General features: G+C 44.9%; 1 protein-coding gene and 2 non-coding genes across 3 annotated transcripts; 2 read left to right on the forward strand and 1 right to left on the reverse strand.

Moving 5' to 3' along the window:
- Positions 1 to 26,621: 26,621 nt before the first annotated feature.
- Positions 26,622 to 106,727, reverse strand: LOC145415680 (uncharacterized). The gene is made up of 6 exons (XM_080284895.1): positions 106,717 to 106,727; positions 97,907 to 98,032; positions 72,066 to 72,200; positions 55,204 to 55,409; positions 46,311 to 46,531; positions 26,622 to 26,738 (listed from the first exon to the last, which is right to left on the reverse strand). The coding sequence occupies exons 1-6, from the start codon at positions 106,725 to 106,727 to the stop codon at positions 26,649 to 26,651; spliced, it is 789 nt and encodes a 262-aa protein (XP_080141021.1). The 3' UTR covers positions 26,622 to 26,648.
- On the forward strand, positions 70,645 to 70,763 carry LOC145415830 (5S ribosomal RNA). Its single transcript, XR_013900137.1, has one exon. It is a non-coding gene; the product is annotated as a 5S ribosomal RNA (ribosomal RNA).
- Positions 96,427 to 96,545, forward strand: LOC145415860 (5S ribosomal RNA). Its single transcript, XR_013900164.1, has one exon. It is a non-coding gene; the product is annotated as a 5S ribosomal RNA (ribosomal RNA).
- Positions 106,728 to 144,179: the final 37,452 nt, after the last annotated feature.

The following is a 144,179-nucleotide window of genomic DNA, read 5'->3' on the forward strand; positions in this document are numbered from 1 at the left end:
ACCGGAACACTTCGGGAGCGACCATAGATCGTCTCTACCGGAACACCTTGGGAGCGACCATAGATCGTCTCTACCGGAACACCTTGGGAGCGACCATAGATCGTCTCTACCTGAACACCTTGGGAGCGACTATTGATCGTCTCTACCGGAACACCTTGGGAGCGACCATAGATCGTCTCTACCGGAACACCTTGGGAGCGACCATAGATCGTCTACCGGAACACCTTGGGAGCGACCATTGATCGTCTCTACCGGAACACCTTGGGAGCGACCACAGATCGTCTCTACCTGAACACCTTGGGAGCGACCATAGATCGTCTCTACCAGAACACTTTGGGAGTGACCATAGATCGTCTCTACCGGAGGGGCGCCGTCTGGAGTATAGTTTCTAACTCCACCCCTAGCCGGCTCAGCAATTCCACTATGCGAAGGTAGTGTCCTTCCACGGTGGCGGCGGCATGGTGGCTGCATGTTACAGGGGCACACGGCCCGGGCTGACATGTGTCGCTGTTGCCCGGAGTGGTGGTGGCTGGTGGCGGCCACCCCGTGGGGTCCGTGTGGGGGTGTCGGTGTATCTGTGGGCACACTACGCTGTTCTTGGCTTGCCCTGTCGTCGGGGGTACTATGGTATTCTCCGGGGGCACTGTTTTTCAAGCCACGCATTTTAGGCATAACCTTTTCACCCTTAAAATCACCACGCGGAGCTACGAAAGGGACCAGGTGCCTCGCCCAACGGGAAGACCTTCAAGGGACGCTATGAGACTTGAGACGTGCCTCGCCCGATTGCCTTCTTTCCCTTCTTGGCACACGGCACCAAGGCTTGGCTTGGGTGGCAGATGCATAACATGCTGGAGGCGTCCCGGTGGCATCCCCAGTCCTCCGACGAAGTATAGGTCTCCCCCCCCCCCTGCCGTCTCCCGCTGTCCCAGGACCAGTCACACACATACACCCTGTGTTGTCACTCACGCACCCAAACTCGCAAACTACCGAGTTGTGCATCCTCCCCTCTCTCAATAATCGTAGTCACAGTCCTTGTTTCAGCTCAAACACTATGTAATTCTTCCCTGTGAACCAATTGTTTATGTGTTTGACAGTGTTAATACAGCTTGTTAATACACTCCTCACTCTCCCACAGGTAACTCCTTAAAGCGCTACACACTAGCGAGCAACTTCCGCTCTTAAAAATCGCGACAGGTGCTTCTACTGCTTCAAATAAAGCGTACCTTTACCACTGGAACACAGGTTTTGGCTTGTAGTCTGTTTCGCTGTTGCATCCGTAAGCTGCGTAGTGGACCATGGCATTATATTTTCCGGATTCATCGGCTGATTTCAAATGTGTGGCAAGACCCACCATCTTCTTTTGCTGTGTTAGCACTCTACCATTTACAACAAATATTTCAATTCAAAAGGCGCAGGTGTCAGGACGCGGTGCATAAACATGGCTGCCACATCAGCACCGTCCTGGGCCCCTTGCGGCGGGCACACAAACTACGCAATGCTACCCATGAGAAAGCCCCTCCATATTAAAGAGCTCAGTGGGTTAGGTATACAAGATGTCAGCCAATTTTCGGAAAACTACATCACTCGTTTTGGAGATAGGCTTGGGTAGGCCTATATCCAAAACGAGTGATTTCCGACAAAAAAAAAAAAAAAAGGTCAAATTCTTTCAAATCACAGTAAAATTAACCAGAAAAAATATTTTTGGTTTCGATGTCGAGCACATGGTTTGAACCATATACCCTATCTGGGGGGGCTTTGCCCCCTCAGACCCTCCCATATTATTAACCTAACCCAATCTAACATTTACCAAACCCAACCTAACCTAACCTAACCTTACCTTAAATGTCATCGGAGGAGAATGAGGTGGAATTTGCCTGTCCTCTAAACTCACATACCCTCCGCTTCTTTGACTTTGCGTAACTTAAAATTCTTACAGCACCACTGATGAAGGTCCTGTCTATACTGTAGGTCTCTTCCACACTTACACTTCGGGGAGGAAGGCAAAACATCTTGACTGCGAAGGAAATTCACACTTTCCTGATTATTCTTTAAAAAAAAAAAAAAAAAAAAAAAAAAGCAATAGCCTCGTTATGCAGATACAACACGCCCACTACAAGTGGAAGCCATCATCAAACTGACTAAAGTAAGGGATTTTGAAATTTGAAAATCTCCTAGTGCTATCAATGATTTGATTGGTCCGCCTTTTGGCTGATTTTAATTTCATTGGTCGTGACGTACGAGCATGCGCTGTATTTGCATGACGTCACGCCCAGGAGCTTCCCTACCGACGCAAAAGTTTGAATCTGAGGGGAGATCCAAGGTAATATTCTACAGGAAGTTGATGTAGTGCAGCCTAAGTCTTCCTTAGCCTTTATTATTTTTTTTCTGTGCCTGCTCTCCTCTCATTCTATTTCTCCCATCTTTCCTGTCACTTCTTATTGCTTTTCTTTCCTTTACAGGTGGCTTTACATTGAGTGACAAGCCAAATGGTTTCCTGTAAGTCAAGAAACCATTTACAATGCTGAGTGGTAACCATATAACCAAACCATGCATGCTCCCTACGTGTCAACAAGTGGGTTGGTGGAGGGTTAGTGCCCCTCCCCGTAAAACAAATAACTCAAAGTCAAATGGCCATCCCTTGCGGGATTGTGGTGTCTGGCAATAGATAGATAGATAGATTTTTACGTAAAATATACATTTCATACATTAGAGGCCAGGGAGAGAACAGACACCACTCATCTATCATCCCCTGTGACTTCTCCCTCCAGAGGACGTCCCTTGCTTGGCCCGCCCCTACTGTGGCCGAGTGGAACATCCCTCCTGTTCTCCCCCCAAAGGCAGCCCCCAGGAGGAGTTAAACCTGAAGGAGGTCTGGCAAGGCCCCATCGTGACCCCGGGGGGCCAAGCAGTGCAGCAGGTGCACAAATGAAACCATCCGCTGTTGGACTTCCGAAGGAGTGGACACCGCAGACCACCTCTGACAGCGACCCGAGGGAGACCACAGTCCCTGGACTCCCCAAGGTGCCCCCAGGACCCTCGAGTGCGACCTCCCCAGCCCCATTGGACAATGACCTCCTCCCCGGAGTGGGCGCAGACAAGTGCGCCTACTCTTCCCTTTCGGTCCCAGCCCTGAAGACCGAACTCCCCACAGAGGCCCCATTAGAGAAGAGCCCCTCTCCAAACCGCCCAGCAGCCCACTCCAGATGATGCGGCCCCTGACAGTAGTCCCGTGCCCTCTAATGCCCCAGTCACACTGCGGGTATGACTTGTCGCAAACCTGAAAATCGCGAAACCAGTCCCCGACCATGGAGGTCTCCGAGCAGTCGTGCCACTGATCGGCTACCGGTGGTCATCCAGTGTCTGTCCAACATCCGTCCAGTAGGCAGTCGAACGGCGACCATGGCCAGGTACACACAGGTCAAGACCCCGATCGGTGGCCGGCCGGTAGTCGGCAAGCCGCTGACAAACGGCGACCGGTCCATGTCCTGTCGCAGTGTAGACCATGACATTTAGGCCGCCACTAGACTGACACCGGCTGCGGATTGGCCGGCAGCTGTTCTCGGTCCAGCCCACCACCTGTTGCTTGACCATTCGCCGGCTGGACGGCGGGCAGACTTCAACCACCACTTCGGACAGGAGACTTGTGGACGGCGGCCGCCGCAGTCCAGCCATCGCCTTGACGGAGTGCGGACGGCCACCGCACAGAGCGGATGGCGACCGGCCTCCGTCTGGATGGCAACCACCGCTTAAAAATCATGTGTCGCTGACCAGTCACAGTCTGTAAGCCGGCCAGACGCAGTCCAGCCGTCCACTGGGCGGCTTCCGTGCCACAACCAGTGGTTGCGGGGAGGTTTTTCGTGCAGCATGAAAAACCTCGCGATGAGTTTTTGGTTGCCATTATGGCCTGCAGCTAGACCGAGCCTTATGAAGACCAGTCGTAAACCTCACCAAAACCACCCATGACTTGCAGGTCGCGGGTGGTTTGCGATAAGTCGTACCTGCGGTGTGACTGGGGCCTAGGGGAAGGCACACCTGATGGGACCCCTCCCACACCTGGCTGACACCTATAGGCAGCCCGAGACTTCAGTAGCCCTGTTAGAGTTCTCCGGTACAGACAGTACTTCTGAACCTGTATAGTGTACTGTGACCAAATTATATTACATTGTATTCAGTGGTGTACGAATATAAGATAACACACGTGTAAGATTGGTTGACCAGAGTTTTTATGCCCTGTTCCTCTCGTAGTATATTCTAGTTCTGGTCTTGAAAGAGAACCATGGCTTAGCACCTAGTGTTCTTAGGACAAGAAGTCGACCCCTAAACACCTAGCATAACATCATCATCAGCCGTTTGAGTATCCACTGCAGGACCGGCCTATCCTGACCGAAGGCAGGACAATACAGCCAATGTATCTCTACCAAGTGCCTTAGGCTGTCTGGTAGAGATTGTATGTAGGGTGAGAAGTGCTTGTAAGTGTAATTGTAATGTTGGAGTGGCTTTGGATATGTGTGAAGTCTGTGAACCAAGTGTAATCGGCCCACGCCAGCCGACTGGGTACAAGCATACTTTACAGTAAGCGACACTGGTTCAACCACAGCACCCCTTGTGTCCGCCAATGCAGTACGTGGCCGGATGAACACTCCCAAAGTTTATTACCCTGGCGGGGCATGAACCCTGGTCCACCCATGTACGAAACACACACTCTACCACTGTACCACAGAGGCTCCTAGCATAACATATGTGTTATGCTGGGTGTTTTTGGTCCGACTTCTCGTTCTAAGAACACCAGCGACTGAGCGGGGTCCTCTTTCCAGACCGGAAGTAAAGCACCCACAAAGGAACAGGACATAAAAACCAGGCAGTATACCTTAACACATCTATTGTCTTAATTCCTACACTGTTACAATATAAAACAGAGAGGTATTGGATATACAGTAGACAGGGACACAGAGTTAGCCTTTAACACCAAGATTTACAGTTACACTTGAGACACAGTATTCTGCATGTACACTTAGGTAGTTAATTATAATATCGTGATACCCTTATTTCGTCTTTAGGCAGAATTGGCATTATATAAACTGAGTCCGATGCACTAGGGATGAACAGGGCCAAGAGTTAGTAAGGTGAATGTTACTATAACTAGATAGGGTGCGGGTCGCGACACTTGATGGAGTCACTCAGTTGTGACGGCACTTATTCACAGACTCTTGATTCTTCCGCGCACCCTGGTAGTTCTCTTATCTGGGACTCAGGCAATTTTCTATTCTGCCGGGTATCGGGCTTTGGTAGGTTATTGGTTACTTTGTCACTGGTATTATTCTGGCCCTCACTTTGTCACTGTTCACTGTTATCTTCCCGTCTCGACTGTTCACAACACAAGGGGCGTTAACGTCGCTATTTACCCGTGTTTCCTGGGTATAATTCACTACGGTGTCCAGGCATGAGGGGGAAGCCCTAGGGGAAGCCTTCCTGCAGAGGGCAATACACTGCCCGCAGGGGAGTCACTGCCTGGATCCTGGTCGTCGGTGGCGTACAGGGAGGCCCTCCTGTCTGGGGGCCTCGACCTGGGAGGAGGCCCTCGTACTGGAGCCTCGTTGGTGGGGTGCAGGGAGGCCCTCCGGTCTGGGGGCCTCGACCTGAGAGGTGGCCCTCAGGACTGGGGCCAAACAGCTGTAGGAGGCGGGCCTGTCGCCTCTGGCTCCGTGGGGAGAGAGAGCCTGGGTTGCCTTCACCTGGGGGCTGCTGGTCGGGCCTGGAGGTCCTAGGACTGCGGTCGCCTGTAGGGGGAGGCGCCGACAGGGGTGAGCTGCGGCAATGTCTCCGTCGGGTGTCCGGCAGGAGCAGGGATCTCCCAGGGGTAGGTGGTAGGACCTGGATCGGGCCACACCACCACTCTGGCAGCACCTCCGGGGCAACACTCCTGGAAGGTGACAAAGGGCGTCCCATGCAGCTGAGAGGGAAAGGGTCGGCCGCGCAAGGGACTTCCTGCGTCGGGAGTGCCTTCAGAACCACGAATGAAGGGCGTACAGTAGCCGCTCCTTCCCCGTCACATACAGTGGCCGTGAGCGTGGTTTCATGACTCCTAGGGCTCGCAGCTGAAGGGCGTACAGTGGCCGCTCCTTCCCCCGCACGTACAGTGGCTGTGTTGGCGGTGCTGCTCCCAAAGGAGGAAAAGGCAGAAGGGTACACGGAGTCCGCGCCCTCTCCAGTAATTCATTGTGTTAAGTAATGAAACATTAAAGATTCTTTGGGTATTGTGACTAGTTTATAGGTTTATTCATAAAACCAATATGAACGGGTTAGTAACGAAGCACCTACCTCTGAGCTAAGACGAAGTATAATGCCCCCCATCATCATCATCATCATCATGTACTGTATATGAGAATGATTATTAATGTGTTAAATGTGAGTTTTGTTGACACTTGAGCATACAAACTTCATCAAATAAACTTCTTCAATCAGTAATGGACCAGGGAGTGTCTGCCATCTTTATTGTTTTGGTCAGTCAGCTGACTGATTGCTTGATTGTGTGCTTGTGTAAAATGTGGGTAAATGGGGAAAAGTAGTTTGAGAAGGGGAACTTTGGGTTGACGTCCAGAACCAAATTCCATTTTTCCCATAAGTTCTTTCTATGGCATGGTTTTCAGTGGCGCGGGATTGTTCCAGAACCGCCTAGGGCGACTTGACTAGGTATATAATATATATATATATATATATATATATATATATATATATATATATATATATATATATATTTTCAGTGGCGCGAGATTGTTCCAGAACCGCCTAGGGCGACTTGACTAGGTATATAATATATATAATCTCCTGAGTGTGTGGAAGAGTTTTGTTATTTGGGAGACATGTTGTGTGCTGGAGGTGGGGCTGGAGCTAGCTCTGTGGCTAGGGTGAGAAGTGGTTGGAAGAAGTTCAGGGAGCTCTTGCCTCTCCTGACATTGAGAGGGCTCTCCCTACGTGCTAAGGGGTCTTTGTATGCAGCATGTGTTAGGAGTGTAATGCTGTATGGCAGTGAGACCTGGGCAGTGAAGGAGGAAGACTGTAATGCTGTGTTTTTAAGGCGACTTCTCGTCGTAAAAACACGAGCACTGGGACGGGGTCCTTTGGCTAGACCGGATGTAATGCACTAACAAAGGAACAGGGCATAAAAAGAGACAGTACACCGAATCACATCTATTGCTTAAATTCTATCCCTTACAGTGCTACATACACAATATTTGATACACAAGAACAGAGATACAATAATACACTTATAATTGGATCCAATCTACTTTTGCACAGGGCACAGGGCAGTCAGGGATATGGTTTACTGTTATTGAGGAGAGATATCACTTCACTGCGATGGTCAATCGAGAACACTGGTCGTGTCACTGGTGGATAATAATAAACGGGGGAGTCTCACTTATATTCACTGTGATCGGGAGTCTGTGGGGGATATGATACTATAATAAAGGTAGGGTGCATGTGGCGACATCCGACACCGTCACCTAGTCGCAGGGAAGCACTTCACTAGCCTTTCGGCTCGCTCACACACCTACCTTCGACTCCACAGAAAACTCCCCGCTTCCTTTCTGAGAGGGGGAACTGAACTGTTTAATGTTCAAGCACGACTTACTCTGATATCACTGTTTAACATAACTTTTATTTGTCACTGCCACTGTGCATTGGATCACTGTCACTGTATTAGGGGTCACTGTCACTATCACTGTTCTACCCGTGTTTCTTGGGTAGTTGGGTCACTAGTACTTACTGTCAGGGAGGCTCCCTTGTTTAGGGCCTCGACCTGAGGGGTGGCTCCTTCCTAGGGCCGCGCTGGTGGGGTGCAGGGAGGCCTCGTAGTCTGGGGGCCTCAACCTGATCGGGGGCCCTCGGGACTAGGACCGAACAGGCGGAGGATTCGGGCCTGCTTCTTCTTCTGCCGGGGCGTGAGAGAGCCTAGGTCGCCGTCGTCGGGGACCGTGGTGGAAGGCCTGGGCGTCCGGGGTCTGCAGGTGCTCAGGGGGAGAGGCGCCGTCAGGGCTGGGCTGCGGCAGCGACTCCTGTAGGGCTCCAACAGTGCTAAGGAGCGTCCGGGTGTGGGCGGTAACTCCGCAATCGGGCCTTGCCACCACTCTAACGCCTCCGCTTGGCCAAGAAGCCTGGATGGCGACGAAGGGCTCCCCGGAGGGAAAGAGGCTTGAGGGAGACTCACGCTCTTCGTGGTTCCCCGAGTGTGTTCATTGGGCTGAGGTGGGGCTCCACTTCCCCTAGTATGGACTTTGGCTGGTGCCGTGAACTTGTCCGGCGTGCGAGGGACACCAGTAGGGTGATCGGGGTCGCCCTTTCGCCGAGGCAAGCGGCCGTCAGCGTGGTGCTCCTCCCGCAGTAGGGAACAAGCTGGAGTGAGGGGCACAAGGGCCACACTCTCTCCAATACGGACAGATCCTACCGTCAGGGAATTCTCCACCCTGGTACGTGCCCCAGTCGTAACTGAGTGTCTGCCTGTACGGGAATCGACTAATGGAGAAACGGGATCACCCGTCTGCTCCGGCGAGAGGCCGGCCCCGAGTCGCCGCTTCCGTAATTGGGTAGCGCTACACGTACGGCAGCAGGGTCTCTCTACCCTGGACCGTATTCTGGCCGTAGCCAAAGTACAACTGGAGAGGGATGCACACAGGCAACTCTCTCTCCTCAGCGTGTTAAGGCCGGAGCCTGGGGTCACCTTCCCCTTTACACACTTTATCAGGCCGTAGCCTGTGTCTATTTCTCTTTTAAGGCCGTAGCCTTGGGCCTCTTCCTGCCCTTGGGCCTCTTCCTGCCCTAGAGGGTGTAGCAAGACCGTCAAGACGGTGTTACTTGGGACTGACCTCTTTTCAATCCCACCCCTGGTCTGACGGTCACTACCCCGCCCACACAGTAGTTCAGGTTGTCTGAACGCCTGGGGTTGGGGCACTTGCGAGGAATAGGGGCTCAGGGCCGGGATGTCCCGATGACCCTCTTGCCCGAGGTCACTAGCCTCACCTGTGTGTCCTCCTGGGGTGGTGGTGGGGTGGCGGCTCGGCGGTGGTGTGAGGGGTGGTGAGGTGGGAGGTCCTGTGGCGGTCTTGGCGGGCATTTTAAAGACATTCGCCGGCTCAGACGTACAGAAATGACAATGATTAGGTGGATGTGCAGTGTGTCCCTGTGTCCAAGGCCTGGAGGGGCTGGGTTTACAATGGAAGAGTTGAGAGGTAGGATGGGACTGGAGTGTATTGGTGTTGTGATGAGGAGAGGTAGATTGAGGTGGTTTGGACATGTGGAGAGGATGGGGGATGATAATTGGGTGAGGTAGGTGAGAAGTGTTAATATTGGGGGTGGGGTTATGAGGGGTAGACCAAGAAAGACATGGGACGAGGTCATTAAGTGTGACCTTAGGGTTAAGGGACTGAACAGGGAGTCTGCAATGGATCGTGCAGCGTGGAGAGCCGCCATTAGGTGACCAAGGCCGACACATGCAAGCATGTTGGAGCCTTTAAAAACGAAACGAAAATGAAACGAAACGATATATATATATATATATATATATTTTCAATGGCGCGGGATTGTTCCAGAACCGCCTAGGGCAACTTGACTATACCTCATACCAATTAATCTGGCCAGGCATGTATGGCAACACTGTCTCTGCCGAGATTCTGATTGGCTGGAGGTGTTTGTTCGATTTCGTTGTTGCTAAAACTGATACTCTTTTTAATATCAGATGTGATAGTGAGTTTGTCGACAATACAATTGTAATGCTGGGTAGAATTAGGCTCGACTTCTCGTACCTATTTTACCCAACGTGGAGCGGGGTCCTCTTTCGAGACCGGAGCTAGTGCAATAAAGAGAGGTAGGACGTAAAAACCTTCGGCAACACCATACACGTATATTACCACAGTCAGACACAGGACACTTCAGCAGACATCACAACACAATATAGAGCAATACAAAAACCTTATCTAAAATATTGTGTATCTCGCAGGATACTAGCTTTCTAGATACTAATGACAATACAACAAATCTTAGTACTAGGAGTGCAGTAAATACAGGTGCGCGCGGAGCGCGTGAGGAGGGGGGTGGTTTGTGATCCGCCAGGAGGAGGTAGGGGAGACACGGAGAGTGACTTAAAATGGCGAGGAGACAGTTATGGTAATATTGAAGGATGCCCGATATTAGCAAGGGAATTTAGGTGTTTTCTGTTGGCGAAGATTCTTTGACAAATAACTCTGATTCTTACTTTGGCTTTAAGAGCGGGAGTGAGGAATGGAGAGAGTTTTTAGGAATAGCGTGCGGAGGAGGGGAATATCGTTAATACTCGCCTTCCTTGATATTTTGGTGGAAATAGGTTTCTGTAGGCACAAACTTATTCATTACACATTTTCTAGGTATGATATGTAGACTCTCGCTTCACAACGCGTAACAAAGTCGGAATACTCGTAAATACTATTCCACCATATTACTTAGAGACTAGCCAATAGAACTCCAATAATATTTTAGTCTATCTTCGGGTTCTAGAGATATGTCTTTAGAAAGATTCGGGGTGACACTCGCACGTATTTTCACTTTAGGGGTCAACCCACATTCTCGTCCTTCAACTGGATATTGTGTTCTGATTTACCCCAATGGAGATTACATAAAGTCACTGCACAATACTTATTCTAAGAGAAAGGGAGTCACACTTAACCTACTTCACGATTGTTACAGGGTCACTCGTATTTCCTCATGGAGAGAAACAAGGACACGTCATCGGCGATCCGGTCGGACTGAGGGCGTCGTCAGGGCGGGGCGAGCCGGGAGGGCACGGGGTGGCTCGCGAGGGCGTCCTCTCGCGTCCGGGGGTTTCCGGACTGGGCTCCGGCGTAAGGCCCGTAGGACTGGGGCCGAAGAGGTCTAGGAACCTCTGGGTCAGGTCCCGGTGTCGCGGGGGCATGGTGAGGTCTTGCCCGGGTGTCCTAGGGCGGGCCGGAAGAGGCGACAGACTGCGGTTTCCCACGACCAGGGGCGCCGTCAGGGGAGGGCTGCGGCAGCGGCTGTCACGGGGGCCCGCCAGGTGTGTCTGCTCGAAGGCCACGCATAGGGAACAGAGGCCGGGGGAAACAGGGAGGTCTCTCCGGGATATTCTGGAGCGAGACCCCTGAAGTTCAGCCTCCGGTTGTGGAGACGTCCCTCTCCTCACTACACCCTGGGAGCGACCATCGATCGTCTCTACCTGGACACTGGGGGAGCGACCATTGATCGTCTCTACCCGAATATTGTGGGAGCGACCATTGATCGTCTCGACCGGAGTGCTGAGGGAGCGACCGTTGATCGTCTCTACCTGAGCTTTGGGGGATCGACCATTGATCGTCTCTACCTGGATGATGGGGGAGCGACCATTGATCGTCTCTACCCGAGCACTGTGGGAGCGACTATTGATCGTCTCAACCGGAGGGCCAAGGGAGCGACCATTGATCGTCTCTACCTGGGTTTTGGGGGAGCGACCATTGATCGTCTCTACCTGAGCTTTGGGGGAGTGACCATTGATCGCCTCGACCGGAGGGCTAAGGGAGCGACCATTGATCGTCTCTACCTGAGCTTTGGGGGAGCGACCATTGATCGTCTCTACCTGGATTCTGGGGGAGCGACCATTGATCGTCTCTACCCGAGCACTGTGGGAGCGACCGTTGATCGTCTCAACCGGAGGGCCAAGGGAGCGACCATTGATCGTCTCTACCTGGATGTTATGGGAGCGGCCATTGATCGTCTCTACCTGGATGTTATGGGAGCGGCCATTGATCGTCTCTACCGAGGTTTTAAGGGAGCGACCATTGATCGTCTCTACCTGGATGTTGTGGGAGCGACCATAGATCGTCTCTACCAATTCACTGTGGGAGCGACCATAGATCGTCTCTACCAATTCACTGTGGGAGCGACCATAGATCGTCTCTACCAGAGGGGCACTGCCTGGAGTGTTGTTTCTGACTCCACCCCTAGCTAACTCAGTGATTCCGCCACGCGAAGGTAGTGTCTTTCGCCTACGGTGGCGGCGGCATGGTGGTTGAATGTCACAGGGGCGCACGGCCCGGGCTGACATACGTCGTTGTTGCCCGGAGTGGTGGTGGCTGGTGGCGGCTACCCCGTGGGGTCCGAGTGGGGGTGTCGGCATTCTTGAGGGTGAACTCCGTAGTTTCTGGTTCGCCTCGTTGTCGGGGATACTATGGTATTCTCCGGAACATTCCGGAGTACCGTATGTGTGTCCGTCAAAGCCACGCATTTCAACAATAGTAAAAGCAATAAGAAATCCGTTATATACTCAACAAGAATGAAATTTTCGTAGGAAGATAGAAATATGAGTCAACAAAGTATTATAACAGTTCAAGTCATGGTCAGCATTCGAACAATTCCTTTAACCCGTCACGTCCCGAGGTTTTCCGCACCTCCGACATCCCCCAGTCCCGAGGTATTTTCGATTTTTTTTTTTTTGGATAAAACCTTCGCTTTTGGTGAGAAACATCGAAAATTCATAGAGAAATCGCTCACCTGAGGTTTAAAGTGCCCAATCCAGGTAGGAGTTCCTCCTTACCTGAGTGGGTTTTCTAACATGCTGGCACCAAAGAAAACGAGTTCTATGGGAGGGTAACTATTTTATCCACTCATAAACGGTATTTATTTATTTATTTACTTGGTACGAATGTATACGTAGTATGTGAGTATATTGGTTTTCAAGCAGTAATAAAGGCATTATAAGCATTGTTTCACTCACTAACTAATCACCATACCTGACCTTTTTTTGCCACATTACCTGATCATTATTTCTGGTCGTTTCTTCTTCTAATGCTATGTAAATATTGTCCTCCACATTGTCATCGATTGGGGAATCATTCTGGCCCTGAATATCTTTACTAGGCAGGTCACTGGTAACAGGTCCTTTGCCAAGACAATGGCGTGAGGGGGGGAGGGGGGAGGTTATGCAGTGTAAGGCATTGTCCCTGCTTGGCATCTTGTAGAGGAATAGGGGAAGGTGTCCCGTGTATACATACGAAAAATCACGTGCGAAAATTGAAAACTGTGCAAATTAGGGACCTTGCAATTGCACGACGTACTGGTACGTCGCCGGGACTGGCAAATGCAAATCGTTGCAACGTACCCATACGTCGACGGGATGGGGAGGGTTAAATCTCCGACACTCTATAATATAACAGAAAATTAAGGAAACCTGCTTAATCTAAGTGTTGGTATAATACACATTTAAATTATAAGATCAGTCCGCATCCTTAAATCGTGCCAGAACTCTGAGTAATTAAAAATTCTAATGAAAAGACGAGTTCTGCGGGGAGGGAGGTTTGAAAAAATTGCGAAAATCAAAGTAGGCTAAAGGAAAACTATTTCATTATATCTCCTCATTATCACAGTACGGACTGATCTTAAAATTTAAATGTGTGTTATACGAACGCATAGATTAAGCAGGTCTCCTTAATTTTTTGTTATATTACGGACTGTCGGAGATTTAAAGGAATTGTTCGAATGCTGACCTTGACTTGGACTTTTTTAATACTTTGTTGACTCATATTTCTATCTTCCTAAGAAAATTTCATTGTTGTTAAGTATATAACGGATTTCTTTTTGCTTTTCACGATTGTCTTGTTGACAAACTCAGTATCACATCTGATAATAAAGAGAGTATCGGTTTAAGCAACAACGAAATCGAACAAACTCCTCCAGCCAATCAGAATCTCGGCAGCAACTGTGTTGCCATACATGCCTGGCCAGATTAATTGGTATGAGGTATAGGTATATAATATACATATATATATATATATATATATGCCAGACGCCATAATCCCGTAAGAGGTGGCCATTTGACTTTGAGTTATATGTTTTACGGGGAGGGGCACTAACCCTCCACCAACCCACTTGTTGACATGTAGGGAGCACGTATGGTTTGGTTATATGGTTACCACCCAGCGCTGTAAATGGTTTCTTGGCTAAGTTGGCTTACAGGAAACCATTTGGCTTGTCGCTCAATGTAAAGCCACCTGTAAAGGAAAGAAAAGCGATAAGAAGTGACAGGAAAGATGGGAGAAATAGGAAGAGAGGAGAGCAGGCACAGAAAAGGAAAGATAAAAGCTAAGGAAGTAGGCATCACTACATCAAGTGAGTATGATGGTCGCCACCACCCACCACCTTATATATATATATCTATATATATATATATATTGTACATAATGTAATGGTAAAGTACAGGAATGGTGAAACTTCATCATCATCCTGACCTTTCTTCCCATCTAAAGAAAACATCCAGAAAACATGGAAAGGAAAAGCATGACAGCAGAACTATCAACAGCATGTCCAGTGAAACAGGCCAGAAACTCATGCACACACCTTTCAAGCCTGTGGAATTCTGGCTGCAGTCACAGGCCTAAACATCTGTACATATCTTTTTTATTTATGGATGTAACTATTTGAGAAGGAGGGGGCAGTATTAATGACAAAGATGACTACTGACAGTAAGGTACAATAGTGGAGGGCGAAGAGTTTGAACAAGACAGTATGAATGTAATATGATAATTATTAAAGTCTCTTTGTGGTAGGTGGTGGCGACCATCATCCACTCACTTGATGTAGTGCTGCCTACTTCCTTAGCTTTTATCATTCTTTTTCTGTGCCTGCCCTCCTCTCTTCCTATTTCTCCTATCTTTCCTGTCACTTCTTATTCCTTTTGTTTCCTTTACAGGTGGCTTTACATTGAGTGACAAGCCAAATGGTTTCCTTTAAGCCAAGAAACCATTTACAACGCTGGGTGGTAACCATATAACCAAACCATACGTGCTCCCTACGTGTCAACAAGTGGGTTGATGGAGGGTTGGTGCCCCTCCCTGTAAAACAACTAACTCAGTGTCAAATGGTCACCCTTTACGGGATTATGGTGTCTGGCAATAGACAGATAGATAGACTAAAGTCTGTATGTTTGACCATTTACAATAATTTACAATTTTTCAATCCAAAGGGTGCAATGAACTCTGCAGTGTGCATAAAGTTAGTTATACAGACTAAATTGTCATTTACTTTTTTTTTTTCCATCATCTAATCCTGCATTGCCCCATGAGGAGCACAGGAGCCCAGGGCTAGGCAAGTTGGTCCCGACATTAAAGATGAAAGTGACTAGCCTCACTCATCCCTGAGTGGCATTACGTGAGCAATAACCCCAACCATCGCTTGGATATAAACCTTCACCGGCTCAATCCGACTGGAGCGCCATTATTACCCACTAAACCACCAGGCGCCAAAATCTGGTTATATGGTTACCACCCAGCATAGTGAATGGTTTCCTGGTGTACAGGAAACCTTTTGGTTTGTCACTCAGTGTAAAATCACCCACAGGCAGAAGGGAGAGGATAGAATGAAGGAAAGAAAGACAGAAGAGGGAGTGTAATGTCACCTGAAGGCAGAAGGACGAGGAAAGAATGAAGGAAAGAACGACAGAAGAGGATGGAAGGAAACAAGGATGGAGGAGAGGAAAGGGTTTTTACCAATAAAATTAATTGTTGTGTGCAAAAGTGACAGTATCAGCTCACTCAGTGCTGATGTGTATTTTGAAGCTGATTTCCTGAGTCATAATTGGCTGGGTGAACTGTTGTGAAGAAACACCCAACCATTCAGCCCCCTCTATGACCACTCACCACCAGGCTAGAAACTACTCCATGATTTACAAGCATACCTTTTATTTCAACCTGACTGGTCAGTATCAAACACTACCATCTTTACACATTGCACTTAGAGATTTTCATGGTGCACAATCAATATGTGAAGTAACACAACTAATGATACCTTTCTTGCCTTCCTTTAAGTTTGCCAGTTGATGTTAAATGGTGATGCAAGTTGGAATCAGTCAGGAAGGAGTACCTGAAGTTACCAAAACAACCCTACTTTTTGTGACAATGAAGCAAAATAACTCTACAACAGTAAACCCTCAATTATCCACCATAATTCTGCCAAGCCCTACACCAGTTAAAGTAAAATGCCGGATACTGTACAGTACCTCCGTTTGGCTCACCTGGATACTGAGTTATTACCCGTCTTGAACCTCTATCCTAAAAACCTGCTCATGAGTAAAAGATGAAAAGTAAGCATAAAATACAATAATGATACAATACAGTAATACAGCACCGGTTGGCTACCGTTTATGAGCCAGTTGATACACCTCAATGCCGGATATTCCATAGATCTGCCGGTTACATCCCGTTTCAGCACCAGATATTGCATAATTTCGCCAGATATTGCTCAGAGCCAAGCCAGCAGCGCTGGATTTTGCTACAACAGATAACTGAGAGTTTATTGTAATTGTGACAATGAAGTCAAACATTCTCAGCTAAGTATATGTTACCATGATGATGGGTACATGAAGGACAGCTCATCTGATTACCTCTCTTCTTTACCAATTTCATTTTTGAAAAAAAAAAAATAATAATAATAATAGTAAATAATAATAATAATATTTAGCTTAATGTATTTCCCTGCTATTACTCCTGTCACCTTTAATAACCATCCTGAAGCCAGATTCATGAACAACCTTATGATCAATTCCCAGTTGGAACTATTTGTTTCATCAGGAGGAAATGAAAAGGAGAGTGTAGAATCATTTCACGTCTTGTGTTCTTTCTACACAAATTAATCTTAGTCATCAGAGGATATTCATCATAGGTTACCTGGTAGGGGAGGGCGGTGATGATTCGGCCACTTTTTCGAAAAAAAATCATAATAAATAAAGTTTAAGAAATTCTTAAATTCTGCTTATTCCAAGAGGAAGCCACATCTTTTGGCTCTTTTGTGTGCTATTGTCAGTTCTTAAACTTACCTCATTTCTTGGCAGTAATCCAAACTCTCAAGGTCTCCAAAATGGCCGAACCATCCCTCTTGGTGTGGATGATTCGGCCACTGGCGTTGGATGGTTCGGCCACCATGTGGGATGATTTGGCCACTTGCCTCTGGGGGTCAATTAAAGAATTAAATACAGTAGGAAAATTAAGAATCAAATTTTCATCTGTGCTGACATGATTTATTGGATTTATTTTTACCTAAACAATCTCCTTTTAATGAAACAAGGAACAAACAATCTCCTTATAATGAAATTAAATGGCTCTACTCTTGCCTATCTCAGATAAAATAAAACTATAATTTTGTGAAAGAAAATATCCGAGTCAAATGAAAGCTACTTCTCTTACATGCTGTTTACTCTTAACACATTTTAAATCCAGTGAAATAAAAATCCAGAGTTGTAATACCTTTGCCTTCGCTTATTGCTTTGTGAAACTGGTTCAGGTAATACTCCAATTATAGAGTTTCTTGAAACAGAAGCTTCATCAGTTTCTGAGGGAAAGTAGAGAGAGAGAGAGAGAGAGAGAGAGAGAGAGAGAGAGAGAGAGAGAGAGAGAGAGAGAGAGAGAGAGAATATGTAATTTTATAGAAAAAAGGTAAGGGGATGAGTCTGTTATGATGTGGCAGGGGTAAACCAGCTCTGCTGTCAGGCCCTGCTGCAGATGTCACTGATTGCATTGCGCAGTTGACCTTTGTGCGGTGTGGTGCGGTGAGGATCAGTCCGTTCTCCCCTTTGGGGCTAAGATGCGAATGAATGTGTTTGAATGGATGAGTTAATGGGGAGTGTGTCGTCCTGTCTCAGCTACCTCCCTTTCCTTGGGGGAAGCAGCCTAGGTATATAGATAGATAGATAGATAGATAGAAAAAAATCGTTAAATACAGAAAATAAATCATTAGATAATTATGAGAGATGGTTCGACCACCTGGCAACCCTGCCGAACCATCCCTCACTTCAAGTGGCCGAATCATCCCCCATGTATAAAGATGTACACATGGCGCCCCGAAACCCAGAGTTCATAAGCTGTTCGAGTGTTATCTACTCTCACGTCACCTATAGACAATAAATGATATTTGCACTATATATGGATAACAACCCTGAAGTATTAATGGAGCTACTGCTTACGTTGGATCACCGAAAAATTACATAGGGGTCATGAAAAATAATAAAATCTAACCTGATGTTGCTGTTTCCCGGCCAACCAAAACAAAAACACATGTGCCATTTGTCGGCAAGATCACGCAACTTCATGTGAAATCTCAATGATCTAGGTCCCCTACATTATTTAGGAAGGCCAGTGGCCGAACCATCCTCCTGGCCGTACTATCACTGCGCTCCCCTATGTGTTTGTAGGATGAACAAAGAAAGGAGTGCAAAAGTTTCCCATGTCTCTTGTTCTTCCTGCAAAAGCAAATCAAAGTTATGTATGGGAATTGATTGTAAGGTTATCTGTGCATCTGGGCTCTGGTGTCTCTAATACTACACTCAGCCAGCCACCCTACAAAGCCACATCATTACACTTCCTACCATAAATGGTGGTATCACTGGTTTTGAAATGTGAAAAAGTGTGGTAGATTTAATCAACTTTGATAATCACTAATGTAAATTCATTATAAATTACTATTCCTTTTTCACCTTTCCACTACCTAATCCTTTACTGCCTCATCAGGAGTGTAAGGTTCCAAAGTAGGCTATTCAGTCCAGACATTTAAAGGGGAAAGGTGCCAGTTAACCCTCAAGTGACATTATGAGTAATAAACCCCACCCACCTCTTCAATTTACATCCACTGGACAGCCTTCACCCACTAGACCACCAGGCATCCATTTGCTGGTAACACAGTATAGTTACCCTTTACTTGGCAAACAACTTCATAAGTTACAGGAAACCATTTGGCTTATCACAAAATGTTGTCATCTCAAGGTAGCACTACATCAAATGAGTGGATGGAGGGTGCCTCCATTTACTTTTCTATTTTCTTAGTAAATGTAGACAATACAAGTGATGATATTTAGGGCTGGTTGCAATACACTCATACCCCACTATCTGGCAGTGTTGTGTACCAGCTGGAGTGTTCAGTCTGCGAGTATGTCGGATATCAAAGCAATTTTCTCTATAAGATACTGAAGAAAAGCCAGAGATGCATTCCAGGCCCTAACCCAAACTCTCATGTACCTTACTCACTCAATAGAGACTGACACAGACTCACCACAGACAATGTTATTATTCTCATAAACAATACTATTGCTTAAAAAATGGGACATCAAACATCACATACGTTATGGTAATTTACTGATGACGAACGAAAAGTCTATGTACAAAAAACATATTTTCCAACTAGGCTGTTGCCAAAGAGTGTGGAGCTGGCTCAGCTGTTGCCTGGGAGTGTTGGCCTGGTTCAGCTGTTGCCTGGGAGTATTGGCCTGGCTCAGGTGCTGCCTGGAGTAGTGGACCTGATGGCTGAATCACATCCAGGTTCACTGCCAGAGTGGTGGTCTTGTGGGGCCTCTTGGCAACAGGCAGGTCAGAGGTTGAAGCTGAAGCTGGATGTGTTGGCATGGCAGTGGTGGCAGCAGTGCAGCATGTGACGATGCAGGAAGGGAAAACGGCAGGAAGTGCGGAGCTAGTGCGTCGGCGACAGACACACCAAGAGTGGACAAGTGAAGCAGGCAGTGTGCTAAGTGGGGAAGGGCCACGCCTGGTAGCAGCACACTGGTTTGAACGCACACATTTCAAACCTAGGGAGCAGCGGGGTGTCAGACTAGCAAGGCGAAGGACGTTCAGGTTGCGGGAATGTTCCCCCATTTCTTTTGTTCAGTCAAGCAAAGCATTGGTTACCAATGCATCAGAAATTGAGGTATGGGTGTACTGTCAGAGCAGAGGGAGTGTGGCCATATGCAAGTTGCCACACTGATATGGGAAGTAACACCACTTTGTGCAGTGTTTGTGATAAGTGGGTGCACAAGAGCTGTAGTGGTATTAAAGGTAGACTGCAAAATACTGTACAATAAATTCTCAATTATCCATTGTTGCAATATCCAGCATTGCTGCTCAGCTCTATTAAAGCAATATACTGCAAATTTATGCAATGTCTGGTGCTGAAATGGGATACACCGGTGGTTCTATGCAATATCTGGACATCAACTGGCTTGTAATTGGCGGCCACCCAGCACTATACTACTGTTCTGTATCATTATTTTATTGCATTTTATGCTTAGTTTTCATCCTTTACTCACTGGAAAGGTTTTAGGATACAAAGCCGAGATGGACAGTAACACATTATCCGGCTCAGTGCCAAATGTTGGGCCAATGGGGGGGTACTATGCAATATCTGGCATTTCACGTTATTCGGCGTAGGGCTTAGGTGAATTACAACGGATAATGGAGAGTTTACTGTACCTGTAATGCTGATTTTGTGTGCAGTGAGTCATGTAGTGCATGCAGAGATTGTCAAGTGTCAAAGGACTGATCTTGTGATCAAGTCCAACACACGCAAGAATGTTATAACTATACAATATAAACGACGAAGTATGGTCAGACACACAGAAAGAATTTCATAATTTTATTAAGCACAAATAAGAGACTTCACCAGATCCTGTTTCAGAAATCTGCCACTAGGTTTGCTTCCGTCGCCCAGCTCTGATGCGGGGTAGGCACTGAAAAGTAGCCAGTGCTAAATTTCTTTTTAATTTTGACACAAAGTAAAAACACCTCAAAACATATTTTACTCATCAAATTACCCAGATGGCATGATATGCTACAAAGAAATTACAATATGGGAGCCCTTTGATTTTATATAATGTATTATAAGTGTCATTTTGTAAACTTAGCTTTCGTCAGTTTACTCATCTCTGTAAGCATAACATAGAGACAAAACCTAGACAATTTTACTAGAACCATCCATAAAGCAAGATAACAGTGATTAAAATATTTGTCATTCGTTAGTATCCACAAAAGAAAATAGATGTGTAGTCACATATTTAGCAGCACTTTTCGATATGCTGCCCCGCCTGACGTATGACTTTTCTTAACAATACGGACCTGTTGGACGTCTTGGTCATCTTAGTAACCAAAGTCTAACACATATAATTCTTTTAAATGTTTCCCTGGCTCCACTGCAGAGTTTAGTAAGTTTACACTTCAACCCCTCGTACTCTGTTATGGTTATAGTGTCGTACCACACTGCCATTTGTTTGGATTAACATGGCTGATTCACCAACTAAGCAATCGTTCAGTATATTATTTTCAGTGGAACTGCTTACTTCTTTAAAGTATGCTAAAACATCAGAAGTCCTGAAGGTAATCTCCTTTTACAAACTGCACACGATTTATTCAAATATATGTAAATAGACAGCACACTATTTTAGTCCCCAAGCTAAGATTCTCTGAAAGTCTAGTTATTCCTTCTTTACAGGTATATATAAATGCGCTTGATTGAATAGGAAAAAATATTCCTATAAATAGCAATATTATTATAAACTTAGTAATAGGTACAATTTCACAGGTCTTTAAAACCCTGCAAAAATATTTAATCGAGGCTGGGCGACGCTAGACCACCTGGTGGCAGACCTCTGAAACAGGGTTTGGTGAAGCCTCTAATTAATGTAATAAAGTAGCAGAAACTCTATATCTTAGATATTATTATCATGTATTTTATATTTTTACTCTGGTTTCCATATAATGATCATCATCATCTTAATGCCATTTCCCACTATGAAATGATAGCTACAATCCAGAAATAGGAAAATTATAGCAATTACCAACAAAACACCAGCAAAATGAGTCAATCATTCAGTCATTCTTCAAATATTCTTGGTTCTATCTTACATGCTAAACCATTTTTTTCATTTTTTAAAGCACTTCACAAAACACCACATTGAGGAAAGGGGTGCAGTTCGAGTTGCAATTTATTCATTTCCATCCTTTGCCAAACATTCAATCATTCAAGCCTTCAAAAAATTTTGGTTCCACCTTACAGGCCAAACCACTTTTTTTTTTTTTTTTTTTTTAATCCACTTCACAACACACAACTTTAAGGAAGGGGGTGCAGTTGAAGTCATTTTTCATCCATTTCCATACTTTGCAAATTCTTTTGCTTCCACTAGTTCCCAAACTTTGCTTAGAAACAAATTCACTCATCATATCCTCATACCCAGTCATCTTGGCCTTCAGTGCCACCTTCTCTCAAACACACTCACAAAATAGTAATCTTTTCATCACTCCACTTACATCTACTCCATTTACATCTGAACTTCTTCCTATATGACCATGCCAGTGATGCACACACATTTTTCCCCTCTGACTTCCTCACTCCACATCTTTGGAATTCTAATAATTTCCACCCTAAGCTGTCCACATATATCCTTTACAGTCCCTTTCTCACTTTATTTTTTAAACTCATGCCATATCAAAGTCTCACACCATTATATTAATGCAGGCACTAACACACCATAATGTAGTCCTCTTGCAACTGGCTACTCGGTCCACTGTTTTGCATAAAGGCATTTTTAAATTTTACTACATTACAATACCAGCCTCCTTTTTTCTCCCCCCCCCCTTGAACCATTCACCTTTCACTTCTTTTGCATATTTACCTTTCTCTTCTATCTCTGTGCTTGGGTAATTATGGTACACAATAAAATTTCTTCTAAAAGTCCCAATCTTCCACTAGAATACAACCAGCAATAGTTAATTTTACATCCAGCTTCCCATTTGTACAACTAGATATACAGGGACAAAGGGAAATGAACTTTGTCTTACAAGTATCCTGCCCAAGAATCTGACCTGAGTTCTTACTGCAAGTTGAACATGCTAACCATGCACCACTGGCTAACCAGTGGCTGTATCATGGCTAATAGAGGTCTTCAGACAGAGGAGAGCATGCAATATCTTGCCACAGCTCAAATAAATGAGGTGATCTGAGCTTCCTCTCTCATACACACACTGCCAGGGAAGTGAGGTGGTTTCCTTACACTTAAATGATCTGGACTATAGTAGCCTAGCCCAGGCCCCCCTACATCCCCAGAAGGTGCCACTGAAATAGGATTGGCCGTTATCTGCTCTGTCTCTGGCCTCAGTTACTTTGAATCTTCCACCAATTCAAGTCAGTCTCCATTTACCAGTACACCAAACAGTGAGTCACCTTCTTTCTCAACAACCATCACTATACTCATCCCATTCACTTTCCAATGTCATCACTCAGAGTCATTCACAAAACTCTGAAATGAAGAGGTTTAAGCTGTCAGGGAGGGTATGGATGTTCTTGAATAAAATTATGTGGCACTAGCCAGAATAAAACATAATCATGAAGGAGCACTCACAGTACAACATCCATGCCCTACCTGCACAACCTTGTCAAGTGACCCTGACCTTTGACTCTGTTCTCAAACTGGATTCACTTTGTCCCTCCCTGACCCCTTAACCCTACCACCAAGTTTGATCCAAGTCATATTAAAACATGTTTCAGCTGACATAACTTTGACTTTTTGTTCTCAAAAGTGATCACTTCATTGGATGGACTTAACCCTTCCACAAAGTTTGGTCTAAATCAGATTGAGTTAAACTGTTAACAAAGATAGACTGATAGACACAGACACACATCGAGTGAAATAATACACTCTTGCACTAGAACACACAAGACTCCCTTATACTAAAGAGGCTAATTTTCAGTCACTGTTCCTCACTGCTAGGATGAGAGAAGTGTAAGACCTGCCACATGTACAATGGGTGACTGAAAGTTACATAAAATGACTGTAACTCCAGCTGTCCCATATCACTCAGGGTATATGAGGTCTGTTCACAAATTATCAGACCTTAGGCTCTATATATATATATATATATATATATATATTGTGGTAGGTGGGAGGCACTCACCATCCACTCACTCGATGTAGTGCTGCATTGGGTGTCTGCCCTTTCCTCTCTTCCATCCTTCCTCTTCTTTCTTGTCTACTTTCTGTCCTCTTTTTTCTGCCTACAGGTGACTTTACACTCCCTCCTCAGTCTTTCTTTCCTTCATTCTTTCCTCTTTCTTCTCCAATGGGTGACTCTACGCTGAGTGACAAGCCAAATGGTTTCCTGTACACCAGGAAACCATTACTACACTGGATGGTAACCATTTAACCAAATTATGAAACCAGGTGGTTTAGTGGGTAATTAAGGTGCTCCAATTGGACTGAACCAGTGTAGGTTTATTTCCAAGGGGTGGTTGGGGTTTATTGCTCATGTAATGCCACTCAGGAATGAGTGAGGCTGCTCACTCTCATCTTAAATGTCAAGACCAACCTGCCCAGCCCCGGGTTCCTACGCTCCTCATGGGGCGACATAGGATTGGATGGTTGGATGGATGGATGGATGGATGGATGGATGGATGGATATATATATATACAGTATATATATATATATATATATATATATATATATATATATATATATATATAGGGATGTGTCATGTCTCCATGGTTGTTCAATCTGTACATGGATGGGGTAATGAAAGAGGTACAAGGTAGGATAGTGGATGTTGGAGTGGCCCTGGTAAGAGAGGATAGTGTTTGGAAACTCCCTGTACTGTTGTTTGCAGATGATACTGTGTTGTTGAGTGAAGACGAAGGGGAGCTGCAAGGCTTGGTGGATGAGGTTGGGAGTGTGTGTAAGAAATGGAATCTAAAGGTGAATGTAGGGAAGAGTAAAGTGATGGTCTTTGAGAGAGGTGAAGTCAGTGAATGTACAGCGAGGTTGGATGGTGAGGAATTGGAAAATGTGAGTATGTTTAAATACTTGGGTAGTGTGATGAGTAAGGATGGAGGTTTGGAGGGTGAAGTGCTTGAAAGGGTACAGCAGAGAAGAAAGGTTGCTGGTTCTTTGAAAGCAGTGATAAGAAACAGGGAAGTGAGCATAGAAGTGAAAAAGTTACTACATGACAGTATTGTGATACAAACTCTAACACATGGAAGTGAAGCTTGGACGTTGTTGGAAGGACACAAGTCAAGAGTGAGAGCAGTGGAAATGAGTTATTTAAGAGGAGTCTGTGGAGTCACATGGAGGGACAGCCTGACGAATGAGGATATAAAGGAGCGTTGTGATGTGGATGTGGATGTGATAGAAAGCGTTATGAGGAACACACTGAGGTGGTTTGGCCATGTGGAGAGGATGGAGGGTGAGAGACTGACAAAGAAAGTGTATGTGAGTGAGGTGGAGGGAGGAAGAGGAAGGGGGAAGCCGAGGATGAGATGGAGGGATGGGGTGGAGAGGTATATGAGAGAGGGGGGTGTGAGTTGGAAGCAGGGCAGTGAAATGGCGGAGGACAGGGCGACGTGGAGGCGATTTGTTTGTGGCCACCCCAAACGGGATTGAGGTGTCTGGCAATAGATAGATAGATAGATATATATATATATATATATATATATATATATATATATATATATATATATATATATACAGTATGTATGTATAAATAGCTAACTGTTGAGCTAGGACACTAATCCCCCTCTAAGAAGGGCCCTTCTGACATGATACACATAGCCCAGTGTTCTTTCCACTGCCTGAAACATTTTTCAAAGTCAGTTTTTGATATCTCCTTCAGGTGCTTCATCGCATTTGTCATGATCTCTCGTCTCATCTCAAACTGAGAACCCTCTAGCGGAGTTCTAAGCTTGGGGAATAACCAAAAACCACACAAGAGCCATGTCTGGTGAGAAGGGAGCCTGCTGGACCTGTAGGATGTTGTGCTTGGCCAAAAATTCCTGAATCAGTTGAGAAGAATGGGCAGTGGTGTTGTCATGGTGCAGCTTCCGACCTGCTACTTCCCAAAGGTCTGGTCTCTTCCACCGTACTACGTCGCAACAATGGATAATGTCGAGGTAGTGATGTTTGCTGACAGTCTGACTTTCTTGTGTGCATGCATTCATTATACACGACATCACGGTAATTGAAAAAAACGTTAACATGCATTTGTTCACCCTGGTAAGAACCTGTCATAATTTTTTTTTGGCTGAGGCAACCCTGCATGCTTCCACTGGAATGACTTTTGGTTTCTGGGTTGTACTTGTACACCCAAGTCTCACCTCAAGCAATAAGTCTTCAGAAAGTCTGGATCACAATATGCACACTCCAACATGACTTGAGCAACATTCATCCCCAGAGCTTGTTGTTCACATGAAAGGATCTTTGGAACAGACTTGGTGGCAAATCTTCAACTGCCCAAATCATCAGTTAAAATTTCATGTGCTGATCCATCGTTGATTCCAATTTCATTAGCAGTTTCTCTGACAGTCAACCAACGATTTCCCATGACCAAATCGCAGACTTTCTTCACAGTTTAAACACTCCTTGTTGATGGCCTCCCAGGATGTGAATCACTCTCGACTGACATTCAGCCATTTTTTAAGTGATTATACCACTCTTTTATCTGCATTACCCTCACGGCTTCATTCCCAAATACCTGCTGGATCTTCCTGATAGTTTCAACTTGGGCATCACCTACTTTTGGGCAAAATTTGATGCAGTAATGTTGTTCGACTTTTACAGTCATCGTGATGAGCATGGGAACCCGACCAGCATTAAGGTGGATGACCATGAACACTGGCTGACTGACAGCCACTGAGTCACTTGTGGCAGCTGGCATTAATCACGCATTCACGCATGCATACAAAGGTCCTCCACTGCAGTACAGTACACAAAACCTCGCCCCTACCCTCAACCTAGTTAGTGAGAAAAAAAAATGAGGTTGGATACTTTCTGAATAGACATAGACTCTGTCCAGTAAGTATTTGCTGATTAGGCAAAACTCATCTACAAAGGCTCTCCAAGAAGAGCCTTTTGGCGAAGTGAAAAAATTCTCCTCAGGTACTTCTCTTCATGTTCTTCCGGATCCCCAAATAACTGGAAATAAAAGAAAGTAAAGTTTTTGAATATAAGTACATAATGGTACTAATTTAAGAAATTGGTGTTCAACTTTGTTGCCCACAGTATAAATGATCAAAGCAAATATAATAATGCAATGCATATCATGTAGAAAGTAAATGTGGAAAACTTATGTGCTGAAATATTTATAATTTCATTCAACTGTGCTACTTCATACCAATATTCATACACAAGATTCCAACTATACTAAGAAAGATGCATATATCACAAAAATTTCTCAGTAAATTAACAAGGTATTCACTATCCCATTTGGCTCTGCCCATTTAGGAAATAAACATGATAGGACATGAAGTCACAGATACAATCTTTTCACCTCTTAGGTTGTATGAGTTGGGTACATGCGTCACCAGTGCCAGGCAGCAGTTCTCATAAAAATCCATGTCACAATAAAGATCAAAGATATTTCCAGGCCCTAAGGCTCAAATCCAAAAACGAGGGTTGAGCTGAACTTGGGTCTAGTTGGTCTTGAGTAGGAAATGAAACATGCCTGCCAAAAACAATATGCAGAAACATGCCTTGAGACTCTCACTGGCCAAGCTGATGCTCTCAAGTCCAAGCAACTTTTGATCCATCAAACTATAGACCAATTGCAATAACTTCCATTCTCGGTAAAGTTTTAAGATGCTAAATAACAAACACATAATCAAGCATCCAGACATCAATAAATTAATCAATGATCAGCAGTATGGATTTAGACAAGACCATTCAACTGTAGACATTCTTTGCCTTCTTGCCCATCAGATTAACAAAACAATAGACCAACATGGTGAAACACACACAATAGCACTAGATATATCAAAAGCATTTGACAGAGTATGGCACCGGGCCTTATTGTCTAAAATGTCACACTATGGCCTTGCATCACTGGTTCCTCTAATTTCTTCTTACCTTCATAATAGAAAAATACGGGTCATGGTAGATGGTATTTATTCTCAGTTTCATTCCATAAATGCTGGCATACCTCAGGGATCAGTTTTGGCGCCAACCCTCTTTCTCATTCATATAAATGACCTCCTATCTGTCAATCACAACCCAATACACTCTTATGCTGATGACTAAACCCTTCATAGTTCTTTCACATTCAGTACCTCTTTCACAATATCTATCTATTGCCAGATGTCATAATCCCGTAAGGGGTGGCCATTTGACTTTGAGTTATTTGTTTTACGGGGAGGGGCACTATTTGATATTATAAATTCCCAAACAAACACAGCAATTTCTCTGAACCACGACCTTTCCAAAATTAATCAATGGGGACAAACAAATCTGGTCTCATTTAATGCTCAGAAAACTAAATACATTAATTTCTCCAACAGAAAGAATCCCTCAGACTCTCACATAATTTTAGATGATGTCAATATACCCATATCCACTACAATTGATATCCTAGGTGTTACTCTAAACCCCAACCTAAGCTGGACAGCTTATGTTAAATCCCTTGCTAAAAATGCTTCCAAAAAATTGGGACTTATGTACAGAGTTCGTGAATTCTTCACTGAGGAGCAGATGGCCACAATATACAAAAGTCACGTGCATTCTCAGATCGAATACTGTTCACCACTGTGGAGTGAATGTGGAGTGGTTGCATTGAGGCAGTTGGACAAAATTCAAAATAAAGCCATTAGATTAATCAATAATCCTGCCATTACACAAGACCTTCCTCCATTATCAGTATGTAAAGATGTTGCCTCTTTAGCATTATTTTATAGATATTTTTACTGTAAGTGTTCAGACGAACTGGCTTCGATTGTTCCTCCCCTTCACATTTTCTCCCGAAATACTCGGGCAACTGGGAGCACCCATGAATTCACACTCTCTCCCCCGCAATGCAGAACCTCTGCTTATCAAAATTAATTTATCCCCAGAACTACTACTCTCTGGAATTCACTTCCTGAAAGTTGTTTCCCACAAACATTTAAACCACTTCAATTCAAATCCAGTTGTTATAAATATTTTATGAATGGAGGATGCCTTCAGGCACATGGACTTATTATTTTTCTTTTTCCCCCTTTGTTTTTCCTTCCTCCATTCATTATCTATTAACCCATCACATCCCGACCGATTTCGCACCTCCGATACCCCCAATCCCGAGCTAGTTTGGAAAAAAAAAAATTTTTGGCTAAAACCTCCGCTTTTGGTGAGAAACATCGAAAACTCATAGAGAAATCACTCACCTGAGGTTTAAAATACTCGATACAGGTAGCAGTACCTCCTTACCTTACTGGGGTTTCTATCAGGCTGGCTCCAAAGAAAATGAGTTCTATGGGAGGGCAACTATTCCACACCACTCATAAATGGTATTTATTTATTTATTTGGTACGAATTTATATGTAGTACGAGAGTATATGTTGTGGTAGGTGGTGGCGACCATCATCCACCCACTTGATGTAGTGCTGCCTACTTCTTCCTTAGCCTTTATCATTCTTCTTCTGTGCCTGCCCTCCTCTCTTCCTATATCTCCCATCTTTCCTGTCACTTCTTGTTGCTCTTCTTTCCTTTACAGGTGGCTTTACATTGAGTGACAAGCCAAATAATTTCCTGTAAGCCAAGAAACCATTTACAACGCTGGGTGGTAACCATATAACCAACCCATACGTGCTCCCTACGTGTCAACAAGTGGGTTGGTGGAGGGTTAGTGTCCCTCCCCGTAAAACCAATAACTCAAGGTCAAGTGGCCACCCCTTATGGGATTATGGCGTCTGGCAATAGATAGATAGATAGATAGACAGACAAGAGTATATTGGTTTTCAAACAGTAATATAGGCATTATAAGCATTGTTTCACTCACTAAATCATCACCATACCTGACCTTCTTTTGCCACATTACCTGATCATCATTTCTGACTGTTTCTTCCTCTAATGCTATGTAAACTTTGTCCTCCACATTGTCATTGATTGGGGAATCACTCTGGCCCTGAATGTCTTTATTGGCCACGTCACTGGTAACAGGTGAATTGCCGAGACAATGGCGTGCAGGGGGGGGGGGAGGTTATGCGGTGTAAGGCGTTGTCCCTGCCTGGCATCTTGTAGAGGAATAGAGGAATGTGTCCCGTGTATATGTACCAAAAATCACGCGTGAAAATTGTGCAAATTATGAACCTTGCAATTGCGCGACGTACCAGTACGTTGTTGGGACTGGCAGTTATATAATGTTGCAACGTACCCATACGTCGACGGGATGCCTCGGGTAAAAAAAAAAAAAAAAAAAAGCTGCCTCTGAGTGGACTTGAGCTGGACTTGAGTACTGCAGACCCATTACTTAGTGATTCTATAAAGTAGATTTGCTTTAAAATGATGAGTAATTTATAATTAACCTCTATATCACCAACAGACAGTGGCAGCAAAAGGTTCTTGGCAACATTACTGTACTTGAAATCTATAGCACTACAAAAAATTTGGTGTCAGAGCTTATATACCACACTTTTTTTTTTTTTTTTTAACAAATTTTAGCAGGATAATTTTTCATCATTTGATTTCATATATGGTAGAAATATTGCCACCAATGTCCTGCAATATATAATGAATTATGATGGAATCAGTAATGATGTACAGTACCAGGTAGGTTAATAGGCTGAACTGGTAGAGAGGTGGCCTGCAGTCCTGATGGACCCAGGTTCAAATCCCAGCTGGGGCGATAAAAAGCAGACTTTTCTGATCTACCAGATGACCCGCCGACATGTCATAAAAATACCCCAGCTAATACCAGTACACCAGTCCTGTATGAGACAGCCCTAGCATGTATTCAATATGGATGGTGGGTGTTAGCGCCGAAGTGGTGACGTGGAGATGTAGGAGGACTACTGGGACTTGGGAATAGGCACTGAGGCCTTTGCCCAGGGTCGGACACACAAAAAAAAAAAAAAAAAAAAAAAAAAAAAAAATGCATTTAATATGTAGTCTGTTACCCAACTTCTATTTTGTCCAATATAGCTTGCAATATCAAGATACAGTACACTATGGTTAATTCTATGAATTATCAATTACAAAATTATATATAAGTTGCACAGTTATACACTGATCTATGAATCTCATAGCCTATTGAACTCATAATAATGCTGGCCCAGTTTTGCCATTCTTATTTCAGCCACAAGAACTTGTATTCCAACAGAAATACAGGGTGTATTAGCCAATACTTATATGTGCTGTCCATTACTCTAGGAGTTTGTGCAATACTCCTGAAATCACAGAACAGGCTACTTTATGCAAATTTGTTCGTCACTTTTATTCTGACATACTAATACAGTAAAAGTCCTATTATTCGGCAGCTGATTGTTCGGTAGATCCGACATTTCGGCAGTTTTGAGAAATAGTCCCATTTACGAAAATCGTTGATTGTTCGGCAGAAGTCCGGAATCATCTCGGCAGTCTAGGAAGTGTTATCTGTGGCTTGTAGGCCTAATGTTTCATTACACTTCTGTATGTTCACTAATTTCTATATTTTTATTCAGATTCAGGTATAGTACTGTATTGATTACAATATTGCACAGTATCATACACTACAGTAACCACCCCCACCAAATTAGCGACGGTTACGTTCCAAGCCCCCACGCTAATTCTTGAAATTCTTGATGCCTTCCTGAAAATGATACCGGTAATTGAGTAGCCCATGAACCACTGACACTGTAATGCATTACCCATAAATAAATGTTGCTTGTTAAATCAGTTTCCCCGTTGTTTTTAGCTGTACGGCTGTGACAGCTCTAGTATTTTTATTCCTCAGCATAATGGTGGAAGGGACTGTCCTGTTTAACTGAAACTAACCTAACCGAGTTTAACTGTACCTTATAATTTAACCAAACCTAACCTAACCTAAAGTCAGAAAAATACTTAAAAATAAACTGGAGGAATATGAATTGCTAAGGTCTCTCTGATGAAAGTTAAACGTACATTTAGTGCTCATTCTTTGTTTGTTTTTGTGCTTAATGTGAAAGAGAGAGCATTGATGCAAACAGTAATATATCCCATTAATCCTTTAATAACCTCCGGCACTGAACAACCTTTTACAGTACCGATGTCAGTGATGTTAAGTTAGTGTGAGCTATAAAGAAAACTGAACAATTATGGGGAGGGAACGAAGGTCAGTGGTATGTTTACATGACTACGCTACGATTCCAAGCAGTTAGGCGGTCGGTTAATCTCAGATGTTTTCGCCCATTTGGTAAATACACCGTAACTTTATCAATCTTTCCGTGACTCATAGCGAATCATAGCATGGGTTTAGGAAGCTAAATAACACATTGCTAGGTGAGCCAGACGATTATCTTCCCATCTTTAAGAAAAATAAATTGATTTCAGAAAAATGGAAGAACTTTACGTACTCAGAAAGGGATTTAATTTCTTCCATTTTCTTATAAGATGTGAAGATAATCGTCTGGCGCACCTAGAAATGTGTTATTTAGCTCCCTAAACCCATGCTATGATTCGCTATGATTGACTGGAGAATTGATAAAGTTATGGTGCATTTACCAAACTGGCGAAAACATCTGAGATTAACTGACCCCCTGACTGCTTGGAATCGTAGCATAGAGTCGTGTAAACATACCAGTGACCTTCGTTCCATTCCCATAATTGTTCACAGTTTTTCCATAGCTCACTAACTCGACATCGGTACTTTAAAGGGTTGTTCAATGTCAGAAGTTATTAAGGGGTTCATGGAATACATTACTATTTCCATCAGTACTCTCCTTTCACATGTAAAAAAGAAAAAACGAACAAAAGAGTGAGTGCTAAATGTAAGTTATAACTTCCATCAGAAAGACCTTACCAATTCAGATCCCTTTACTTTATTTTCTGCAATTTTCCGACTATTTTATTTTGTTTGGAAAAAGTACTGTATACAGTACTCACTCCAAACATATTTGTAATAATATAAGTAGTGATGAGTTCGCCAATACAAGTGATGTACTGAGCTGGTAGGTAATATTCCGTATCATTTCGGCCATCCAGGAAGTGTTATCTGACTGGCAGGCCTACTGTGTCATTACCCTTGTATATGTTCACTAATATATATATATATATTTCAGATTCAGGTATAGTACTATATTGATTGCAGTATTGTACAGTATACAGTACTCTCTCCAAACACAGTTGTAATACCGTACCATAAGTGGTGATAAGTGTTCACCAATATATTTTAGGTACTGAGTGGGTAGGTTTTTGATTATTCAGCAAATCTAATTTCTCGGCATCATCCTGGTCCCATAGATGCCGAATAATGGGACTTGTACTATATATGGGCTGTGTTATACAACTTCATACTAGCTCTCTTTACTGGAAAGATTATACAGTAGTGTAGGCTCTTCTTATAACAAGTGTCCATCACAACAGCCTATTATTCAAGTTGTGTACTCTGTATGTTTTACAGCCAAATCTTCTTCACTATTGCAAATCAAAATTTGGGCTGTTCAGCAGTTTTCATAATATGTATAATGTATACTGAAAGTATACACTATACATATGGATGGAGTAGTTGGTGAGTGGGGTGTGCCTGCTGAGATAGATGAGAATGGCAGTGCTTTAGTGGACAGATACAAAATGATCCACAGGTATACATGGCGAGTGATGAGAAGGGTGGATAACGAACTGAATGAAAGGAAGGCAATGACTGATTATGTGTGTGTGGGTGAAAGGATGCGAAGGTATGTAATGGATGCATGAGTATATGAGACCCCTCATAACATAGTGTACCAAACGCCACATGTTGAAAACGGAGAAAAAAGCAGTTAAAGTTGTGTAACTTTCAAAATGCCATAACTCTGGAAATAGTGAATATTTTTTAGTGCCTTTTTTTTTTTTTTTTTTTTTTTTTTTTTTTTTAGCTTGAAGTTCGTACTTTCATGTCATGCTAATCTTGGTATAAGAGAAATTAGTAGCATTCTGAAAGGTACAACAATAGCTGCGTTTTTCTCCAGTGTGGTTATTGAGAGACAAAACGTACTCTCAGTTGGCATTTTTAACAATCAAACCAACCAAAGATATCAATAGGAAATGTTTACAATAGCAAAACAGATTGTATGTAATACTATTTTCAGAAACTAAAAACCATTTTAAAAAAAGAAATCTTTCATTTTAGCCATTTGAGAATAATGAAGAAGTGAAGGAACATTGTGGGGTAGATGTGGATGTGGATGAGAAGATTAGGAGAAATACACTGAGGTGGTTTGGACATGTGGAGAGAATGAAGAATGAAAGACTGACTAAGAGGGTGTATGTAGGTGAGGTGGAGGGAGGGAGAGGGAGGGGTAGACCGAGGATGAGGTGGAGGGATGGAGTTGAGAGGTATATGAGGGAGGGGGGGGGTGAGTTGGGGGCAGGGTAGTCAAATGGTGGGTGACAGAGCGACTTGGAGGGGTTTTGTCTGCGGCCACCCTTTGCGGGATTAGGGCGTCGGGCTATAGATAGATAGATAGAATAATGGTAAGCTCTTTTCCTGCTATGAGAAGGACCAGCAGCTTTTTGCTAACTACTAGAGTCACTCATGTTCTTGAGACAATGAAACAAACAATAAAACAGCTCTGAAAATAGCCGGTTAATCCAGGCAGTGTTCTAGGCCGGCTGGTAAACAAAAAACTGCGTCATGTCACGACAGATTCCCAGATCACAGTTGCCAATGTCTTGCTGAACTCTCTGCTTTTCCCATTTTCTGTACATTATGGCTAACTTACCCTTAAAATCATGCAAGTGTATGCTAAAATATTCCATTATGTTAAATGAATGGTACAATATTTAATAATGCTATAAAAAAAAAAATGCATGACTGTGAGCATAAAGAAATGCTAGTATCTGGCAACACCAGACAACACGTTGCTGGGAGGCACTTGGCACATTCTGTGACCAGCATGAAGGCTTGTCGATGCAGTGAGGTGAAGCGGTCAGTGAGACCATGTTACAGAAGGGGAATTTGGACCCTAATGCCAGTTGCTTTCTGTACCTCGTGGTTGCTTTCCAGATCAAAGAAGGTTTGGGCTACATTGTGGTATACTTCTCAGTTTCGCTTGCAGTGGCGGTTATGTTATTAGGGGCCTCATATAGAGCCTGGGGGAGTGGACTTTCTGACCACCACTTGGTGGTGGTCAGAAAGTCAGTTTCCTGGAGTACAGGAAACCATTTGGCTTGTCATTCAGTGTAGAGTCACCCGTAGGCAGAAGGAAGAAGTAAGAATGAAGGAAAGATAGATAGAAAAGGGAGTGTAAAATCACCCATAGGCACAAGGACGAGAAAAGAACGAAGTAAAGAATGACAGAAGAGGAAGGAAAGAAAGAAGGAAGGAGGAAAGGAAAGGAAAGGACAGACACCCGAGAGCAGCACTACGTCGAGTGAGTGGATGGTGAGCGCCCCCACCTACCACTAAATATTAATAATAATAATTCACTCATAGTGAGTGAGTTTTGGAAGTACCCTAGGAAGCAGCATCACATCACTTGAGGAATCACTCGGGCTAAAGTGATGATGGAAGGAATCAACCCAGACTCAAATAAGGTGAGGTTGTAATACCTTTTGTCTCCTATTATAATGCCCCATAAGACATAATGACCCTCCTCGGCAGTCAATCGCTCATCTGCTCCTTCAAAACATACCCCAAGCTGGATTCCAGAGCCTCAAGATACATGAAAGACCTAAATGGACCAAACTGACTTGAATGGGGCTTACTGGACTGAATGAACATTCCTATGGCCTGAATGAACCTAACTGGACTTGAACAGCTCTGAACTGACCTTAAGGACTGACCATGCTGGACTAGGGATGATCTGAGTGCACCTAAAGTGAAATGGACCTAGATCTCACCACCTGAGTCAGAATATGACTAGGATGACTCATAAGAACGGATGTAATGGTACTTAAAGTTGTCTGAACTGACCAGTGGATTATTATCCTGTACTTCTAATTATTGTAGAGGAACATTCTCTTCTGATATTCTTGCCAAATGAGTTATGCTAGCAATACATGAATGTGTGTTCAGCAAATGAACTTGTTTTAAAACCACATTTATCCAAAGTCACTCCATACATGTCTAGACAGGCTTGATGGAGTGATATGTTAGTGGCTACAATAATGAAATATCTAAAGCCACCCCATGGCCATCAGAAATTACCCTATATCTGGGACAAATTTGGACACCTAAAAAAATCTGAAAAATGCACAAATATATCATGTTATGCCTCAGTTTAATACACCATAAGACCATATCCCCATAGGAGATTCATGATCTGCTTCTGTCCTCATGATATCAACAGTAACTTAACAAATCCCGTCAGTTCAGAACTGCAATTCTTAACTGGGGGGCGAGGGAGGTGGGAAGGTTAAATAATTTCCAGAGAGAACACAAGGACCAAGAACAAAAAGCAAGGAATGACCTGGCCAACCGTGTAAACCATGACAAACTTTGTATCTATAGACTCTTAATATTCAGTCTCAGCCTCAACCTGCAAAAGATATTTTTCTTGTGCCCAAGTGATGAGTAGGATTCTTTCTGTCTGTCACCTGAGCACATATCTGCTCCCTTCTCTTCTTCTGGCTATCAAAGAGAAAAAGATAGATCTTGAGATATGCAGCACAGAAAAATAAACCACCACCTAGTTTTCTAGAGCCTGAACATCAAATAAATGCCCTGTGGTCAGGTTTGGTTTCCATTTTCCAGTCAGTAAATAACTGTCAACAAATAATTGTCAGTATAGAATTCTAGGGCTGAGTGTAAGAAGGGCCAATGTCAAAAATTGCTCATATGGAGATAAGGGTACCAGGGAACTTATAAAATATAGGTCTTTTAGTGCTACAAATGCCAACCCCCTAGGGGTAGGGTTTTGTTTCAAGAATACTCCCCCAGTATCCCTGCTTGTCGTAAAAGGCGACTAAAAGGGTTGGCGGAGGGTTAGTGCCCCTCCCCGGAAAACAACTAACTAAAAAAAACAAACAAGAAGCCTCGGACAAGGACTGACCAAACGATGACGACCCAGGACCGGACAAAGGACTTGGTAATGGCTACGTGGAATGTAAGAGGAGCGAATGGTGAGGTGAAAGAGAGAGAGATTGTCCAGGTGCTTAAGGGTGCAAAAGTGGAAGTATGTGGAATGACTGAAACAAAATGGAGAGGAGAAAGTGTGAGAGACTGGGAGTATGGATGGGGTATATGTGCAGGAGTAGGTGAGAATGAGAGGGCAAAGGAAGGAGTTTGTATAGTTGTGAGTAAAAGATGGAAGAGAAGCATAAGACAGTATGGATCAGTTGGGTCAAGGATTGTGTGGGTAAAGTTGAAAGTTGGAATACAAATGTAGGCGATTGTGTGCGTGTATGCGCCAACGAAAGATCGTGCTAGCAGAGTGAGAGAAGAGTTCTGGACAAATGTGGAAGTGTGCATAGAAAAGTTTGGAAGGAATGAGAGAGTGTTTTTGATCGGTGATATGAATGGTAAAGTAGGGAATGTGAAGGTGGATGGAATAGTTGGTGAGTGAGGTGTGCCTACTGTGACAGATGAGAATGGCAGTGCATTAGTGGACATTTGTGCTGGGAGGGGGTTGGTGATAACCAATACCCTCTTCAGGCATAAAATGATCCACAGGTATACATGGCGAGTGATGAGAAGGGTGGGTGGTGAACTGAATGAAAGGAAGGCAATGACTGATTATGTGTGTGTGGATGAAAGGATGCGAAGATGTGTAATGGATGCAAGAGCTTATACAGGTTGGGGGAGTGGACTTTCTGACCACTACTTGGTGGTGGCCAGAATTAGGATACAAGTAAGATGGAGGAATAGAAGAAGGGAAAGATGAGAGGAAGGAGTAGTTGCAAGGAGAGTGGAAAGGTTACAAGAGGATGAGAAAAAGGCAGAGTATAAGAGAGAAGTGGAAGAACGATTGGGCAATTATGAATTGGAGCAGATGGGGGACGTGGAAGGTGTGTGCAGGATATTTACTGAAGAAATATGTGCAGCATGTGATGTGGTGTGTGGGAGGAAGAGAAGACAGAGGGGGATGCAAAGAACAGAGTGGTGGACTGAAGAAGTGAGACAGGCTGTGGCACCCATAGACAGAAGCAAGAGGAAAAAATGAAGGAAAAAAAGACAAGAGGAAGGAAGGAAAAGAGAAAGGAAGAGAGGAAAGAGCAGACACCCGAGGGCAGCACTACATCGAGTAAGTGGATGGTGAGCACCCCCACCTATAACAATATACTGTACATATATACATACATAGATATATATATATATATATATACAGTATATATATATATATATATATATATATATATATATATATATACATATATATATATATATATATATATATATATATATATATATATATAGATAGATAGATATAGATATAGATATATATCTACATATATATACAGTGCACCCTTATACAATGCGAGTTTATGGGCCGCAGAAATCCTCGCATTCTACGATTTTGCATTGCGTGAACCAAAGAACTTATGGGAAAAATGGTATATGGTGGACAGCCCACCCAGGGTTTGGGCTTTGGGTCCCCTTCGAGCCTACTCTACCCGCAAATATTTGTCTAATAGTACTTCAGGTTGGACCAACAAATAAAACAATAGAATACCATGTACCTTTATTTAAGTGACTTCTGGGCTTGTTAAGAAGGAAGGGGGGTGGGTATTCGAGGCTCAAGGCGTCTACTCTTGCACAGAGGGGCAGGGTGCCCCATTGACACTCTCACTGTCACTGCTGAGGTCTCCTGGAGGTGCCATAAAGCCTTCAAAGTCAACAGCTGAGACCATGATTAGCAGGTGGATACTGCTATGATGCTAAAAACAGACCACAGGATGCAAGGTACAGCATGTGCTCTCGCGGCAATATGGAGGAGAAGTGTCTGTTTACCCAGGAATGTCTGTAGATGGCATGCAGACAGCTGGCCAGCTGCCCACCATTTTGATTCTGGCTTGTTGCCAGCCACCTGCCTTCATGTGACTGACTCGCATTGTCCAGCCCAACACTCGTAGTAATGAAGGGAAGTCCATTTTTGCCCTGGAATCTTACAGCTGATTCACATGTTGGGAAGTTTGATTCATGGATCTCGCATTCGATAAAAATAAGCATTTTCTGGGTTGACCTCGCATTGTAGTGATTCGCACCACGTGAGATCACATTGTGTGGAGGTGCACTGTATATATATATATATATATATATATATATATATATATATATATATATATATGAGATGCTCCGAGCTAGAGGGGTGACCGTGCATTTTCCTTATTTGCTTTGACATCTAATTACCAAACTGTAATATACTTTAAACATGTCATATTTACCACCATTTAAACTGTCTTGGCTAGCACTTTCAAGCTAAACAATAAAATGCATATAAGTATAATTTTACCATTGTATACTTTGCCATGTCAAAGTTTAACAACTAATTACCGAAAATAAGAAAAATGCACGGTTGCTCCTCTGGCTCGGAGCGTCTCATATATATATATATATATATATATATATATGCCCCAAGGGGAGAGTTGGAGCCCAGCGCTAGGCAAGTTGGTCCTGACATTTAAGATGAGAGTGACCAATGTCATTCATCCCTGAGTGGCATATATATATTGTTACATAGCCTATGATTTCATCATCCTTTGTGTAATTCTAACGTACAGTTGCTGCATGTTTGATCACGAGCGTGTTCTGCCTCAGTCCCCCCCTTCTACCGTTATAGTAGAGTAAGTCGTTCTCTCTGTTATTCAGAGCGGGATTGTCAACTCTTTGTCCCCATGGCTTCATTTGCGCGTCCTTCTTACAAGTTGTATCAAGCTCTGCTGGCCCCTATATAATGAGCTCAGTCTCTACATTATTGCCACTTAGATCTGCTCCTCATTTTGTTCACATCTCTGTCCTCCCCTGTACAGTTATTATTATTGTGAGTGCTCAAGAAATCTCCAAACATCTAGCAGCTGTGTGTAATTTGAGTATAAGTGTTATTGCATTTTTTCTTGTACTGTGTAGCATAAGGTTAATTCTTAGGCCTAGTGAGGTTTTTGATTAATGTTGGGTTTTATGTCAGTCATTTTTGATCATAGTTTGTATCTGTAAATTTATCTGGCATTCACTGAGTATTATCTGGTATCTCATTTTATCAGGGCTGACTTAGATAAATTTACTCTTGCTAATTTCGTGTTAATAGAGGCTATTGCAGTTAACCATATATTTAACCTGTTTTTTTGCCATTACATTATCCTTATGAGTCCTGAATGTTTTGTTGTTAGTTTGTGCATTAAACTTTAACTTGTAATTTTACCTAACTCTTTTGTTTTGAACCTGGAACTTTACGGGACAGTAGTGATTATTCGTATTCTCACTTAAAGTGTACATTATCTTTCTCTGTTCCGTAACATAAATTTGGCGACCTCTTATCAGGATATTCAGGATATTATCATAAGGATATTGCTTGATATTTTGTGACTGTTACTTATTAATTATGTCTACTATTACTACACTTGATGAAGCCAAAGATTTTTTGTCAAATGTGCAAACAGTGTGTGATGTAGAAAACAGAACAAAGAATGAACTTAAGCTTGTTGCTCAACAAATGGGAATTGTTGTTCGCTCTCATCATTCTAAAGATCAAATTGTCGACATGATTAATGAAAGCTTGTTTAATGTAACTCCTCCAAATGAGCAAACGCAGATTGAATTAGCTAAGTTACAGCTAGCCCTGCAGGAGGCAAAAGCTAAGGAGGCTGAGTTTCAGGCAAAAGCTAAGGAGGCTGAGGCACAAGTTGAAATTGCTAGGATTCAGGCAGACCATGAGTATCGCATGAAACAAGGTGGAACTGGATCATCTAGCTCTGATGATTTTGATGTGGCTAAAAATGTTAAACTTGTCCCTCCTTTTAATGAATCTGATTTAACAAAGTATTTTCAGTTGTTTGAGAGGGTAGCTACAGGTTTTAATTGGCCCAAAAAGTATTGGCCAGTACTCCTTCAAACTGTTCTCACCGGTAAAGCTCAAGTAACTTATGCATCTTTGCCTCAGGATCAATCTGATAATTATGATGTAGTTAAGAGCTTGATTCTTAAGGCCTATGAGCTTGTTCCTGAAGCCTATAGAGTAAAATTTAGGACAACTTACAAGCAAGATAAGCAATCCCATGTTGAGTATGCAAAAATCAAAGAAGATCTGTTAGAGCAGTGGTTAAATTCTAAGAATGTGGATTCTGATTTTGACAAATTTAAGCAGATGATTTTGCTGGAGGACTTCAAAAGGTGTATTTATAAAGATGTAAGCCTATATCTTGATGAGAGAAGAATAGAAATTTGTCTGATGCTGCTGTTTTAGCTGATGAATATGTTCTCACTCACAAGAGATATTCTAAAGAAAAAGGGAAAGCTGAGAGTAAGTACGTTGCCTCTACTCAGAGTACAGGTAACAGGAAAGAGAATAAGGATGATGTTTCTCAGGAAGTAAATACCAGCTTCACCTCTAGATTTCAGAAAAGTAAATGTACTTATTGTAGTAAGCTTGGTCATACTACGGAGAGATGTTTCAGGAGACAGCGTGATGTGAACAAAAAGGAGTCTTTAAATATTCAGTCAATTGGTCTAGTGTCCACTCTTGAGAGTTCCCAGAATTCTTTAACTGAGTTAACTGAACCTGCTTTGAGGGGGTAACTTAAATTCTCATGATGGAGCTCCTCTTTTGAGCAGTAACGTGGGTGACACTCTCAAGAGTTCATGTGCTAATTTCCTGTCTGATGGTTTTGTCAGTCCTCTGGACAGTAATGACAGGAAATCAGTTAAAATATATCGTGACACAGGTGCTTGCCAATCCCTTATGCTGACCAGTGTTCTAGGCTCTAATGTTAATTCCTCTGATGAAACTGTAATCTTACAAGGTGTAGGGAATAATTACTTCTCTGTCCCTCTGTGCAGAGTGAATTTAGAGTCTGGTTTTGTTAATGGTTCCGTTATGGTTGGGTTGGTTGAGACACTCCCAATGTCAGGTGTAACTTTCTTACTTGGAAATGATATTGGTGGAAGTCAAGTGTGTCCAGCTCCTCAGTTGTCTAGTGAGCCAGTGGCTGCATCCCAGGATTGTGATGTCCCTGATGTGTTCCCTGCATGTGCTGTCACTAGGGCTAAGTCTAAAGTTACTGGTGATTTAGAGGATAATGATGATGATGATGTTATCCTAGCTGACACTTTTCTTGCTAATTTGGACCACTCACCAGATAAGGCAGTACCCCGTAGTGTTGATAATTTGTCTCGTCAAGAGTTGGTTGAGTTGCAGGTTGCTGACCCTGAGTTGAAAGGTCTAGCTAACTCTGCTTACAGTGAAGAAGAGTCAGCCGGTGCTTCTACTTGTTATTATGTAAAGTCAGGAGTACTTATGAGGAAGTGGAGACCCCCAACAGCATCAGCCGACTGTGAATGGGAAGTTGTACATCAAGTTGTCATCCCTCGTGTTTGTAGGCAGGATATCATTAGAGTGGTTCATGATTCCAGTTTGGCAGGACACCTTGGAGTGAGGAAGACTGTGGCACGCATTTTGAAACACTTCTACTGGCCAGGTATCTTCAGGGATGTTTCCTGGTATTGTAAGTCTTGTCACACCTGTCAAGTTGTGGGGAAGTGTAATCAGACCGAAAAGGTTGCACCTCTAGTTCCTATTCCTCCTTTTGAGGCGCCTTTCACCCGTGTGTTGGTGGATATTGTGGGCCCTCTTCCTAAGACTTCTTCAGGATTTTCTTATGTGTTGACCATGATTGATATGGCTACTCGTTATCCCGAAGCCATTCCACTTAGAAACATCTCAGCAAAGAACGTGGTTAAGGAAATGCTAGGGTTCTTCACAAAGTTTGGTCTGCCCAAGGAGGTACAGTCAGACCGGGGAAGTAATTTCATGTCAAACGTTTTCAAGCAGTCTCTGAAAGAGTTAGGCATCACCCAGATCACGTCTTCAGCTTACCATCCCCAGACCCAAGGAGCGTTGGAGAGATATCATCAAACACTCAAATCGATGCTCAAGAAATACTGTTTGGAACATCAGAAAGACTGGGATAAAGGTCTTCCATTCGTTGTATTTGCCGCAAGAGAATCTCCAAATGAATCACTGGGCTTCTCACCTTTTGAACTACTGTTTGGCCATGAAGTAAGAGGACCCCTTAAGTTACTCAAGGAATACTGGCTGTCGGAGGAAGATGACGTCAACCTGCTGGAGTATGTGATGAAGTTCAAAGAACGGCTGTCCACTGCTTTACAGCTGGCGAGAGAGAATTTAGGAGCTGCTCAGGAGAAGATGAAGACTTGGTATGATAAGAAGTCCAGGTTACGCCACTTTCAGCCAGGAGATCAGGTTTTGATTCTGCTACCAGTTCATGGGCAACCTCTTCAAGCCAAGTTTAGTGGCCCTTATTTCGTGGAGAAGAAACTCAGTGATGTCAACTATGTCATCGCCACACCAGATCGTAGAAAGAGCAAGCAACTATGTCACATCAACATGCTAAAGTTATATCACAGGCGGGACGAAAATAATCCAGTCTGCACTGTAGCTGTTCCACCCGAGTCTGCAAGAGAAGCTCTCCCATGCAGTATGAGCCTGAGTGATAGTTTGGGGAAGAATCCTGATATCATGAGTGATCTCCAGGCTGAGCTTTCTCATCTGCCTCCCGGGGAGGGGCAGGAGTTTTCGGCATTACTGCAGGAGTACCCGCAAGTGTTCCGTGCTACTCCAGGAAGAACCACTGTGTTGATGCATGATGTCGATGTTGGAGACGCAAAGCCAATTAAATTGCCTCCTTACCGTGTGAACCCAGTGAAAGTTCCTCTCATCCAGAAGGAGCTTGGCTACCTGTTGGACCACAAGATGATTGAGCCCTGTCAGAGCGAGTGGAGTTCTCCTGTCACTCTAGTCCCTAAGCCAGGTGGGTCACAGCGGCTTTGCATTGACTACAGACGTGTTAATCAGATAACCAAAACAGACACTTACCCTCTCCCTCGCGTGGAAGATTGCATAGACAAGATCGGAAAGGTTAGGTACATAAGTAAGTTTGATTTGTTAAAGGGATACTGGCAAGTACCTATGACTGAACGTGCTAGGGAGATCTCATGTTTTGTAACATTAGGAAAGACTTTTGCATGTTCTGTAATGCCATATACAGATTGTTTTAGAGTAATAAGAAATTTCCTTTGTAAATTTCTTTTTTCTTTGTGGGGAGGTGTTACATAGCCTATGATTTCATCATCCTTTGTGTAATTCTAACGTACAGTTGCTGCATGTTTGATCACGAGCGTGTTCAGCCTCAGTCCCCCCCTTCTACCGTTATAGTAGAGTAAGTCGTTCTCTCTGTTATTCAGAGCGGGATTGTCAACTCTGTCCCCATGGCTTCATTTGCGCGTCCTTCTTACAAGTTGTATCAAGCTCTGCTGGCCCCTATATAATGAGCTCAGTCTCTACATTATTGCCACTTAGATCTGCTCCTCATTTTGTTCACATCTCTGTCCTCCCCTGTACAGTTATTATTATTGTGCGTGCTCAAGAAATCTCCAAACATCTAGCAGCTGTGTGTAATTTGAGTATAAGTGTTATTGCATTTTTTCTTGTACTGTGTAGCATAAGGTTAATTCTTAGGCCTAGTGAGGTTTTTGATTAATGTTGGGTTTTATGTCAGTCATTTTTGATCATAGTTTGTATCTGTAATAATTTATCTGGCATTCACTGAGTATTATCTGGTATCTCATTTTATCAGGGCTGACTTAGATAAATTTACTCTTGCTAATTTCGTGTTAATAGAGGCTATTGCAGTTAACCATATATTTAACCTGTTTTTTTGCCATTACATTATCCTTATGAGTCCTGAATGTTTTGTTGTTAGTTTGTGCATTAAACTTTAACTTGTACAAGGTAGGGCAGTGGATGTGGGGGTGGCCCTAATGAATGAGGGTGAGATTTGGAAGCTTCCGGTGTTGCTGTTTGCTGATGATACAGTATTGTTGAGTGAAGATGAATGGGAGTTGCAAGGTTTGGTGAATGAATTTGGGACAGTGTGTAGGAGGAGGAAGCTGAAAGTTAATGTAAACAAAAGTAAAGTTATGGTGTTTGAGAGGAATGAAGTCACAGAGTGTGCAGTGAGGTTGGATGGTGAGGATATGGAGAATGTGAGTGCATTCAAGTACTTGGGTAGTGTGATGAGTAAGGATGGAACTTTGGGGGATGAAGTACGTGAAAGGGTACAGCAGGGAAGGAAGGTTGTTGGCACACTGAAAGCAGTGATGAGAAATAGGGAGGTGAGTATGGAAGTTAAGAAGTCACTGCATGATGGTATTGTGATCCCTACCCTGACGTATGGAAGCGAGGCGTGGACCTTGCAAGAAGGGAACAAGTCAAGAGTGAGAGCAGTGGAAATGAGTTACTTGAGAGGAGCATGTGGAGTGACATGGAGGGACAGGTTGACGAATGAAGAAGTGAAGGAACGTTGTGGGGTAGATGTGGATGTGGTTGAAAAGATTAGGAGAAATACACTGAGGTGGTTTGGACATGTGGAGAGGATGGAGAATGAAAGACTGACTAAGAGGGTGTATGTAGGTGAGGTGGAGGGAGGGAGAGGGAGGGGTAGACCGAGGATGAGGTGGAGGGATGGAGTTGAGAGGTATATGAGGGAGGGGGGTGAGTTGGGGGAGGGGAGTCAAATGGTGGGTGACAGAGTGACTTGGAGGCGTTTTGTCTGCGGCCACCCTTTGCGGGATTAGGGCGTCGGGCTATAGATAGATAGATAGATAGTAATTTTACCTAAGTCTTTTGTTTTGAACCTGGAACTTTACGGGACAGTAGTGATTATTCGTATTCTCACTTAAAGTGTACATTATCTTTCTCTGTTCCGTAACAATATATATATATAGATAGATAGATAGATATATATATAGATATATATATATATATATATATATAGATATATATATATATTATGTTGTGAAAAAAAAAAAAAAAAAAAAAAAAAAAAAAAACTTGCTTACTTAAAAATCAAAGATGCATGATGAACAGTTTGCCCTTGTTTTACAATAAGGATGGATTTGAAGAGGATCCACTGCATAACAATTAACTGTATACTGAGTCAAGTATGATGGATTCAATTGGGATAAGTCATTGGCCAAGGGTCACTCACCCAACAAAGTCTTCGACTCACCTAAACTGGCAGGTACTGTATTTCACTTCACAACACTTCCCTTGCTGCTTACCACCAAGTATAAACAAGTTTCCAACTCACCTAAACTGGTGATTAATTCACGTCACTGCACTTCACTTGCTGCTTGAACTCCAACACCACACTACTGTTCCATCACTGACACTAAAACACCCAATAGTGAGGAGCTCAAGGGCCATCTTGGAACAAACAAATGACTAAGCTTGTGTGCAGGTGATCAAATAAGCAGAAATAGTGATCATATGTCGACCAGTGAGGCTTCGTATGCGCAAAAATAATATACAGGTATGTAAATATTATCCTAACTTTTTCATCATGTAAGTGATTCATCACATACATGTTCTCCATATATAGAGGGTCTGCTGTATATACAGTAAAGTAACTTACATGTGGGCTAAAGAGGCTGTCATCACTAAGTGGTATGACCTTCCCAGCCCGAGAGGTCAATTCTGCTTGCGTTCCGAAGTTAAAATCACCATTCTCACCATCTTCTTGGGTCTTCTGAGCTTTGGTACTGCGACTGGATTTGAAAGCTTGCTGAGCAAAGCCACCTTCACTAATCTCCTCGATCTCTCGTGAAAATGCTAACTTTTCGGACTCCGTCAACTCTGGTGAAGAAAAAGCATTTAGAGAAATGCTGTTTGTCTTTCTATAACAATATGTGATGCTGATTAGTCTGTGAGGAAAAAAGAAATCATCAGTCTGAAATATTATCATTCATCCATCCATCATCCAATCCTATGTTGCCCCATGAGGAGCATGGGAGCCTGGGGCTAGGCAAGTTGGTCCTGACATTTAAGATGAGTGACCAGCCTCACTCATCCCTGAGTGGCATTACCTGAGCAATAAACCTTAACCATCTCTTGGATATAAACCTGCACAGGTTCAATCCGACTGGAGCATCTTAATTACCCATTAAATCACCAGGCACCATAATTTGTTATAGGCTGCGTCCACACGTGTGCTCAAACGTATTGGCAACACAGCTGGCAACACGTTTGGGAAAATGTTTGCAGCAGTATTTGGACAGATGTAAGCAAACATGTTTCAGTGCAGCTTCGAACACTGGCAGCAAAGGTGATGGGATAAGTGTGTCCATATGAGGCAACTGAGACTTCATCATGATGTTCCCAACATGATCTGGATGCTGCTGTTCCGAACATGTTTGCAGCCTGTTCGTTACTGTGTCACATACATGTTGCCAGCACTTGTTCGAGCACACATGCGGATGCGGCCATGTGGTTTCCACCCAGCATGGTAAATGGTTTCTGGTGTACAGGAAACCATTTGGCTTGTTAATCAGTGTAGAGTCACCCATAGGCAGAAGGAAGAGGAAAGAGTGAAGGAAAGAGAGACAGAAAAGGGTGTGTAAAGTCAACCATAGGCAGAAGGACTAGGAAAGAATGAAGGAAAGAGAGACAGAAGAGGAAGAAAGGATAAGAGGAAAGGGCAGAGACCCAAAGCAGCACTACATCGAGTGAGTGGATGGTGTGTGTCCCATGCAGTATCAGTGAAGATGAGCATGACTGTATGAGATGATGCTAAAGAGAATGAATGCTGTATATAACCCATGATATGCAGAGGACTGGAAATCAGGTATAATTGTTCCTCTGTACAAAGGAAAAGGGGAGAGAGAAGTATGTGGTAACCATAGGGGTATTTGCCTTCTTAGTGTGACTGGTAAAATATATGGTAGAATACTCATTGATAGGGTTAGGCATATGACAGAGGAGCTAGTTGGAGAAGAACAAGGGGGATTTAGGAAGGGAAAAGGGTGTGTAGATCAGATATTTGTTCTAAGATGTTTAGTGGAGAAGTATCTAGAGAAGGGAAGGAAAGTGTACGCTGCCTTCATGGACTTGGAGAAAGCTTATGACAGAATAGATAGGAAAGGTATGTGGAAGGTACTAAGAATATATGGAGTGGAGGGGAAATTGTTGAGTGCTGTGAAGAGTATGTACGAGGGAGCTAGGGCTACGGTGCGAGTGGATGGTGAGCTGAGTGAGTTCTTTGATCTCAATGTGGGACTGAAACAGGGGTGTGTAATGTCTCCATGGCTGTTTAATATATATATGGATGGGGTCGTAAAGGAGGTACAAGGTAGGGCAGTGGATGTGGGGGTGGCCCTAATGAATGAGGGTGAGATTTGGAAGCTTCCGGTGTTGCTGTTTGCTGATGATACAGTATTGTTGAGTGAAGATGAATGGGAGTTGCAAGGTTTGGTGAATGAATTTGGGACAGTGTGTAGGAGGAGGAAGCTGAAAGTTAATGTAAACAAAAGTAAAGTTATGGTGTTTGAGAGGAATGAAGTCACAGAGTGTGCAGTGAGGTTGGATGGTGAGGATATGGAGAATGTGAGTGCATTCAAGTACTTGGGTAGTGTGATGAGTAAGGATGGAACTTTGGGGGATGAAGTACGTGAAAGGGTACAGCAGGGAAGGAAGGTTGTTGGCACACTGAAAGCAGTGATGAGAAATAGGGAGGTGAGTATGGAAGTTAAGAAGTCACTGCATGATGGTATTGTGATCCCTACCCTGACGTATGGAAGCGAGGCGTGGACCTTGCAAGAGGGGAACAAGTCAAGAGTGAGAGCAGTGGAAATGAGTTACTTGAGAGGAGCATGTGAAGTGACATGGAGGGACAGGTTGACGAATGAAGAAGTGAAGGAACGTTGTGGGGTAGATGTGGATGTGGTTGAAAAGATTAGGAGAAATACACTGAGGTGGTTTGGACATGTGGAGAGGATGGAGAATGAAAGACTGACTAAGAGGGTGTATGTAGGTGAGGTGGAGGGAGGGAGAGGGAGGGGTAGACCGAGGATGAGGTGGAGGGATGGAGTTGAGAGGTATATGAGGGAGGGGGGGGTGAGTTGGGTGGAGGGGAGTCAAATGGTGGGTGACAGAGTGACTTGGAGGCGTTTTGTCTGCGGCCACCCTTTGCGGGATTAGGGCGTCGGGCTATAGATAGATAGATAGATAGATCTTGCAAAAAGGTGGTAATGCAGCACTCCATTCTCCCTCATTCCTTGAGGAAAGGAGGTCCAGTACTCTGAACATTCATGATAATTTGGTACTGGGGGGGGGGGGTCACATGAATAACAATCTGTGATTACAGAATACCAAAAGTATACAAATTTTATACACCACATTTTGAATACGATGCACAATTTTTATGTCCATACCATTGATCATCATCATCATTCATCATCATCTGGACCTCCTTTCCCACCCTAAGGCAGGATGAGGCGTAGCAACATCCAGACAGCCTAAGTCTGCCCAATTCAATGGGCCATGCTTCCATTCACTCACCAGTCAAGCCCTCAAATTCCTGGCTCCATCAGATTGGCAAAAAAAATTTCCCCATGTTCTGTAGCTTCACATTTACCTATCTGCTAGAGCCAATCCGAACACTATCAAGTTAACCCGTCACGTCCCGAGCTATTTCGCACCTCTGACACCCCCCAATCCTGAGGTATTTTCGAAATTTTATTTTTTGGCTAAAACCTCCGCTTTTGGTGAGAAACATCGAAAATTCATAGAGAAATTGCTCACCTGAGGTTTAAAATACTCAATCCAGGTACCAGTACCTCCTTACCTGACTGGGTTTTCTAACAGGCTGGCACCAAAGAAAACGAGTTCTATGGGAGGGTAACTATTTCACACCACTCATAAACGGTATTTATTTATTTACTTGGTACGATTTATATGTAGTACGAGAGTACTGTATATTGGTTTTCAAACAGTAATATAGGCATTATAAGCATTGTTTCACTCACTAAATCATCACCATACCTGACCTTCTTTTGCCACATTACCTGATCATTATTTCTGACTGTTTCTTCCTCTAATGCTATGTAAACTTTGTCCTCCACATTGTCATCGATTGGGGAATCACTCTGGCCCTGAATGTCTTTACTGGCCAGGTCACTGGTAACAGGTGAATTGCCGAGACAATGGCATGAGGGGGGGGAGGGGGGAGGTTATGCGGTGTAAGGCATTGTTTCCGCTTGGCATCTTGAAGAGGAATTGAGGAAGGTGTCCCGTGTAAACGTACGAAAAATTACACACGAAAATTGAAAATTGTGCAAATTAAGGACCTTGCAATTGCACAACGTACCAGTACGTCGCCGGGATTGGCAAATGCAAAATGTTGCAACGTACCCATACGTCGACGGGACGGGGCGGGTTAAAAAAGGGTGCCAAATCCCTGGTTATGTGCTTCACTGCACAAAATTCATCCAGCCAGCTCAGTCTCTTGTCAGGCCCTTAGGATCACCAGCTTCCATACCAATACCTCTCTTCCTCACACGCTCATCCACCACATACCTCCACTTTCTTCTTGGCATACCTCACCTCCTCCCTCCTTCAAATTCGCTCTGATATACCTTTTTCACCAATCTATTGCCATCCATTCTCTCCACATGACCAAACCATCTCAGTGCACTCTCTTCAATTCTGGTGTCCATAGACTTCCTCACTTCACATCTTTCACAAATCACATTATTCCGTATCCTATTCACTCTCTGTACCCCACACACATTCCTCAGCAATCCCATCTCCACTCCTCTTACTCTTGACTTTTCATTCTCATGCCACACCAAACTCTAACATCTGTATGTTAAAGTTGGCACTAACACTCCTTCACGTAAGACGTATGCAGCTGCAACACTCAAGCCTCTGTTCCTTATCAAGGCCTTGACAGCACCAGCCACTTTTTTTTCCTGTGTCACTCTACTCTCCACTTCTTTTGCACATTTTCCTCTCTTTTCTATCACTGTACCAAGATACTTGAATTCTCTCACCAATTCCAATCTCTCTTCATTCGCTGTAATATCACACTGAGAGTCACCTTCTCTCTCATTAATCATTTCTACATTTACTCTCAAGGCACAACATTAACACACATCTACAAAACTCTGAACAAGTCTACCAAGCTCTCATCCGGTATTTGCAAGTGGCACTGCAACATCAGCATACAACAAATTTGCAACATTCCATTCATTACCAACGCCATCTCTCTCCCCATTACTCGTGTTTTTACTTCTTTCGTCACCTCATCCATATATATACCGTACAACCATGGGGACATCACACAACCTTCTTGCATGACCACACTGATCATAAACCATTCACTTAGATGCCCATTTACCCTTACACATGCCTCACTACCATCATAAAAACTCCTGACGGCTCCTAGCTGCTTACCATCTACGCTGTACATACAGTATGCAAAACCTTCCACAGTTCTTCTCTGTCTATTTTGTCATAAGCTTTTTTCAGATTCATAAATGCCATAAACACCTCAGAGTCCTTCTCATATGCCTTCTCCATTATCTGTCTCACTACAAAATATTTAATCCACACATCCTGTGCCACTCCTAAAGCCACCCTGTTCATAACTCATTAGGACTTCTGACATCTGTCTTACTTTCTCTATAATAATTCTTCCATATACCTTCCCTACAGTGCTCAACAGACTTATGACACGATAATTCTTGCACTCATTTCGCTCACCTTTATATTTGTACCGGGGTACAATCACTGCATTTTTCCACTCTACTGGCACAGTTTCACTTATCCATGCCTTCCAACGTATCTCCAACAAGCACTTCATTCCGCTCTCTCCGCTATACTTAATCATCTCTGCATACACCTCATTAACCCCAGCTGCTTTCCCATTTTTCAACCGCTTCACAGCATTTTTCACCTGTGCGAGTGTCGCATATCCAGGTACTGTATTCCTTCTCTGTACACCCCCAAAACCAATCATGTAAACAGTTGCTTTGCTCTCTCCATTCCCATTCATCAGACTTTGCTCTCTCCATTCCCATTCATCAGACTTTCAAAATACTGTATTCTTTCCATCTGGTCCTTACACCGTCCTCACGGGTTAATAATCTACCCTTTACATCCTTCACACTTTCACATTTCTTTCCACTGTCACGTTTCCATTTCCGCACCTCTTTTCAGAATAACTTCCTATTTTCAGTGTACAGTAATTTGCATTCACTCTTCTTCCTAGATCATCATTTACATCCTTCATTTTCCTCTTCACAAGTCTCTTTACATGCTTCTTGCTCTCAATATATTCAGTTCTTATTTCAACTGACCCCCTGTTCTGTATCCACTCTAGCCATTTCTTCCACTTTCCCTCCACTGCTCCCTTAACCACTTCATCCCACCATGCTGTACCTTTCTACTTTGTTGTTACCCTTGCCACACCACACACCTCTTTAGCCATCCATCCATCCATCATCCAGTCCTACACTGCCCCATGAGGAGCATAGGAGCCCGGGGCTAGGCAGTTGGTCCCAACATTTAAGATGATAGTGACCAGCCTCACTCATCCCTGAGTGGCATTACATGAGCAATCAACCCCAACCACCCCTTGGATATAAACCTTCACCGGCTCAATCCAATTGGAGCGCAATAATTACCCACTAAACCACCAGGTGCCAAAATTTGGTTATGTGGTTACCACCCAGCGTAGTAAATGGTTTCCTGGTGTACAGGAAACCATTTGGCTTGTCACTCAGTGTAGAGTCACCCACAGGCAGAAGGAAGAGGAAAGAATGAGGGAAACAAAGACAGAAGAGGAAGCGTAAAGTCACCACTAGGCAGAAGGACAAGGAAAGAATGAAGGAAAGACAAAAGAGGATGGAAGGAAAGAAGGACGGAGGAAAGGAAAAAGCAGACACCCAGCAACAGCACTGCATCGAGTGGGTGGATGGTGAACGCCCCCACCTACCACAAACACCTCTTTAGCATTCCTAACTAAGCAAGCCCTGTATGCATTCCACAAGCTGTCCAGATCCATTTCATTCCAATTCACTGATTCCAACTCCTCCCCTCCTTTGGCCCTGAATTCATCTGCCATTTCTTTGATCCTCACCTTCTCAACTTTCAGTCTCTTTCCCAGACAGCTCCTCTCTCTCTTGGTCCACCTCACTCCTCTCAGCTTGATCTTGCATGCCATACAACTGAACAGATAAAAATTTCATTGAAAATGTACAGAAAAGAATGATAAACAATGATACACGAGAATCAGAACCTTTCATATGAAAACAGACTGAAAAGTTTAAATCCCTACACATCAGAAATGTGTACAGTATAGGGAGACTTAAACTCTAATCTCAGGTGTCAGGATAGATCAAAACAAAGAAGGTAGGTGAGGCCACCGGGTGTCGGAAGGAACAAAACTTGCTTTCCCGGCACAGTTTGAAGTGGCCGCCACTTTATCTCATCACCAAAAGCTGGGGAGAGATTTCCGCCAGGTGAGCCAACCATACCTCAGTCGTCTCTGTGACTTTGCCAGGTGTAAGGCGATATTTTCTTAACCCTTCTCGTCTGATTCCGTTCCTGCCTGAAGTGGACTTTTGCTTCATCCACCCCTGCCAAGCCTCCTTCCATGGATACTAGGGAAGGACTCAGTGATGGTACCATAGGGTGTGCCTTGGACATCACTAAGTCCAGTTTATCCAGTAATGGAGAAGCTATCATGCTGAGGGCAAAGCCAATGCACGAATCCAGCCTACTTCTCATGCCAAAAATTACTCCTCTTCATCACATCATTACTCATCGATGTTGCGACCTACAGACTTGGGATACTTTCATTTACAAGAAGAAGAATTGATGAGTAATATGGTCTTTAACCCCTACACCGCGGGGATGTTTTCGCTGCTCCTTGCGTCTCCTGTGGGGATATTCGCGCTCCGACTGACTTTTTAAAAATATTTGCCAAAAATCAGTTATTACTCCTAGAATATTATAATTACATATGCATATGGCACATACCTTCAGCTTTCTCCTGGGATGTTTGTTGAGCCTTCGTCGACAACTGTACGACTTGTGGAGACTTCTGAAGTTGGGTAACGAAGTCTCCACTTTACACTTCCCGACACCCCATAATATGATTAACACAGCCTGATATTATCACTAGAAACACTATTCTATGGTTTTTAAGTAGTTTGGAATCCACACTCAAAAAAAAAAACACCGTGAAAGTAATGGAAATTATGAACGTGTACAAGCTTCCCAACCGTGATCATTCCCGGCTGGTATTCTGTCATTTATTATTCATAAACACACTCACAGTTTATATTCCTATTACTTTATTACACTTATATATATCTACAGTATTTATCCATAAGTTTTCTTCAGTAATAGTAGTTTATTTTCACTCCAGGGATTCATTTTCACGTTCAGTAAACTACATAATGTAAGACAGGGTGGAAGTGAGGTTAGCTGCTAACCTTATGGAGGAATGGTAGTGTGTTGGTGCTCCTCAAGAGCAGTAATGGTCAACCTGTTGACCCCCTTGGGTTAGGATAGTAGATTAAGAATCTGTATCTTCAGCCACTGGCTTGAATCAATAAATAAACCAGAAATTATTATTATTATTATTATTATTATTATTTTTATTATTTCACTCATCTTAAATGTCAGAACCAACTTGCCTAGCCCCGGGTTCCTACGCTCCTCTAAGGGGCAACGTAGGATTGGATAATGGATGGATGGATAGATGGATGGATGGATGGATGGATGGATGATGATGATGATTATTATTATCTGCATAAGCACTCCAAGCTAAACAAGTGACTTTATGCACTCTCTAACAGAATTATGAATACTGTACTCTCTCTCTCTCTCTCAACAGTATACTGCCATGGGGTTGGTTCAGCCATAGTTTTACTCCCCCCCCCCCAGAAATGGAGGTAGGTGGGGGCACTCACCATCCACTCACTCGGTGTAGTGCTGCTCTCGGGTGCCTGCCCTTTCCTCTCTTCCTTTCTCTTTTCCTTCCTTCCTCTTGTCTTTTTTTCTTCATTTTTTCCTCTTGCTCCTGTCTATGGGTGATTCTACACTGAGGGACAAGCCAAATGGTTTCCAGTACACCAGGGAATCATTTTCTGCACTTGGGTGGTAAACCAATAACCAAATTGTGGCACCTGGTGTTTTAATGGGTGGTTGGGGCGCTTCAATCGGATTGAGTGGTGCAGGTTTATATCCAAGGGGTGGTTGGGGTTAACTGCTCACATCCTGCCACTCAGGGATGAGTGAGGCTGGTCACTCTCATCTTAAATTTCAGGATCAACTTGCCTAGCCCCAGGCTCCTACACTCCTCATGGGACAACAATGGATTAGATGATGATTATTATTATTTTTCCCAATAATGAGGAAGCACAGAATATGTTGCAATATCATGAATGCCCTGAATACAGTAGGTATGGTATGGAGTCTATCATTCACAGCATGAAATGAAAACCACTGCAATACTGTACCTTTAATTTGTGCACTGTCATCTTCTGGAACAGGAGACAGACCTTTATTCTGATCCTTTTCTTTCTCTCTCTCTTTTTCCCTATCTTTGGATACTGCTCTTTCCTTATCTCTGTCACGGTCTCTATCTCTGTCCTTCCTGTCACGGTCTTGACTGCTACGAGCTGACCACGATTTGGAGTACCGGCTGCTTTTGTCAGAGTCACTACTGCAAACAAAGGTTCTCATTAAAATGATGTATGATGAAAACTTTGGAAATATTGTGCATCAGCTGTTGCTATTATTACCCAAGGATCATCTGAACATGCACCTTTTGGACTGCAACTTGAAGCTGCCCTTCTACATTCCAACATCCACCTTTTTAGGGACAGGAAGGGACTTGAGGGCTTCTCCTACATTCCAATATCCTCCTTTCTAGGGATAGGAAGGGAATTAAGGGACATTGTATAACCAGGTAGTTTATCAGTGTGACTGTGTGAAGGCTTCTCTCTTCAGCACTTTTCATCATCAAAGTTTAACTACGGTACCTAACTTTTATTTTGTCCTTCATGTAATGGCCATTACAGCCATGACACCATGCCCTTCTTAAATGACAGAAAAATGTACCATTTTTATTCACACCAGCATCTCAGGGTCAGAACTAAAATCCACTACTACATTTATGGTCTGCTATCAGGGGACTTGCTTGGAGCACACTAGTTCGTAACATGCACGCTTACGACTGTCACCCTCTCAAAGACAGTGAGTGCTGGTAATCCTGTCAAGACAGCCTTGCAGAATGATCAGTTACTCCCCCTCCCCCAGCTACTTCATGGGCTGTAGCTGCTCGGCTGGATTTCACTGTATCAATATACACATACTGTACAGTCACACTTAATGCTGCTCTCCCACAATCCATCTTGGGTACCGGTAATTTTCCAATAGAAAATAAAATTTTAAAAAATCTGCAAGGGCAAAAAGTTTTTTTCCACTCACACTGACTGAAGGAACCCAGTGTTTCTGATCAGACCTGAACAAATGTGCTCCATCTTCCTCCCCACCATGCAATAAAATACAAAGAAATTGCAGCACCAAGCATGCAATGGAAACTGATGATGCACTGAACCTGTACAAGAAAAATAATCACAGCACTATTGTCAAGAAAGGAAAAGTCACTGACAACTTCAAAGGAATGCAATCACACCTTGTGTGACATCATAAACAGAGATACGTATTAATGGACCAAAGCTGTGGTGGCTCAAATGGTAGCCTGCTTAGCTTGCAAATGCTTTTGCCCCAAGTTTTGGATCTGAACCCCAGCCATGGTGAACATTCAAAGTGGCTACTGGTAGTAGCCTATGCCCTTTTATATGCATGTGTATGTTCAAACCCTGATAGTTTTATTGATGGTACGGAGAGGCAGTGATGGTTCGGACAGTGGGATGGTGCGGACAGTGCATTCCCTGGGTAATGTATGGGACCTAGGGCTGTGTTATCTTGCATGAAAATGGGAGAGTTTGTTTACTTCGACCACAACCTCCAAGCTAGGAACGCCTAACTTTTTGATGCAGGTCAGATTTTATGTTTTTTTGCATCTCCTATGTTATAATTGGAGTGTATATTGTATGCTCTACCACTATGAATATGCCAAGCATCGAACTGTGCATTATCAGGGTGAATCTGTGTTGCATGTGGAACATCTATCTATCTATCTATCTATTGCCAGATGCCTCAATCCCATTTGGGGTGGCCACAAACAAATTGCCTCCACATCGCCCTGTCCCCCGCCATTTCCCTGCCCTGCTCCCAACTCACACCCCCCTCTCTCATATACCTCTCCACCCCATCCCTCCATCTCATCCTCGGCCTCTCCCTCCCTCTTCCCCCTCCACCTCACTCACATACACTCTTTTCGTCAGTCTTTCACCCTCCATCCTCTCCACATGGCCAAACCACCTCAGTGTGTTCCTCATAACGCTTCCTATCACGCCCACATCCACACCACAACACTCCTTCATATCCTCATTCGTCAGCCTGTCTCTCCATGTGACTCCACAGGCTCCTCTTAAATAACTCTATGAAAAATGAATGTTAAACTCTCTCGTGTGAAACTTGAGGGTAACCATCAATTAATTACACAGATTTGGGATGATCTGGACAGTTGAGGAAGGGGGATGGTTCAGACAGTCCGAACATTCCCCCCGGCTATTACCAAGTCATGACCTTATCAAATAATAACGCTACTTCCTTTGATAATTTGTAGTTGAACACATAGTGAAACACCATTCTTAACTGTTATCAGGAAATATATATTAATAGTTTTGTTTATTTACCCTATTCCTTAAAGTGTAAAAAGAAGGAAGGGGTATTACAACTCCTATTTCAGTTTTCCAGGCTACAATATGTGTTAAAAGTCTTAAGTTAGTCAGTCTGAAATAAGGTCTAGAAAGTTAAAAGTGAAGTCAATATTCCAGAGAGAGAGAGAGAGAGAGAGAGCATGATTATGCATTAGAAGTTAAGTCAGTTATTAATAAATCTGGTGAATGTTATTTCAGTTATAAAATATTACTATTATTATTATTTTTTTTTAAACAATTATCAAGTGGTTCATCTGGATTCTGAAGTTTAATACTGTACTCTACAAAAATTGTCTTTGAATTAATAAATGTTTATTTTTATCCAATCTAACTCACATAATTTTAAGAATATTCCAAGTAATACATATGGCCGAACCATCCCACCCTTCTGTCCGAACCATCACCACTGGAAGGGATGGTTCGGACGATTTAGTCATTTGTGTTTCGTTAACTATAGCTTAACCCCTTAACCGCAGGGCGTCACTTTCGTGACGCTTGGGAGCAAGGGATCATACCGCGGGACGTCGCTTTTGTGATTCTGTGTTATTTTGAATTCACCCGGGCTTCCAAGTGGGGGCTTGTATCATCTATCAGTACTGCCAATGTCCAACACTAGTCAGCACTCCTAATCTCATCTGTACTCCCATCCATTGTTGACAATTTAGCCATTTCTCCCCGTTCTTGACTCCCCTCCCTACCCCCCCTCCATTACACTATCCTCTCGCCTGCCCGGCCGTGCTACGCTAAGTAAATCTTCCCTGGAATTTTTCACTGATTTCATCCATTGAAATAAGCCCTATGCCCTATTCTTATACCAAATAATATATACAAGAAAGAAATAAGGTAAGTGAGAGTGCCATACACCTGGAATTGGCTAATTATCACCTGACAACACCTCACGTGCACTCGTTCGCTAATTTTCGCTGTTTTTTTCCCCTTGAAATATGCCATATAATCTATTTTCATAATAAATAAACATATAAGGAGGGAAGGGAGAAGCCTAAGTGATATTTACATTCACCTGGAACTACCTAATTTATAATGTATTGTCTAGATTTCCTGCCAATCATTTCAGTGAAATACTTACCGTAGCTGTTTCAAGAGCTACGTTGGTAGTACTGAATAACCCCTAAGTAGGCCTCAACCCGGGCCGGCCCTCCTTTATCAGTTCTCTCTCATCTTCCGAAGAGGAGGTACGGCTCATCCTCTTGCTGACTTCAGGGCCTTTTTTCACTCCCATGCAAAGGGCCCTGTGACCTTTACCCCCTACTAAACCTCGTGTGGAAAGAGGTAAAGGGCTGACAATTGATAAAAGAGTGACTACGATCTTTCTATTGAGTAAAATAGTGCAAGTGGAATTGTAAATAATGTGTAAATAATGTGTAAACAGCAAGTGAAAGTAATGAATGTAAATATACGTGAACAATGGATAATAGTTTTATAAGTTACTTCAAGTGACAGTGCATAACACAGTGTAAATAAAATAGAAATGTAAATAACGTAAATAAAATAGAGAACGTAAATAGAAATGTAAATGAGTAGTATTATAAGAATACGAGTATATACCCTAGGAGTAATGAAAGTGAAAGTTTCACTATTGCATGTCTGAATACTATGAGTTATGAGAGTGAAGATGAAAGTGACATTCACTCTCAATGCCAGTACAGTATACAGGACGAGAAAGTGAATGCTACGTATTTTACTGAAAGAAATTGAATCCCTACAGTGACAATAAACTTATACTACTGAAGGAAACTTATTGATAAAGACTGTAGATATATATAAGTGTTATATAGTAATAGAAATATAAAGTGTGAGGGGTTTTATGAATAATAAATGACAGAGTACCAAGAGCGAACTAGCGCAAGTGCGGCGGTCAGACGCGCTCATAATTTTCATTGCTTTCGCAGTGGTTTTTTTTTTGGAGTATGGATCCCAAACTACTTGAAAATCATAGAGTAGTGTTTATAGTGTTAATATCTGGCTGTGGTAATCATGTTACGGGTTGTCGGGAAGTGTAAAGTGGAGACTTCGTTACCCAACTTCAGAGGTCTCCACAAGTCCTACGGTAACTGACGAAGGCTCAACAAACATTCCAGGAGAAAGCTGAAGGTATGTGCCATAAGCATATATAATTATAATATTCTAGGATATAACTGATTTTTGGCAAATACTTTTTGAGAGTCTGTCGGAGCCCGAATAACCCCGCGGCACACGCACAACATCGGTAAACATGCCCGCGGTGTAGGGGTTAAAGCTGAAAAGAGCTAAGAATTTCATATTATCAGCCTAAAGAGCCAAATGACGTGGCAACATTTTAACATAAACCAGATTACACTGCTTAAACATGATTATAAATATTTTTAAAAAAGTGTCCGAACCATCACCGTTCTCCCCTACATCTATCTATCTCTCTACTGCCAGACGCCTCAATCCCGTTTGGGGTGGCCACAAACAAATCGCCTCCAAGTCGCCCTGTCCCCCACCATTTCACTGCCCTGCTCCCAACTCACACCCCCCTCTCTCATATACCTCTCCACCCCATCCCTCCATCTCATCCTCGGCTTCTCCCTCCCTCTTCCCCCCTCCACCTCACTCACATACACTCTCTTCGTCAGTCTTTCACCCTCCATCCTCTCGACATGGCCAAACCACCTCAGTGTGTTCCTCATAACGCTTCCTATCACATCCACATCAACACCACAACGCTCCTTTATATCCTCATTCGTCAGCCTGTCTCTCCATATGACTCCACAGGCTCCTCTTAAATAACTCATTTCCACTGCTCTCACTCTTGACTTGTGTCCTTCCAACAACGTCCAAGCTTCACTTCTGTACGTTAGAGTTGGTATCACAATACTGTCATGTAGTAACTTTTTCACTTCCCTGCTCACTTCCCTATTTCTTATCACTACTTTCAAAGAACCAGCAACCTTTCTTCCCTGCTATACCCTTTCAAGCACTTCACCCTCCAAATCTCCATCCTTACTCATCACACTACCCAAGTACTTAAACGTACTCTCATTTTCCAATTCCTCACCATCCAACCTCGCTGTACATTCACTGACTTCACCTCTCTCAAAGACCATCACTTTACTCTTCCCTACATTCATCTTTAGATTCCGTTTCTAACACACTCTCCCATACTCATCCACCAAGCCTTGCAGCTCCCCTTCGTCTTCACTCAACAACACAGTATCATCTGCAAACAACAGTATAGGGAGTTTCCAAACACTATCCTCTCTCACCAGGGCCACTCCAACATCCACTACCCTACTTTGTACCTCTTTTATTACCCCATCCATGTACAGATTGAACAACCATGGAAACATGACACATCCCTGTTTCAACCCAACTTTCAAAGAGAAAAATTCACTTAGTTCACCATCCACACGCACTGCAGCCTTCGCACCATCGTACATACTCTTCACAGCATTCAACAACTTCCCATCTACTCCATATATTCTTAACACTTTCCACAATCCTTGTCTATCCACCCTGTCATATGCTTTCTCCAAATCCATGAAAGCCGCATACAACTTCTTTCCCTTCTCTAGAAACTTTTCCACTAAAGAATTAAGAATGAATATCTGATCTACGCAACCTCTTCCCTTCCTAAAGCCTCCCTGTTCTTCTCCAACTAATTTCTCTGTTCTTTCTCTAACTCTGTCAATAAGTATCCTACCATACACTTTTCCTATTATACTAAGAAGACAAATGCCCCTATGATTACCACACACTTCTTTTTCCCATTTTCCTTTGTACAAGGGAATAATTACACCTGACTTTCAATCCTCCGGGACTCTACCTTCCTCCCAGGCCAATCTGCACATCTTCCACATCCATTCTACTACTATCTCTCCCCCATGCTTCACCATTTCACCACACACTCCATCAATTCCTGGGCCTTTCCCCGATTTAACTTTCTTCATTGCTTCCACAACTTCTATCCTACTGATTTCTTCCTGTCTTCTCACCTCCCTCCTTCTCCCAGCCATTCCCCAGCCACTTATACTCGCATTACTTCCATCCTCTACGTTCAACAAATCCTTAAAGTGTTCTCTCCATCTGCTCACTTTTTCTCCCTTCTCCACTAGTAATCTACCATTTTTATCTTTCACTCCCCTGCTAACTTCACTTCCACCCTGTCTTACTCTTTTCACCTCTTTCCAGAATATTTTCTTACAGTCCCTCCACTTTACACTCAAATTCCTTCCAAATTCCTCATCCACTCTCTTCTTACTAATCTTTTCACCTCTCTCTTTCTTTCTACATATAACTCTCTCTTCCGCCTCTCAACTTCTTCCACGCCTCTATTTCTCATCCATTCATTGTATGCTTTCTTCTTTTGTGCCACAGCCTGTCTCACTTCTTCAGTCCACCACGCTGTTCCTTGCACCCCCCTCCGTCTTCTCTTCCTTCCACACACCACATCACATGCTGCACATATTTCTTCTGTAAATATCCTATACACACCTTCCACGTCTCCCATCTGCTCCAATTCATATTTGCCCAATCGTTCCTCCACTTCTCTCTTATACTCTGCCATTTTCTCATCCTCTTGTAACCTTTCCACTCTCCTTGCTACTACTCCTTCCTCTCGTCTTTCCCTTCTTCTATTCCTCCATCTTACTTGAATTCTAATTCTGGCCACCACCAAGTAGTGGTCAGAAAGTCCACTCCCCCAACCTCTATAAACTCTTGCATCCATTACACATCTTCACATCCTTTCATCCACACACACATGATCAATCATTGCCTTCCTTTCATTCAGTTCACCACCCACCCTTCTCATCACTCGCCATGTATACCTGTGGATCATTTTATTCCTGAAGAGGGTATTGGCTATCACCAACCCCCTCCCAGCACAAATGTCTACTAACACACTCCCATTCTCATTTATCTCAGCAGGCACACCCCACTCACCAACTATTCCATCCATCTTCACATTCCCAACTTTACCATTCATGTCACCAATCAAAAACACTCTCTCATTCCTTCCAAACTTATCCATGGACATTTCTACATTTGTCCAGAACTCTTCTCTCATTCTTCTAGCACGATCTTGCGTTGGCGCATACACACACACAATCGCCCACATTTGTATTCCAACTTTCAACTTTACCCACACAATCCTTGACCCAACTGATCCATACTGTCTTATGCTCCTCTTCCATCTTTTACTCACAACTATACATACTCCTTCCTTTGCCCTCTCATTCTCACCTACTCCTGCACATATACCCCATCCATACTCCCATTCTCTCACACTTTCTCCTCTCTATTTTGTTTCAGTTATTCCACATACATCCACTTTCGCACCCTCAAGCACCTGGACAATCTCTCTCTCTTTCACCTCATCATTCGCTCCCCTTCCATTCCAGGTTCCAATAACCATGTCCTTTGTCCGGTCCTTGGTTGTCATCGTTTGGTCAGTCCTTGTCCGAGGCTTATTGTTTGTTTTTTTAGTTAGTTGTTTTCTGGGGAGGGGCACTAACCCTCCGCCAACCCTTTTAGTCACCTTTTACGACAAGCAGGGATACTGGGGGAGTATTCTTGAAAAAAAAAACCTACCTCCAGGGTCCACTCCCCCAACCTCTGTATGCTCTTGCATCACATATATTATTCCCTCATAAACACACATACTTTATCACTGTCTTCTATTCATAAATTCACAGAATCAATTAGTTATTTAGAGGCAGGCACACTTAAATTAAAACAAAGCATAAAAAAAAAACAAAGGTCAACTGGCAGGTTAGGTGGTCAGGAAAGGCCATGTACAGTGGGCTAGTTGAGGATTCAGGGTTGTTGTCATCTTACAAGTATGATTCAGTCTCAACACTAAACTCTACAGATGAGCCAAAACCATATAAAAATTGGCTAAGCTCCATATGGCCAAAACTGTCTTTAAATTCCTTCAAAATCAGCAATGTAATATACCACTGGTGATATTCAGTCATAAAAAGCACCCATGTGACAATGCCTTAATGCAATAACATCTCACTGGTTACCACCCAGCATAGTAACCATACAATCAAATTTTGGCACCTGGTGGTTTAGTGGTTAATTATGGTGCTCCAATCGGACTGAGCCAGTGAAGGTTTATATCCAAGGGATGGTTGGGATTGCTCACGTAATGCCACTCAGAGATGAGTGAGGCTGGTCACTCTCATCTTAAATGTCAGGACCAACTTGCCTAGCCCTGGGCTCCTATGCTCCTCATGGGGCAGTGTAGGATTTGATAATGGATGGATGGATTCTCTTCCATTCTATGTAGTAATGCTCTTAAACTCTGAATTGTACTCTCTGCCAGGTTTTCATATTTGCCTCTTTCCCAAGTGTTTGTTCTGGGTGGCATGTAATCTGAAAGAATTATATTAACTGGAGATTTCAACACAAATATCCATCCATCATCCAATCCTACGTTGCCCTATGAGGAGCGTAGGAAATTGGAATACTCTAGATGTAAAAAGCCATGAAAGCTTTTGGGACCAAAAGCTCCTGGATCTTGTGCAGGAGTTTTTCCTAACACAACATATAAAGGAAAACACCTGAAAAAAAGGACCTGATGATCCATCAGTACTAGATCTTTTATTTACCAGGCAAGGAAATGATACTGACAATATAATGTATCACCCTCCACTCAGTGGAGGGTATTAAAATGCAACTTCAGGATTGCATATGACATAGTTAACAGTAATAAGAGTTACAAAAGGAGCCTAAACTACAAAAAGGGCAACTGCCATGACCTAAAGAAGTACTTCTTAGAAACAGATTGGGAAAAGGAGCTTTGAGGATAAGATTTAAATGTTATATATAGAAAATTCTGTGAACTTTATGAAACAGGAGTCCAAAATTACATACCATAGCACAAAGAAGCAGAAATTAAAATAAAGAAATGGTGTAATACAGAATGTAAAAAATCAAAAGAGAAAAAAAAGAGACGTTGTGGAATAGATACAGAAGACACAATAGTGAGAGAGCATATAACAACTATAAACAAGCAAGAAACAATTATACGAGAATAAGGAGAGAAGCCTAAACACAGTTTGAGGAAGACATTATAAATCAAAGTAGTGATCAACCAAAGCTATTTTACAGCTACATCCAAAGCAAAACCAAAGGTAAAGATAAAATACAATCCATTACAGATGAAGGGAACATCTATACACAAGAGAAAGATATTTGTGAAGCACTAAATAAAAATTTCCAATCAGTTTTTACAGAAGAAAGATAGGGAGATAATATGGAACATGCATGCCCACACATATTACCAGATACAGTAAGACCTCACTATAACGGACTAATTGGGGCCCAAGCCTTTCCGAAAAATGCAAAATTCCGATAAAAGCTACATCCGGACTTCCCCCTGCTAACCCGGACTTTTTCCAATATATCAGACATTAGTCCAGATCGCACAAATGGTTTTTAAACTGTTTTCACTACCACTGATGTAATGTATTGTTATAACTTCACTACATTAGTCAAATGGTATAATATATATAATAATACTGTACTGTACACTCATAAACATGTCTTTTATTTACCTTATTGTGGTGAACATAGCTGAAGTGGTCAGGCAGTCCAGGCTGCTTCTGGCTTTATCGGACTTTTTCCGATATAAAGGAATTTAGTCCGGTAGCTCCTCGAGTCCGATAAAAACAAATTTTGATCTATTGAAGTCCATTATATCAAGGTTTTACTATATACAAATATCAGAAAAAGAAATACAGGAGTTAAGCAAATTAGACAAAGGAAAAGCAAATGGTCCTGACAAAATTTCATGTTGGGTACTACATGAATGTGCAAAAGAGTTAAGGAGACCAATATATTTAATATTCAAGGAATCCTTGGGTCAAGGTAAACTACCTGATATTTGGAAGAATGCAAACATTGTTCCCTTATTCAAGAAAGGGAACAGACAAAATCCACTCAACTACCAACCAGTATCACTAACCAGTGTTGTAAGATACAAGAAAAGCTGATGTGAAAAGTTTGGGTGAACCATCTAGAAGAACACAATACGATAACAGAAAGGCAGTTTGGTTTCAGAAAGGGAAAATCATGTGTTACTAATCTATTAAGCTACTATGACAGACTTGCAGAATCATTAAAGAAGAGAGAGGGATGGGTGGACAGTATCTAAGTAGATTTCAAAAAAGGATTTGACAGAGTACCGCACCAAAGACTTTTATGGAAACTGTACCATCGAGGAGGAATCCAAGGCAACCTGCACTGTTACATGCAAGATTTTCTCAGAAAAAGGGAAATGAGAACAGTACTAAGGGGAAATTACTCATCATAGAGGGAAGTGACTAGCGGAGTTCCACAGGGCTCAGTGCTGGCACCAAATGACATAGATAGTAGCACTGGAAATGAAAGCTAACTAAATATACTTGCTGATGATGCATAAATACATAGGAGAAATACTAACAGACTCTTGTAGACAGCTACAAGAAGAACTAAATGAACTTCATGAATGGAGCAGTAAATGGCAAATGGATTTCAGATGTGGACAAGTGTCATGTAATTAAGTTTGGAAAAAGTGGAAAAAGACCAGATTGGGATTATAAGTTAGGAGGTAAAACCCTACACACATCAGAAAGAGAGAAGTACCCAGGAGTGATTATCAGTAACAGACTATCTCCGGCTGACCACATCAGTGAGGAGGTGCGGAACATACATACACTGCTTGCTAATATGAGAACAGCATTCACATACATAAATGAAGACATGCTGAGAAAGATAATAACATCATTCATCGGACCAACCCTGGAGTATGAATCTGTAGTCTGGAATCCTCATCTCAGGAAACACATAGATAAGCCTGAAAAAGTTAAACAGGCCACTACAAGATGAGTACCAAGCTTAAGGGATCTAAGCTACAAAGAAAGACTAGAAAAACTGAATCTGCCAACACTACAGGAGAGAAGGAAAAGAGGAGACATCCATCTATCTATCTATCTATCTGTTGCCATTTGCCTTAATCCTGAATGGGGTGGCCACAAAAAAATCACCTCCATGTAGCTCTCCCCAACCATTTCACTGACCTACTCCCAGCACACACACCCCTCTCTCATACACCTCTCCACTCCATCCCTCCATCTCATCCTTGGCCTCCCTCTCCCTCTCCCCCCCTCCACCTCACTCACATACACTCTCCTCATCAGTCTCTCACTCTCCATCCCCTTCACATGGCCAAACCACCTCAATGTATTTCTCCTAATGCTTCCTATCACATCCACATCCACACCACAACGATCCTTCACTTCCACATTTGTCAGTCTGTCTCTCCATGTGACTCAACACGCTCCTCTCAAATAACTCATTTTCAATGCTCTCACTCTTGGCTTCTGTCCCTCCAACAATGTCCAAGCTTCACTTCCATACATAAGAGTTGGTATCACAATACTGTCATGTAGTAGCTTTTTCATTTCCATGCTCACTTCCCTGTTTCTTGTCACTGCTTTCAAAGAACCAGCAACCTTTCTTCCCTGTTGTACTCTTTCAAGCACTTCACCCTCTAAACTTACATCCTTACTCATCACACTATCCAAGTACTTAAATGCATCCACATTTTCCATTTCCTCCTCATCCAACCTCACTTCTCTCAAAGACCATACGTTTACTCTTCCCGACATTCACCTTTAGATTCCATTTCTTACACACTCTCCCAAACTCTTTCACAAAGCCTTGCAGCTCCCTTTCGTCTTCACTTAACAAAACAGTATCATCTGCAAACAACAGTACAGGGAGTTGCCAAACACTGCCCTCTCTCACTAGGGATGCTCCAACATCCACTGCCCTACCTTGTATCTCTTTTATAACCCCATCCATATACATACTGAACAACCATGGAGACATGACACATCCTTGTTTCAATCCAACATTCAAACAGAAAAATTAACTCAGTTCATTATCCACATGCACTGCGGCCATAGCACCCTCATACATACTCTTCACGGCCTTCAGCAACTTCCCATCTACTTCATATATTCTTAATACTTTCCACAATCCTTGTCTATCCACCCTGTCATATGCTTTTTCCAAATCCATGAAGGCCACATACAACTTCTTTCCCTTCTCTAGAAACTTTTCCACTAAAGATCTAAGAATGAATATCTGCTGTACACAACCTCTTCCACTCCTAAAACTTCCCTGTTCTTCTCCAACTAATTCCTCTGTTATTTTCCTAACTCTGTCAATAAGTATCCTACCATACACTTTTCCTATTACACTAAGAAGACAAATGCCCCTATGATTACCACACACTTCTTTTTCCCCTTTTCCTTTGTCATCATCACCATCGAGACCTCCTTTCCCACCCCAGGGCAGGGTGAGGAGTAACAATGTCCAGAAAGCCCAATTTTGCTGAATCCAATGGGCCACACTTCCATTCACTCATCATTCAAGCCCCTGGAATCCTGACTCTATCCGATACGCCAAAACATTCACCACGTTCTGCAACTTCACATAAACGTATCCGACTGAGTCGATCCAGATGCTGCCATGTTAAAAAGGGGTACCAAGTCTCTGATCATGCACTTCTCCACACAACATTCATCCAGCCAGCTTGATCTCTTGTCAGTTTCCTAGACTCACCAACTTCCAAACCTCTCTTCCTCACACACTCATGCACCATATCTCTCCACCTTCTCCTTGGTCTACCTTGCCTCCTCCCTCCTTCAAATTCACTCAGATATACCTTTTTAACCACTCTGTTGTTATCCATTCTCTCCACATGACCACACCATCTCAGTACACTCTCTTCGATTCTGGTGTCCACCGACTTCCTCACTCCACATCTTTCATGAATCACATTATTTCATATCCTATCCACCCTCTGTACTCCACATACATTCCTAAGCAATCCCATCTCCACTGCTTTTACTCTTGACTTTCCATTTTCATGCCACACCATAGTCTCACATCCATATGTTAAAGTTGGCACTAACACTCTTCATGTAAGCCTTGTGTAGCTGCAACACTCAAGCCTCTGTTTCTTATCAAGGCCTTCATTGCACCAGCTACTTTTCTTCCTTGTGCCACTCTACTTTCAACTACTTTTGCATATTTTCCTCTCTTTTCTATCACTGTACCCAGGTATTTGAACTCTCTCACCAATTCCAGTCTCTCTCCATTCACTGAAACATTGCACTGGGAGTCACCTTCTCTTTCAATAACCATCACTTTACTCTTTTCTACATTTACTCTCAAGGCACAACACTCACAGACATCAGCAAAACTCTGCACTAGCCTATCATGTTCTTGTTCGGTACTTGAAAGCAGTACTGAATCATCAGCATACAACAAATTTGAGAAATTCCATCCATCACCATTCATTACCAACGCCATCCCTCTCTCCACTACTCGTGTTTTAACTTCTCTCATCACCCCATCCATATATATATATATATATATATATATTGAACAACCATGGGGACATCACACAACCTTGTTGCATGCCCACATCGATTGTGAACCATTCACTCAGATGTCCATTAACCCTTGCACATGTTTCACTATAGTCATAAAACTCTTGATGGCACCTAGCAGCTTACCATCTACACCGTACATGTGCAAAACTTTCCACAGTCCTTCTCTGTCCACTCTGTCACATGCTTTTTCTAGATCCATGAATACCATTAACACCTTATGGTCCTTCTCACAAGCCTTCTCTGCTATCTGTCTCACAACAAATATTTGACCCACACATCCTCTGCCTCTCATAAAGCCACCCTGTTCATCACTCACTAAGACTTCTGATATCTCTCTTTACTTTCTCTATAATAATTCTTCCATATACCTTCCCTACCACACTCTATAAACTTATACCCTGATAATTCTTGCACTCACTTCGTTCACCTTTATTTTTGTACAGGGGTACAATCACAGCTCTTTTCCACTCTGCAGGCACAGTTTCACTCATCCATACCTTCTTACATATCTTCAACAAGCACTTCATTCCACTCTCTCCACCACACTTAAGCATCTCTGCATACACCTCATCAACCCCAGCTGCTTTCCCATTTTTCAGCCACTCACAGCACTCTTCACCTGTGCGAGTGTCACATCTCCTGGTACTGCATTCCTTCTCTGCACACTCCCAAAACCAATCATGTTTACAGCTGCTCTGCTCTATCAGTTCCCAATCATCAGGCTTTCAAAATATTTCCTTTGTACAGTACAGGGGGATAATTATACCTGACTTCCAATCCTCCGGGACTCTACTTTCCTCCCAGGCCAATCTGCACATCTTCCATATCCATTCTACTAGTGTCTCTCCCCCATGCTTCAGCATTTCACCACACACTCAATCAATTCCTGAGGCATTCCTCATTTTAATTTCCTTCATTGCTTCCACAACTTCCATCCTACTGATTTCTTTCTCTCTTCTCACATCCCTCCTTCTCCCAGCCACTTATATTTGCATTATTTTCATTCTCTATGTTAAACAATTCCTTAAAGTGTTCTCTCCATTCCTCACCCTGCCCTTGGGTGAGAAAGGAGGTCCGGATGATGATGATGATGATGATGATGATGATGATGATGATGATCTCTCCATCTGCTCACTTTTTCTCCCTTCTCCACTAGTATTCTACCATTTTCATCCTTCACTCCCCAGCTAACATCTTTGGCACCCTGTCTAACTTTCATTACCTCTTTCCAGAACATTTTCTTACATTCCCTCCATTTTACACTCAAATTCCTTCCAAATTCCTCATCCACTCTCTTCTTACTCTCTCACTAATCTTTTCACCTCTCTTTTCCTCTCTACACGTAACTCTCCCTTCCGTCTTTCAACTTCTTCCACGTCCCTGTTTCTCATCCACTCACTATAAGCCTCCTTCTTTTGTGCCACAGCCTCTCTCACATCTTCATTCCACCATGCTGTTCCCTGCACCCCGTTTCGTCTTCTCTTCACCTTACACACCACCTCCCATGCTGCACAGATTTCTTCCGTGAATATCTTGCACACACCTTCCATGTCCCCCATCTGCTCCAATCCACATTTACCTAATCGCTCCTCCACTTCCCTCTTATATTCTGCCTTTTTTCCCTCCTCTTGTAAGGAGACATGATTATGTTATATAAATGTATCTCTGAGCCAACGGCCATGCCACGTTGAGTACACCGCTTCCCGTTCGATCAGCGAAGTTAAGCAACGTTGGGTCTGGTTAGTACTTGGATGGGTGACCGCCAGGGAACACCAGATGCTGTTGGCATCCCTACGTGTCAAGTGGGGTTGGTGGAGGATTAGTGCCCCTCCCTGTAAAACAATTAACTCTAAGCCCTTGACCACCCCGTTTGGGATACATGGCGTCTGGCAATGGATGGATGGATGGATCTCTGGGAAAGAGAAAAGAGACATAAATGAGTATACAACCTATGGAGAAGAATCAGCAAGAGGACACTGCAAAAAACTGCATAAAAAGAGGGGTGATAAAGATGTAAGGAAATTCAGTTTCCCAAATAATGCAACTGATCAGTGGAATGCACTACCCAATGAAACAGTGTGTGCCCAAACAATTCATAAATTTAAGGATGTGTACGATAAAAATGGTTTCATACACGGGACAGTGCGAGCTTGACTCATTCCTGCAAAGATACAATTAGGTATGAACACACACACACACACACACACACACACACACACACACACACACACACAAATGCATTACTGTGTAGAATATGTGCATACATGCATATTCTCAATGCACCCCTTTCACCTGACACAGTTTCAATGACCATCACACCCAATGCAGCACCAATGACCACACACACACACACACACACCCTAGCATTACTGTGTAGAGAATGTGCATACCTATATATAAACATCCTCTACATGACTCCAGGTGAGACTAAGAAAGCCACTTGGGATAAGTGATGTCCAGTACAATGATGCATTGGCACTGATGCTAGGCATAAGTGATACGCGCCCACGAAGATCATCGATCTCGGCCATATCAACAGATCGCACAGGCGATTTTCATTACTATTAACCTGAAACTACGTATAAGTTTTCATTGAGCATTCTATCGAATGACTGCATACTCAACCATGACACTGGGGCATGACTGTAAATGGTTTCCTGGGTTACAGGAAACCTAACTGAAGAGCCACCTGAAGTGGAAAGATGAGTACTGGTAATAAAAACTAACAGGAAGGACTGGCAAAACAGGAAAAGGGCAGAAAGGGAAAAAGAACGATAAAGGTGATGGAAAAAGTATGCAACATTACATCAAGAGAGTGGACGATGGTCGCTACCGCAACTGTACTAAGGAAAAGAAGAAATAAGAGTGACATTAAAGAGGTTTAAAACAAGAAGTTTAAAATGGTATGTCTTTTTGGCAGTCACTCCTTCTGGTATAGAAATGTACACTCTGACTCCTTTATCTGTGTATACAGTGTTCCTGTCTGTGGTTATGGTGACCTTGAATACAGAGCCTGTGCATGTGGAGGGACACTGTAAATAACTATTTTACCTGTGACTATGCAACACAAGGTATATATCAACAGTGTACCTGGAACTGCGTCTTCTCCTCTTGTGTTTTGACTTCTTATGTCTGCGGCTGGACCTTTCCCTCGATCTATCCCGAGACCGTGACCGTGACTGACTCCTGCGGTATCGATGCCTGTCTCGACTTCCAGACCGTGACCTGACAGTATAAAACAAATCTGACTCCACTGCCTGTACATTATACAGTGAAAAAGCTATAACCTGTATAGCTATCCATTTTAACCAGACACCTCAATCCCAGAGAAGGTGGTCATAAACAAATCAACTCCATGTCACCCAATCCTCTACCATCAGGTGGTTTTCTCTCTATCTGTTCCACACCACTCTTAATCAAATAACTCTGTATTCTATGAAATTTATATACTGTATATATATCTATCTATCTATCTATAGCCCGACGCCCTAATCCCGCAAAGGGTGGCCGCAGACAAAACGCCTCCAAGTCCCTCTGTCACCCACCATTTGACTACCCTCCCCCCAACTCACCCCCCCCTCCCTCATATACCTCTCAACTCCATCCCTCCACCTCATCCTCGGTCTACCTCTCCCTCTCCCTCCCTCCACCTCACCTACATACACCCTCTTAGTCAGTCTTTCATTCTCCATTCTCTTTACATGTCCAAACCACCTCAGAGTATTTCTCCTAATCTTCTCAACCACATCCACATCCACCCCACAGCGTTCCTTCACTTCTTCATTCGTCAACCTATCCCTCCACGTCACTCCACATGCTCCTCTCAAGTAACTCATTTCCACTGCTCTCACTCTTGACTTGTTCCCCTCTTGCAAGGTCCACGCCTCGCTTCCATACGTCAGGGTAGGGATCACAATACTATCATGCAGTGACTTCTTAACTTCCACACTCACCTCCCTATTTCTCATCACTGCTTTCAGTGTACCAACGACCTTCCTTCCCTGCTGTACCCTTTCACGCACTTCATCCCCCAAAGTTCCATCCTTACTCATCACACTACCCAAGTACTTGAATGCACTCACATTCTCCATACCCTCACCATCCAACCTTACTACACACTCTGTGACTTCATTCCTCTCAAACATCATAACTTTACTTTTGTTTACATTAACTTTCAGATTCCTCCTCCTACACACTGTCCCAAATTCATTCACCAAACCTTGCAACTCCCATTCATCTTCACTCAAAAGTACTGTATCATCAGCAAACAGCAACACCGGAAGCTTCCAAATCTCACCCTCATTCATTAGAGCCACCCCCACATCCACTGCCCTACCCTGCACCTCCTTTACAACCCCATCCATGTATATATTAAACAGCCATGGAGACATCACAGATTCTTTTTAAAAAATAAAAAATAATAATTTTTTTATTTAAATCAGATGTTTTGGATTTAAATCAGATTTTTTTTAAATCTGTGATTTTTTTCCAACACTGTTTGTGCCTTTGGGAATTCTGTCAAAAAAGTACCATACTGTTTTTTTTTTTCCTCCCATTTGCTGCAATGCATCCATTAGGTATGATTATATATCACTGTTCAAAGAAACAGACGTACAAAATTGAAAATAATAAATGTGAATGGGAAATGGGAGTAAGGCAGGGCACCACAGGCTAGCCCTTCTTGGTATGGGGGAGGTTACTCACACTCAGGGTTAGAAAAAATTGTATATATATATATATATATATATATATACTGTATACAGTCCTTCCTCCAATTTTGCGAAAATATGGTCGACTAAAACCCTCACAGAATCAAAATTCGCAAAATTGAAACAACTAAATATATGAATTACAGGCAAATTGGTTGACATCACCCCATGGTAAGCACTTTTTCCCACTCTTTCTCTCGACTCTACCTCTTAATTTTACGATGATAAATGAAACAAACATGAACTGATGTACTGTACAGTAATAGTAAGAAAACATCATAGGTAAAAAAAAAAAATGCATTTACACTGATGCGAAGACTGGCATGGTGTACAGGACTGGTGGCGGGGCGAGGCTTGGGTATGGCTACTGTGGCCCTGCGGGGCCAACGTCATCACTATCATACCATCACTATTCTATAATCAAATTGAGCACCTCCATAGTTCTTTGCTGCTTGCCTGATTTGTTCACTGTTCTTTAAAATCATTCTCACTGTCAATTCACCAACACCAAACTCCCGACCAACAGCAGAGTTACCTTTACCTGCTTTTTTCCTTTCAATCATTTTCAGTTTGGTCTCCAAACTTATTTTTTTGTTCTTCTTACCCGTTGGCGCCGTGATAACACTCGTGCAAGATTAGACTGCTGGGATAATGTGAGGAGCACCACGAAATTGTGAGGGTCAGTGACCTTGTTTGGGAACAGGTGCAAACAAATGTGGCGGGGCGGAAAACCACTGAACTAGGAGGCGCAGTACGCCCAGTGAACCATGACGTCACTACTCCGCATGGAAGAGTAGTGTGGGAAGAAGACTCTCCCTCCACTCGACCTCGCAAAGTGTGTGATCACTCACAAAGTTCATAAATGTTAAAAAATACATGACTTTTGAAACTACCTCGCAAAATTGGTGAATCGCAAAGTTAAAATTCGCAAAGTTGAAGGATGTACTATATATATATATATATATATATATATATATATATATATATATTAATCTGTAGTACTTTATTTAAATCAGATTTTTTAATTTAAATTATTTTACTTAATTGGATTTTTAAATTTTTTTTTTTTTTTTTTTTTTTCACTTTAATGAAGACTTTTTTTTTTTGTACTAAGCATTTATCATTGTTAAATGAAATCATATTCTGGCATACATTTATTACCCAAAAGTTGGTATACAACTTGAAAAGACCAGATGATAAAAGCCTTTCCTAACCGGAGCATTTATTGTTATTACCAAAGAGCCTAGTGGTAGGTGGTGGCGACCATCATCCACTCACTTGATGTAGTGCTGCCTGCTTCTTCCTCAGCCTTTATCATTCATTTTCTGTGCCTGCCTACTTCTCTTTCTCCCATCTTTCCTGTCACTTCTTACTGCTTTTCTTTCCTTTACAGGTGGCTTTACATTGAGTGGCAAACCAATTGGTTTTCTGTAAGCCAAGAAACCATATACAACACTGAGTGATAACCATATATCCAAACCATACGTGTCAACAAGTGGGTTGATGGAGGGCTAGTGCCCCTCCCCGTAAAACAGATAACTCAGGGTCAAATGGCCACCCCTTACGGGATAATGGCGTCTGGCAATAGATAGATAGGTAGATCAAAGAGCTTTCTTTCCTCTGTTTTTTAATATTTGCCATGTAACACAAGGCAATCACTGGTGCCTGACTTGATCAAGATCAGTACAGGATGAGTACAGGCCAAGCAGACTTGACGCATCTGTACAATACACGTCCAACACATGCTCTGTCTTCTTCATTTTTACTGTACTGATAAAAAAAAAAAATCAATTTTGATTTAAATCATGATTTTTTTCACTGATTTAAATTGATTTAAATAATAACAACCCTGATATATATATATATATATATATATATATATATATATATATATACAGTAACTAGAGTGCACCATCATTCACAAGGGAATACAGGATGGTCTCCACACAATTAGCCTACAGTATACTTGACACAATTCTGTGGATATCCTCATAATGGTTAATGAAAATACAAAAATAAAGGATCACAAAATTTTTTGTGCGTGTGATTTGATCTTTAACTGGGCAAATTCCTTTAACAACTCTAAATAAAAAATGAAAAAAGGTTTCCATGGAACAATTTTACAAGTCTGAAGTGAACAAGTGAAGATAAACACAATGGCACCAAACTGAAAAATGTTTGAATAAAAGAAAAGAAGGAGAAGAAAGGAGGAGGAGGAGGAGGAGGAGGAGGAGGCAAGAAATTGAATATATATAGCAGGAATTATGTGGTAGGTGGTGGCGACCATCATCCACTCACTTGATGTAGTGTTGCCCATTTCTTCCTTAGCCCTTATCATTTTTTTCTGTGCCTGCCTCCTCTCTTCTTATTTCTCCCATCTTTCCTGTCACTTTATTACTTTTCTTTCCTTTACAGGTGGCTTTACACTGAGTGACAAGCCAAATGGTTTCCTGTAAGCCAAGAAACCATTTACAACGCTGGGTGGTAACCATATAACCAAACCATACGTGCTCCCTACGTGTCAACAAGTGGGTTAGTGGAGGGTTAGTGCCCCTCCCCGTAAAACAAATAACTCAAAGTCAAATGGCCACCCCTTACGGGATTATGGCGTCTGGCAATAGATAGATAGATAGTTTCCACAATGCAGTGCAAACTAGTAATGTCATTTATGTTCAGCTACATTCTACGAAATATATGAATAAAGCCATAGGGACATGATAAGTTTACTGGATTTAAGAGCACAACCGCCCAATCATCCTCAAAGCAGCATCCTCACACTCTACTGTTACTGATGTGGCTCCCAGGCTCATTTGAACAGAAACCCAATGGACGACCCGATTAAAGCTGCCCTTCTACAGTCCACCATCATCCTTCTGTGTGACAGGGACATTTATAGGTGTCAGTCACTGATGAAGGCATCCCTTTCCAGCAACTATTCCCACTCTACCCAGTTATATCATGTAGTGATGAGGTGCAGTCAATTCTCACTTAAAATCTTGGATGTGGACAGAAAGTGAAACTATCTTAAATGACACATGGTTCTAGTTTATCCATCTATAGCCCGATGCCCGAATCCCGCAAAGGATGGCTGCAGACAAAACGCCTCCATGTCCCTCTGTCACCCGCCATTTGAGTACCCTCCCCCCAACTCACTCCCCCCTCCCTCATATACCTCTCAATTCCATCCCTCCACCTCATCCTCGGTCTACCCCTCTCTCTCCCTCCCTCCACCTCACCTACATACACCCTCTTGGTCAGTCTTTCATTCTCCATTCTCTTCACATGTCCAAACCACCTCAGTGTACTGTATTTCTCTTTATCTTCTCAACCGCATCCATATCCACCCCACAACGTTCCTTCACTTCTTCATTCGTCAACCTGTCCCTCCATGTCACTCCACATGCTCCTCTCAAGTAACTCATTTCCACTGTTCTCACTCTTGACTCGTTCCCCTCTTGCAAGGTCCACGCCTAACTTCCATACGTCAGGGTAGGGATCACCATACTATCATGCAGTGACTTCTTAACTTCCATACTCACGTCACTATTTCTCATCAATGCTTTCAGTGAACCAACAACCTTCCTTCCCTGCTGTACCCTTTCACGCACTTCATCCCCCCAATGTTCCATCCTTACTCATCACACTACCCAAGTACTTGAATGCACTCACATGCTCCATATTCTCACCATCCAACCTCACTGTACAGTCAACAAGAGTTCCACCTGGACCACCTAGTCGCGGGATATGGCTAATGTGGCAACAGCGCGTGTGTGTGTGTGTGTGTTCGTGTGTACATGCCCGAGAATTTATCGAATCATCAAGCTTCATGCTCTTTGTTGTATTTTATTAATATATGGTCATTGTATTATGCTGTGATATTGGCTAATAAATACTGTGTGACCAGGATAATTAGCTGTGCACTATGCATTTTATAAAGTCTGATTTATTTAAAATAATTCTTTTATCTTGTAGCGTGAACCATGATACAGGTTGAGTTGTGGTTCAGAGAGTGAGCAAGTTCACTCATAAATGGCACGATGTTGCTGAACCACAACCCAACCTGTATCGTGGTTCACGCTACAAGATGAGAGAAGAATTAGTTTATATAAATCAGACTTTATAAATAGCATAGTGCACAGCTCGTTATCCCAATCACACAGATTTATTAGCCAATATCACAGCATAATACAATGACCATATAATAATATAATACGGCAAAGAGGATGAAGCTTGATGATTCCAAAAATTCTCAGGCATGTACACACGAACACACAGACACGTGCTGCTGCCACGTTAGCCATATCCTGCAACTAGGGGGTCCAGGTGAAACTCTTGTTGACTGTACATTCTGTGATTTCATTCCTCTCAAACACCATAACTTTACTTTTGTTTACATTAACTTTCAGATTCCTCTTCCTACACCTTGTCCCAAATTCATTCGCCAAACCTTGCAACTCCCATTCATCTTCACTCAACAATACTGTATCATCAACAAACATCAAAACTGGCATCTTCCAAATCTCACCCTCATTCATTAGAGCCACCTCCACATCCACTGCCCTACCTTGCACCTCCTTTACGACCCCATCCATGTATATATTAAACTGCCATGGAGACATCACACAACCCTGTTTCAGTCCCACACTGAGATAAAAGAACTCACTCAGCTCACCATCCACTCACACTGTAGCCCTAGCTCCTTCATACATACTCTTCACAGCACTCAACAATTTCCCCTCCACTCCATATATTCTTAATACCTTCCATATACCTCACCTATCTATTCTGTCATAAGCTTTCTCCAAGTCCATGAAGGCAGCATACACTTTCTTTCCCTTCTCTAGACACTTCTCCACTAAACATCTTAGAACAAATATCTGATCTACACACCCTTTTCCCTTCCTAAATCCCCCTTGTTCTTCTCCAACTACATCCTCTGTCATATGCCTAACCCTATCAGTGGGTATTCTACCATATATTTTTCAAGTCACACAAAGAAGACAAATACCCCTACGGTTACCACATACTTCTCTCTCCCCTTTTCCTTTGTATAAAGGAACAGTTATACCTAATTTCCAGTCCTCTGGAACCCTTCCCTCTTCCCAAGCCAATCTACACAACTTCCATATCCACGCCACAACAATCTCACCCCCATACCTCAACATTTCACCACACACTCCATCAATTCCTGGGGCCTTTCCCATCTTGATCTTCTTCATTGCTTCCACTACTCCCGCCCTATTGATCTCTTCCTCCCTCTACTCATCTCTTCTTCTCCCATCCATTCCCCAACCACCTATACTCGCACTGCTCTCACTCTCTACATTCAACAAAACCTCAAAGTGCTCCTTCCAACTCCTCAATTTCTCTCTCTTCTCCACCAACAATCTATTATTCCTATCTTTCACTCCCCTACTATTTCCCCTTTCACACTGCCTTTCTTTCTAGTTTATGAAATAAGTAAAATAAAAATGCCACTTCTCACTTTAAAACAATTTCATAGTTAATCTTAAGAAACTGTATGTGAAGAACAGGTATTAAATCATCAGCAACTTATACAGAACTCTGAATCTTTTTCCATCCCAAATAATGAAACAGCTTTGAAACAAGGACTAACTGTATCTAATACAAAATCATAATGATTATATTCACAGACTACCACACCTGTGTTATGTTCTAGTGTGAACTGCATTAATCCTGACCCTTTAGTACACATCCCAACCATCCATCCATCATCTAATCCTGTGTTGCCCCAAGGTGTAAGAGTCCAGGGCTAGGCGACTTGGGCCTGACATTTAAGATGAGAGTAACCAGCCTCACTCATCCCTGAGTGGCATTACGTGAACAATAAACCCCAACCACCCCTTGGACAGAAAAATGCACAGGCTCAATACGATTGGAGTGCCCACTTTCGTTCGTTCGTTCGTTCGTTTTTAAAGGCTCCAACATGCTTGCATGTGTCGGCCTTGGTCACCTAATGGCGGCTCTCCATGCTGCACGATCCATTGCAGCCTCCCTGTTCAGTCCCTTAACCCTAAGGTCACACTTAATGACCTCGTCCCATGTCTTTCTCGGTCTACCCCTCATAACCCCACCCCCAATATTAACACTTCTCACCTTCCTCACCCAACTATCATCCCCCATCCTCTCCACATGTCCAAACCACCTCAATCTACCTCTCCTCATCACAACACCAATACACTCCAGTCCCATCCTACCTCTCAACTCTTCCATTGTAAACCCAGCCCCTCCAGGCCTTGGACGCAGGGACGCACTGCACATCCACCTAATCATTGTCATTTCTGTACGTCTGAGCCGGCGAATGTCTTCCTTCTTCACTGCCCAGGTCTCACTGCCATACAGCATTACACTCCTAACACACGCTGCATACAAAGACCCCTTAGCACGTAGGGAGAGCCCCCTCAATGTCAGGAGAGGCAAGAGCTCCCTGAACTTCTTCCAACCACTTCTCACCCTAGCCACAGAGCTAGCTCCAGCCCCACCTCCAGCACACAAAATGTCTCCTAAATAACAAAACTCTTCCACACACTCAAGAGATTCACCAGCAAGTTCAATTCTTTCACGTCTGACGATCTCCACCTGCTCACCCCGGCACGCCGTACACATAAAATCAGCATTATCTCGCAGTCTACCTCTGATACCACTACATCTCTTATGCACCCATTTATCACACACACCGCACAAGATGGAATTACTTCCCACGCCCTTGTGGCAAACTGCACATGGCCACTCTCCCTCGTCTTTGACAGTACCGCCACCAACCCTAGATATCATCACTTTTGTTTTATCTGCATTTACCCTTAAACCCTTTTGCCCCATACCATCTCTCCACTTCCTAAACCTTTCCTCCGCCTCCCTTTCATTCTCTGCAATCAACACCAAATCATCAGCATACAACAACTCCCACGGAGTCCGTTTCTAAAGTCACGTGAAAGGGCTTCAAGTACCATGATAAACAACATGGGACTCAAGACTGACCCCTGATGCACACCAACATTCACGGAAAACTCATCACTCAAATCTCCATTCACTCTCACCTGGGTGTGAGCACCCACATACATGGCCATAACCACCCTAACCAGCCACTCCTCCAAGCCAAGCTTTCTCATTGCCCACTTCACCACCTCTCTAGGGACTCTGTCAAAGGCCTTTTCCAAATCAACAAAAACAAAATAAAGATCCCTTCTCCTACCAATATATTTTTCCTGAAGCTGTCGAACAATGAATATGGCATCAGTGGTCCCCCTACCTGGCATAAACCCAAACTGCATCTCATCAATATTCACTCTTTCTCTAATCATACCTTCTAAAACTCTCTCCATTACCTTCATTATCTGATCTAAAAGCTTTATACCTCTATAATTCCCTCTTTCCAGGGCATCACCCTTCCCTTTATACACATTTACAATTACACTCTTCAGCCAATCATCTGGGACAACACACTCATAAATAATCCTATTTATCAGGTCAGTGACTAAACTCACCCCTATATCGCCTGAGGCCTTCAACATTTCGGCAGTCAACCCAGACACACCTGCTACCTTCCCCACCCTCATCCTGCCTATTGCCTCACTCACAGTAGCAGTATCAATCAAAGGCCAAGGGCCAGACACTGGATCTGCTGGCTCCAAACCTTCCCTGTCCCAGTCAAACTCCTCATTCAACAACCGGTTATAATGCTCTCTCCATGCATCTTTAATATCCTCACTGTTCACCACTACCCTTCCTTCATCATTCTTCACACACTGCTCACCTATGATATCCCGATTATCCCTCTTCACCTGACCTGCCACCCTAAATATATTTTTCCTTTCTCCATGATTTAGGTTATCAAGTAATTGTCTCTGTGACTCAGACTTTGCCCTGTATACCTCTCTCCTAGCCCTACGCTTGGCAGCCAAATATTCCTCTTTGCTACCACCCTTCTTCCATTCCTGGAAAAGCCTTCTTTTCTCCTTAATTGCAGCTTCTACACCCTCATCCCACCACCAAGTTACTTTATGTCTTGGTGGTCCTCTTGTCCAGCCGCATGTTACATCAGTAACTCTCAAGAAATTGTTCTTGAGGGCTCTGTACTGTTCATTAACGCCTCTGTCTACAGCTCCCTGTTCAGCCACCACTCTCCTCAACTCGCTATAGAAGGCATCCCTTACTACTTGGTTTTTCAGCTTCCATATTTTCCTCCTAGGTACATAAGTCCTCTTTTTCATCATTTGTTCTTTAAGCACCATATCACAAATCAATAGTTTGTGCTGCTGCACACACTCCTCACTTCCTATAACTTTAACATCCCTCACTAACCTCCTATCGGCCCTCCTAACCAGAAAATAATCTATCTGACTGCTATTTCCCCCAGACTCATACGTAATTAACCTACTGTCTCTTTTCCTACAATATGTGTTGCACACAATCATGTCCGTTGCCTCCCCAAACTCGAGTATCCTTTCCCCTTCTGCATTACTTAGACCATATGCACATCCCCCATGCACTCCTTCATAACCTTGGGCTGCTTCACCTACATGACCATTTAAGTCCCCTCCCAAAATCACTATCTCATCATCCCGCATACCACCCACAACACGTATTAAATCATCCCAAAATCTATCTTTCTCTGATTCATCCAATCCTGCCTGTGGAGCATATGCCGATATAATCACAGCTATCTTTCTTCCCAACAGAATTTTCACAACCAATATCCTATCGCTTACTCTCAAAACATTCATAACATATTCCACCCATTTCTCCGCAACCATCACACCAACACCTCCATATCCGTCTGTCCTCCCCTGCCAAAACAACTTATAGCAACAGTCCTTCCCAACAATCTTTCTGGCTGATCCACCCCTGTACCGGACTTCCTGCAAACACGCCACGTCCACCCACCTCCTACTGAATGCCTCAACGACTTCCCCTGCTCTTCCCCTCAAACTTCCCACATTCCATGAACCCACCCTCATCCCCATGGGTGATTTACTGTCCTCAGGCTTGCTTTGAAACCTTTTTTGTTTTGTCATCTTCAGTATTAATAAATGGGGACAGACACAGCACAGGTCCCACTCACCGCACAATCCCAGGTCCAGGCAATGGATCTGGGACCCCTAGCCCACCAGCTTACCAGTGGCTGTGGTAGTGGCCTCGGGGCACCCTGCCAGGACAGCTGCAGGGACACCCTCCAAGCGCGTCTTGGCACTGCAACTATCCCGCCATTATACACCCACTGATAGGGCAGCCTCCTGGGACGCTACTCCCAGGTTCGGGCCCCTCTCTATTGGGCGGAAGCGGCAGCCTGGGAACCGCAATGCCCTGTACCCTCTAAATAAAAACTGTTCAGTGTAAGACATTCCTATACTGACTAATAGCTTTATTATGCAAACTGTGTCACATAAATGGGTTATATACTTAGTTTAACAAACTGTTGCACTCATACTGGTGCCCTTCTCTCATCTTCAGCAGCTGTCCCTCCTAAACTAAATGAGCCAAGTTTTCTACAAGCTTTATATAAACTGGAAAGAGGAATTATAGAGGCATAAAGCTTTTAGACCAAATAATGAAGGTAATGGACAGATTCTAGGTATGATTAGAGAAAGAGTGAATATTGATGAGATGCAGTTTGAGTTTATGCCAGGCAAAAGGATCACTGATGCCATATTCATTGTTCAAAGGCTTCAGGAAAAATTTATAGGAAAGAAAAGGGAACTGTATTTTGTTTTTGTTGATATGGAGTAGGCTTTTGACAGCCTCTACAGAGGTGGTGAAGTGGGCAATGAGAAAGCTTGGGACTGAGGAGTGGCTGGATAGGGTGGTTATGGCCATATATGTGGGTGCTCGCACCCACATAAGGGTGAATGGAGATTTGAATGATGAGTTTTCCGTGAATGTTGGTGTGTACCAGGGGTCAGTTTTGAGCCCCTTGTTATTTATCATGGTACTTGAAGCCCTCTCACCTGATTTCAGAAATGGACTCCCATGGGAGATGTCATATGCTGATGATTTGGTGCTGACTGCAGAGAATGAAAGGGAGGCAGAGGAAAGATTTAGGAAGTGGAGAGATGGTATGAGGCACAAGGGCTTAAGAGTAAATGCCGGTAAAACAAAAGTCATAGTATCTAGGGTTGGTGGTGGAACTGTCAAAGAAGGAGATTGGTCATGTGCAATTTGCCATAACGGCATGGGAAATAATTTCATCTTATGCAGTGTCTGTGATAAGTGGATGCACAAGAGATGTTGTGGTATTAGAGGTACACTGCAAGATAATGCTGATTTCATGTGTGTAATGACCTTAATGTAATGTGCGGTGTGTCAGGGAGAGCAGGTGGAGATTGTCAGGTGTGAAAGGACTGAACTTGCTGGTGAGTCTCTAGAGTGTGTGGAAGAGTTCTGTTATTTGGGAGACATGTTATGTGCTGTAGGTGGGGCTGGAGCTAGCTCTGTGGATAGAGTGAGGAGTGGTTGGAAGAAGTTCAGGGAGCTGTTGCCTCTCCTGACATTGAGAGGGCTTTCCCTCTGTACTCTGTGCTACGAGATCTTTGTATACAGCATATGTTAGGAGTGTAATGCTGTATGGTAGTGAGACTTGGGCAGTAAAGGAAGAGGATATTCGCAGGCTTAAACACACAGAAATGACAATGATTAGGTAGATGTGCAGTGCATCTCTGAATGTGAGGTCTGGAAGGGCTAGGTTATATAATGGAAGAGTTGAGAGGTAGGATGAGACTAGAGTGTACTGGTGTTGTGATAAGGAGAGGTAGATTGAGATGGTTTGGGCATGTGGAGAGGATGGGGGATGAAAATTGGGTGCAGAAAGTGAGAAGTGTTAATGTTATGGGTAGAGTTGCAAGAGGTAGAACAAAAAAGACCTAAAGGTCACTTAGTGTGACATCAGGGATAAGGGACTGCATAGGGAAGCTGCCAAAGACCAAGCAGCATGGAGAGCCGCCATTAGGTGACCAAGGTCAATGCATGCAAACATGTTGGAGCCTTCAAAAATGAACGAACAAACTATATATACTGCTTACACAATAATCAGGTTCACTAACAGTTTCAATTTTCACGTTCTTTGCATTCCTGCACAAACCTGCAGAGAAAGAAATGTCTCCTTTTATTAGGTCACCCAGGCCAATGCATGCAAGCATGTTGGAGCCTTCAAAAATGAATGAACAAACTATATATACTGCTTACACAATAATCAGGTTCACTAACAGTTTCAATTTTCAAGTTCTTTGCATTCCTGCACAAACCTGCAGAGAAAGAAATGTCTCCTTTTATTAGGTCACCCAGGCCAATGCATGCAAGCATGTTGGAGCCTTCAAAAATGAACGAACAAACTATATATACTGCTTACACAATAATCAGGTTCACTAACAATTTCAGTTTTCAAGTCCTTTGCATTCCTGCACAAACCTGCAGAGAAATGAATGTCTCCTTTTACGGTTAAAAATTTAAAAGCATCCACTTGAAAACAAGCCCAGTACAGAACTGTAGAGCTGAGTTACCTTGAAAATATCCATTTGAAAAAAAGCCCCATACAAAACTGTGATGAGTCACCTTGAATTGTTCTACTAGTGGAATAAGATTTGTATAAAATATAAAAAATTCTAGAAATAAAAAACACCTGTTGATGAAACAAGGGAAGCTGCCCCTCTTTGCAACCACAGTTGAAGTCAATGCTGTAATAACAACATACTGGAACAACAAAAGTCATGTTCTGTATCAACCATCGCTTGGAGGTGATGGTCCATACAGACCTAGAGGCACAACCAAATTAATGCTATACAGCCATATAGACACATACATGAATGAAAATGTTTCCTCCATTTGCTAAGCCAATTTCCTGCAAGACACAAAGAAAATATTAGAGTACATTGGAAAATCATGTTTCCTTATCATATTCCTGGACAATAATGAATACAGAATTGAGAAAGAAAGAAGGGAACTTTCAGTAAGTTAGCTTGCCTCGTAGGTCTTGTGAGAACTTGTTTCACCTTACTGCCTGTAATTTCTCCCTACTCTGCAACATATGAGAATACAAAGGTGTTCTTTCCCCCCTGATCTATTGCTCAGCCTAAGATGTGCCTCATTCACAAGAGATTTCTCTTTTGTCCACATCATTGTCAATTTTCTCTCATTTTCATTTTTACCCATTCATTCAGATTCAGTAATTGTCAAAGCACATTATTTAACTCTCTATTTTCCTCTCTGCTTGTACACTTTATTTTGGAGTCTTAGCGCATGACATTACCTATATCTATATATGTCTATATATGTATGTACCATATCATTAATAAGTGGTAAGTTGGGGTGCTCACCATCCACTCACTCAATGCAGTGCTGCTCTCGGGCGCCTGCCCTTTCTTCTCTTCCTTCCTTCTTTCCTTACTTCCTCTTCTGTCTTTCCTTCATTCTTTTCTCTTCCTTCTGCCTATGGGTGACTCTACATTGAGTGACAAGCTAAATGGTTTCCTGTAAACCGAGAAACCCTTTACTATGCTTGGTGGTAACCATACGACCAAATTATGAGGCCTGGTGGTTTAGTGGAAAATTAAGGCACTCCAGTCGGATCGAGCCAGTGTAGGTTTATATCCAAGGGATGGTTGGGGTTTATTGCTCATGTAATGCCACTCAGGGATGAATGAGGCTGGTCACTCTCATCTTAACAGGACCAACTTACCTAGCCCCGGACTCCTATGCTCCTCATGGGACAACACTGAATTAGATGATGACAATGATGATGATGAACCATGGAACTTCTTACAACTTAATACAGAAAATCATAAACACAAGTTGGTGTGGGTGTGATGTACCACACAAGTATGCAATGTACTGTACACTCCTAAATCGTCATTTTTGGATCATAAATCATATGCAAGGTAGGTAGAATATTGTGTCACATTACAACCAATGCCACAACGTTTGTACTTGCTTTTACTTTCATCTCGAATATTCACCATCCTTAATGACATCACCGTGATGTAGAGTACTTGTGGTTTAAGGACACAAGGAATTTAAATATACTGATGAAAACTTACATCGGGGAGAAGAGGAAACAAAAATCTTAACCCCCCCCCCCACAGGAGACTTGCACAATGGAGACACACGCCGCGAGGTGAGCTGATCTGCACTCCCACAGTGCCCCCACGGTTACTCATTTCATTTGCATCACTGCATATAAAATGATTTTTGCAGATCTGTATGATGCATCACCTCACATGGGCCAATGCAACTCCATCCTGCCAAAAACACTCCTCCTGCAGTTCACTCAGCTGCCTTCTTCCTTCCTGCCTTCATAGCTGCTTGTCTTTGGATTACTATATCAAAAGGAAAAATGTGCATATCCAATATCACCATTCCTGATGATGTTCGTTCATTATGCATTCCATAATGAAATTCAGGTAAGGTTGGCCACTGAACAAGCCTAAGTGGAGATGTGGAGATCTTAATCTTAGTTCACTAACCACACAATACTATGAAGGGATTTTCAAAACTTTAACCCCTCCATGGCCGTGGGTCCAGAATTTTACGTGCACCCCAGGCTGACGTGGGGGCCATTTTCTGAAGTTTCGAAAATTGATCTTCTTCCCTTGCCATGTTGAAGAGAAAGTCCAGATGCACCTAACAGTGCAAATCCCAGCTTCCTGGACCCATTCTGTGGCTTGCAATGAAACACGAAAGTTGCATAAATATCGACACCCGATATCCGCCACCCAGAGGCGCTGCCACAGTGCAACTTAGCAGGTCTTGTCATTTTTTTTTTTTTTTACCCCCCAAAACAATGCAAATGATGCTGAAATGTTGTGCATATGAGATATGATGATATCGAATGATTTCAGTACATACGGTACTCGTCAAAATTACGCAGCGCCTTCCGCCGGACGCGCAATACTTATGGCCAAAAAAGAATCACCCATTTTGGGGGGTAAAAATTGAGCCACAAGTTTGCGCCGCGAGCATGATGTCACGGTAGCCCGAGGCCTTCCAACGCGCTGGTTGGTTCCCGCCTCAGTTGCCCACGGGCTGCCTGAGAGAGAGGAGCTCTGCCGCGTCTCCCTCTGAAATTGCGCCATTTTTTACCGAGTGTCCCGCAGTGTTTTGGCTTTCGCCAATTTGTTATCGCACCTACCCGTGAACTATTGAGTGAAATCATATCCCAGATCATTGCTCTAAAGGAGGCAGGCCACCAGACAAAGGAAATCAGTGAATTGGTTGGTGTGGTACGATCGACAGTGCGTCGTTGGTGTGCGCGGTTTCGAGTGAAAAACAGTGGTGAAATTCCCACAAAGAAGCCGCAGTCTGCTAGGCCTAGGAACACTTCCCCAAGGTCTGTTAATGTTTTAAAACGTGCAGTGGAGTTTAATCCTCGTGTGAGCGCAAGAAAAATAAAGGAAAGCAACCCGGAAGTGTTTGGTGAGGTGTCTGTGAGAACTGTGTCTCGTAGGGTTCATGAACTTGGTTACACAAGTCACAGGCCTGTGAAGAAGCCTCTTCTCACAAAGAACCAGAGACTTCGTAGGCTTGCCTTTGCTAATAAATATCTCCACTGGGGTGAGGAGCAATGGTTGTCAGTGTTGTGGTCTGATGAGGCAACGTTTAGTGTAGCCTGTAACAGAGGAGCACGTGTGTACCGACGCAAAGGTAGTGACCCACTTGACCTACGGTACATAGAAAGCACAGTTAAACATCCTGATTCACTCATGGTATGGGCTTGTTTTTCGGGGCAAGATTTGGGGAAGCTTGTTGTGCTTCCAAAGAACATTAGAGTGAATCAGGATGTTTACCTGGAGCTTCTGTGTGATCATTTACCAGACTCCTTCGAGCTAACAGGTGCACGAGTGTTTCAACAGGACGGTGCACCTGCTCACTAGGCCAAATCAGTCACAAAATGGCTTCATGACTGCGAGGTCTCATTCATGAAAGACTGGCCCGGAAATAGCCCAGACCTCAACCCAATTGAAAACCTCTGGTACCTCGTAAAGAAGAGTCTCCAAGGGAAGGACGTGAGCTCTCTGCCTAAGCTGGAAGCTGCAATTCGTGACTCCTGAGAGAAAATAACCCTCCAGCACCTCAGGAGCCTCGCCCTTTCACTTTCAAGACATCTCAGGTCCGTGAAGAAGCGTAAAGGATACCCTACAAAGCACTAAAGGTAAATAAAATGCATTACTTATATGTTCTTCCAATGCTGAAAGGTTTGTATCAATACTTTAATAACTCGAAGATATAACATGAGAAAGTGGAGGAAGAAAAGCAATAGTAGAAAAACTAAAACAAAATGAATTACAGGTGGTAGCAAATACTGTACAGTAGGCAGAATACTGAAACAAAGAAAAGTACAGTAATTATGAATATACGAAGCAACATAGAAATGAACAATAGAGACTGAGAAAAAAAATAAGTCACGTTGTTTAAGGACAAGAGCTCCCGGATGGGAGTAGGCACCAACAACAACAAGCCATGTGCAAGGCAATGCTCTATTGTCGGCGGCCATCTTGCGACTGTTTTGCCAGCAACCAGCCCTCTACAGCCAAGTGCTGCACTTTCAGCCTGTACCTTCCATATGTGGACATGCATTTCACTGCAGTTTAGTTGTATGTACTGTACTTTCTTTGTATTTTCGTTGCAACTTACCTGTTTCAAGATGGCAAGCAAGAGTGGTTCTTCGGGTAGCAGTGTTAATAGACGAGTGCAACCTGGCACCTCTAAATCTTCGCAGCCAAAGGAGAAATGGCAATACAGGAAAGGGCAGAAATACACCAAGTATACACTTGCTGACAGTATGGCAATACAATGCAAAACAACAGTTACTTAATCACAATTACAGTTCATAATGTTTACAGGGGGTGTGGGCAAAAAATAATGATTTTAGGTAGTTAGGTTTGGAGGCCCAGGACCCAAACTAATATTTCCCATAAGAAGTTCAGTATAAATTTTGATGTTTTCAATTTCGATGCAGTTTTTTTGTACATATCCCCATCGAAATTTGAGAATCCACTGTATGTTTATGGCAGTTTCGAGTTATTTTTTAAGTTATCGTTGTGCCCATGCTTGGCAAAGGGAGTGAAAAGGTTAAATTTTCAGTCTTAAATGAGAAAATTGTCCATCCTCTGATGCTAGACTCTCCCACAGGAGATGAAAGTGGAGGGTCAGATCTGATTAGCAATATGGAAGTTGAGTTGCAACTTCCAGCCCCCACACCACATACATGGCCAGAAATAGAATCGTAATGCAGTTTGAAAACTAAGAATATGTCTAATTATTACTAATACAGAGACAAAGCAGAAATAAATATGTTTACAGACAGGGGAAAACATATTTTTTCCATAACAACACATTCACCATTCTCTGTCATTTTACCTCATTATTTTCGCAATATATGTTGCTGTCTCGTAAACTGGGTGATTGTGTGTGTTTTGCAGGGGAGGATAAACATTATATTTCCTGTCTGGGTCAAGATAATGGGTGTAACTATGTGTTTTTAGGCATGGCCACGAGCAAAAAAATCATACATCCACACGTCACGGCAGCAGGTGGTGAACTGACAGATGATATGTGAGAGGGTGAAGTCAAGGTCAGTCTCATGTCCTAGATGTTCGCTCACTTCCCCTACGTTTTCACAGTTTCCTACAAGTCGCACTGCATCGAATGATCCAAACCAGTACAACAAACTTGAGCAAATAGGTGAAGATACCAAGACAAAAATGTACAGTATTTTTCACTTATTATCATGTCTTTTTTGTTGTGCCTGTATAAACAGGTGGTTGTGAGTGTTTTGCAAGAGATGACAAGGATGATATTTTCTGGCTGAGTCGAGATAATAGGTGTAGCTGTGCTTGATTAGGCATGGCCAGGATTGAAAAAATCGAAAATCCACTCACCACAGCAGCAGGCCCAACTGCTTGATGGGGTAAATGAGAGTGTAGCGTAGGTCAGTCTGAAGACGTTCAGAATGTTCGTTCGCTTCCCAAAAATTTTTGCAGTTTTTCATAGGCCGCACTCAAACGACACCTGTGGCCATTCTATCGGCTAAAAGTCATTCGACACCAGCAGCCACAGAAGGGTTAAAGAGTTTCAAAATAAACCTATAGGGTAGATTTGCGTTGGACCGTACTACTAATGGAAAAATTTTGTACAGAATATGAAATATGTCGTGAATAAAAAAGATCTGTACGTGAATCATGTGGTGGTTGCCCCTCTTTAGAACTAGAGATGAGGTAAATGCAATATTTATAACACACACACACACACACACACACACACACACAAAGTGCAATTAGTATGGATCATCACATGGAGGTGATGGTCCATGAAGACCTAGACGCACCACCAAAGTAATATCAGACAAGCACACAGACACAATAATCAATGAAATGTGTCCTCTATTTGTCATACTAATTTCTTGGACAACAGGAAGAAAATATTAGAATGGAAAATCATCATCCTAAATCATATTCCTGGACATCAATGAATACAGGCATACCCCGGTTTAAAGTCTAATTGGTTAGGAAAAACCCCATTGTTAGGCAGGGTATCGTATATCGGGGTACTTTTAACATGTATTTCAATGTGGACCGTTTACCAGCCTTGGGTTTGCCCCCCAGCCAAGTCCAAAACCCACCCAGATGAGCCCAAAAACAGGTTTAAAGGCAATCTACCTGGCCTAACAGCTGTCAAAGGAAGCCAACCTAAGTCTATCACCTTTAAATAACTCACTAAAAGCAACAAATCAAATAAGAATATTGTTAAATATAACTCTGAAAAAAAATCAAACTTAGTAAACTGTACCCCAAAATGACTATGCTCACCAAAACACATTAATCAAAATCTAAAAACAGTTTATAAATCAACTTAAACACACAATTTTAGTCTAAAATATCATCAAAGTCGGTAAGAAAAATCAAAACCCATCGTTCAACCAGGATTTGGCTATTGTTAGGCAGGGTATAGTGCAATTTCTACCCCCATCGTAAAGCCAGGGTATCGCATCTAGGGGTATCGTATACCAAGGTATTACTGTACTTAACTGAGAAAGAGAGAAAGGAAACTTTATCAAGCTAGAATGTATTTTGGTTGCTTGTCTGGTAGTCTAGCTAGAAAGTATTTTGGTTGCTTGTCTGGCAGGCATCGGGCAGGGTTGTTATGATTAAAATCAAATTATGTATATCATGTGACTTAAATCAATTTAAATCAGACTGAAAAAAATCATGATTTAAATCAAAGTTGATTTTTTATTTAAATACAGTAAAAATGAAGGCTGAGAATGTGATGGATGTGTATTGTACAGATGCATCAAGTCTGCTTGGCCTGTACGGTACTCTTCCTGTTCTGAGCTTGATCAAGTCAGGCACCAGTGATTGCCTTTTGTTACAAGGCAAATATTTAAAAATAGAGGAGAGAAGGCCATTTGATAATAACAATAAATGCTCCGGTTAGGATAGCCTTCAATGCATCAAGTCTTTTCAAGTTGTATAGCAAATTTTGGGTAATAAATCTATCTATCTATCTATCTATCTATTGCCAGACACCATATTCCCGTAAGGGTGGCCATTTGACTTTGAGTTATTTGTTTTACGGGGAGGGGCACTAACCCTCCACCAACCCACTTGCAGACACGTAGGGAGCACGTATGGTTTGGTTATAAATGTATACCAAAATATGATTTCATTTAATACTAATAAAGGCTTAGTACAAAAAAAAGTCTTCATAAAAGTGAAAAAAAAATGATAATAATAATTTCAAAAAATCCAATAAAGTAAAACAATCAATTTAAATTTAAAAATCTAAATTAAATAAAATATGACAGATTTTAAAAAATATATAGATATGCTATTTTTTCCAACCTTCCCCATATCAAGAAGTGCTAGCCTGTGGTGCACTGCCTTACTCTCACTTCCCATTCACATTATTATTTTCAGTTTTGTACACCTGTTTATTTGAACAGTGATATATAATCATGCCTAACTGACGCAATGCAGCAAGTGGGAGGAAAAAGGACCCAGTACAGTACTCTTTTGACAGAATTCCCAAAGGCACAAACAGAGTTGAAAAAAAAAAAAAAAAAAATCAGATTTTAAAAAAAATCTAATTTAAATTAAACAAATCAATTCTATCTATCTATCTATTGCCAGACGCCTCAATCCCGTTTGGGGTGGCCACAAACAAATCGCCTCCAAGTCGCCCTGTCCCCCGCCATTTCACTGCCCTGCTCCCAACTCACACCCCCCTCTCTCATATACCTCTCCACCCCATCCCTCCATCTCATCCTCGGCCTCCCCTTCCCTCTCTCCCCCTCCACCTCACTCATATACACTCTCTTCGTCAGTCTTTCACCCTCCATCCTCTCCACATGGCCAAACCACCTCAGTGTATTCCTCATAACGCTTCCTATCACATCCACATCCACACCACAACGTTCCTTTATATCCTCATTCGTCAGCCTGTCTCTGCACGTGACTCCACAGGCTCCTATTAAATAACTCATTTCCACTGCTCTCACTCTTGACTTGTGTCCTTCCAACAATGTCCAAGCTTCACTTCCGTACGTTAGAGTTGGTATCACAATACTGTCATGTAGTAACTTTTTCACTTCCATGCTCACTTCCCTGTTTCTTATCACTGCTTTCAAAGAACCAGCAACCTTTCTTCCCTGCTGTACCCTTTCAAGCACTTCACCCTCCAAACCTCCATCCTTACTCATCACACTACCCAAGTACAGTACCCTCGTGTCCAACACGGTAATATTGTCATGCACAGGTCCCGTGTTGGACCAAAAACGTGTTGGACAAACAACAGAACTTATGGGGAAAAATGAATTATGTCAGCAACCCTAGGAAAAGTCACCCTAAATACCTACCATATACCTTTACATATATTGGTACTACTGTAATTATAATAAATGGTGCTGTACTATGAATGATAACTAACCTTTTAGGATAGTGTTGGTGGGCTTGCTGGGAATGGAAGGTGGAATCCAAGGCTGTAGGTAGTCCTACTGGGTCCCCGGAGGATGGCTGCTGGCGACACTAGCAGGTAATGGCTGCTGCTCCTCCTCAACCTCCCGCATTAATCCTGCGAAATCACACTCAAAATCACTATCCTCATCCACATCCATGGAAGGTCCTGCTTCTGCTTGTCCTATCACTCTGTAAGCCTTCACTGCTGCCAGGATCTTGTCTTGGTTTTTTATTATGGTCCTCACGCTGGGTCGTAGGCCTTGGCGATGTCCACTTTCCTCTCCCTTTTCTTCTTCCTCTCGATGATTTCTAACTTGGTGGCCTGAGGGAGGTGCCGCCACTTCTTGGGGTTCTTAGAAGGCTTCCTAGGCATCGTGAGCAGGATAAAATGCAGTAGCAAGGGCAGAAAATGCAGCGAGAAAAAAGCACCTTCCAATGCGAATTATGCGACTGAGTGGCACTGTGGCGGGAGAAATTAAAACAAAACATCACGTGAGAGCAGAAGCATTTTTGATTGGGCGACATCACGATCATGTCACGATAGCGGGTGGGGGAGGTAACTTGATCAGATTGGCTGTCAGCATCATAGGAATGTCCAGTATGACCGTGTTGGACCGGGGGTGATCGTGCTAGAGGTGAACTCTGCCGATTTCGCCCACTTTTTCGGAGCTCCGTGTGTGTTATGCTAATGCACCCATGTTACAGTAATTAAATTGTATTAAATCGTACTAATTTTTTGCTCTCCGTGCTGGACGTGAATCGTGCTGGAGAAACGCGTGTTGGACGCGAGGGTACTGTACTTAAACGTACTCACATTTTCCAATTCCTCACCATCCAACCTCGCTGTACATTCACTGACTTCACCTCTCTCAAAGACCATCACTTTACTCTTCCCTACATTCACCTTTAGATTCCGTTTCTTACACACTCTCTCAAACTCATCCACCAAGCCTTGCAGCTCGGACAAGGACTGATCAAAAAATCAATTCTTTTGATTAAAAAAAAAAAAAATCCATGATTTTTTCCAACCCTGACGTCAGGAGAACTCCATTCACTTTCCTGCCTATAATTACTCCCTACTCTCAACAGATAGGAATGGATGTCCTTTCCCCTGAATAAGTGCTGAACCCGAGATAAGTCTGCATTCACAACAGTATTCTCTTTTGCCACCCCGTCAATTTTATTTCTTTTTCATTTTCTTTCTTTCTCCCTCAGTTCATTGATCACAAATCTATTATTCTGTCAAAGCAAATAACTTAACATTCTTTTATTCCCTTCCTCTGTAAATTTTATTCAGGTACTTCGGTACACTATCTTAACCATATTTAAATATGTACCTTTTCTTTCCTTTACAGGTGGCTTTACATTGAGTGACAAGCCAAATGGTTTCCTGTAAGCCAAGAAACCATTTACAACGCTGGGTGGTAACCACATAACCAAATCATACGTGCTCCCTACGTGTCAACAAGTGGGTTGGTGGAGGGTTGGTGCCCCTCCCTGTAAAACAACTAACTCAGTGTCAAATGGCCACCCTTTGCGGGATTGTGGTGTCTGGCAATAGATAGATAGATAGAAATATGTACCAGTATGTATCAGGTTTTAATATAAAAGCACTCATGTATCTCTGTACAACTAAACAAAGGAAATTGTAAACGCAAGTCAGTGTGAGTGTAAAGTACCATATTAGGTGAAATGCACAGTACTGTTGTCCTAAATCATCAATTTCCCTACCAACAAAGCTCCAGGCCCAGATGGAATTCTGCCAATTGTTTTGAAAAAGTGTTCCCCTGAACTTGCCTCTGTCCTAGCTAAATTATTCACACTATGCATATATACTTCTTTATTCCCAAATTCATGGAAAGAAGTCAATATCCACCCAGTTCCCAAGAAAGGAAGTTCGCCTGACCCCTCCAATTACAGACCAATAGCTGTCACATCTTCTCTTGGTAAGGTCTTTGAAACTTTAATTAATAAGCACATTGTTAAACATCTTGAATCCAACAACTTAATTAGTGAGAGACAATATGGTTTTCGCCACGAAAGATCCACCACTGACATACTCAATCTCTTAACTCATACCATCCATCAATCAATTGATCTTTTTGGTGAAACTCATGCAGTAGCTCTTGATATCTCTAAAGCTTTCAACAGAGTATGGCACCGTTCCCTGCTGTCCAAACTCCCTTGCTATGGACTAAGGTCTTTTGTTCCTTTGATATCTTCATATCTTAATGACAGGAAAATAAGAGTAAAAGTAGATGATGTATATTCCAATTTCCACTCAATTAACGCCAGCATGCCGCAGGGATCAGTTCTGGCGCCAACCCTATTTCTGGTTCATATTAATGATCTCTTATCTGTCACCCACAATCCCATTCACTCATAGGCAGATGACTCAACACTACATAGTTCATTCACACTCAGACATCCATTTACAAAGTCTAATATCTCTACCTCTCAACTCAGTACAGCCATCTCCATAAACCAAGATCTATCTACAATCAGTGAATGGGGACAAAACAATCCTGTCTCTTTTAATGCTAGTAAAACTAAATATATACAGTTTACTAATAGACAGATATTGCCAGATACATACATTACCTTCAGTGCTACTAATACAGTATTCCCATCTCCAAAAGTATTGAAATTCTTGGCATCTCACATAACAGTGCCCTCAGCTGGACCTCTCGTGTCAGATCACTTGCCAAAACCGACTCAAAGAAACTTGGATTATTGTACCGAGTCTGTAACTTCTTCGCTGATGAGCAGTTAGCTATAATTTATAAGAGTCATACCATGTTGGGTACACCGCTTCCCGTCCGATCAGCGAAGTTAAGCAACGTTGGGTCTGGTTAGTACTTGGATGGGTGACCGCCTGGGAACACCAGATGCTGTTGGCATTCCTACGTGTCAAGTGGGGTTGGTGGAGGATTAGTGCCCCTCCCTGTAAAAACAATTAACTCTAAGCCCTCGGCCACCCCGTCTGGGATACATGGCGTCTGGCAATGAATGAATGAATGAATGTGCGCTCTCAGCTTGAATATTGCTCACCCTTGTGGAATGGTTGTGGAGAGGTTGCATTAAGACAACTAGACAAAATTCAGAACAAAGCTGTTAGAATCATTAACAACCCTGCCATTACATATAAACTACCTCCCCTGCAAATAAGAAGGAATGTTGCCTCCCTTGCATTACTTTACAGATATTTTTTGGGCAAATGCTCAGACGAAGTTGCGTCCATGGTGCCACCTCTCCATGCCTTCCCTCGTGCTACACGGGCATCTGGTAGCGCTCATGACTGGAATGTCACCCAGCCATATTGCAAAACTTCTGCCTAACAGAATTCTTTCATTCCCCGAACTGCATCTCTCTGGATCTCGCTTCCCCAGAGTTGTTTCCCTCCAAAATTCAACCCACAACTGTTCAAGTCTAACTGTTACAGATATTTTATGAACAGAGGACACCAGTAATCTGGTGTATGGATTATTTTTTTTTTACTCATTTGTGTTTCCTTCCTCCGTCCTGTTATTTATTTAAAAAAAAAAAAAATGTAAAGACCATGACTCATATGCATGGTATGAAGTAAATTACATTACAACATTATCACCAATGCCACAACTTTCATACTCAATGTTATTTTGTCTTATCAATGATATTAACCATCCTTGCTAATATCACCATCATTTAGAGTAGTTAAATAACAGAAAAAATATAAATACAATAGAATCCCTTGAACTTGGACCCCGTATAACTCAGAAAAAAAAAAAAAAAAAAATCTGCTGTGGCCCATTACAGTTAACTTAAAACTGGTGGTTAGGATTTACTGCTCATATTTAATACCACTGAGGAGTGAGTGAACAGTGTCTGAGCTAAGTAGCCTACCCTTGGGACTCTATACACTTGATGGAATAATGAAGGAATGTATGACAGAAGTTACAAGATTTTTTCTGTACCCTCTTTAACTGTCTTTTCATACATCAGTGACTTTCTGCAATAATGATGATGACGATATATTAACCTGGAACGTACTATGATCCTCTGTAACAAATGACAGGTTATACATGTATATATTGTAAAGTGTGTGTGTGTGTGTGTGTGTGTGTGTGTGTGTGTGTGTGTGTGTGTGTGTGTGTGTGTGTGTGTGTGTGTGTGTATTTGGGAGGGAGCACTGGACATAGTTTGGTCAAAGGTCAGGGTTCTGTATCACTATTGCCCTTGTGCCCCTACTGTTTCACAATTAAAGTCAAATATGCATAGATACCGTCTGCTAGGAGTGGTACTGCGAGAGTGGGTGTGGGAGCGAGTTGATGAGCGACGCCGGCGCCTTCTGGACTTCTTGTGCCGACGATGACGACTCCTTGAACTTGTACTACTGCTGCTCCTAGATCTTAAAAATTAAAACAGATAAGAAAAAGTGCTGACACTGTATTACTCTACATGGATAAATCCAGAAGCAAGTATATATATCAAAGACAAAACAAAAATGAAAGGCATATATAATACCTGCACCACCAGAAACTAACAATAGGAATTCATTCATTGCCTCAGTCCAGTACTGTAGCTTTCTCAATGTCCAAACATTTACCATACAATTCACTCAACCTCTTGTAACATTATACTGTAATTCCTTCAAGACCCAGATGCCCTAGTCCTGGACACCCCAAGTACCAGACATTTTGGGCTCAGGTCCTTGGACAAAAAAAAAAAATAATAAAATAAAAAAACCTATATGTGTTCATCACTACTTTAAATTTGCTGCGCAGTGATGAGCAGCTGTGTTTTGGTGTGCAGTAGAGCACCCCTGCATCCTCCCCTCCCCAGTTCCTGCCTAACTATCGTTGTCACTGCATGCTCGTCACCATGGCTGCACCACGTGCTCGTTTTTATGAATGAACAGTGATAAACTGCAATACAGTCATCCCTCCACTATCCGACGTAATAGAGCCAAAAGCATGTCCGGAAAATGGTCCTGTCCGGATAGTGGGCACCAGCCTCCTGGACTTGTACTTATGGGCCCTAACTCAGAAAAACACCTATACAACTCCCTCTGGACATGCATAGCACCTATTTAAGATCCAAATCACACCAATAAGGGATATAAAAGACTGAAATAAATGTAAAAGAACCATAAAATGAGGTTTTTCAGGTAGGTTTATACAATATTAAACATTCTGGGTACTTACAAGCCCCTGGCTCCTGGACTGGTAGTTATGGACCCTAACCTAGCCTAACTCAGAAAAACACCTCCCTACTGCACATGCATAGCACCTAAGACACTACATATTCACACCAATAAGGGACATAAAAGAGTGAAATGAGGTGTTTGAGGTAAGTATAGTATGGAAAATATAGTACAGTACAGTATGAAACATTCTGCCTACTTACAGCAAGTCCATGGCCATCTCGATGAATAACCGCCTCCTCTCAGACTCTGACAGTAAGAAGGATTTCCTGAAGCACTTGCAGTACACTGTTCATGACGCCTTGCACTTAACTTAGTCATTCGCACTCAGAAGTCCATTCTCTACACACTGCGCACTCTTGTCCTACTTATGCTGCATTGTAACTTAATAAGTGTTGCACTCTGCACTTTAAGTCTTTCCACTCATAAAACCAATTTCAAAACAAATCACAAGTTTATTTACGTTAAATTTAGTCTAAAAATTTTGTCTTTTCACTCAAATTTCTAATTTCTTTACAATACTGTATGCACTGTTTTTCTTTCACTGCGCAACACTATATTCCCGTGTGGTCTAGTGGAGAAGTTCTTGCCGTTTAACCCCTACACCGCGGGCATGTTTACCGATGTTTTGCGTGTGCCACAGGGTTATTCGGGCTCCGACAGACTCTCAAAAAATATTTGCCAAAAATCAGTTATTAGTCCTAGAATATTGAAATTACATATGCTTATGGCACATACCTTCAGCTTTCTCCTGGAATGTTTGTTGAGCCTTCGTCAGTTACCGTAGGACTTGTGGAGACCTCTGAAGTTGGGTAACGAAGTCTCCACTTTACACTTCCCGACAACCCGTAATATGATTACCACAGCCAGATATTAACACTATAAACACTACTCTATGATTTTCAAGTAGTTTGGGATCCATACTCCAAAAAAAAAAACACTGTGAAAGCAATGGAAATTATGAGCGCGTCTGACCGTCGCACTTGCGCTAGTTCGCTCTTGGTACTCTGTCATTTATTATTCATAAAACCCCTCACACTTTATATTTCTATTACTATATAACACTTATATATATCTACAGTCTTTATCCATAAGTTTCCTTCAGTAGTATTAGTTTATTGTCACTGTAGGGATTCAATTTCTTTCAGTAAAATACGTAGCATTCACTTTCTCGTCCTGTATACTAGCATTGAGAGTGAATGTCACTTTCATCTTCACTCTCATAACTCATAGTATTCAGACAAGCTAGAGTGAAACTTTCACTTTCATTACTCCTAGGGTATATACTCGTATTCTTATAATACTACTCATTTACATTTCTGTTTACGTTCTCTATTTTCTTTACGTTATTTACATTTCTATTTTATTTACACTGTGTTATGCACTGTCACTTGAAGTAACTTATAAAACTATTTTCCATTGTTCACGTATATTTACATTCATTACTTTCACTTGCTGTTTACACATTATTTACACATTATTTACAATTCCACTTGCACTGTTTTACTCAATAGAAAGATCGTAGTCACTCTTTTATCAATTGTCAGCCCTTTACCTCTTTCCACACGAGGTTTAGTAGGGGGTAAAGGTCACAGGGCCCTTTCCATGGGGGTGAAAAAGTCCCTGAAGTCAGCAAGAGGAAACAGACGTACCTCCACTTCGGAAGATGAGAGTAAACTGATAAGGGAGGGCCGGGTGGAGGCCTACTTAGGGGATATTCAGTACTACCAATGTTAGCTCTTGAAACAGCTATGTATAGCATTGAAATGATTGGCAGGAAATCTAGACAATACATTATAAATTAGGTAGTTCCAGGTGAATGTAAATATCACTTAGGCTTCTCCCTTCCCTCCTTATATGTTTATTTATTACGAAAATAGATTATACGGCATATTTCAAGGGGAAAAAACAGCGAAAATTAGCAAACGAGTGCACGTGAGGTGTTGTCAGGTGATAATTAGCCAATTCCAGGTGTATGGCACTCTCACTTACCTTATTTCTTTCTTGTATATATTATTTGGTGTAAGAATAGGGCATAGGGCTTATTTCAATGGATGAAATCAGTCAAAAAATTCCAGGGAAGATTTACTTAGCGTAGCACGGCCGGGCAGGCGAGAGGATAGGGTAATGGAGGGGGGGGTAGGGAAGGGAGTCAAGAACGGGGAGAAATGGCTAAATTGTCAACAATGGATGGGAGTACAGATGAGATTAGGAGTGCTGACTAGTGTTGGACATTGGCAGTACTGATAGATGATACAAGCCCCCACTTGGAAGCCCGGGTGAATTCAAAATAACACAGAATCACAAAAGCGACACCCCGCGGTATGATCCCTTGCTCCCAAGCGTCACGAAAGTGACGCCCCGCGGTTAAGGGGTTAATCACTGTCAGAGTCTGAGAGTATCGCTGGCAGGTGACCTAGGGGTGCGTCGCTGGGTCGTGGTGATGGAGTACCCACTGCAGATGACTCGGAAAATAGACAAACTCACGTCGAGCGGTGACTCCACCGTGGCTGATGTGCTGGGCTGTGGCTCAGAGCATGAGGGCCTGTCTTGGGGAGGCAACGGAGTGGAGCCAGGGCTAGGCACAGCAGGGGTCACGGGCCTGAAAAAGCTGCCAATCGTTGATTGACGCAAGGAACGACGATTCTGATGATTTATGATTTGCTGCCTGAAAGCACGCACTTCCTCCACAAGTCCCAAGGGCCCCATCTCCCTGTCGCAGTCCAAGTGTTCCAGGTAGTCTAGAACGAACTCTAGGTGTTCCCGGAGTGTGCTCAGCTAGGGGATGGCTGGAGTTGTGTCATGCTGAGAGGAGTCTGCATCATCGTTGCCATCCTCGTCAGAATCTTCAAGCTGGGTACTGACACCTGCAACTGAAGATGCGATTTCGATATCAGACAGGGTCTGATACCCAGGATCGCCCTCGTCGTCATCCAAGCACTCACGCACTTCATCCACATCAACATCTTCGCCGTGCGCACGTAGACGTACATGGAAGTCATCCACGTCGAAACCTAGGAAATCGTGCTCCACATCCATTCCGAGAAGCAGACGAGACCAACCATTTCCTAGAGTCTTGACGGGGATTTCCTTCCATGCACTGGCCGAGTTGTAAATGGCAGACTTGATGTTGTAGCGGCGAAGGTTTTCCAAAGTCCGCTGGCTTCGCATGTCCCGTCCCTCCCTGCGCTCGTCCTCATCCTCAAGAACAACCATCACCTCATCCAGGAACTTCCGTCGGTATAGCCGCTTCGTTGCAACGATCACTCCTTGGTCCATTGGTTGGATGAGAGCAGTAGTATTAGGTGGAAGAAACATGCACCTAATGCGGCCATTCTCAGCCACCAAGTCCTTGTCGCACGGGTGGGCAGGTGCATTGTCGAGGAGAAGGAGGGCCTTTACCTGGTCGTGTGGGATTCCCAGTTTCTCCGTCTGGTAATGTATGACCTCCTTGATGATATGGCGGTGGAACCAGTCTTTCAAGATGTGGGCTGTGAACCATGCCTTCAAGGAATGGTACCAGACGACAGGAAGGACATCCATCACCCCACGAAGACACCGAGGCTGCTTTGCACGGCCAACAATAACGGCCTTAAGCCGGTGCATGCCGTTGGCATTGGCACAACACAAAGCAGATAACCGTTGCTTGGAGAGCTTGCGGCCATGTACACGCTTCTCCGTCTCCTCGGCTAGGGTGTTCGTAGGCAAAGAGCGATAGAATAAACCAGTTTCGTCACCGTTGTAGACTTGACCGAGAGTGAGGCCCTCCCTGTCGATCAAGCCCTTCACCTTGTACCGAAACTCCTCTATTCCATCCTCGTTAGCGTCCAAAGATTCGCCATGAGACTTACGGTTGGTAAGGCCATGTCGTAACTTAAACGTGAAGAGCCAACCCTCGGGTGCCTTGAAGTCTAGGGCGTCGTGAAGCCCGAACTTCTCAGCAGCAGCCTTCAGCTCCGTACCATGTACCATCACACTAGCAGCACATTGCTGTCGATGCCAAATCAACATGGAGAGGTCGACTTCAGCAAACTTGGGAGTAAACATCATCTTCCTCTCCAAGTTGCGTTTGCTTTTCGACGAGAAGTCAGCCGTGTACTGCATGAGTTTGTCTTGGGATCTCTTAATATCAAACAAAGTAGATCGGGCCAGGTTTAACTCACGGAGGATGCGTGAAAAGACCATCCTGCATCTACTTTCTCCAATATCTCCCGCTTCTTCTCCAGAGTCAATACCACTCTCTTCCTCTTCTCAGGCGGTGGGGCCATCATCACACACACGAAGGAGAGGCACGAGAGAAGCAGGAGTGCCTGCTGCAGGTAAGGCACCACCATAAAAGCGAGCACGTGGGCAGCCGTGACGATGAGCGTTCACTCACAACGAGAGACAGGTGGAAAATGGGGAGGATGCAGGGGCGCTCTAGCGGACGTCGGAGGAATGACGCACCACAACAAAGATGTCCCGCACTGCGCGCACCAAGTTCAAATTACGGGCGGGAAAAAATCTTTTTTTTTTTTTTCAAATTTTTTGTGGTTTTCGGACCATTTTGGGAATATTGGATCCCGGGACGATTATGTCCGGTAAGTGGGGATGTCCGGAAAGTGTGCGTCCGGAAAGTAGAAGGATTATTGTACCTCGCCACTAGACCACATGAGAATTTACAGTGTTAAGAAATTAGAATTCAGAGTGCAAAGAATTAAGTGCAGAGTTCAACACTGGCAAGCTGCATCTAGCATGGCTTAACTCGCGCCGTCCCGGCGACGTGAATTAACGCGGCAACATTGCAAGGTCCCTAATTCGCACAATTTTCAATTTTCGCGAGTGATTTCGCGAGTGATTTTGGCACGTATACACGGGACACCTTCCTCTATTCCTCTACAAGGTGCCAAGCAGGAACAATGCCTTACACCGCATAACCTCTCCCCCCCCCCTCCACGCCACTGTCTCGCCAATTCACCTGTTACCAGTGACCTGGCCAATAAAGACATTCAGGGCCAGAGTGATTCTCCAATCGATGACAATGTGGAGGACAAAGTTTACATAGCATTAGAGGAAGAAACAGTCAGAAATGATGATCAGGTAATGTGGGGAAAAAAAGGTCATGAATGGTGATGAGTTAGTGAGTGAAACAATGCTTATAATGCCTATATTACTGTTTGAAAACCAATATACTCTTGTACTACATATAAATTCGTACCAAGTAAATAAATAAATACTGTTTATGAGTGAATAAAATAGTTACCCTCCCATAGAACTCATTTTCTTTGGTGCCAGCCTGTTAGAAAACCCAGTCAGGTAAGGAAGAACTCGTACCTAAATCCGGTATTTTAAACCTCAGGTGAGCAATTTTTCTAAGAATTTTCGATGTTTCTCGCCAAAAGCGGATGTTTCAGCCAAAAAAAAAAGGTCCAAAAACGTCGGGATGGGGTGGGTTAAGTAAGAACAGAATGTGCAGTGTTAAACAATTATAATTCACAGTTCAAAAGATTAAGTGCAGCACAACAATGGATTACTGTACATGCTTCAAATGCACCTTCACCACTGTCAGAGCCTTAAAGGAGGCAGGTTAATCTTTGTGACAGCCACGAACTTGTCGTAAGTACCCTATACACTGCTAAATATTTTCCATATTCACTTCTAATTCCTCATTCTCTGGTTCCTTTTTTTTTATTTCATAGTTTCTGTCCCTTATTTATCTATGTGAATAAGGTCTTAAACAGGTGCTGTGCGGGTCCGGTAGTAAGTTATTTAGGTGGTTTTCAAAGTTAGGTTGGGTTGGGGTCCATAAGTACCTGTCCAGGGGCATTTTCCCAAGCCCAGGACAAACCCAAGACCCGGACATGCCTTTGGCTTTATTACGTCGGATCTTGGGAGGGATTACTGTACCGTGTAAATAATTTTTTACCAACATGGCTACTGCAGGTGTCACGTTCTCACTTATCACAAGTGGGCTGTAGCCGCTGTACTGTACTCTCAACCCCTTCTGCCGAAAGATGTCTTCTGTATATTATTTTTTATATCTCAAAACAATTTTACGAGAGACTATGCATGGTAATATGATTAGTCTCCATGAACCCCTTAGCAACCTAATATTGCTCCCTAACTGTATCATCTCAAGATATAAGACCAGAAAAATATCCAACCAGTTTTGCCACAACTAGATGACTCTCCCATACAGATATCTGACCAACATTAAATTTCACCAGCAAATAAAGAAAACAAAGATGGAGGGATTACTCATAACCTTCTAAAGAGTAATGTCAACTGCTCCCCTCAATTCATGTTACCACTCCTGACCTGTGACATGAGATCCATCTTCAACTTTGCATCTCCTCTCTGCAACCAAGACTATGTTTGGTAATTGACCATAGACTAACAGTTAGTATAGAGATGGACTATGTAAATATCACTTCAGTAGTGTTCCCTACCATGAATGTCTCCAAAAACTAAGCCTACATTCAGTCAAGGGTCACCTCGTCACGTACAACGTAAATCTACTGTTACAAAATATCCCATGGTCTATCACCTACCTCCCCAACTGACCTGTTCACTATGGCTCCTAACACTGGTACCAAAGGCCACAGTTACAAAATTCATGTCCAATACAGCAACAGAGAAATAAGAAAGAGGTTCTTTTTCCACCAAGCAGTGGAAACGAGGAGCTCCCTTTCAGAACACACAGTTACTACTCATAACCTTAAGCTATGCAAACAGAGAACCCATGGTGAATATCGAAAGACATTCTAAGAATCTGGCCGATAAACTGATACACAGTTAAAACAACTATAGCACAGTCTCCTAAACTGTGGTCTTGAGACTGGGCACACACTACGATTTGAGAATTCCAAGATTTCGAAATAACCAATCTAATGGGGTAAAATTACTTATGGGTCTGTCCTCTAAGAAAAATTGCCCCCCTTATCCCCAAACCTACATCAAACTGGTCACCAGTGAACACTAAAAACTTCATGCTTGGCATGGAAAGGAAGTGCTGTGATTGGCTTATAGTAAGTGCTATGCTAAATCACAGTTGTATGAGACTGGACACATGCAAATACCGCGATTAGAAATACAGCCAATCCTCGTAAATCGCGGCAATTTGGGTCTGGACCACTGCCGTGATTTATGAATTCCATGATTTATGAATAATAACTCTTATGTGAAAAATTAATTTGGGTCTGGACTTTGGCGAACTCGCCACCACAGCACCCTACTTACACCTATCTAGGCACCATCAAACACAATCATACAAATTTTGGAATATTCAGTGCATGTATTAAGGGATCTCACCTTAATCCTATGACGAAATTGCTTAAGTGAATGGAGTGGGGTGGTGTTGGAAAAAACTTAGAACCTCTCAGCACTTGTTCTTCCCAAACTCTTTCACCAGCTTTGAAAATTTCTCTCCCCTCTCAACACGACAAATGAGCTCCAAACGTTGATTGTACGACAACTGCGGCAGCTTCTTGACGCCATACTGCTTAGAGCGCTTCATTGTGGGGTCGGGAGGGGCCATGGCAGGTAGGAGGCAGGAGGAAGTTGCACAAAAAAGGCAGGTAACTCTCGTACTCCATGGCGACGGTTTGTACTGTGCGGACTGGCGGGACAAGAACAACAACAACATGATGGCATTAGTATGCACATATGCCACCAGGGACGCGCGGTGATTGGTTGTTGGGTCGCGATTTTCAGTTTGAATGCCGCGGTTTATGGTTCTCCTCGGAAAAGGCCCACTTGGGTGCCTAGATCCGTGATTTTCGTGACTTAACAGTGATTTAAGGTTGCCTGCAGTCTGACGGCCACCTAGCCGTGATTTACGAATCCGTGATTTATGAACACGCGATTTACGAGGGTTGAGTGTAACTAATCTTACGTACAAAAGTACTTACGGGTCCATCATCTCGGAAAAGCTGCCCCCCTCATCTCCAAATCTACATCAAACTGGTCACCAGTGAAGACCAAAAACCTTCATGCTTGGCATGGGAGGGAAGCACTATGACTGGCTCATAGTACCAGTAAGTGCTATGCTTGCATATGATTGGTATAGCAACTGTCATGCTTGACTAAGATTGGTTTATGCCCAGCTAGATGCATGGACTTGAGGTAATGGTGGTGCATTTTACACAAGGCATTGGAAAAGTATCCCTTTTGATGGTTGCATTCACAAATTTTGTGTAATTTCCGCGATTTACTGATACTGCAAACTTGCATGATGTTGCTGCGTATTATGAATCTACTATTTAGAATCACGCGCTCTAGGAGATTCCACTGTACTGAGACACCAATGAAAGTGTACATAAAACAAATTGCAGTGATCCCTTGGTTATCATGCACTTGGTTATGAAGGTTTTTGTTGATGAAAAACATTGTTCTTAACATTATTGTTTTTTTTTAAACTAAAAAACATTGTTACCATACATTTATGGGCTAAAAAAAACATTGTTATTATGCTCCAGGTGAGTTAACCTGAGCTAGTTTCTGCTGACAATGATATAGCAGTATCTTTGGTTTCTCATGGTTCTCAGGGATTCAAAGATGAGACCCTACTCAAGACCATTAACTCTCCACCCTCTAGCCTCAGAACCCCATATATCAAGTGCATCTCAGGTCTCCCTGTGGTTTGTATTTCTTCCTTATTGTGGCCTTTCATTACTTTCTATTACCCTAACCATGCCTCTGTGTGTGTTTCTGATACTTGCCATAACTGTATGTATGTAATGAGTGGGTATAAGCTGTAGTAAATGAAAAAATTTGGGTTTATGAGTGGGGTGCCTAGAATCAATTAGGATAAATCCCATAGGTTCTGTGCTTTTGTTATAGCACAATTTTGTTATCATGCACTAGGCTCGGTGCCAATTACTGTATGTGTGATAACCAAGGGATCACTGTACCTGTGTCCAAAAAAATTAGCAACAGAACATCTGGTTAAGAGATCTTGTATTTATGACTTGGGCCCCTACCACCACAGCCAATACCACAGTGTGAAAAGTGGGTCTACCTGGTATGCAACCATCAGTAACACCAAAATCATGCAAATGATAGTGAAACTGCAAGAGGGTTCCCGTGCACAGGCTTTACCATTCTATTTTTTCTCAGTAAACTATGCTATTGCATAATGATCATGGTGACAGATTTAAATGGTTGTGGAAATGCATAATTTTGAAGGTATGAACTTACAACCTCATCAGTTTTACATGCAAACCATGGCAAGTGGCCACCCATCATGAGGGGATTTCAGGTTAGTTCGTCAATAACTGTTTGTCCCTACCTATCACTAAAGAGCAGTAAGGTGCCACATGAAAGGAAGTTTGCAAATGTAACCCCCAATATTAAAAAGGGTAACAGAGCACAACCAGTAAACTACCACCCAATCAGTTTAACATCAGTGGTTTGCAAATTGCTTGAAACTATTATTAGAGACAAGTTTGTGACACACCTAGAAACAAACAGTCTCATCAAAGATTCACAACATGGTTTTCAGAATACAGTAATTGCTCTAGCATCAAGAATCTGTTGGACTTTTTAAACAACATACTGAACATGTACGATGAGACTAAATCTACCTTGATTTTCAAAAGGCTTTTGACAGTGTTCCTCACAAAAGATTCCTTCAGAAGCTAAAGGCACGTGGTTTCAGTGGTAGTGTGCTCGGGTGGCTCAAAGACTGGCTCACTGGACAAAAGCAGAGTTGTAATAAATGGAAAAAGAGTCAGACTAGTTAAATATTGCAAGTGGAGTGCCACAGGGTTCAGTGTTAGGTCCTATTCTTTATTTAATATACATAAATGATACTGATGAAGGATTATGCTGTGAGGTTTCAAAATTTCCCGATGATACTAAAATAAGTAACAGAGCAGATACAGCACTGCAAAGGCGGGCACTTGAAAGAGATCTTGATCAACTGTTTAACTGGGCTCGAACAAGGCAAATGGATTTCAATATCAATAATGTAAAGTGCTGAACATTAGCAGTAAAAATGTAACAGCAAGTTATAACATGAATAATGTTCAACTTGACCGGATAAACCATGAAAAAGACTTAGGAGTCGTAATAACAAGTCATCTGAAACCAAGAAAAGAATGTACAAAAGCTTTAAAGAAAGTCAATAACTTGAATGGATTCATAGGTAGAGCATTTGAATATACTGTATATCCAATATCATCCTCATTTTGCATAATTCCTTAGTAAGCCCACACTAGGAGTACTGCATTCAATTTTGGTCACCATATTTTAAAAAGGATATGGAGAAACTTGAGAATGTACAGTGAAGAGTGACAAACATGATACCTAGACTGAGAAATAAACCACATGAGAAACACTGAGAAGCCCTGAATCTCTTTACCCTAACCAAATGCAGGTTACAATGAAATTTAACTCAAGTATTCAAAATATTCAAAGGACACGACAATATGGCCATCGATATATATTTCACAGTTGGTCGCTTAAACTACACTAAAGGTAATGGTCATAAAATTATTGTTAATGATTTCAGTCACATAAAACTAAGCATTTTTTCTTTAACAGAGTTGTAGACAAATGGAACAAATTGTCCACAAATGTAGTAAACTGTGATACGGTACTAACCTTCAATAATCACTTGGATAAGTATGTTATCTGACCCCCAGCTAAGTATGTTCACTCCTGAATAGCACATTTCTATGGAGTAATGGCTACAAAATTATGAGAAAGTGTTTTCAATCCCATGAACCAAAACACCTACTCTTCAACAGTCATAAATATCTGGAACAGACTTACTTTCACCAGCTACGAGAAAGTTCATTCCCCTTCTGTCTACAAGACATCCTGTAAACTTATCATACACGTACACAGCATCGCATCACGTCATAATACATTTATCAATTTGTTAAATGCAAATAAAGAAGTATAAGCACAGACTAGGATCTGCACAATTAGCCCTGAGTTAATGGTCACTACTCTTACTTTCGACCTGTGATGGACTGTGAATCACTGAGGATCCCTGTTAGCTAAGTGACCACCATCGGAATTTTTTTAACATACCAGGGTTCATTACTTCAGGAGGTAATTTGTGTGCTTGTCCCACCTGGGAAAGTTCCCTGTCACAGTGGAGTGAACAGAGCTGAGGCCTAACTGACTGCGCCTACCTTAAATGCACCAGGCAGGGCTGTTGCACCACCCCTGAACAACCACTCCATGCAATTTCCACAGTGTGTCTACAGATGCCCCTTTAATCCCTAACCTCCGGCTGACGTGTACAGTCATCATGATTTTGGGTGCGGAGCAACACCTGTTGACATGTATAGCCACAAGTGTCTTCCCGCCACCCTTTGAAATTTACCTTACCCTTACTCATCGATGGGACCACCTGGAGATGTGGGGATACTTTCATTTGAAAGAAGAGGAGTTGATGAGTCTTATGTATCTTTAATTTTTTCTCTAGCTGTTATAGTTTGGCAAATATTAGGGTTTGAAGTAAGGGTATTTTTCCTTTACGGATATCCCCTGTAGGAAGGAGCGTGCAATATTGCAAAACCCCCGGCGTGTAGAGGTTAACTCAATGTACCCATACATAATGTCATCTATGTAATGCCAGATGCCTCAATCCTGTAAGAGGTGGCCACAAACAAATCGCCTCCATGTTGTCCTGTCCAATGCCATTTCTCTGCCCTGCTCCCAGCTTACACCCCCCTCGCTCATATACCTCCCCACTCCATCCTGCCATCTCATCCTTGGCCTATAATGTCATGCCTTAGTTATTTATTAATTTGAATACTCATTTTATAATGAATGGATGAGACATTGGAGAGTGGAAGACAGCAATGGAAATGAGTTATTTGAGAGGAGCATGTGGAGTCACATGAAGAGACAGACTGACAAATGAGGATGTGAGGGAGCATTGTGGTGTGGATGTGGATGTGATAGGAAGCATTAGGAGAAACACACTGAGGTGGTTTGGCCATGTGGAGAAGATGGAGAGTGAGAGACTGACAAGGAGTGTATGTGAATGAGGTGGAGGGGGAGAGAGGGAGGGGAAGGCCAAGGATGAAATGGAGGGATGGAGTGGAGAGGTACCGGTATATAAGAGAGGGGGGTGTGAATTGGGAGCAGGACAGTGAAATGGTGGGGGAAAGGGTGACGTGGAGGCAATTTGTTTGTGGCTACCCCATATGGGACTAAGGCGTCTGGCAATAGATAGATACATTGATGGGTATGTATGAACCTGTATGGTAATAAAAACCATAATATTTTCCTGTCGAAAATGCAGATTCAGTAAATGACAGACGATTCGGTATTTCATCACGCAGCAATAATGGAACCTTCCAAATGCCCACTATATACACTAATTTACAAAAAACAACAAAGGATCCTGTCAACACCTCATGCCAAGAGGGTGTCAAAATGCCGTCACTGTCTTATCACCTAACAGGCGAGCAACATTATGTAATGTCCACGCATGAGGAAGCGGGTGTCGTTACATAACGTCTGGCCATTTTCGGTCCTAATTTATTGGTGAAATTGGGTGATAAGGCATCCTTGTCACCTACTGTCCTCCCCTCAACCCACCCGAGCCTTGAAACAAGTAAAATAGAATATGCATAAGTTGTAGTGTTATAACTGTTCGAGATAAAACAAAATATGCATACATAACAGCTATTGTTATAAGTGTTGAAGTAAAACAGAAGATACATACATAAGATTTTGAAGACACTGAACAGTGTAAAGAATGCATAAATGATATATTTAATGTTCAGTGGTAAAGAATAAGAATATGAGTGAAGAGTTGGTATTATTTTACAAGTAGACATTAAGCAGTTTAGGAATTTTAGCACCATCAATGTATAGTATAGTCCCTAAGGATCATAATGAACCCCCATTCGGAAACTGATATTTTCAGAGATAATGAATTTAATTCAAAATTCAAAAAAAAAAAACTACCTTGGATCTTCACTCCGCCACTCCCGGTAAAAAATACATGCGTTCGTACGTGTGTTTGTCTTCCCTTTGACTGCGCATGTGCCTTGTACGTCTGTATCACCCACTCATAGGCCTACTTTAGGTCACATGATGCTATTCTACCAAAGAATGTAAACGTTGGTCTTTGATCCCTTGTGGAGGGAAAAATTGAAATCCTTCTCGGTATGGCCTCTGAAGAAGAAAGACGTGCTGTGTGTCCCTGGTGTGATATTGATTATTTACGAGTGATTAAGCCTTTTAGTGGTAGGTGGTGGCGACCATCATCCACTCACTTGATGTAGTGCTGCCTACTTCTTCCTCAGCCTTTATCATTCTTTTTCTGTGCCTGCCCTCCTCTCTTCCTGTTTCTCCCATCTTTCCTGTCACTTCTTATTGCTTTTCTTTCCTTTACAGGTGGCTTTACACTGAGTGACAAGCCTAATGGTTTCCTGTAAGCCAAGAAACCATTTACAACGCTGGGTGGTAACCATATAACCAAACAATTACGTGCTCCCTACGTGTCATCAAGTGGGTTGGTGGAGGGTTAGTGCCCCTTCCTGTAAAACAAATAACTCAGAGTCAAATGGCCACCCCTAACGGGATTATGGCGTCTGGCAATAGATAGATAGATAGATTAAGCCTTTTCACTCGGAACCTGAGGAGGCTATTGAGTTTCTTAAAGGACACGGTGTATTACCTTCGGAAGTTTATTGCCTAGACCGTCAGGAACGTGTAAATTTAGAAAAGACAGACATCAGTGGTACTGTGGTCGGTACAAAAAGTACGCAAAAACCAAGAAACGGGTACAGTGTAGTTTTTGTGTTTCTGACTACAAAGGAACTTTTCTGGACAACACACACCTTCTGGCCTGGCAAATTATATTGTTCATAAACCACTGGATTCAAAGGTTCTGGAACCAGTATTGCCAGACGACCCGCGTCCTGGACAATCGTATCTCTAGGGTAAGCATTCCCCTAGGATAGGTTAGATATATTGGGGTAGGTTTGGTTAGGTTTGGTGAGGTTACGTTATGCATTTCCCTAGGATAGGTTAGGTATGTTGGAGTAGATATGGTTAGGTTTAGTGTGTTTGGTGAGGTTACGTACTGTATTCCCCTAGGATAGGTTAGATATGTTGGGGTAGGTTTGGTTAGGTTTTGTGTGTTTGGTGAGGTTACGTTACGTATTCCCCTAGGATTGGTTAGGTATGTTGGGTTACATTTGGTTAGGTTTAGTGAGGTTATGTTATGTCTGTTTGGTTAGGTTTCGTATGTTTCGTTGTTACCCGGTGGTGCAGTATATTTTTCTGGTGGTTTTTTATGCGATTTGAGTTGCTTTTTACCTAATCAATTTAGGAAAATGCTTGATTTCGCCTACTTATCCAAAGTTCATGATTGGAAAAGAGGGGAAATGAGGCATTTCCGACAATAATGAAGGTCAAAAACATTCAAATCACATCAAAAACTATCAGAAAAATATACAGTATTGCACTACCTGGGGGATGTATTGTCCATTTGTAAAAATTTACTGAAAAGCTTGCTAGCCTCGCCCCAGGTGCACCTGGTGATAAGCAGCCTGCCCACGCTCCTCCCTCACTCCTCTCCTCCTATTTCCACAGCCAGAAGAGACATATTACCATGTAAGTAATACCTCTTACCTTTGTTTTTCATCCATCTTCACTGATTTATGCATGTTTAGGCTTATTCCCTGATATGTTATTTTTCAGAAAATATGCTGTCCCATCTTATATTCTCACATTGATAAGGAAAGCAATTTTGGCACAATATGCAACACAGATAAAAGCTTGTTGATTTTTTACTACAATACAAATACAGAACAAATGATTTTACCTATTTTGGGGTATTTAAGGAAGCTGCATTAACGCCTGTTATGATTTCAACCAACTAACATTGGACTGCCAGTAAACATGTCGTTGGAAGCACCCAGTTCCTATCTGACTAAAACATCTGATCTAACCCATCCCACTCAACCTGTGAGTCATTTGGAGACGAAATTTGGCTGCCTGCAACCGGAACAAATGCCACCTTCAGCTGCAAAGATGTGACCATAAGAATGACAAGGCGACTGAAGTTACATAAGACGAATGACAAGTTCGCCATTTTAGCCTCATACTATTATATACAAAAATGGCAAAGTTACCTGCTTCTCCTCTTTCTTCTGCTAGCCCTGTCGCTGTCCGAGTCACTTGAATACCGTCCCATGTTGTCTGTTGTTTACCTGTCTTCTTCTTGGGTATTATGGGCGTCGGTCCGATGTTGCCACACGTTGAGATGGGGATCACGTATAAGCTCTTCAAAATTATCGTTTTTTCCGTTGAATTATCGTATTTTGTTAAAATTCTTTTTTTTATAGCGCTTAATGATCTGATGTGTTTCAGAACTCTTGCTGATACCTATGTGTATTTACTGAAAACTTATTCATTACAATTATCTTGAACTACCGTAATTTTGTATGGTTCTGATGTATACTAAGGTGTATATATATCACTTTTTATTTTGTATCAGAATTAGGGAATACCATGAAAATCTCATAATAATAATAATATTATTATAATAAAATAACCATATCCTTTAGTACAATAACAGTATGGCAAGGATAAGAAATAGCCAAATTTGTGCCACTCTAAAAAATCAGTCTAGCAGCAGAATGTAGTCTATAGAACTTAAATTGATCATTCACAGAAATATGCTTACTCCTGCAGATAATAACTCAGCAAGACCATTGTTATGCTACGTGTTCAAGGGTCACATTCCAACTTCTTGTCCTCTGAACACGAGCGACTGAGTTGGGGTTCCCTTTCGAGACGTCGGTCTAGAGCATGCAACCAGAGGAACGGGGCATAAAAACTCGGGTCAACCAAACTTACACGTATATTGCCTTAGTAACAACACAATACTGAACACAATATCAATACTATTGTACAGGTAAAAGTCACAGTAAGACAGATGGACTCTAGTTCGGGCTGCTGTGGACTTGGGCTTGTTCACAGGTATCGTCCAGATGTGGGAGGGGTCTCGTCAGGTGTGCCCTCTCGCAGGAGGCACGGGACCACTGCCAGAGGCCGGGTCGTCCGGAGTGGACTGCTGGGCGGTGTGGAGGGAGGCCCTTCCTTAGTGGGGCCTTGGTGGGGAGGGCGGCCCTCGGGAGTGGGGTCGAACAGGGCGAGCAGGCGCGCTTGCTTGCACCTGCTACTGGAGGAGGACTGCTTGTCAGTGGGGCTGGGGAGGTCATGCTCTGGACTCCTGGGGGCACCCCTGGGTGACTGGGGGCTGCGGTCTTGCTTGGGTTGAGTTGCCATCAGGGGCTGCCTGCGGCGTTCCTTCCTCTTGGAGTTCGACAGCGAGTGGCGTCGTTGGGGTGCTGGTTGCAGGGCATGGATCCCCAGACTCACCACGATGCCTCACCAGATCTCCAGCTGCAGCTCTGCCGGGGACTGCCTCTGTGGAAAGAGAGAAGGGTGTCCCGCTTGGCCTCTGGATGGGTGGTGAGGCAAGCAAGGGTTGTCCTCCATGACGGGTGTCACAGGGGCAGCAGACGAGGGACGTACAGTAGCCGATCCCTCTCCAGCACAGAGAGTGGCAGTTGCTGTGGTTCTACTAGCCCCTGGGACAGCAGTTGAAGGGCGTATAGTGGCCAACCCTTCCCCGGTGCGGACAGTGGCCATCGCCATGGTTCTGCCCATCTCCGAGGTCACAGCAGAGAGGCATACGGTGGCCAATCTCTTCCTGGTATGGACGGTGGCCGTCACTGCAGTGCTGTTCCCAGTGGAGGCTGCAGGTGAAGGGTGTACGGGTGGCCTACCCTTCCCCAGCACGGACGGTGGCCGTCGCTACGGTCCTGCAGAGGGTAGTAGCTGAGAAATGTACGATGGCTGACTTCTCCCCAATGCAGACGGTGGCCGTTGTTGCGGTGCTACCTGAGACTGTATTGCTACAAGTCCCACCCCAATCCTGGCGAGTGCTGGCCCGGCTGAAAAGTAGTCAGCCGGGGCGGCGTTCTTGTGTTTGGCTCCGTTGAGGGGAAGAAGGGTGCAAGGTAGTGGGGGACATATGCCCGTCTTGACTGGGCCCTTCACGCGCCCTATGCGCGTCTCTGTGGTCTCCCCCTGGGATGGGTGTTATGCAGTGTGTTCTGGGTCCCGACTCCTCGGTTCCAGACACAGTGCAGTTCTGAGTTTTTTATTCCCGACCAGGTCAGTGTCAGCAAGAAAGGAAAATACAAACACCATGGGTCAAAAGCACACATATATTATCACAAGGCAAGTACACACAAGGTTCCACGATCAAAACAAAGGAACTGCAATGACTCGAAATAACATATACAATAATTACTCTCTACCTAGTTCAGCAAGTCTACCCTTTACACGGATTTACACCTCCCTGATACACAACGTTACAAGCAAAGCTTCACAGGCATGTCAGACAGCACACAATGTATCCTCTCTCTAATGTGTATGACAGTGTATCTCCGGTCCTTAACCCTAGGTATCAGCGTCACAGTTACGAGATCCTAGCTAATACAATGTATCCACGTGACAGTTCGAGGCCCTAGCTAGTCTTAGTTTTTACGCACTTTATAGGGGAGAGGCTATATAATGTCTGGCGCTAGGTACGACAGGTGTGTACCGCCTGGGATAATTATATATCCTGACCCCAAAGTCTAGGTGTCCGCGTGACAGGCACGAGCTCTTAGATAATATAATACATCCGAATGGCCTGGATAGTGTCCTAGCTAACCTCATTCTACACACGCGGTACAGGGAACGGATGTACACACTACCTTGCATTAATCGTTATGGGAGGGGGGGGTGGAGAGTCTGGGGAGGGTGAGTACACTGTGGAGAGCAGGACGGGGGAAGGACGCAGACACTGGGGAGGATCACACTGGGCATTGTGGTTCCATGAGGGAGCGAGTAACACTTAGGAGGGTCGTAACTGTAGGGAAACTGTCCCCTATATGGGCATCGGGTACTCCATGCAAGTAACATAGTTCACTGTGGTATATTATGGGTGAGTCACACTGGGGAGGGTTGAGAGAGTATCACTAGGGCTTGGGGACAGGGAGAGGACCTTCACGGGGTCCGAGACATTGGGAAGGGATTTAGGAGGGGCATAAACAGGAATCTGCTATTCACAGTTCTGGCGGAGTGGGGGACAGGCCCATGGGGCAGGAAGGCCTATGCCACGAGCTTCAGGCGTCGGCCTGGCGTGGGAGGTGGGGCACCCAGTGAGTAGTACAGGGGTGGGTGCTCTACAGGGTCACCACAATCCCCTCAGGAAGTAAGTGGGTGGTGTATGGGGCGGCTCCCTAGCCACTGAGGCCCAGCAGGAGGGTGGGCTCTCGGGGCTGGGACCGAAGAGGGCCAGGAGGCGCGCTGCTTGGCACTGGCCCTTTGTCGTAGTGGGGATCCTGGGGAAGGACCAGGGGAGGCCCAGGGCTAGGGTCTGGCGTGGAGAAGGCGGCACCTGGGGCAAGCTGCTGGGGTGTCCTGCTGGGGTGGTCGTCTGAGCAGGGTTGTGGTCTCGCCATCAGGAGGAGGCTGTCAGGAGTGAGCTGTGGTCTCTCGCCCTAGAGGAGTACAACAACACTGGGGGCTGTAAGGACAGGACACCGGCTCTTGGGAATGTCACATCTGCTCCGGCCTCTGGTGGGGTCCCTGAAACGAGACAGGAGTCATCCTCTGGTGAAGAGGGACAGGCAGAGGGACACCTCACTTCACCACCGGAAGGGTGGTCGGGGCGGGAGGTGCCTGTCCTTACCAGAGCCTGGAGATGGACTGGGGAAGAGGGGCCAGGGACTGACTCTCCAGACTACACGGACCCTGACGGCGGGGAGTAGGTGCCTGATGGATACGCCTGGCTACTGCCCCAGCTCCGACGGAGGCTGCACGCCAGCCGTTGTTCTGACAGCGTGGAGAAGGCGTCCAATGGATACGCCTGGCTATGGCCACAGCTCCAACGGAGGCTGCTTTCTGGCTTTTTTTTTTTTTTTATGTGTCCGACTCTGGACAAAGGCTTCAAGGCCTATATCTCGGGGGCAGTAGCCTATCCCAAGGCCCAGTAGTCCTCCTACACTTCCACATGTCACCACTTCGGCGCTAACACCCACCGTCCATATTGAATACATGCTAGGGCTGTCTCATACAGGACTGGTGTATTGGTATTAGCAGGGGTACTTTTACGACATGTCGGCGGGTCATCTGGTAGATCAGGAAAGTCTGCTTTTTATGAAATTCAAATCCTTAAACTGTTACCCTGCCCCAGCCGGGATTCGAACCTGGGTCTCTGAGGACTACAGGCCGCCTCTCTACCGATTCAGCCACCGCCTCCCCCAAAGGTGGGGAGAAGGTGCCCAATGGATACGCCCGGCTCTTGCCACAGCTCCAACTGAGGCTGCTCTCCAGCCCTTGGTGTGAAGGCAGGGAGAAGGCGCCCGATGGATATGCCCGGCTATTGCCACAGCTCTGATGGAGGCTGCTTTCCAGCCTTTTTTGATGACGATGACTCGTCCGCTGCTCCAAGTGGGGGATAGCAGCCCTTGAAGTTCCTCCTGAGTCCTCTGTCAAACAGGAGACCAGTCCAGGGGACTCGGCATCTGAGGGTCTGCTTGGGAGCTTGTCTTTACACGTCCCACCCCGATTCTGGCGAGCGTTCCCTCTGTCGGTGTGTAGTGTCCTTTTCCTGCATACTGCCAGGTGGTCTGGCTGCAGGGAAGAAGGGCGTCGGGGCACGAGGGATATAAGATGCTCTTGCCCAGAAGCTGTGACAGGTGAGCCAGCCTCCCTGTCATCTCCTATTGGGGTGGGTATTGCTCCCCCATACTCTCCTCCTGGGGTGGTGGTGTCCGGCTCACCCCACCACACGGGTATTTCAGTGGGTGTTGCGACACCCTGTTCACGGTTCCTCCTTGGGGTGGGTGTTGCACCACCCTTTCCATGGTCTCCTGTTGGGGTGTGTATTTCACCATGGACAGGGTGTCACAACACCCACCCCAGGGGGAAACCACAGGAAGGCACATAGGGCATGTGAAGGGCCCAGTCAAGACGGGCCTATTTCCCCCACTACCTTGCTCCCTTCTTCCCCTCAACGGAGCCAGACATGAGAACGCTGCCCCAGCAGAATATTCTCCAGCCGGGCCAGCACTCGCCAGGATTGGGGTGGGACCTGCAGTAATACAGTCCCAGGTAGCACCACGACGATGGCCACTGTCCGTGTCGGGAAGAAGTCACCGTTGGGGGCTACTTGTGGTGCCCCTTCCTCCTGGAGTCCGACAGCAAGGGGAGTCACTGGGACACTGGCTGCAGGGCACAGATCCCCAGAGTCATCACAATGCCTCTCCAGATCTCCTCCAGCTGCAACTCTCCCAGGGAACTGCTTCTGTGGGGAAAGAGAGAAGGGTGTCCTGTTCGGCCTCTGGATGAGTGGAGAGGCAAGCAAGTGACGTCCTCCATGGGGAGAGTCACATGGACAGCAGACGAGGGACGTACGGTAGCCAATCCCTGCCTGGAATGGACGGTGGCCATAGCCACGGTTCTACTAGCTCCTGGGACAGCAGGTGAAGGGCATATGGTGGCCAACCCTTCCCCAGTGGGGATGGTGGCCATCACCACAGTCTTGCTCCCTGAGGAGGTGGCAGACAAAGGACAGACGGTGGCCAATCTATCCCTGGCACGGACAGTGGCCGTCACTGCGGTTCAACTCTTCTCTGGGGTCACAGCAGTGAAATGTACAGTGGCCGATCTCTCCCCAGTGCAGATGGTGGCTGATTTCTCCCCAGTGTGGATGATGGCCATCACCGCAGTGCTGTTCCCAGCGGAAGCTGTAGGTGAAGGGCGTACAGTGGCCAACCCTTCCCCGGTGCGGACTGTAGCAGTAGCAGGGGGTAGTAGCTGAGATGTGTATGGTGGCCAGCTTCTCCATGATGCAGACAATGGTCATCATCGTGGTGCTACCTGGGACTGTATTGCTACAAGTCCCACCCCGATCCTGGCGAGTGCTGGCCTAGTTGGAGAGTAGTCTGCTGGGGCGGCGTTCTCGTGTTTGGCTCCGTTGAGAGGAAGAGGGGTGCAAGGTAGTGGGGAACATAGGCCCGTCTTGACTGGGCCCTTTGTGCGCCCTATGTGCCTCCTTGTTGTCTCCCCCTGGGGTGGGTGTAGCGACCCCTGTCCGTGGTTCCTTCATGGGGTTGGTGTTTCGCCACCACTTCCGTGGTCTCCCGTTGGGGTGGGTATTTCAATCATTAAAAAAAAAAAAATCAGTGATCACCATCTTAAGATTTACCAATACAAGCTAGAGGCAATTCTCTCGGCCATGGAAGCATACATTCCCTTCTCGTATCCTCTGACTAATGCTAGAAAGCCTTGGTTTAATCACGCTTGTTCTCATGCTGTCCGCAACAAGTAGAAGGCCTATAAAAGGTACCGGAGCCAACCCATCCCTAAATCACATCTTTTTATATGCTTTTGCCCGGAATCGTGCAAAATCTGTTTCCTCTGCTAAAAATAATTTCATCCTTACTAAATGCTCTCAAATCTCCAACTCGAATTCTTCCCATTCCTTCTGGCACCTTGCCTAAAACCTTTCTAACAACTTTACCTCATCATCCATCCCTCCTCTTTTCTACTCTGATGGCTTTGTAGCTATTTTTTCTACTGATAAAGCAGATCTCTTCACTCAGACATTCTCCTCCAGTTCCACCTTAGCCGATTCCGGTGCTGTTCCTTCATCACTTCTCCCCTCTGACTCCCTCATGGCCGACATTAAAATTTCTTCAGCTGATGTATTTTCTCCCATCACTGGCCTCAACACTAACAAGGCATATGGGCCTGATGGAGTCCCTCCTGTTGTTCTCAAGAACTGTGCTTCTGTGCTTACACCGTGCCTATGGTCCTTCCAATTTATCCAGATCGTTTAGGCGTTGTCCCTCACGGGACTTCCCCTACGTGCGACGTTGCCACAGTTTCTACTGGGCCAATTATCGGATTAGAGACAAGGGTTAACCCTCACTCCCAGCTCTCTCTCTCTCTCTCTCTCTCTCTCTCTCTCTCTCTCTCTCTCTCTCTCCATATAAAATCAACATTTTATGAAGATTTATTTCTATAAAAAGTCTATACGGTTTAATGAGTTATTAGAATTAAAGGAAAAGCCTCCTGACTTCGTCTGTCTGTCTGTCTGTTTCTCTGCATATAAAATCTACAATTTATGGTGCTTTATTTCTATAAAATGTCTGTACGGTTTTATGAATTATTATAGTTTGTTCTGGTGACTTTTGTGTAATGCAGGCTTGACTGAAGGAAGAGCAAATTCGCCTGACTTACTTCACTGATGTTGGTGGCCTTTGCTGTTCGAGCAACAGCTTTTGAGGGATCAATTATATAGGTCCCCTGTTTGCCTTCTCTTCTAAAAAATACTTATTTACGCTGTATAAAATGCCCGCCGTGCCCGCCGCAGGACCTCCCACCTCACCACCCCCCACACCACCACCGAGCCGCCACCCCACCACCACCCCAGGAGGACACACTGGTGAGGTTAGTAGTTCCGGGCAAGAGGGTCATCGGGGCATCCCGACCCTGAGCCCCTATTCCCCGCAAGTGCCCCAACCCCAGGCGTTCAGGGAAACTGAACTACTGTGCGGGCGGGGTAGTGATCGTCAAGTCAGGGGTGGGACTGAAAAGAGTTCAGTCCCAGGTAACACCGTATTGACGGTCTTGTTACACCCTCTAGGGCAGGAGGCCCAAGGGCAGGAGGCCCAAGGCTACGGCCTAAAGAAAGAGAAAGTGATAGTCACAGGCTACGGCCTGACAGAGTGTGTAGAGGGGAAGGTGACCCCAGGCTCCGGCCTTAACACGCTGAGGAGAGAGAGTTGCCTGTGTGCATCCCTCTCCAGTTGCCCTTTGGCTACGGCCAGAATACGGTCCAGGGTAGAGAGACCCTGCTACCGTACGTGTAGCGCTACCCAATCACGGAAGCGGCGTCCCGGGGTCGGTATCTTGCCGCAACGGACGGGCGAACCAGTTCACCCGGTAGTCGCTTTCCGTACGAGCAGACACTCGGCTCCGGCCGGGGCACGTACCAGGGTGGAGAATTCCCTGAAGGTAGGATCTGTCCGTACTGGAGAGAGTGCGGCTTCTGAGCCCCTCACTCCAGCTTGTCTCCTACTGCGGGAGGAACACCACGCCGGCGGTACCTTGCCACGGCGAAAGGGCGACCTCGATCACCCTATAGGTGTCCCCCGTACGCCGGGCAAGTTCACGGCTACAGCCAAGGTGCACAATAGGGGAAGGAGAGCCCCGACTCAGACCTATAGACACACTCAGGGAACCACGAAGAGCGTGAGTCTCCCTCTAGCCTTTTTCCCTTCGGGGAGCCCTTCATCGCCATCCAGGCTTATAGGCCCGGAGGAGACACTAGAGTGGTGGCAAGGCCCGATAACGGACTTACCGCCCACACCCGGGAGTTCTTTGTCCTTGCCGGAGCCCTGCAGGAGACGCTGCCGCAGCCCAGCCCTGACGGCGCCTCTCCCCCTGAGCACCCGCAGTCCCAGGACGCCCAGGCCCGCCACCGCAGGCTACAACGACGGAGATCCAGGCTCCCTCACTCCCCGGAGGCAGAGGAAGCGGGCCCGACTGCTCCGGCTGTTCGGCCCTAGTCCCGAGGGCCCCCGATCAGGTCGAGGCCCCCAGACCACAGGGCCTCCCTGCACCCCACCAGTGCGGCCCTAAGAAAGGAGCCGCCCCTCAGGTCGAGGCCCCAGACAGGTGAGCCTCCCTGACAGTAAGTAACAGTGATCTGATAACCCAGGAAACAAGGGTAAGACAGTGACAGTGACAGTGATCCAGAGTACAGTGACAGTGCTTACGCAGAAAATATATTAAACAGTGGCCTAACAGAAACTCGTGCAATCAGGGTAAGAAGTGTCAATTGGTAAATAATTCAGTCCCCCCCGCATCAAGGAACCAGGGAGTTTTCTGTGAAACTAGAGGTAGGTGCGCGACTGAGCCGAAAGGGAAGTGTATGTGTTCCCGCGACCTGGTGACAGTGTCGAGTGTCACATCTCCAACTCGAATTCTTCCCATTCCTTCTGGCACCTTGCCTAAAACCTTTCTAACAACTTTACCTCATCATCCATCCCTCCTCTTTTCTACTCTGATGGCTTTGTAGCTATTTTTTCTACTGATAAAGCAGATCTCTTCACTCAGACATTCTCCTCCAGTTCCACCTTAGCCGATTCCGGTGCTGTTCCTTCATCACTTCTCCCCTCTGACTCCCTCATGGCCGATTCCGCACCCTACCTCTATTATGGTAATATCCCCGAAACAGACTCCCAATCTCAGTGATCTAAAGTGAACCGCCCCAGTTTATTATTATCTTGAAGTGACACAATAATTAATTCAAACGAACAACCCCAGTTATATAATTTCCATCCAAGTGACATTAAAGAATATCCACGATCTCCCTGTGCCACAGTGTTAATATATATGTGACCATTCTGTGCAGTTGAGTGTAATCCTGTATCTCTGTTCCCCTATATGCTAAATATCATTGTATGTACACTGTAATGAGTAGGACCTAAGCAATAGATGTGATACGGTATACTGTCTCTTTTTATGCCCTGTTCCTTTGTTAGTGCATTACATCCGGTCTAGTAAAAGGACCCCGTTCCAGTGCTCGTGTTTTTACGACGAGAAGTCGCCTTAAAAATACAGCATTACACTGTAAATAAGTTCTTTTTCTCGACTGTGGAGCAGACGAGGGCGAGCAGTAGGGGTAGGAGCTTATCTTTTAATGGCGGTCAGAGAAAGCGACCTGCGGATTGATACCTCCTACCCTCACTGACGTTGGAAAGCAACATTGCCAAGTGTTGAGGTATTTATAAAAAGTCATTAATTGTTATTATTAAAAACACTAGGCATTTTCTTACACTATATATATATATATATATATATATATATATATATATATATATATATATATATATATATATATATGTTATGTGGTGTTTTTATGGCGACTTCTCGTCGTAAAAACATTAGCTACTGAAGCGGGGTCCTCTTTCTAGACCGGAAGTAAAGCACCAACAAAGGAACAGGACATAAAAACCAGGCAGTATACCTTAACACATCTATTACCTTAATTCTAACCGTAACAATACACGTAGAGTGATATTTGAGATACAGGGGAACAGAGTTAATATTCAGCACCGCAAAATAGTTACACTTAGCACACACTACAATGTTCATACAGGGAGATCTTGAATTATCTATGGTATTGTTTATGTGTCACTTTTAGGCAGGATATATATAGAATGGTTCACGAACGGAATAAACAAGATTGGGAGTCTGTATGGGAAATATTACTATAAATGAGGTAGGGTGCGGATAGCGACACTTGACATCGTCACCTTGTCACGGCGACACTCACGCTCAGGCTTTTGACGGGCCCGCGCACCCTTACCTCAGGTGTTCACAGAAAGTTCTCTTCTATGGGGGGACTGGGATAATTACAATAAAGTTCATTCTCTGCCCTGCCAACACTGAGTTCTTGTGGGCTACTATCAACTACACTGTTCTTCACTTAGTCACTGTTCACTGTTCTTTTTCCCGACTTGTTCTTGACACAGGGGGGGGAGAGTCACTATTTTCCTATATCTCCTGGGTAACGTTCACTCTGGGTCACACTCGTAGGTGGGGTGCAGAGAGACTCTCCCGTCTGGGGGCCTCGACCTGATAGGCGGCCCTCGTGCTGGGGCCGCGTCGGTGTGGTGCAGGGAGGCCCTCTGGTCTGGGGGCCTCGACCTGATAGGTGGCCCTCGGGACTGGGACCAAACAGCCCGAGTAGTCGGGCCTGTCGTCTTTGGCTCCGTGGAGTGAGGGAGCCCGGATCGCCTTCATCAGGAGCTGGGGAGTCTGGCCTGGGTGTCCTGGGACTGCGGGCACCAAGGGGGAGAGGCGCCGTCAGGACTGGGCTGCGGCAACGTCTCCTTCGGGGCTCGGGCAAGAACAAGGAACTCCGGGCGTGGGCGGTAAGTCCGATATCGGGCCTTGCCACCACTCTAGCATCTCCTCCGAGGCTATATTCCCGGGTGGTGACGAAGGGCTTTCCACAAGGGAAAGAGGCTGGAGAAGGACTCACGTCACTCGTGTCCTCTCTAGTACGTCCTGAGGCCAGAGCCTTGGGTCGCCTTACCCTGGTACGTACTCTGGCTGTAGCCGTGGACTTGCCTGGCGTACGAGGAACAACTGAAGGGCGTACTAGGCCGCTCCTTCCCCGCCATGTATATAGACCGTCGGCACGGTGTTGCTCCCGTAGTAGGGGACAAGCCGGAGTGAGGGGCACAGAGGCCACACTCTCTCCAGTACGAACTGAAACTACCTTCAGGGGCTTCTCTACCCTGGTACGTGCCCCGGCCGGAGCCGAGTGCCTACCCGTTTTACTGAGAGCAACTGAAGGGCGTACAAGGCCGCTCCTTCCCCGCCACGTATAAAGACTGTCGGCGCGGTGTTGCTCCCGTAATAGGGAAGGGCTACACGTACGGTAGCAGGGGCTCTTTACCCTGGTCCGTACTCTGGCCGTAGCCGGAAGCTGATCTGTCTGATCAGGAACAACTGAAGGGCGTACAAGGCCGTTCCTTCGCTGCCACGTATATAGACCGTCGGCGCAGTGTTGCTCCTGAAGGGGAGAACAGCAAGAGAGGGATGCACTGGGGCAACTCTCTCTCTCTGGTGTACTAAGGCTGGAGCCTTGGGTCGCCTTGCCCTTTGTACACTTTGTTAGGCCGTAGCCTTGGGCCTCCTGCCCTAGAGGGTGTAACAAAGCCGTCAATACGGTATTACCTGGGACTGAATCTTGTTCAGTCCCACCCCTATTCTGACGACCATTGCTCCGCCCACAATGTAGTTTCCTTTCCCTGGTCACCTGGGGTTGGGGCAATTGCGGGGAACAAGGGCCCAGGATCGTGATGTCCTGGTGACCCTCTTGATCGGGGTCACTAACCCCACCGTTGTGTCCTCCTGGGATGGTGGTGCGGTGGCGGCCCGGTGGTGGGGTGGGGGGTGGTGAGGTGGGAGGTCTGGCGGCGGGCACGGCGGGCATTTTAATATATATATATATATATATATATATATATATTGTAAACAAATTTCATTTAGAAGTAATAAATAGCTGACATGAGACAGAGAGATGTGTTTTGGTACAAATTCGGCAGCGTCGCTCGAAAGGGGAACTCCCGTGAGGGACAAAGCCCAAACGATCTGGATAAATTGGAAGGACCATAGGTAAACTCTTTCGCTTGCGCCTTTGTCTTTCAACTTGTACTTTTCCTTATTGCTGGAAGTTTGCTCTCTTTCAGCCAGTCCCCAAAAAGGGTGACCATTCCCAACCCTCTAACTATCGTCCAGTTGCTTTAACATCCTGTGTCTCAATAGTTTTCAAGTCTATTCTTAACAGAAAAATTTTAAAGCATCTTTCCTAACACAACCTTCTTTCTGATCGTCAGTATGGGTTCCGTCAGGGACGCTCCACTGGCGATCTTCTCACCTACCTTTCAGACTCCAGATCCTCCTCCTCTCGGGACTTTGGCGAAAGCTTTGCCATTGCACTTGACATCTCAAAGGCTTTCGATCGAGTCTGGCATAAATTTTTTATTGCCAAACAGCCCTCGTAAGGTTTCTATCCTTCTATCTGTGCCTTCATCTATAGCTTCCTTTCTGGTCGTTCTATAGCTGCTGTTGTAGACATGTAGCCATCGTTCTTTTCCTAGATCTATCAACAGTGGTGTTCCTCAGGGCTCTGTCCTATCACCAACTGTCTTTTATTCATCAATGATCTTCTAAGCTGTACATCTAACCCTATCCAGTCGTACGCTGATGATTCCACCCTTCATCTTTCCATTCGGTTTCCGCAACGTCCATCTCAGCAGTTACTTCATCAAACAAGGGATAAGGCTATGGCACACCTAATGTCTGACTTGGCACAAATCTCTGACTGGGGTAAAAAATAATCTTGTCCTTAATGCATCAAAGACTCAGTTTTTACATCTATCAACCCGTCAGAATCTTCCACAGGAGTACCTGTTTAATAATATCCAGCTCAATCTTGCCCATCTTCCTTGAACATGCTTGGGGTTTCATTCACTCGGGACTTATCTTGAAAAGATCATATTGCATCTCTTGTACAATCTGCTTCCAAGAGATTAGATGTGCTAAGATGACTCTGTGCCTTCTTTACCCCTGCACAGTTGTTGACTTTATACATGGGTTTTATTCACCCCTGTTTAGAGTACAACTGTCATATGTGGGCATGCTCCCCACATACAGCTCCTCTCAATAGGGTGGAGTCAAAAGCTTTTCGTCTCATCAACTCTCCTACTCTTACTGGCTCCCTTCAACATCTGTCTCTTCACCACACTGTTGCCTCTTTATCTCTTTTCTATCGCTACTTCAATGGTCACTGCTCTTCTGAACTGTCTGCTTGCATCCCTCCACCTCCATGACAGGTGCGTAGCACCCGTCTAGCAACAAACTCTCATCGCTTTTTTGTCCAACTCTCTAATGCAAGAGTTAACCGTTACTCCCAGTCCTTCATTTATGCAACAGGTCAACTCCAGAACTGTTTCCCTCTGTCTGTATTTCCTGTTGTTTATGACCTCCAGTCTTTCAAACGCAGTGTGTCCAGGCATCTCGAATTGAACGGATCTTGGCTCTCTTTTGTATCATTTCTGTTTTTTTCTTGGAAGGTGAAATACTAGTGCGGCAGGGTGAGCCCAACACCACCACCCCAGGAGGAGAGAGTGAGGGGGGTGACACCCACCCCACAAGGAGACGATGGAAGGACTGTAAAATGCAGCATAGTGCCACAGGAGACACCCCGACACCCCCACACGGAGCCCATAGAGGAGCAACGACAGCGCGCTGGGAATCGGAGCAACAACGGCATAAGTCTGCCCGGGCCGCGCGCCCCTGTGACCCAGAGCTTGCCCGCTGCCACCATAGCAGGAATACCAGACTACCTTCCGGGCGAGCCTTCCCCAACCAGCTTCGGGGTGGAGCTGTTTCTGCAGCTCCTGCCAGCACCCCAGAGACGGCCTTTAGCCACTCAACCCTCCTGAAGGAGATGGCCTGTAGCCACTCTGAGGGATAATAAGGAGACAGCCTATAGCCACTCCCGCCTTCGTCAGGAGATGGCCTGTAGCCGCTCTGAAGGTGTCTTTCTCGAGACGGGCTGTAGCCGCTCAACCCTCCTGAAGAAGATGGCCTGTAGCTGCTCTGAGGGAAATAAAGAGACAGCCTGTAGTCACTCCCGCCTTCATCAGGAGATGGCCTGTAGCCGTTCTGATGGTGCCTGCCTCGAGACGGCCTGTAGCCGCTCAGCCCTCCTGAAGGAGACAGCTTGTAGCTGCTCTAAGGGAAATCAGGAGATGGCCTGTGGCCACTTCTGCCTTCGTCAGGAAACAGCCCGTAGCCGCTCTGAAGGTGCCCTTCTTGAGACGGCCTGTAGCCGCTCAACCCTCCTGAAGGAGACAGCCTGTAGCCACTCCGAGGGGAATCAGGAGATGGCCTGTAGCCACTCCAAGGGGAATCAGGAGACGACCTGTAGCCACTCCCGCCTTCGTCAGGAGACAGCCTGTAGCTGCTCCCACCTTTGTCAGGAGACGGCCTGTAACCACTCCGAAGGTGCCCTTCTCGAGATGGCCTGTAGCTGCTCAACCCTTCTGAAGGAGACAGCCTGTAGCCGCTCAACCCTCCTGAAGGAGATGGCCTGTAGCCGCTCCTCCATCGGAAGCTGATGCCTGTTCTCCAGTCCACGACCCAGAGGGAGTCCCGAACCTAGATGAGTACTGGAGAGGCCCCGTGGTCTCCCCCAGCCTCTGCTCCCTGTAACTGTCTCTGGAGAGAGCCCGCCTGATGAACACCAATGCAGGCCAGTGCCACAGCCCCTTCCTGATGGTGCAGCCAAGCACCGGGGACCACAGCCATCAGGAACCCCAGACTGCCCCCAGGACTCCCGGGCGGGAACTCCCAGCACCCTGACGCTGGAGATCTTCATCCTCCGTCAGGAGCCTGAGCGAAAGGTTCAGGCAGTTATTCGGCCCCAGCCCTGAGGGCCATACTCCCGTCCTCAGCCCCAAGAGTGGGGGGCCCTTCACCACTCACAGCCCTGGACGAGAGAGGACGCCCTTAAGCGTGATCCCGTGGCTTCTGGATGTAGACGCCCCCGGCAGAACCCAGCCCCGTCAGTAGTAAAGCTGTGACACCTCTGCCCTCGTTTTCCTGACCGCCACGACCCCCGGATCTGAACGCAGTGACAGTGATAATACAGTGTCTGTGACCTAGTAACATAGAGGCAGAACAGTGACCTAACCCTCTAATGGAAGTCAGTGATAATACCAAAGTGGTGGAGTGAGTAACAGTGACAGTGTAACCGCAAATACGGCCACCCAGTGAGAGTCAGGTCTATCAGAGTGAATATGCTACCACCAGAAAATACCTCCTAATACTCCATATCCAGACTCCAGTGCCAATGAAACACTTACCAACAAAGAATAATATCAGCGACTCCACAAATATAGAAAACCCAGACTTCCTATAATTAATAATACCCTGCCTCAAGTGCTATTCACTTTGATCCGAGCAGTATCCTGCGCGATACTGATAACCCATACCTAGACATAATAGTTATAATTATCCAATGTATCTGTATCAGTGACATCTACTCGTTCCCCTGTCCAGCTTAGTAATACACGTGTAAGGTTGTTGCCTTGAGTTTTTGTGTCCTATCTCTCTCCTATTTGCCTAAGCTCCGGTCTAGAAAGAGAGCCCCACTACACGCTAGGCGTTTACGAAACGGGAAGCCGGCCCTTAAAACACCTAGCATTACAGGTTGATTTACCTGGGCCAATGTCCAGGCAACAACGGCGCATCTCCCTCGCGACCCGGCGACCCTCTTCCATGCAGCCAGACCACCCGGCAGTGTACAGAAGAAGTACACTACTCTCCAGCAGAGGGAATGCTCGCCAGTATTGGGGTGGGACTTGCAGTAGCAAGCTCCCAAGCACATCCTTGGATGCCGAGTCCTCTGGATCGGCTCCACATTTGACTGAGGACTCAGGAGGAGCCTCTAGGGTTGCTATTTCCCTGCTGAAACTGAAGGAGGGCATGCTCCGTCGGAGCTGTGGTGAAAGCCGTGAGAGTATGTCCGACCTCTTCCTCCCGACGTTACAGGCACAAGACCTTCCCACATGGAAGGAAGGCATGCTCCATTGGAGCTGTGGCATAAGTGACGGGAGGGCACGCTCTGTCGGAGCTGTGGTGAAAGCCGAGAGAGTACGTCCGACCTCTTCCTCTTGACATCTCAAGGGCAGGAGGCCCTAGCCCTACGACAGGAGTGCCCCCGCCCCCCTGATCCATGTAGGAGCACAGGCAGTGCCAAACGGGGCTGCCTGATGACAGGAGTCACCTCTGCCTCGACCCACTGCCCTGGGGTTAGAGCGAGGTGCCACTCTTTCCAGCTATCTCCTTGGAAGGCTGGAGTCACTTCCCCTACAGGCTCCTCACCTGAGTTTGGACCAGATGAGGCATCCCCGAGGCCCGGGATCCAGTCCCTCCAGCCTGGGCCACCCCAGGCTCTGACGGGCTCCGCCAGGACCAGAGGCCGCAGCCCTACTCTGTCGGCCTCCCCTTGCAGCAGAGGCTGCAGCCCCCAGAGCCAGCGGGCCTCCCCAGGTGCTCGCCGTGGCCGAAGGGCCTCCCCCGATGAGAGCGGCCACAGTTCTTCCCTGACGGCCACCCTGGACCGGGTTGCAGGCCTCCCCACCCTGGTGGCACCCTCCTCCCGGCCGACCCTCGGCCTGGGTCTCCACTGGGGCCCTCCCCCGGATCCCAAAGACGACCAAGGGCCAACGACGTATAGCCCGACTCCTGGCCCTCTTTGGTCCTAGTCCCAAGAGCCCTGCCTCCTGCAGGGCCGATGTGGCGAGAAATCTCCCCCAGATGCCACCCCATTCCTCCCGGACTAGTGGCAACTCCCCGAGCCCTACCGTCTGGCACAGCTCCCCGGACGGCCTGCCTCCCACGCCTGCTGCCACCTGGAGCTCCCCCATAGGTCTTCCCAGAGGGCCATGGTCCTCCCCCTCTGTCAGAACCGTGAGTAACAGGTCTCGTGATTGTATACTTCCCCGGTGTTGTGAGCCCCCCCCCCCTCAGTGAACTACCAGTGAACCATTCTCCTGTGTTCCTCCCCCCTGACCCCGTACACAGCACACACTTCCCCCCCCCCCACTCATAGTGTTTCCCCCCTGTGCTGATGAATCGAGCCCCTATGAATCACGTGCAGAGTGTATAACCCTAGCCCCGGGTTGAGACTTCCCCCCTCGGACGGTGACAGTCAAGCCTGTGTCACTCACGAAACACAGCAATATCTCAGTGTATCTCCGTGCTATATCCTCCCCCACTCTCTTCCCTGCCCCCGGCCCAGCCCCACAGAGAGAAACCCTCCCTATCCTCACTAAGCCCGTCTCCCCCCCCCCCAATTCCCCCAGAGTGACCTACAGTATATTCTCGGCCTGTGTGACGCGTGTATAGAGGCTAAGTTAGCTAGGGACTTCCGTACATGTCACACGGAGATAGTGTATTAGCACCCGGCTATGTCACGCGAACACATAGGCTTAAGAACTGTCCCTGTGGGTATACTGGATTGTGTTGTCTGCAAATCTGTCTGTGTTGATGTACTAGCTATATTGGTGAAATATTGCCTGTGATACTGTGAGGAAATAACTCATATATATATATATATATATATATATATATATATATATATATATATATATATATATATATATATATATATATATATATATATATATATATATGAGACAAAGATGCTGAACGAGGTGGGCAGTGATTGAGATCAATATCAGTGTAAGGCATTGTGTAATTTCGACTCTGGTCATAGAATGTTGTGTGTGTAATTGTTCTCTGTTAATACATTAGTGTATATGTTTACTCATGGTGTTTGAGTTTCCCTTCCTTGCTAGTGCTGACCCTGTCAGGAATTAAGGACCCAGAGTTGCACCGTGACTGGACCCGAGAAGTCGGGACACAGAACACACTGCATAACAGAAGGAACTGTTTTTCGGGCTCAGGCTTTGGTTCCTTCTTCATTGCATAAAAAAAAAGAAAAAAAAGATCCCATAATGAGGTCCCTGATGGAAATGTCCCTTCCTGTCCCGGCACAGGTGGGGACACCTGGCTTGCCTGGTAATGTCACCCCCTTTCCCAATTGGGGAAATCCCCGCTTACAATCCACCCCACCCCACCTCACCTTTACCCCCCCACACACACACAAGGACTATATTGTCTATCATCCTTGCACACACACACACACACACACACACACACATAAAAAGGAACTCTTGAATTGTCAATATGTCATTCCCTCTAAAATGCAGTATAATGTCACGAAGGGCAACCCAACACCCCCAGAAGGAGCCCACCGAGGAGCATATACAGGACGCCTAGACTCCGGGTGACAAGGCCGCCTAGGCCGCGTGCCCCTATGACCTGAAGCTTGCCCGCCACCACCATAGCAGGAATATGAGACTACCTTCCGGGCGAGCCGACCACCAACAACCACGGGGTGGAGCTCTTACTCCAGCTCCAGTCAGCACCCCTGAGACGGCCGGTAGCTGCTCAACCCTCCTACAGGAGACGGCCTGCAGCCGCTGTGGAGGTAAACAGGAGACTGATGGTAGCCGTTCCCGCCTTCGTCAGGAGATGACCAGAAGCCGTTCTGAAGGTGTCCCTAACGAGACGGCCTGTAGCCACTCGACCCTCCTACAGGAGATGGCCTGCAGGCGCTACGGAGGTAACCAGGAGACGGCCAGTAGCCACTCTGAAGGTGCCCCTCGAGGGACAGCCTATAGCCGCTTGACCCTCCTACAGGAGACAGCCTGCAGCTGCTCCGGAGGTAACCAGGAGACAGCCGGTAGCCGTTCCCGCATTCATCAGGAGATGGCCGGTAGCCGCTCTGAAGGTGTCCCTAAGTCGGCCTGTAGCCGCTCCCTCCCCCAGGCCACGGCCAGTAGCCATGTCATAAAGACTTTGTAGTTACTTGCAGAGAAGTATATTTTAGACTTGTGGTCGAGCGGCTTTTATATCTTGTAGTAGCTTCCCCACCAAATGTCATGTAGTGACAGGAGAGGTAAAGAATAGTATGGGACTATTTTTATTTGTCTTGGAAATATTAACAAGTCTCTCACACGGAACGAATATAAGTCCCGGGTAGCTACCTCCCTGTCTCGCTATCTGTCTCTCTCTCTCTGTTCTAAGGCTAATCTCCGTCTCGACCTCTCTCTAGGGTCGCTTGTCTCCTTCTACTCTCTCTTTCCTAAAATCTGGTGTAGCAGGGGTATGTCACGTGTGTTCCTCATGGATGGAAAGCTTAAGGAGCCTGTGTGTGAGTATTTGTGTATATGTGTGTGCATGGTTACCAGACCTTTGTTCACGAGAGGACTGCTGACAGCTAACTGCATCATCTCCTTATTGGCCGCTGTCGTCAGCTTTCCTCAGTGTTAAGAGTGTGTAAGCATGTTTAGCACTGCTCGATTCTCGCAGACACAACACCTTCTCATCATCTGACTCCCTGCTTCTATCTATCTATTTATCTATCTATCTATTATGTAGTCCTACATTTGCTCGGTCGCGCGAAAATGGCGTACCATCGACATTTAATAGTTATAACATATTAATACATACTACATACACATTATAATGAACTTATAAGCTAATTAAGTGAAATATATAATATTGTAAAGTAACATAATATTGTATACATATAATATTTATAGTAAATAGTGATTATTCAGTAATAATACATTTTAAACAAGTTGTATACATATTTGAATAAATGCAATGGTTGTTGTATAACACTTTGTAAGACGTGCATGTACAACAGACGTACGCATATAATTGTGCAATGGTAATACTGCTAGGTTATACATTACATATTTGAGTTATCACTTTAGTAATGTCTAATATTTCACCTAACTTGTATGATGATACTGGTAATACAGAATTGTGCTATAATTGTATGACTTATATTGTGTTAATGCATAATTGTGTTGGCCTTATAATTGTAGTTACATTTTGTTAATGCAACTCTTACATAAGTGTCTTGGCCTTATAATTGTAGTTAAAGTTACATAAAAGTTACATCTTGTTAATGCAACTGTTACATAATTGGCAAAGTGTAACATAATGCAATCGTTTGTCGTTACATAATTGTTACATATCGTTTGTAGGTACATAATTGTAGTTAGTGTAACATAATGCAATCGTTTGTCGTTACATAATTGTTACATATCGTTTGTAGTTACATAATTATAATATGGAGTAACATAATTGTAATAACTGCAGTCCTAACATATGCTGCGGTCGATGATAGTGATGATGTGCCATGCCACTTGTTTGTGGAGACAACAATTTGCTTTTTTGTTTGTAGTTTATGTGGTATTTTGGCATATGTAGTAACAATTACACTTATTTTCATTTGTTTGTTATGTGATCTTACTCTATTTCTCTTTTTTCTTTCTTACTTTTCTTTCTTTCTTTCTTTCTTTTTTGTATGTATTGATTTTCTATAGTTTGTTTTTTCTTCGCTTGTGTACGCTTTTTCCATGTTGTTCATGGTTACATAATTGCTGGCTAATTTCCTTGGGATACTTTTTTTAAAGTTTAGTTTATATTGCACAGAGATTATAAAATGATATTATATAGTCCCACCTCTATCAGGTGCTGACTTCTGCCCACCAACCTACGACCCAGAGGGAGCCCCCAGCCTGGAGGAGTACTGGAGAGGCCCCGTGACTACCACTGGACTCTTCTCCCTGCAGCCGGATCCTGAGAGGACTTGCCTGACGGACCCTGACGTAGGCCGACGCCGCAACCCTCCTCCTGATGGCATCCCCGACCACTGGGGACCGCATCCCTTGGGACCTCCAGACCGCCCCCAGGACCCCTGGGCAGGACCTCCCTTCACCCAGATGCCGGAGATCTTCGTCCTCCCCCAGGCACCTGAGCGAGAAATTCAGGCAGCTGTTCAGCCCTAGCTCAGAGGGCCACACCCCCGCCCCAAGCTCCGAAAGTGCGGGACCCTTCGCCACCAGCAGCCCTGGACGAGAAAGGACGCCCCTACGCGTGATTCAGTGGCCCCTGAACACAGAGGCCCCTGGCGGAACCCATCCCTGTCAGCAGTGAGGCTGAGTCACCTCCGCCACCCTTGTACCTGACTGCCACGATGCCCAGACCCGAAAGGAGTGACAGTGAAAGCACAGTGTTCTTGACATAGTGAAGTAAAGGCAGAACAGTGAATTAACAGTATAGTGGAAGTCAGTGAGAAAAGAATCAGTGACAATATAAAAGAGTGGTGGAATAAGTAAGGTAACAGTTAAACAGTGAACACGGTAGGGCAGTGAAATATGGGTCTATCACAGTGAATACGCTACCAAATAATAACGCCGCACCACACTAAGATCATACGCAGGCCCGAGTGTTAAAGTAATAATTACCCACAATGAGATAGTACCACCAGTTCCACCAATATATAAAACTTGGACTTCCTGCAATAATAGTGCATAACCCCTCTGCCCTAAGTGCTATTCACCTTACCCGACCTTGACCTGAGTAGTATCCTGCACGATACTAATGACCCATATCTAGGCCTAAGAATTATCATTGTCCAGTACATCTGTATTCACGACATCTACCTGTTCTGCTGTAGAATTTAGTAATACACATGTAAGGTTGTTGCATTGAGTTTCTGTGTCCTGCCTCTCTCCTATTTGTCTAAGCTCCGGTCTAGAAAGAGAACCCAGCTACACACTAGGCGTTAGAGGGACGGGACGCCGACCCTAAAACACCTAGCATTACACAGGTGGACAGCGGTGGTTTTTGACCCGGGCATACGAGAGAGGTAATCAGGAAATACCGGAAAAATGGCAACCAAACCGCATGTGCAATTACCTAAATTCGCCCCTGAACAGTATGATGTTCACACATACCTGGCAGTTATTAAACCTTTGCTAGATATCGAGTACAAGGATGACAAGAAAAAAATTGCAGTCACACTCCCGCTTCTGGGCAAAGCGGCAGCTAATATAGCACCCAAGATCGTCCCGGGGCTCACCTGGCAAAATTTCACGAAACTCATGATTCAAGCTATCACTCCCTCACAATTGGATAGCTTAACCTTCCATGGAAATTTGGATGATACCCTAATCCAGGCTAGACGCCTGGTCACTGCTGCCTACCCGGAGGCAAATGATGACACCCGGGAACAACACACCTTCAATATCCTCCTGAGAGTGCCCCCTAGTATGGTGAAGGAGCATTTCACAATCCATGACCCTACAGGAGACATGGATAAGGATATCCAACTGATCCGCCGCCTCCTGACCTCCCGCCCTGCATCCCAGCAAACCAGCAAATCAACGTGGTAAAGAAGTTTCCCACAAATGCTCCGGCTCCCCCAGTCAAGCCACACCCACCCATGCCCCACACCAGCCCCACTCCGGCACCCAGCCTACCTAGAGCACACCCCGCCCACAGATGCTCCAGTTACAAGGAGAACCCCAACCTCATCCTAGTCAACCCCCGGGAGTTCTCTGCCTGCAGCTCCTGTTGCCCCCTGCACGACATCAGGGACCAGCTAAAGGCTGCCAGACGAAAACCCATCACCCTCGGCAGGCATAAAGTCTCCTCCCTAGATAATGAGGAGCTGGACGACAAACCTGGCCCCGTGGAGGAAGCCGAGCCAGGGAAGCAGGAGCAGGAGGAAGAAGGAGGCCCCCGACAGTTGGAATTTTTAGGACCGCCTCCGCACCTTCCCACAGTGGCAGGGGCCACTTCCACCAAATACTGCCCCCCAGTTTACCACAAGATGAAGCTGAACTGGGTAAAAGCCAGATTGCTGGTCGACACGGGAGCGGCCAGATCTTGCCTACATAGCCACTACTTCTCCCGTCACAAGTCGACCTTTGGCCCGCTACTCCCGACGGCTACTCACCTGGTGAACGCGGGGGATGGCCCCCTGCCGATCCGTGGGGAAACACGGGCCCTGCGTGTCGACACCCATCAGCCGGCATCGGCGATGCACAAATTTATTGTGTTTGACTCTTCCTGCCGAAACTGCGACAGCTATCTGGGGCTGGACCTGCTGCAGAAGCTGGGCACCACCATCAACTGCCAGAATAGACAGCTCCAGTTTCGGAAACCTCCCGGTCTCCCCCTTTCCACAAGGGCCTTCTGCACTTGCACGCCACAGCCCTGGCAGGAAGACTCCCCGCTCCCCCCCCCTCTCTTGCCCCACTTCCTCCCCTCTCTCTACTCCCCTCCCCCCCTCCTTCCCTTCCGCCCCCTCCTCGGCTGTCACTATCCCCCCTCATCACGAGGCTTGGGTGCCTCTTAACCGGCCCTCAGGTACCTCCGTTCTATTTTCACCCCCCCCTCCTTCCACCCGGAACCTTCTCGGCCTGCCTCCTGCCCCCAACCTTCCTTACCCCTCATCACTTGGCAGTCCGGATTGCAAATCTTGCTCCCTCGCCCCTCACCCTCCTGAAAGTGCTCGTAATCGGAAAGATGGAGAAAGCCGAGCCCTGTGCCCTTTCCCCATCCCACTCCCCCGCCCCTCTGCCCCCTATCCTCGACCATCTCTCCGCCCACCAATCCGACACCCTCTGCCGCCTCCTCCTTGACTTCCAGGATCTAATTGCAGTAGGACCCACCGAGATTGGACATACCACCTACCTAGCTCACGAGATCCATACGACGGGCCCACCAATCTGACAGCTATGCCGGGTGAAAAACCCCAAGCAACGGGAAGAGGAAGACCGCCAGGTGCAGGAGATGATTGAAACCGGAATCGTCTCCCCCTCTATCAGCCCTTGGTCCTTCCCCTGCGTCCTCATGAAGAAAAAGGATGGCATGATGTTGTTCTGCATTGATTACCACCGGCTCAACGACGTCACTATCAAGGACGCCACTCCCCTCCCGCGAATAGACGATTCCCTAGACTCCCTTTACGGAGCATCCTGGTTCTCCACCCTCGATCTCCAGTCGGAGTACTGGCAGGTTCCGGTGCGACCAGAGGACAGAGGCAAAACTGCGTTTTCCACCAGCAATGGGAAACATTATGAATTTAATGTTTTACTTTTCTGCCTTTGTAATGCCCCTGCCACCTTTTCAAGACTCATGGAATCCATCCTCAGTGACCTTACGTGGGAGATCTGTCTGGAGTACTTGGACGATGTCATCGTGTTCAGTCAGACCTGGGCCGACCGCCTGCAGCTCCTCTGCCAGGTTTTTTCCCGAATCCGACAGGTAGGTCTCAATCTCCGACCCTCCAAGTGCGTCCTGGCCACCAGAACCGTCTCATTCCTGGGGCATGTCATCTCCCAGGCTGGCATATCTCCTGACCCTGACAAACTCCGCACCATCACGGACATCCCCCTACCCAGCAATGTCCACGGAATCCAAGCATTCCTCGGCTTGACTTCCTACTACCGCCGTTTCGTGAAGGGATTCGCGCACATCGCCAAGCCCCTCCACGACCTGACCCGAAAGGGAGAGCCGTACATCTGGACAGATGAGAGATGAGTTCCAACAACTTGAGGATAAGTTCGTATCCGCCCCTGTCGTCGCTTTCCCCGACTACACCCTTCCATTTCGGCTTTACACAGATGTCTCCCTCATTGCAATCGGGGCCGTGCTGGCAGAAGTCCAAGAGGGCCGCGAACACATCATCGCCTGCGCCAGTCATACCTTAAATCTGGGGGAGAAGAATTACTCCACCACCAAGAGGGAGTGCCTGGGTATTGTCTGGGCACTCGAGCTCTTCCAGGCGTACCTATCAGGGACCCAGGTTACCATCATCACTGATCACCAGTCCCTCCAGTGGTTGCGACAGTCCAACACCCACAACACACAGCTCATAAGGTGGCTCGAAACTCCGGAGGAGTTTAACTAGGAAATCTCATACCGCCCTGGCAAACTCCATAACAACGCGGACGCCCTTTCCCGACTCCCTATCAACACCGCCCAGCCAGGGGCCGACCTCCTCCAACAATGGCATCAGAAGGAAAGGTCACCCTGGATCCCTCAGCCCCTCGTCAAAAAATTGTACCGCCAAGGTGGCTATCTGCTAACTCCATCTGGGCATGTCATTCTGGCCCCCGACACCACCCTAGATGCCCTCCGACACCTGCACGCCCACAACGGCATTCACCTGGGCACGAAGAAACTCCTACATGTTTTCAATGACGCCTATAGAACGCCAAATCCCTTCACCCTCACCAAGGAGATTATCCAATCCTGCCGGGCGTGTGCCCTTGGTAAGGACATCACCCGTACCGCCGGCCCAGCTGGGCGTATTTTCGCCCACAAACCTTGGCAACTCTTGACACCCAACGTAGTGGGAACTTTGCCCCCGATATCGGGCTATAAGTACGTGATTACATTCATTGACACGTACTCTAAGTTTGTCGTAACCTGCCCAGCGAAAGAACACAATCCTGTAGCAGTGGCTGACGCCCTGGTCCAACATGTTTTTCCTTTGGTATCCCGCAGGCCATCCATTTAGACAATGTGCCAGAATTCACCAGCATAATCTGGTAGGAACTCGCCCATTTTTTCGGCTATAGCATCTCCCACTCGTCCCCTTACTGGCCCCAAGGAAATGTCGTGTGTGAACACAGCCATCGTACCCTAATGAATCAACTCTGCACCTGGATAGAAGCCACCAAAAACGACGACTGGCCCACCCACGTAAATATTGTGCAATGGGGCATTAATCCCTGCTCCCGAGAGGATGGCATCTTGCCCTACGAGCAAGTGTTCAGAGAAACACCCCTCCTTCTACCCCTTCGGCAGCACTTGCAACCCCTCTCTTCCACCCCCCACCCCTTACCCCACCTCAAACGATGACTGACACACCTCCAAAACAACCTGGACCTCTGCCCCGACACCACCTCCAACCCCTACATGCCAGGCGATACCGTGCTGATCGCGCAGCTCCCCACCCCCCACAAGCTGGCCCCATGTTTTACAGGGCCACACACAATCACTCACATCCCTAACCCCTACAAGGTGACTATAGAATACCACGGCACGTCCAGCACCCTCAGAAACTGGCATGTCCGCCCCTTCCACATCCCCGGCTCCGGCCCCGTGCCCCACCCCACCCCCCACCCCCGCGCCACCTTCCTCTGCCTCCTATGACTGCTATATCTCTCCCTCCTCTTCTCTCTCTCCCTCTCCCTCCCCCACTGCCCCCACCTCACCCCCCACCACGTCCAGCACCTCATCTGAGAGCTCACCAACACCACCAAGCCCCCACACCTCCCGCACCCCATCACCACCTAGTACCCAGGCCACCACTCCCGACACCAAGTGTCCCACCCACGCTCACGCACCCTTGTCGTCCACCACACCTCCGCCCCCCTCCAACAACCAAACCCACCAACCGCCGCCTGCCCACATCCCCTTGGTCGGTCTCACCCACCCAAGCTCCCATCCCTGCTTCTGCCAAAGCTGCCCACACACCCACCCCTCCACCAACCCATACACCCACCCCCTGCTCCCCGCCTTGCGCTATCCACCCACTGACCACCCCCAAACCAACCGCCTGTTGCCCCACGCCCATCACAAGCTGGCCGACGACGCATGCTCCCATCGCCGCCCACACCCACCCTCAGAACCACCACTACCTGTTCTGGCCGCCTCTCCCGCCCACCTGTCCGATATGCCCACTCTCCCACCCCACCCGCCTCACCACAAATTCACATGCCAACCCCTACCTTAAGCCCTCTCACATACATGATACACCAAGTTCAGATCCCGACCACCTATACCCCCCAGAGACTCCATGCCGCATTACCCAGCATAAAACTCCACACTTGCACTCTATCTCCAGCATTCAGCACAGCCCAACACCCAAGACGACACCTACCATGAAGATCCGCCAAGACGTATGGGCACCACCCTTCTGGCGAAAACGGCGTGTCCAAGGACCTCGCCACCTCCTACGCCTCCTCTGCTCCTCCACTGACCTATCCACCCTGTTCATCACTTGCAACGAACAGCACCAAGAAAATCCTGCTACCACAGCCTGACACGTCCTCCTCCAACACCTCCAGCCAGTCTATGCCACCTACGATACAAGAATTTATCACCTCCAGTCAAGAAGCCGTGACTTTTTCCCAGCCGACATTGGTAAAATGCAGCAGGACATCAAAACAGACCGCAACAAGCCACCAGAAGATGCCCATGGAGGAGTGTATATGGCGTGAATGAGCTCCAGGTGGAAACGGCTTAAGGCCACCAGGGCCGCACGCCCCTATGACACGGAACTCACCCGCCGCCATCATAGCAGGAATACAAGACGACCTGCCCACAGATCAGACCGGGGTGGAACTGTTTCTCCAGTTCCTAACAGCACCCCTGAGACAGCCGATAGCCGCTCACCCTCCTACAGGAAACGGCCGGAAGTCACTCTGGAGAAAACTAGGAGATGGCCTGAAGCCGCTCCCACCTTCGTCAGTAGATGGCCTATCGGAAGGTGCCCCTCGGAGAGACGACCTACAGCCGCTTGCCCTCCTACGGGAGACAACCTGAGGCCGCTCTGGAGGAAAAGAGGAGTCGGCCTGAAGCCGCTCTGGAGGAAAAGAGGAGACGGTCTGAAGCCGCTCCCACCTTCGTCAGGAGAAGGCTTGAAGCCAGGAGACAGCCTGAAGCTGCTCCTGCCTTTGTCAGGAGATGGCCTGAAGCCACTCGGAAGGTGCCTCTCGGAGAGATGGCCTGAAGCCACTCGGAAGGTGCCTCTCGGAGAGATGGCCTGAAGCCACTCGGAAGGTGCCTCTCGGAGAGATGGCCTGAAGCCACTCGGAAGGTGCCTCTCGGAGAGATGGCCTGAAGCCACTCGGAAGGTGCCTCTCGGAGAGATGGCCTGAAGCCACTCGGAAGGTGCCTCTTGGAGAGATGGCCTGCAGCCACTCACCCTCCTACAGGAGACGGCCTGAAGCCTCTCCAGAGGCCAATCAGGAGACAGCCGGTAGCTGCTCCTGCCTCGTCAGGAGACAGCCGGAAGCCGCTCTGAAGGTGCCCCTGGAGAGACGGCCGGTAGCCACTCACCCTCCTACAGGAGATGGCCTGAAGCCGCTCCAGAGGTCATTCAGGAGATGGCCAGAAAGCTCTCTGAAGGTGCCCCCAGAGCGTCGGTCTGTAGCCACTCTACCCTCCTGCTGGAGGCGGCAGGTAGCTGCTCCGAAGGTGTCCTGAGGCAGCCATGGCCAGTAGCTGGGCCCTACCACCAGAGATGGCCTGAAGCCGCTCCTTCGTCAGGTGCTGAGCCCGGTCCACCTACCCACGTCTTGGAGGGAGCCCCCAGCCTGGAGGAGTATTGGAGAGGCCCTGTGATCACCACCAGGCTCTTCTCCCTACAGTCGGTGGATACGCCCCTGACAGGCCCCGACGCCGGCTGATGCCACAGCTCACTCCTGACGGTGTCCTCGACCTGCAGGGACCGCAGCTTCCCGACCACCCCTCAGACTCCCGGGTGGGACCTCCCTGCGGCCAGACGCCGGAGATCCTCATCCTCCTTCAGGCGCCTGACTCAGAAGTTCAGGTGACTGTTCAGCCTCAGCCCAGAGTGCCAGACTCCCACCCTGCACCCAGAAGCCTCAGGCCCTTACGCTCCCAGCAGCCCCGGACGAGAGAGGACGCCCCTGTGAGCTGTCCCCCGCCCCCGGGACCTAGCCGCCCCTGGCAGATCTCAGCCCCGTCAGTAGGGAGGCTGAGACTCTGCTGCTGCCCCTGCGCCTGACTGTAAGATGTCCGACCTGGCGGTGAGTGAAAGTGAACACACGCAGCATACAGACAGTGTCGGAGTGACAGAGTAAAGTGGGCCAGTGGTTAGAGCATAAAAGAAAGTGGTGGAAAAGATAGTGCAATAGTAAGACAGTGAAGGACGGGCCTACCATAGTGTACAGTGCCGCCGTCAGACAGTGAAGATCATACATAGGCCCCTGAGTTGAAGTTTCAGTACCGCCAGCTCCACCCGGGTACATAGTAAAATGATGTAAAAGTGATCTACGGGCCAAGGTACAGTGAACACTCTGCAATAGTGACGGTACGTCTCGACAAGGTCACCCTCAGGCCCAGTGTAAAATATTAACGCTACCCTGGGAAATCGAGACAACCACCACCACCGGGCTAGGAAATCTAAACTCCCCCACCAACATAAGTGTCTAGCTCAAGTGTCGTTCCCCCTAACCAATCTGGTCATGTACAGTATCCTGCAAATTATGATTGTCCAGTATATCTGTATTCGTGACATCTACCCGTTCCGCGGTAGAATTTAGTTATACACATGTAAGGTTGTTCCCTTGAGTTTCTATCCTGCCTCTCTCCTATTTGTCTAAGCTCTGGTCTAGAAAAAGAACCCAGCTACACACTAGGCGTTAGAGGGACAGGAAGCCGACCCTAAAACACCTAGCATTACAGTAATAATTACCCACAGTGAAACAGTGCCACCAATTCCACCAATATATAGAACCTAGACTTCCTGCAATAATAGTGCATAACCCCTCTGTCCTAAGTGCTATTCACTTTACCCAACCCTGTCTCAAGTAGTATCCTGCGTGATACTAACACTCCATATCTAGGCCTAAGAACTACAATTGTCCAGTGAAATACGTGAAATCCAGCATAGTGCCCCCGGAAACTCCCTGACACCCCCACCAGGACCCCACAGAGGAGCAGCAGCAGCACAGCGAGACTCAGCGCGACAATGGCAGAAGCCACCCCAGGCAATATGTCCCTATGATGTGCAGCTGCCTCACCGTTGCCATAGCAGGAATCCTGCACTACCCTCCGGGCGAGGTTCCACCAAATCAGATCGAGGTGGAGCTATCTGTCCAGCTCCGATCAGCGTCCCTCAGGAGTTGGCCTGTAGCCACTCCCGCCTTCCTAAGGAGTGTGCCAGTAGCCTCTCTGAAGGTGTCTTCCCTTTAGGGACGGCCTGTAGCCGCCCTCCCCTCGTAAAGGAATCGGTACACCACCGACCTGAGGGTAATCAAGAGACGGCCTGTAGTCGCTCCTGCCTTCGTCAGAAGGTGTTCTTCCGGGGATGGCCAGTAGCCGCCTCACACTCCCTCCTGACGGAGTCGGCCTGTAGATGCTCCCACCTTCGTCAGACGGCCTCTAGCCACTCCGAAGGCGTTGACCCTGAGTCAGCCCATAGCAGCTCCTCACCCCTCCTCCAGGAGTCGGCCTGTACCCGCTCCTGCCTTCGTCAGACGGCCTGTAGCCGCTCCGAAGGCGTTGCCCCCGAGTTGGTCTGTAGCCACTCCACACT

This window comes from Coenobita brevimanus, chromosome 103, assembly GCF_032717465.1.
Source record: "Coenobita brevimanus isolate Jiangsu-jjx chromosome 103, ASM3271746v2, whole genome shotgun sequence".
Lineage (NCBI taxonomy): Eukaryota > Metazoa > Arthropoda > Malacostraca > Decapoda > Coenobitidae > Coenobita > Coenobita brevimanus.

What these genes read in the sequence shown, in the direction of transcription:
- LOC145415680 (XM_080284895.1), bottom strand. An exon ending in TGACAGTGCACAAATTAAAG is followed by an intron (nt 46,532 to 55,203) that starts GTACAGTATTGC and finishes TTTCTTCACCAG; the next exon opens with AGTTGACGGAGTCCGAAAAG. An exon ending in ACAGCCTCTTTAGCCCACAT is followed by an intron (nt 26,739 to 46,310) that starts GTAAGTTACTTT and finishes TTTTATTTCCAG; the next exon opens with TTATTTGGGGATCCGGAAGA.